Raw genomic sequence first — 138,183 nt, 5'->3', positions numbered from 1 at the left:
GAGCGATGATGATGACAGAAGACAAGGGGGGGGGGGAGTTCAGGGCGGAGAGAAAACATAAAATATTAACATATAAATATGAGATATCATGCAGTAAGACATGTTGTTCAAAAAAAATACAAAGCAAGTGTTAACAATTCAAAGCATGTTAAAGACAGATGGACATTTTGGCACCATGGGCACAACACGGGCAGCTGAGGGGGAGAGGAAGATGATGGGCCTGTTTAGTGAGCCTGTGGGACACAGGATGAAGAAGAGAGACAAACAGCAGAGGAGGACAAACGTTATGTTATACACACAAGGTTTAGCAGGGTTAGAGATAAAAAGGCCAGTCACAGATTATTAGTTTTAGTAATTAGTCTTATGTCAATAAATTCAAGACGAAATTGTATTGATAGTGATTTAGAGGAACTGTTGTTCTCAGCAGTGCATATTGACACTATTGATGATGAAATGTAAACAGAAAAATGCATACTTTTCCATTTCATATCACTTCAATTAAATCCAGCTCCCTGAATTCCCTGAATTTCTCAAAATATGCAAACAAAACAAGCAAGTACACAGTGAAGTGAAAACCTTGCAACTACAACTGTGGCAAAACTCGTTGTTTATGTTCCTAAACATTATTGTTGTGTTCTGTTCATCATTCATCATGTCCATTATGCAGGATGTTTCATTATTATTATTTAGGCTTTTCTCGAGTTCACATATGAAGATACAAGGTTTTCACCTACATATACAATGGAATCTGTACATAAGTGTTATTAGGAATATTCTGTAAACATAAAGAGTCTAGCACAAACTGCAGCTTGCACACACACACACACACACAGTCAACAAGTCAACTCACATCCATTAGAAATCAGGTGAGATCTTGTGAACAATGCAGATGCATGGGGATTGAAGTACTAACAAGTGTTACATTAAAATCAGAAGCCACTGTAACCCTGGAAAGAGCTTCACCTCATGTAGACGTCTGTGAGTGTCAGTCACTCCATCTCGTGCAACTGTCGTGACGTGAAAACACATTTTTAAGACGCAGACATCAATGCTTCACTGGACGAGTGTGCGGTGCTGCTCTGTGAGACGTTAGTGCGGCAGGCAGGCAAGTGAGGGAGAGGGGCAGGAGCTCTACCAGAGCTGCTGGGAGTTATGAGGGAGGCAGAAGGAGCGAGACTCGCCTCACTCAACACCATGAGGACTGTACTTACTATCCCCGGGAATTTGGGACTCTCTGTAGGGTTGTGGTTAAAGTTGCCGCTGAGACTAGTGGAGACTGTGTTTGCCTTCTTGAATGTGAGACCCATGGTGTCCAAAGACTGGCTTCTGCTGCGGATCACCCGCTACAGAGAAAGACGAGGAGGAGGAGATACATTCAGATGGTGCTGACCTGCGTGACCCCTCGCCGTCCACTGCACGGAGCTACAGGCCGAGAGGAGCCTCTGGGCTGAATACTGATGACGACAGCCAGAGATCACTTAACTTACTCTAATCCTGATAGACAAGGAAGCGGCAGAAAACACCAATTACCAAGAGGGAAACTGATATTAGTCGTTAGGTTCAGGTGAGCGGTAAAAGAAGAGAAGGGAGTAGAAAGGCCGAGGTGGCTTGCAGATGTCTGACCACACTTTAAACATAGCCAGGAGGAGTTTAAGAACCAGTGCACCTCTTTGCAGGTATGGGAGAGAGGGGAGAGGAAGCATCTGATGGTGAAAAGAAATCTATCAGCTCCCTTTGGTTTGACTGATCAGGTGAAGGAATGATACATGTGAGTGAACAGTGGGGCATGCAGAGATCACAACAGCACAACACAGCTGGGAGGAGAAGCTGGGGAGCCAAGAGTGGTTTAGTCCAACATGGAGACAAATGATCAAGCCCATACAGACAGGGACAATCCTGAAAGACTGTCAGAGAGAAGAAAGCCCTTTGAACATCCACAGAGGAAAACATCAGACAGCTGGAAGGAAATCCTCTCTACTTGCCACGTACTCTATATATTGTACAGCTTTAAACCTGCAGTACATCATCCAGTGCTGTCACTAAGAGTAAAACATTTGTGTGAGTAATGTTTAGCCTCTTTGTATGCGTTGTATTTGGTTGTTTGTTCCAGTGCAGCAGCAGGAGGCTGAGTGAGGCTGGAGCATGTGGCACTGCCCCAACTTCCTCTCCTGCCTCTCCAATTACCTTGAAGGACTCAAAGAAACCCCCGCCTCCTCCACTCCCGTTTTCCAGCTTGTCATCCTCTCCTCCGATGCCCATCATGGCCTGGCTGTTCACGTGGAGCTCCTCATATAGCGTCTCCAACAAGGCCGAGCGCGTTCTCTCCTTGCACGCAGACGCAGAAACACACGTTGAATCATTGAGACTGTGTATACGTTTGGATGCACACTTAAATAATAAAAGATTTTCAGCAACTCACCTCTAATTTGGCAAACTTCTCAGCTTTGTAGCAGGCATACTCTGCATTTATAAGCTTAGTGAAAAGGAATTCATGGAATTCAGGACTCTGTGCAGAGAAGAGCAGAGAGAAGACATGATGATGGAACCTGAAAAGATGAGAAGATCCAGAAAGGGGAATTCATGTGTGCACGTTGTTCTTCCTCTTACTTTTTTAAAGATGGCAGGGTTTGGGAGTGCTGGGCCAAAGAAAGGCACATCATCCCGTGCTGTCACTGACACCTGCGGGTTCATATTGACATTCGCGTCACTTTAGCAGAGGTTATAATAGCACGTAAAGCCATCTTATCAACAGGAGAGATAGAATGCATCACCTTGTAGAGGACATTTTCAGTGCAGGCGTTCAACACTTGAACCACGACATAGGCGTGAAGGAAGTTGGAGGCGATCATGTCTGGAACAAAAGGAGTGTTTTCCTCTTGGAACACAATGGCCACAATATCATTCCCTATGTGTCTCTTTCTCTGCAACTGCAAGACAACAGCGACTAATCACAATCAATACTGATTTATAGTTTCATGGGTGTGTTATTCTTAATAATGTGGTTAATGTTAAACAAACAAACAAACAAACACAGTATAAAGACGTATTTCTTATAACATCTTAACCCACGTTCACATCTGAGCCATGTGAATCACCACCAGGGAGCGCCGTATCCCCTGACGACAGCTTAAAACACCAGCCCGCACCAACGTGTTACACACCCACTTCTGCTGGAAAGTCTGACCTTATATTGCAGCGCTGTCTGTGCAAACCACAGAACTGCTGTGCAAGCTTTGGTTTATTAACCCGCGTGTGTGTGTGTGTGTGTGTGTGTGTGTGTGTGTGTGTGTGTGTGTGTGTGTGTTTGCCGTGAATAATAAGACCGAGCGGGTAGATGACCCAGTTGTGTGAGGAAAGATGGTGCATCTCAGCTTCATATTACAGTAGGAGAGAATGGAGTTCAAAGCACGCACCAATAATGATTGTTTACCGATTATCATAGCAAACATACAGAATATAGCCATTGCGTGTCAGTGGAATGAAATGGAGGTGTGTTCATGTGGCGTTGTGTCACCGTACCTGCTGCATGTCGCCCTCCGTGTAAGGCAGCTTGGTGGACACATGGAACATGACCTCTTTGTTGCAGTAGTTGCAGTAGACGGACTCGGTGCCAGTCTGCCCGTGATTCACATCCAAGCCACCGCGGAAACTGCGAGAACATAAAGCCGCCGCCGCCGCCATCATCATCATCATCATCATCACATCACAGCCAGCTCCATATCACACGACTTACTGTACAGTCAGTCTCTGGTTGTACGGTGGAGTGTGTCGAGCCGTCAAACCACAATCAGGCCCTCACCCTTTAAAGTTGTGCAGCTCAATTTTCTCCCCGAGAAACTCCAGAAATTCCTCAAAGGCAGGACTCTCCTCGCTGTTAACGAACAGCTCTTCCTCTGATGTCTGAAACCAGTACAAGAAGAAAATCAAAGCGGCGGAATACATATTGATTGCCGCTGCATGATTAATGTCTCTCACAAATGTATCAGCGCCATGAGGACAATGTCTGAGATCACATTGTGTGTTTCTGTGTTTGCTTTTAAGAAGACAGAAGTGGTTCAGATGTGTAGATTGTAATTGGAGAGCGACTCGTACGGTGACCTCTGATTATCTATTGTCACAGACTGAACACAAAAGCGGATGAAAGAAAGAGGGAGCTTCCACTGCCTATTGTGTCGTTCTGTTTTGCTTCTCTTCTGCTGTATTCCTATTTAACCAGCATGCCTTTCTCTAATTAGCACCCCCAATTGGGTAGAAATGTCATTCTGAGGGAGAATGAGTGTCCCCGAGTGCTGCCGTGTAGTGGCCCTTGTCGCATATACAATGTAATCTAGGCTGTAAGAGATCAACCGCGTAGATCACCACTCGCTGAGATGTCCATTCAAAGGCAGAAGGGCCCTCAGATAAGCATACGATAGCTCTTCTGCTTCCGCATAATAAACACAAGCATTGTAAATGAGAGGGAAAACTATAGCCAGCCGCACTGAATGGACCAGAGTGAAAGCCTTCATTAATGCTGAGGAGGAGCGAACGCAGCAAACTTACAACATCTACATGCTGATTGTTCCTGCAGTGAACCCAGTGTATGTAAGTATGAACACACTGCATGTAGCACACACAGATACAGGAGTTATGGCTCACCTGTCCAAACTTTTGATAAATGACCCCGAACTTGAAATTATTGTTGATCACATGTTCATCGAAGGTGACGATAAGCCTCGAAGCCTGAGGAGGAAACCGTTACATTAGCAACTCGTTCATGGGACACACACCAATATTGGTTGTACAAACAGTAAAAGACAGAGGTAATACAAATACTCCCTTACTCTGGGATAGAGGACGGGGCAAAAGCGATCTACGTTGACCTCCTCACACACCAGCTTGGATTAAAGAAGGAAGAGAACGTGGAGAAGTGTTCAGACGAGATCAAACGGACAAAGCTACGAAGATCTAAACATCCAACATGATTTGAGGAAAGGACATGTGTATTTTTTGTGAGTAAACACATTCGGCTGTCTCACCTTTGCCATTTGGACGGCGTTGGGAAATTCAGTCAGGCAGGAGATGGGGATGACATCATGGTATGTTTTCAGCTTGGTCCTGCAGCGGTAATAAAATGATTCACGTTGTCATACGGGAAAGAGATCATCCGGTACGGACCATCATCAAACTTCCCCATCCTCGCCTCCTCCTCCTCCTCCCCTTCATCCCCACCCACACACTGGCCTAAATAGTCCATCTGTTACTCTGCGGTGGAAGCGACGGCGCTGTTGACACTCTTGCCGGCTTTATGACTCTGCCGATAACACTGTGCCAGGGAGGATGTGTTTATCAAGTCGTTACAGAGGCTCGCGGAGGAAAAGTAGGATTTATCTATTCTATTTCCCATCAGTTCCCGTCAGCGCTGCATTCTGTTGCTGAGTTACCTGAGCATTAGGCGGAGATGCTCCTGGTCACCGATCACATCATATTTTAGCGAGAACACCAGATGTCCCAAAGCATTGTCCACTGAATAGTAATTGAAGTGTTCCTGGTGGCACAGTTCAAGGACACAACCATTAGTATGAGGCACACGCACACACACACAGGCACAAAACACAAACCCTCCATTTACTTCAATAATTTTCCCATATCTTTCCCATCTGAGTTCTCGTCTATTTTCTACTGCTCGGCAGATCGAATTTGTTCGTATCAAGCAGGCGTATAAGAACAGGTGGCAAAGCTTAATGCGTCTTCATTAGCAACAGTGTGTTGCGTGCCAAACACTGACGCCGGATCCCAGTTACTCTACTGGGAGACACTAATCGCTTATTCGTTTCATTACTATAATAAGCAAGAAGTGAAAATATCATCAAATATGCGTTGAGAGTAATGAGGCTCATTTGAGGAGGAAGGAAGCTTTTATGTGGAGACATTTATGAAACCGCTTCACCGAGCTTACTTTGTCAGCGCTCCTACAAAGCACTTTTAAAGAATTTGTAGATCAAAGCCTCATTAAGAAATAAACAGGATTATTTATAACCCCGTCATTATAATCAATTGCACAACTGCAGCTATACAAAAATGCAGCCAAAGACGAGGATGATCTGTGTGTGCGGTGCACCGGCTGACCTTGCCCAGGAAGTGTTTGCGGTAGAGCGTGGCTGTGGTGTTGCACTCCAGCTTGGTTCTGGTGTTCGGGGACAGAGGCTGCAGCTGCTCAGCATCCGCTGCGTCGCTCAGCTCGTGGTTGGTCCCCTCGATCCAGTAGCCTCCAAACTGCGGCAGGAGGATGAGAGGGAAAGGGCTTCTTCTGCCCAGCACCTGTTCAAATGTGTAAAAACCATAAATGGGACACAAATCAACCAGTATGAGGAATCTCAGAGAAGTGAGGGAAAGTCACCGGCCTACCTCGTGAACACTGGGATATGGAATGTAGTCTTCCTCAGTCTGAAAAACAGGGGAAAATCATTATTAACCATTATTTGGCACAGTGACATTTCAGATACTGAGGAACTATCCTACGAAGAAGAACTCATAATCTGACTATCATAATATTGCTTCCTTTTGTGCCAATATTTCACTCTGAGCGGAGCAGGTGGCACTATTTCAACAATAACTCTGTTGGTGCAGCAATCGCAGAATTTGAGAGCACTTCTCTGCATTATGGCTCATATTCCCTGTGTGCAGGAGCCATGGGTTTGTTTAGGAGAGAGCGAGGGGGGCGATTACTGTCATCCTGTGTACACACGCTGAATCTCACGTACTTTGAGAGTGGGAGGAAAGGTGCATCTCTGTTCATCCATCCTGTTGCCCTGAGAGAGGAGAGAGAGAGAGAGAGAGAGAGAGAGAGAGAGAGAGAGAGAGAGAGAGGTAAATGTTCAGCCGTGACATCAGCTGGCACAGCATGAAGCAATGCAGTCACCATGTTCCAATTTACCAAATAGAAAACAAACTGCGAGAAAATGATGAACCTTGCGTAACACACACACTCCCAGGAGACGCAGGGCAGGCGACAGAGAGAGACGCAGGTGAAAGTGTGCGTAGAGTAGGGGGCGGCTACAGAGGGTTAAAGGCTGCTAAAGAGTGTCAGTCGGTGCCTCAGCGAGCACAGAAGAGATGCGGTAATGAGACCGCAGGGATTAAAGATATGCAGAACGTGAGTGTCACTCGTAAGGACCCGAGACGCAAGCGTGTACGTGTGTGTGCGTGTAAAACAAACATGGAGATAACAAACACATTTAATTACCGTCTTTGACACTTTAATGAGGCTTAATCTGAATGTGCGTGTGATTTTACCTAGCTGACACACTTATTCCTCACACACATGCGTAAAACAGAGCATAACACTGTTGCTTATTCATTCAGATGAGCTCTTTCATAGTTACTCTTCGGTCTGTTATGTTTATAGGGCCAAGCTCCAGTTTATCAGGTGAGTTAATGAGGCTACAGTGCTGTCAGTCAAAAACTAAGAAAGACACAGCGACACATCCTAGCGTCCCTCCTCTGAGGACATCTGGGCCCAGTGTCCTCTCACGTGTGCAGAAAGTCAAGCGATCGGATACTGAGGAGGGGGAAATGAGCTCGACCGCAAACTGGATTAGTTCAGAGGTTTGCTTGGTGAGTAGAGTTTAGAAGAAGTCGAGACGGAAGGCGACAATTGAATCCTTCAGCTTACCTGCATTTTTTCAATCATTTCAAAAAAATCGCCCGTCTGGAGAGAGGAGAATAAAATGAAGACGTCATTAAACATTGAGTAGTTTTGATGGATGCTGTTTATTTTAATTGTTGTAGCATCATCAGAGCAATTTCTGAGAACGTTGTCATAATCTTGAGCAGAACCTTCATCCTGTGACTCAAAACTCTGATGTAACTGTTGCAAAACATGTTATGTCATCCGTTCTCATGTTCTACTCCAAGTATTTATCCTAAGCGAGTTTTACCTGATCCAAGTGTGTGACTTGTTGTTACACAGTCATGAGTGAGCAACCTGCTTTTCCAAAACAAACCTACCCAATTCATCTGAGCCCAAACGCGACTCAGCTGTAATATTCTCCTCCTAACAAACGTCCACGTATCTGTCCTAATCTTAACACGGCAGAAAACGGTGAATGACAACAATCCACACGGGCGCCGGCCTGAAAGTTTTGGCGTGGCGACTGTGAGGCGCGCTTGGTTAAAACTCTGATAGAGTCGAACAGTTTGTGTACAGAGCAATACTGTCTTGGCTTTCAGCGCGAGTATGAGTAAAGTCCTCCGCCATGTGCAAACAACGGCTCGCCACAAGCCCTGAAAGCAAATACACCTGACTTCATTGACATTATCCGCAGATTAGAGCAGAATGAGGAGCAGCAATGTTAAACCAAAGGTGACATCGCTTTTCATCTTAAATAAAAGACACAGAGATCCCTAACATGCATGTGTATATATATATATGACAAAGGTACAAAGGTATGTCTGACTGCATGGAATATTCGCATCATAACAAACTGAGTGGTTCCCCTTCAAACACCTGTTACGCCACTTACATTTCATCAGTCCAATCAAAACTGCAGCAAAACTTTCCAGGTTTGCCATCAACAAGTCTTATCTCCATCAGGCCTCAGTCTGTTTACTGTCAAAGCCATGTTGTGTTTGCAAATGGAATCTTACTTACATGGCACGGCTTCCTCCGGCGCGCCTTTGTCACCACCGGAACACTAAAATGCTCTTGATGATTTTTATCCATTTTGTGGCTTGCCTCCAGCTCCGAGAGGTTTTTGGATTAAAATCAAGCCGACTGCTGTGTCTTTGTCCGGCACCAGACTCCTACCTGTGTCCCACTGTGACACAAAGCTGTGGCTGCATCCCCGGTCGTGACTGTCTTGACTGACGAGGCAGCGAAAAGAGTCCTCAAGCTTTTACCCGTCTGTGTGCAGCAGACATGTCCGATCACCAGCAAGAGCATTTGTCTCAGGTTGCAAAAAAAAATCTGCCTTGAAGTTAGTGATCCTGCGATTGAAGCTGGAGGAGTCTTCGCTCTCTTGAGCAGTGTGAGAGGACAAACACTGCACCATATGTGTCATTAACAAGTTGTCCTTGTGTTTGGGGTGGGAGGTGGAGCACAGTCAAGTTCCTCCACTCACACAAACCAGTTCTTTCAACAAACGCTGTTTAAAGCAAACCAGACAAGGAGCGAAGGAGACAGAATGCAACCTTTTTATGTTTTGTGATCCAAGAAGAAAAGCAACAATGACCACAGCGATGGGGGGAAGGTTGGGGGTCCGTGTGAGACCTCTCATTAGGAGAACTAAAAGGAAATTCAATGTGCAAGAGCTCCTCTTCCCTGCAAACTTGGCAGCTACCGATCTGTGCTTCCACACACACACACTCAAGCACACAGCTCATTAAAACACAGCGCAGCACCTCAAGAATGAGGACGCATGAAATCAAACAGATTCAGAGGCTTATTTGGTCACATTGTTGGACGTCATGTCCTTAATGAACCTGATACTTTTGTAAACCCAAACTTGGTTCCGGCTGATTTGGCCAAGATGATTAATGTGTTTGTGTACTGTGTGTGTGTGTGTGTGTGTGTGTGTGTGTGTGTGTGTGTGTGTGTGTGTGTGTGTGTGTTTGTGTGTGTGTGAGAGAGAGTGTTTCCGCTGCCAGATCTGTTGTGGGCTGATGTGAATATGTGGTGTTATCATTCTGACAGTGATGCAGGGTGGTTTGAGTTAGTCAGGGATCATAGGACCTGCTGGGGTCAATTGCAGATTGACCTGGTTTTAGCAAAGCTCCGATTAAAGTGATGCCTCCTCTCTTGAGTCTTGCTCCAGTAAGCTCTTATTACGCAATAACACTATCATCCTCCTATATCCTGCATTATATTAGATGCTCCTGGGTTTCTAAATCAAAGGGCTGACTTATAAGATTAAATACTGATCAACTTATTGTTAACTGCTCAGTAAATCCTGGGGGAAGAAGGTTTCCTCTGTACGGTGACGAAACATGTAACTGGGATGTTTGCCGGTCCTCTACAATGTGATGGTGAAGCTGCAGAAAACATTCCCATGAATCCTTTTCTCTTTCCGGCTCCCTTATCCACACAGATGAAGTCAGCTTGCTGTGAGCTCCGTCCGAAGTGCAGCAGACCTTAGAAAACCAATCTGACAAGAGCGCAACTGTTTCTCTTTCCAACTTCCCAGAATATCCCTGGGAGATCATTCCCTACAATCGCATATTGAAATGGTCAAATGTGCCAAAAAGTGACCATCCTTACAGAACACTGCCAAAATGTCCTTTAACAGCTACTGCAGCCCTCTAATAAATGCTCTTTTTTTTGCAACTTCAACGATTAACAGTAAGTAAAATCCTTTTTTCCCGCATGATTTGTCCCTAATGATGGAAATAACATCTGGAAGTGAAAGCTGATACATAAATGCTGAAAATCCTGAAACTGAAGACAAATTTCAACTCTAGCTTAGTGCAGTAACATTTGACTTCTTCCTCTGTGTTTTTCTGTCTAAGCAGATGATCGTCTCTCCTCTCTTTGTGTCTCCAATAAATCCTTCATTCATTCAAACGCCTGCAAAAGAACAGTCCACTACTTTATAAAGACCATGAAACAAACATGACCTCCTGCTTAAGACTTGCCGGGTAACAAATGAGCCCCACAAAGCCTTCTTACGCGTTCCTCTCATTCATCTCCGGTGACGTACAGAAGATAATTGATGTAAAAAAATATTCAGACAGGCTGTGTATTGTTTGTTAGGCTCGGAGTTAGAAATTGTCAAAATCTGACAATTCCCACCTAAAAATAGATTCCCATTAATTCAGTCAGGCACACATAATGATCCCAGTCATGACGCTCCGCACAGTCTGATTATACAAGTTAAAGAAAAGATGACAGGGGAACGGAAATCAAAGCAACTCAGCAAACACACGACAGAGGTCTGATGTCATCAGAAGGGATTAGATACAAGACTACGAGTGCAAATCCGCCAGAATGCAGAGCAGAGACAGAAGCAGGTGCAATGACGAGATGAGACGAGGCTCCTGACAAAGATCACACGGTGAAAGGTCACGCCGGGGGCTATCCGATAAGGTCAGGGGTCAAAGTGCGAACAGCAGGTCCCTCAACACCCCCCCAACCCCCTTCCTTACCTTATGGAATGATGCGGTGCTGTATGAGACTGTGGGTTGGAACAGCTGGGGCTCTAGTGTTGCAGAGATGCGAGGTTCACTCCCATCTTGTTTCCTACGAGGAGAAACAAAGGCGAGAGAAGGTTCGGTCAGAAAAGGCAGGATGAATGAGACCAAAAAGCCCCCTGATGTTGGAGATGAACTAACACTTATACAGGAGATCTGAACAGTATCTGACTGTAAAGCGTGTTGCAACTTTATGTGTTTAATAAAACTGATGATTAACTTAGATTAGCTTTAATATTATTTACTGAATACAACATATTTTAACACAATAGGATTTGGGGTGGATTATATTGTAAACAGCAGAAAACCAGTTGCAAATTAAAACTTCAGCGATACTCTATGTTTACTGGGTACCATCTATTTCATCTATATGTTTCATTCTCCTTAAAAATAAGAGATTATACCCAGCAGAGCCACACACTTCTCAATACTTCCATTGCTCTCATATCCAAAATATTCCCATGCATGAAGTATCTGACCGTTAAAACAGGTTATGCGTGACGACATCAGTTCACATGATTCCCTGCAGACATCACCTCATTCCCATGGGGGAAAGTTCTTAATGTCTTTTATATTGGGATCCATTCAAACACAACGTCTCTGCGCTCTTCCCCCGGGGAGCCAAATTCAGTAATGCTCCTCTCATGCAACATTTGTCACGCTCCTTCCTCTCTGTATCAGAAATCGATAACTCTGCTGATTATGGTTGCACTCCTGACAATCACATTTGTGTTCAGCGGGCCAGAGTGGACCACAGGGTATCAATCGGTTTGATTCATTTAACCAATCTCACGCACGCAAAGTGATGGATTATGTTCAAGCGAGCCTGAGTTATAGAAGGGATAGAATACACGTGCAGTGACGATATTACTCAGATCCATCAACCAGAGTGATGTAACCAGCGTGTAGCAGTAATGACTCCAGTGGATCACAGCGGCTAAAAGACTCAAAGTTCCACATGAAGACATGATGCACATGAGAGTGAGAGTGAGAGTGAGAGTGAGAGTGAGAGTGAGAGTGAGAGTGAGAGTGAGAGTGCATTCAGTAGCTTAATGAGATCAAACACAAGCACAGAAAAACTAAATATTTTACAAGAAGTCAGTGTTGCTGCCTGTTATAATATTCCCTCACATGAGCGAACGCACCGAGCTGCTTAGCCTGATAAAACAGTTTGTCGAGCGGGAAAGAAACTCTTTACCCTGATTAAAGCCATTTGTTGGTGCAGAATTGAGACACGGAAAAAGATGAAAAAGAATCAATGAAAGACAATCGAGTGTAGTCACAATCAAACATAGGTGAGGGAAACACTCGTCCTTAACGGAGATCACACCGCCTGTTATCACACAATGACTCAGTCTCACATCAATGGGAACAATACAGAATATGAGGCGATACCTAAGAAGCTCCGTAAAAACATCAATGAGGCGAGGACGGGAGCTCCAGCAGCGCTCCCAAGGGGAGGAGGGCAGGCTGGGATGGGGATCAGCTGCCCTTAACTTTTAAATAGAACCGACACACAATGGATGGATGTAAGACACACACACATTCCAAGTAAGCAGTGTGAAATGAGTGGAGGGTAAAATCCACATCTATGTCTAGGTCATTCTAGCCATCGGGCAAAACACACACAGGAGCAAAAGCCTCCCTGCATACAGCTCTACACACACGCCTGCCTGCTCTCTGTACTATCTTTAATTCTGCAGATCAGTTTGCAGCATTGAGCCACAGCTTCGTTTCCAGCTCTAACGCCACAAACAAATTACATAACACACACCCAGCTGGTTTGCCACGCTGCTCTACAGTCATCAGCCATGTGAAGGAGTCTGAAGTACCTGATGTGCTGATGAAGCAAAGCAGCAAACTTGTGTGCACGGCGGCGGCGGCGGATGCTGGGGCTCCCTGGGAAGTCCGGACAGCGGCCAGCACTCGGGCTGATGACTCACAGTCTACGCTACTCCTACAGTTAAGCCCTTCTCTCTCCCCCCCTTCTCTCTCTCTCTCTCTCTCTCTCTCTCTCTCTCTCTCTCTCTCTCTCCCTTCACTCCTCTCTCTTGCTCCAGCCGCTCACTTGCTGCTTCGCGTCAGTTGTCCACCTGCTGGTGACTCTGGCAGCTCTTTAGACTGTGGCGCACTCCCACTCTGCCTCCTCTGTGCCACTGTTTCTCCTCCCTCTCTCTCTCTCTCTCCTCCCACTCAGTCTCTCACACATACATATGGCTCAGTTGTCACTGCCTCCATCTTCAAATCCTTTGTCTCCTCTCCAGCTCAAACACATACATGTACACACACACGAACACAATCTGGCACTTCTTCCAAACCCCTCAACCCCTTGCCAACACTTAACACCAAAGAACACCATCTTTCTCCCTTGCACAGTGGGAGCCTTACACACTGTTTCGGGGGTTGACCAAAGCGTGTTTCACAGAGGAGAAGAGAAGCGCATGGCTGTTCAGAGTAAAGGGGGTCGTCTTAATTCCCTACAGTGCCTCCGAGCTTGTCAGGGCTGTTGCTGAGGCAACCACAGCCACACGTGAAAAGATAACACTGACATGCACATGCATGTTCATTGTGTGGTATGACAAGGTGATTACATCCCCCATTAGGCAAAGGTGAAGAGAATGGCAGTTTCCTCTCAGCTCTTTGTGCGAGATTATGAATAAAGAGGAAGTTTTCAATTATTCTAATGAGCCCAAATCAATTCCCTATGAACTTGTGCTCTTCTCCTCCAAGCTCCCTGCTGAATCTCTACCCAACCATCATCTAATGCAGCGAGAACAAAGACCAAACATCTTGCTTTAACTAAGCCCACACGCCTGAACGCCAAAGTGTGTGTGTGTGTTTATATGTCACATATTAACAGACAACAAGGATTACAGCACCGTCCTCATACTCTATTCAATTAACAGCTGTGTGTTGTTATAAACAGAACAAATAATCCCCTCAATGTCACATCACCGAGGCAAATCATCACAGTGGGCAGATTAATTTGTGGAGATGTTCCTCTACCATCAGATTGCCATTACACGCCTTGCTCTCTCTTCCTCTCTCTCTCCAAACACACACACGTTGAGCTAAAGCCTGCACATGTTGAATGAATAAAGAACCTCGGGCGGCCGAAAATGAAGATGATGATTATCAAGCATGGAGAATAAATGCATGCTGGTATTTTATGTCATGCAGAGGAAGATGGTTGTGTTTTTAAATCGAGGCTCTCCTCCATTGCCCTCTGCAGAATCCCACAGTAAATCCCTCATAACCTGCCCCATTGCCAGGGATTCCCATCCCATTAGTCTGGTGAAATGGCCTGTGGTGGCTGTGGTCATTACTCTCCCCTCTCCTCCCCCCACCTCTCATCCTCAGAGCCGCCCTGGGCCTAAATCTCTCAATCTCCCACTCGCTGTCTATCTCACTCAATCTCATCTTTTTCTGCTTCTCTTCACGCCGGACAATGTGTGTCATCAGAGGGCAGGGGAACAAGTTCAAATAATGACGGCAGCTAGACGGATCCCAGACCTGCCGGTTTAGTATTCGTCAACACAGTCTGAGCGCAGCCGTCCTTTCTGAGTGAAAGTGTGTGACAGCAAAGCGAGTAGCTAAGAATAATGAGTGTGTGTGTGTGTGTGTGTGTGTGTGTGTGTGTGTGTGTGTGTGGCTGCGTGTGACCCACTAGTGAACTCTTGTGAACGAGTGAAGTTGTGGGTTTATGAATCTAATCACAGAGATATCCCAGAGATATCACAGCAGTAATGTCTGAGCTATTTATTTTACAATCATTCAGTTTCCCACAATTAATTGATGGCGAGCGGAGCTTAAAATCACATAACATTAACATATTAATATACATTCAGTGCCACAAATCAGCACTGAATTCACAAGCAAAGTCGCAATTTCCCACGGATGCAACAATCCTCTCAAATGCGTTGCCATGCAGACTATTGGAAATGAAAAATGTTGAATATTTTATCTAATTATGAGAAACGATGTCATTGTTTCAGGGACTCGGGTTTCCAAATGATTTCTTGAATCTCTGCGTACGGAAATTGCTTCTTCTGTTCCTTCGCCGCATAAAGTCACAGGAAAGATCTGTGGGAAAACAAACGGCCGACAGCATATAATCAGAGAATAGAGCGCCACATCAATCAGCGGCTCTTATCCCACCGTGCCTGAAGGAAAAAGGTATTTTTGGAGGTGTGATAGCCCTCGTGCTGATTTAGATTTGTAATAAGCCCCCACCAGTCTCCTCTCAAACAAATAGACTGTGCTTAATCAAGCCTGTAATTTGTTTGCAAGGCAGCAATAAAAGTAGCCACAGTTTCTTGCCCGCTGAGGGAAAGTGGAGTTTCTCTGCGCTGCACCTGAACCCCACTGTGACTGTGATTGGGGCAGATTTTTGATAATCATGTAGCATTTTTGTAGATTTTTTTTCGCTGAGCCCTTAAATCAAATAAAGAGGGGTAAACATGCTGAGCAAAAGCAATGACTATAGACCTTTCTCTCACCGTAGAAGTCTATCTATCTATGATATCAGTACATTTGGTTGTAGTTTGAGGCGAGAGAGAAATGTGTAATGACATCATCAAGCCAGTTAGATCAGCCTTGGGTCTTCTAATATCTAACATAACTAGACACCGAGTCTGACAAAAAATACAATCTCGTAAATGTATCAGGTGCTTTTTATACAAAACATACTGTGACAAGATTATAAATTTGCAAACTAAATCCTCTCCTTGACCTCCTTTTGAATGGTCGGAGGTTTATTTTATATTTTAAGTCTGAAGCCCCAGCAGGAAGTAACCTTTGTGATGTCACGTTTGCTCATCTCCCACTACAGCCTCTAAACGCTGAGTAGTGCTCTCCAAGACAAATGAATTCAATTTGACCTGCAAAATTTACTCTCACTTTAGAATAAAACAAGTAAGATTCATTTCATCAATCCCTGTCAGCAATCCCCATCCACCGATTTAGTTTAACAAGTAGCTCTGAGCTCCTCGTAATGACTGTGAAGATGCACTTCAGGCTTTAACACTACATTCAGCTGCTGCTCTCTTATCTTCTGTGTCATCACGGATTACGATGATGAATCTGGGAAGCTCAGATGTCACTGCAGCCTATATATTTCCAAATCCATAATGAAGCAGCTCCACCTGCTGCCTGTCCTCGGTCAGCCAGTCACAAGGAACACATGTGCCTTGAATTATCACATAAATAGACCTGAGAATTGCCCTCTTCTCCCTCCCCCTCTCCCTGACATGCTGCACTCAAGTAAATGGGAGGATGATTGTCTCTGTGGTGTGAAACCATTTCTTTCTCTCAGTGGTGATCAGTTACTTTGTGTGTGTGTGTGTGTGTGTGTGTGTGTGTGTGTGTGTGTGTGTGTGTGTGTGTGTGTGTGTGTGTGTGTGTGTGTGGTTGCATTTTGTTACTCAGTGGTTATTCTTCCATTTTTGAGAGGTCAGCCATGTTAATGGGCCGTAACCAGGGTTACGAAAATGCCCATCTGGTGGTTGTCAAAAGAATTTTCTACATAAAAGGTTTGGAAGATTTTCATTTCATTCTTAAGTGAGGGAATGGCTGCTCTACATAATGTTCTTATTAAAGTCTCTTGACATGACATGATACGTAATGTTAGGTTACCTTTGACTTTACCACAGTTGATCATCATCTGCCAGCTCGCTGCTTGAGATGTGTCAGTTTAAGTGAGTGGAGGATGGATGGAGGAGTACTGGGGTGCAAGGGGCCATGCCAGTGCACTCAATCACCACCAACATACACACACACACACACACACACACGGCTGCCAGGCTAAAGATATGTAGCCCATTTTTATTTTTCACTGGAGGTTATGGCCAAGGTGAAGAGGAAGTACTGCAACATAAAATGTCTACGCCATAACTTCCCCTCAAACTGTTTGGGAAAACTTCGAAACTTTTCAGAGCCTCTTGTCCTTCAGCTATAAAAGATACTGCTGCAGCAATCAGACAAAAACAAATATTGGACAAAATTCAAAAGGCAGATAAGTCTGAAAGGCTCTTTGTTCCCCAGGGAACTGTAACTCTGAGAGGCCTTTTATTATAAATAATAAGATACGGAAGTCTGATATCGCCTCTTATCAAGAGATGATAAGACACCAAGTGTTCATGGGACATTCATGTATTTGTGGAAAGAATAGAAAGATCCTTTAACAAAATGCAAGTGCTATCAGAAGCTACATGCCAGGAATGATAAATAATGAAATATACGTAGGATCTGGAATGCGTGTGAAGACTCCTAACCCACGAGCCCACGCCTGCCCTGACAGCTGGCCGCAGCATTAGTATGCGTTAAAAAGGGCAAGATACACCAGGTGTCTTTGAATAAAGCATGTCCCTGTCAATATCACCGCCCCATTTCCACCATACCTTATCTTTCACTATGTCACTAGACTGATATCCTTGGAAACACACCCACAGTGTAACCTGTTACAGTCAGCTTCTTAAAGTTTCATTTTGCAGGCATATATGCCAGCCATCAATCAGGAAACAGCAAGAACAATAAATATGTGATCTTGCCTGAACCATGCCATTAAATCATGTCTGAGAGAGGAAAAACAAAGGAATAAGAGGCAATAAACATGCCTCAGTCCTCAATCTCTTCTTCCCCCTGGCTTAATATGATATCCTCAGTGTCAATGAAGACAGACGACGCTACACACCCACAAACACGAGGTAAAGTCAAATATTGAATTCTTCCAAGGCTTTCAACCACAACATGTCACAGATGAACACACAGATGGAAGACAAATATCAGCTAGATCAACTATGCTACCAAAATGACCCAAGAATGAGACAAAGTAAAGACAGACAGAAGACGAGCTTGTCTGGCACCGTCTCAACCTTCAGGATCCTGCTGTCGCGACAGCTTTGTGTTTTCAAGACATTTTGTGCGGCTGCTGAATGGATGCCAGGGTTTGGATGAGTGACTTGAGCACAACCAGGGGCTAGCTTGTCGCTTAAGCTATATTTGGCCAGACAGCAGGAGACTAGCACAGACTGTCTGGCCTGATCGGTCTTGACAGTTTCACTTCCCCACTATGTCTCCTCTTCCAGACGACTCAGCTTGACATACACAGATGAGTGTGCATAAGCGAGCTGACATCAGGCACGGATTCAAAATGCACGAGCGCTGCGAGGAGCGCACGTGCAGAGAGGGCAGAGGATGACACAGCGCAAACCTCGCCAAATATCCCCTCACAGATCTGTGTTCCGAGTGACACGGCTTAAGTGTTTTTGGAGAGGAACACAGCAAACAGATGAAACGGGAGCCCAGAATTTAGACAGCGTTATAAAAACATAACGAGTGAGGTCAAGATAAAGCTTGTTTTTGCAGTTTGCAGTATTACAGCAGAAAATCTTCCACAGATTCAATCTAAACTCTTTTTTTAAAGTGTCCGGTGAGCACATGCATGCATATATATCATATAGCTTAGCTCACATGACAGTGACAGTTGATGCTTAACAAAGAATACTGCCCTTGCTCAAGTGTCAGACTCAGAACTTATCAATCGACCCTTGTATTTGATCATAATGAACCACAAGGAAGCATCGTCCTTGTCAAAACTGGCACGTGAGGAGGGGCAAAGTCTATAATATAATCTATACGTAACGACTGCACTACAACTAGGTTCCACCACTGGAGGGCTCATGTCAAAGTGTTCAGCTCTGATCGTACACTGCATTGTTATCTGAAAGAAAACTATTTTAATGAGCGGAGGAATTGTCCTTGAGACTGAGCAGGAAATGACACAATGACAATGTCTGCAATGTGAAGCCATTCTACTGCAGGGAGAGAGAGAGAGAAAAGAGAGAGAGAGAGAGAGAGAGAGAGAGAGAGAGAGAGAGAGAGAGAGAGAAAGAGAGATCTTCCTACACCTAACACCTACAGTATTGCCGTTTTCCACACCTCCTCTACCATTTCCTTCCATCACCAGAGGCTTAGCAAGGCAGGATTACAACTAATTATGGTCCTCACCCTTTCAGAATGGATCCTGGGATTGAGGATCATCTGTTTATTGTGTACGACCCACAGTCACGAGATGGAAAATGGTCATTTAGCATTCAATCAACTGTAACAATAATAATAATAATAATAATAATAAAGGATTAAAAAGGCAACAATTTGTGACATTAAATTCTCATAAAGTCATGCCTCCATGCTCTAAAGCTCCCTGAGGTTTACCAGCTGGTTGTGGTTCAATCACACACAGTTATTATTGCAATCTCGGGAATGTTGACAAAGCCAACTCACCAGAATTTCCTTGGCCTTCCTATTCGGAAAGGTGAGCATGGCATTTTGCAGGTTTGTGCTTTTAGTCCCTCAGGTTTTGCCGCTGGGAGGAATTCGCTAGCTGTTCTAATTTCCAGTGCCAACCCTCCTGTGGGTGCGTACCCGCAGGAAGAGTTTGACTTTGGCTCCCCTGGTTCTCCCCTTGACGTCAGAGGAAATTGGTTTTATATTTCTCTTTTGTCCTCCGGTTGAGACGTCTGATGGCTGTTCTCTGGCTTCATCACCACTGGTGTAGTTGTTCAGATTCAACAAGCAGCACTGGTTGAATATTCACCTATTGAAGACTACTGCTCAACATTAAACTGCAGTACATTATGTTAGGCTTTATTCTCCTCTTCTTTCTTCTCCTCTCATCCTCTCATCCACTAACTTCCTTTCTCCTCTTTGCGTCCACACACCTTTCATCTCCTGTGCTGCTTTTTATTCCTCCTTCGCTTCGGTGTCTCTCCCTCTCGTCCTCTTCCCGCAGCGTGCGGTGTCGTGGTTCTGTTTACTCGGATGCACCGGCAGCACAACAGCCAGACTGCAGTCACTGCTGAGTAATGCGGGCCTAAGTGTCCGGGCCTGGGATCACTTTATCTCTAATCCAGAGGGGAGAAATGACACTGCGGCAAGGTGCTGTTTACTCTGGTGCAGGCAGACAGAGGGGAGCCACAGCCTGGCATTTGTGCCAGCACACGTAAAAGACTTAAGAAACACTGCGGCCTATCTGCAGTATGCAGCAGCAGCAGCACTCTGTCACTGTCACTGTCAGCACTGCGGAGAAGTCCCTGGTGCTGGTATATTTGTAACAAGAGGACAGTTGAGGTATGAGGCAGAATGGGACAGAAAGAGGTGTCCATGTCCTCCCAGCCCATCTGCTCTACTTCTAACTGGATCATTCATCTTGCTTACACACCAGCCGGCGGACTGATTCCTCACATAAAGAAGTCCGGCCTGATCCAGACACTGAACACTCCACAGGCCTGCAAGCTTTATTATACCTGATTGCGTCAAAGTGTCGACACAATTCACCCGATTCAATCCAAAAAGTTAAACGTGAATAACTCACCATAGGCTTCGGTTCTTGGAGAACGTCTTGTCCACTCTGGAAAAAAAAGACAAAGGAAGGTAAAGCTGTTACAAGTGTGTGTAACACCAAATACTATAAGACACAATTCATGTATCTGCCAAAAATGCCTTATTCTCCTGTGCAAGGTTGCATTATATATGTGACAAAGACCTCCAGAATGAATCCCACACAGTCTGTGCTCTGGTGTGAGCACATGTCTAAGTTTATCCTGTCTAATTTAAGTGTAAAAATGCAGAGGGGCGGTGGTCGGTCCCAGCCCCTTACAAAAAGTTTAAACAACTGAGAATGGCTGGCTAGGACATCAGCTGGAGGGACTCTAAATAACTTGTGCCATCTGCTTGTAACAGCACGTCTAAAGCTGATTCCCAGTCTGGTTTGTCATGAGATTAAGTGGAACTTGTCCCGGGTCGATCTGTTTTGTAGTGAGGCCCATTCGTCTCTGTGAGCAAAGAGTAAACCACCATATGTCTTTATGTCTCTGGGTAAACACGCTTCAACAACCACATGGTGCAGTGCTGGACCTCCTCAGTTGACAGGAGAGGCTGCACCGTCCCATTTTTGCCAATAGATGGCACTGTGTATGCAGAAACACGAGTCCCAAGTTTGACAAGTGACATTCACAACAAACAAGGCCAGCAAGTCATCTTTCACGATTTATGATCTCAGCATTTTAACACCCTCGCCTCGAACGGACCCAACTTTTAATCTGCTTCTGGTATCACATCATAATCACATAACATAACTCCTCCTGGCATGAGCCTCTACATATACTGCATGTCAGTATACTGTCAGAGCAGATGATTGATGCTGATGCTGTTGCACCATGGCCCACTGATTGACTCACGGCTGTGGGCCTGTCTCCTGTGGTAGCTGTTGGCGGTGAAAAGGGCACGGGGGGCGGGGGGGCGGGGGTGGGGGGAATGTTTACGACGTCTCTCAAGCCTCCAGCGGCTGCCACCACTGACATAGCTGATCTTAAGGAAACGTCTACCATGCATTACATCTACAAATACAAATAAATAGTAGAACAACAAACTCAAACACAGACATAGAAACCCAAGTCAAACACAGGGTTGTTGCTTCTGATTTGTGTGCTTGTGCCTTTTGATGTGGACGCTTTATCTAAACGTTAATGCTGCCTCCTATAATTCATCCAACTCCAGCTTCATCCCACAGCCGGACGACTCTACCCACCCTGTGTCCATGTAGATCCAATGAAGTTGAAACGCTTTCCCTGCACAGAATTAATTGCATGTTCTATGGCGTCATGACACATCAACATCCAAAGGATCCAACAGGGATATTCTGAAAATAGAATTTGTATACACACCTCACAGCCTGGAAGAGAAACCAGGTCACACACACAAACAGATGGCAGGGTACAGGAGGAAATTCTGGTATTTTCCTTTTCTTGTCTGATGGTGAATGGTGTATGAGAACTTCCCAAAAGTTGGTACTTCTTCTTTTATGTTGGAAATTTTCCCACACGGTACATAATGACTACAAGCTTCCTCCTTCCGAGAAACCGTGCATCTGAGAGGAAACAGGGTAAGAGTGTTCACTGTGCTATAGAGTCACGGATCGCATCGTGTTACAGTCGGTTGAAGCCCGATTCGCCCCAGTGCAGAAGATCATTCTTCCTTTTCATCCCCCGGCCTTCATGTGACATGCAGTGACAATAAGATGAATTTCGTGGCGCTGTTCTGTCTCAAATCTGCCACCGCTGAGCCTGACAAACACAGATGTGCGGATAGATCACAGATCTATCTTATATGGAATGCATATTTTGTCCTTGGGAGAAAAATAACAAAGTTATGAACTGTCAGCCCTGGGTGCAGTTGGAGCAAAGCTATCCTCCTGTGTGCTACATCAGAAAGAATAACGTTTTCCAAACCCCATCCTGTGCCGCTCCTCCACTCTCAGGTTTCATGGAATTCCCATAAAATGAAATCAAGTAGGGTGTGTCGAGATTATCGCATTATGACTCCAAACTGAAATACTAAAGCCAATGCAGGATATTGGCAATAAACCCAAACCCTTTCAAACCAGAACTTGACATCCGTGTGCTGAGGCCGACTGTCGCCATGTTGTCATAGATGAGAGATGAACCGGTTTAAATGTGCCAACATGGACATGTTTACTCAACATGGTGATGCAGCAAAAAAATCCACTTATCTGACGTTTTGTGGTGGAAGAAAACAAACACTTGAGCTAAAGGGAAAGCTGGTTGATTTCATTCCTGTCTTTAGGAAGTGCAATTTATGAAAACAATTGTGTGATTCTGTTTTTAAATGAATCCCACAAATCACACAAGTCTTTTCTAGAAATTGCGTGACTGATCAAAAGAATCACAGCTCACATTTTTGTCCGATCATACATCCCAGCTGAGACATCCGGAGCAAACCTGGACTGAGTAGAACCACGACGACAACAGCTTTCAGGCGCATCATCAACACAAAGAATATTCTGTCCCTCTCTGCGAGAATCATGGTCGGAGTGAACAAATGTAGGCTATAACAAATTTGCCTGTGCTAATGCATTTGTGAGACATGAGTCACATTTGCACATTCAAATCTCACAGTGAAACAGTGTGAGTGTAGCCCAGTTTTTTCCTCCTCTTTTTAAAAAAAAGAAAGACGACAAGATGAACCAGCACATTTTGGAACGCAGCACGGCACACACACACACATTACAGCTCAGCAGGTGGAAGCCAAATACTGGCAAATAGTTTTTTATGCCTCCGCTACACCTTCAGCATGGTATCATTAATTAAACCAAGCTTGTTTCCATGGAAACATAAAGCCACAAGGGAAAAAAAATCCTGAGGCGTGTCTCAGAAACATTTAGTAAACACCGTGTCAGCAGCTAATTACTTTATTCAACTCAAAGTGCCTTTGAGTGCAACTTGTAATTGCTTTGTTGTTAAACTTTGAGATATTCAGCACTTGAAAAATGAGCATGTGGATCTCTCCTCACTTAACATACGTGACTGAATGAGCATGTGTCCGTCACACTTAATGCCTCTGGTAGCTTGTATATCATGAAGTGTTTATTATGAACATGAGCAGTTAGCTCCTATGTAACTCAGCTCACATGACAGCTATTTCTCTACCCTGAGGCAACAACAAATGTTTGCGGTGTGTCAGTGTTACACCCTGCGTTTTCTCATTGTGTGTTTGTATGGCTTTATATGCTGCAACCAAAACAGTGAATGAAAAGGCCACACATCCCAACACACCTCTGAAACAAAATCTGGGGTCAAGATGGAAGATCATCTTGTACAATTAGCCATCTCATTAGCAGCAATTGTGGTTCTCCCTTTCACAGGGATACAAAAGGTTCCTCCGCTTAGACAACACAACACAATGTGGACTTCACCCAGGCTTGGGAGTCGGTGGTGGAAACTTAAGTGCAACAAAGTGGGAGGACACTGTGCAGTTTTTTCGATGAGATATTCCTGCTGTGCGTTCAGCCAGAATAAGCAAGAATGAATTCCGTTTATTTTGAATAAGGTCCATCTCGCACCAACACCTAGACACACTCATTCTCATCTCTGAATCTGGAGCTGCTCATTGAGAAAGCTTCAGAATAGGAAATGAGTATCAAAAATAGACTTGCACAATGCTGGACCATTTCTTCATAGACAAAGTGTAGGCGTATAATAAGAAACAATACACACTGTCTGCTGTATCTGTAGGCCAAATGTGGGCTGAATGAGGCTATTGAGCATAAAGTTGATGAATGTTCCCTTTCAGTACAGTGACACACATATGACCAAACGCTTATTCCAATATGTCTCCAACTGAACTGCCACTGAAAGACACGCTCATGTGTTAGTCATCAGCGTCATCATGGGCAGGCTTTTGCTTTGTTCTGTCCCGTTACTAATGCAGTTTTGTACACTTCATATGTTATATGTGTCATCTCATTTTAATTTCCGAAAGTGCACCGTCACTGATGATATCATGACCCCCTGCTTGGTGGTTGGGCGGGGGGCATGTATGTCAGCTTGGCTCAACATACAGAAAGTGTTAACGCAGGCCACTGGAGAGAGGTCGTGTTTGTTCTGCATTCACTTACTAGAATTATCTCTGGTTTCACTGCTGACTTCCTGTTCTCACATACGGGGAAAGGACGCTGTTGTTTGATGTACTTCTCTTCTCTTCTACGGAGATGTGATAGAGTTGTTGGGACTCGCATTACATGCTTTTAACAACGGACCACCGGAGGGCTCTTATTGTGAAGCAGCTACAGGAAGTGATGGACGTAAGTTAGCGAGATTAGTAACATCTATAAACGTCTTGCTGGAGAAACATGGGTATGCATCTGAATTTGAGGGAAGGAAAAGATTGTGGAGTTTGTTTAAGGGCAGGAAATGTATTTATCTGGAGAGGATGAGATCATTGAATTCACAGTTCCTTAACCCTTACATAAATTGTAATCAGCGTAAATGTGTTTGGATGGTGGTCAGTGGCCATTGCAGCCTGTCTCGTCCGCTCCCTTAGTATGTTTTCCCTTGGATGGCTTCCTGCTGTGAGCATGAATATTAACATGAATGGTGAAGTGACTGAGGAGGCCATGAAGAGCCCTCTGGTTGCTCAACATCTCCTGTTTGTTTTGCCACTGCCCTTGGAAAGGTACTTGGATGGCCTCCCCCCGTCTCAAGTGTCCCTGCCCTTCAGTCAAATCATCTTTTATCATGCAAACATTTGTTGTTGTTTTTTTTGGTAGAAGCAACCTCTTTTGTCTCCCTGCTGTCTATGATAGAATATTCAACAGATTTAAAAACACAGACAGTGATTCTTCCAGATACATCATCAAAAAGAACCCAAAAGAGACACACAATGCTCAAATTGAAACATTATTTTAGTAAATTGAGAAATATGCCCATGCAGCTCAACTTTGACTTTCTCACTCCATTTAAGACTGGAAATCCTCTATTCTCCCATGAGTCTATAGTCTACTTGTTTCCTTGTAGAAATGACATTTCCCAATCAGCTGACCTACAATACAGGACTGCTCTGGCTGTAAACAATGCGGGCCTTTCGTTTAGTTGTTTTGGAACGGGAGTGACACATGCGCATACTTCCATTCCTTCCATCCGACATTACAACATACCAGCATTGTTCAGGTTGCCTTCAGGTCTTATACCTGAGACAACAGGCAAAGCATCCAGATACATTTACAGAGACACAAACCCAGGCATGAGTGTTTATCTCATGATCTGAACGAACACGGAGGAGGCGAGAAACAGCAAACTAGCTGCGTGTATTGGAAGCTACAGTAAGTCAGAGGGCCACCACACAGCAGCACATGTTAGAGCATGGAGCTAATTAGAGCCAAGGATGGACAAATTGGTGTATTGTTTTGAAGAAATTGACACGCTGTCTGGGGATGTAAAAAAAATCTACCACGATATTCCCACAGTGGTTCGGAAGCTTTTGGGCAATCCTGCTAAAAAGGATTGGAGCAAATACAAGCACATCAACAGAATGTCAACAAACTGCTATGAAAGCTGGAACATCACACATGACTAAGCATTTCTGTAGAAAAACTAAGCTACCGTCTACTGTTTTACAAAGTGCAGAGGGACTCCATTCCCTTTGGGTGAATGACGATGGGATGCGGTCTGTTGGCCCCTGATGTGAGTCATCAGACTGACCTACGGAGATGCCAAGTGTAACATTCAAGAGCAGAAAGCAGAAGAGGTGTTTACCACCAGCATGTTGGACTGCCTGCTCCAGTGGATATTAGCCACGGTGCATTTCAAGAATTTCTTCAGGCTACACCTAACACGCACAGACACACACACACACACACGTACACACACACGTACACACACACGTCCAGAAGTCAGGCATTCAGTGGCAGTGGAGCACCTGTTCACCAGTATTTGCTGAGTGTGCGTCTACAGTGAAGTACCCTGCACATAAATACACATGGGGCATGACCAGTTGTTAATCACACATGGATGTACAACATAAACACACACACACACACACGGCAGCATGTAGTGTTGCTGCAGTGACTGTAAATCCATGCTTCCTTCCGCTCTGACAGGGCCCTCACTGACACTTTGCTGTCATCTGCACTTTGTGTTGCCGTTTTATCGCCCTCGTTTCGCCGGAACAAACGCTCCGATTTACCGAACCAGGGTGTACGTCGAAATATTGATCCCGTCCCTACAACCAGCAACAGTAGGAGAATCATCACGTCCTAAACAACGCAAATACAAACAGTTTGACTAAAGACAATAACTGGCAGCTGTTGGTGAAGATGATATGCAACTGGCACACATCATAATGAGACAGAACACACACACCTACACTCACACCTACACTCTCTCACACACACACACACAGACACAGACACGCACACGCACACACACACACACACACACACACACACGTTAACTGTGTGTTGTCAAGATTTGTACAATTAATCAGAAAACATTCCTTCTTACCCTCCATATGCTCCAAAAGTGAAACTCCTCTTTCTCTGCGACATGCCTGCAAATGGATGGCAGCGAGTCAGTCAACTCAGTGCTGAATGGAGCCAGCACTTGTGTCCCTAATGCTGAGTGAGCATGTGTGTACGTGTGTGTGTGCGTGTGTGTGTGTGAGTGAGTGAGAGAGTGTGTGTTTGTATGTTTTCACTCTACCAGCCTCTGCTCCCATGCCCTGCCTCTCCCTCGCTTGCACGCCTCCTTTACAAACAGGGAGCAGAGACGACAAGAGGACGAGGCAGGAAGGGGAGAGGAGGAGAAGGAGGGGGAGGCAGGGGAGGAGGAGGAGGAGGAGGAGGAGGGGAGGGGGAGCTGAGGGGCTGCTGACCATACCAGTCTCCCAGGGAACCGGCGTCGAGCGGCAGCCTTTCTCACACATACACACACACACATGGACTACATCCTCTTCTCTCTCTCTCTCTCTCTCAGACACAAAGAGCGCAGAGGACACACTGCGAGCGTTCAGGGTGTTTTTAGCCCTGTAAGATTAACAGGTAAAGGCAATTAACCCAGTCAGGTGTTTTAAAAGCAAATTAAAGCATTGATGGGGAACAATTTTCAATGACTATGGTAGAGAGAGGAGAGAAGACGGGGGATGACTTGGCGTGACGCGCACACGTCTTGTAATACCAGTTCCCCCTTTCTCTCTCTCTCTCTGGGAAGACAGCTGGTCAAACAAGCTGCAGACATCAAGACAAACGCCCTAATCACAGAGCCACGCTGCAGGTTAATAAAGCCGCCGCGCCCGCTCAGGTAACGACCTCCTAACAAGTTCCTCATCTTTTCATCCCATCTCCCTCTCCAAAACGGATCCTTTTGTGAGAGCCTCACGACGGCCCCGGGGCTCCGCACACACAAAGGGACGAAGAATGTAATATAATCTGCATTCATATAGCTGCATTGACTTGATGAGATAAATATCTGGAGCCGTAGTCTCTCCTCTGGCAGGCTCCACTTGTTGTGTCTTACCGACTGGCAGCAGTGACAACAATGCATTACGCCTGATACAGATTATTCAATGAAGAAGGATCGCGGTCTGAAACAGTCAGACCTCCGAAACACTCGCAGAATGTGAGAGGCGACACACTGCTGCCTTCATGGTCACCGGACAGAGGCAGGTTGTATTGACGGGGGTGTTGACAACGGCTTATTTTACTATAAATCGCGAATGAGTAAAATGTCATCAATCCCGGCTTTTTATCGCCCCGAGGGCAAATGACGTCTTGTGAATTATCGATGAGCTTTCCGAAGAAGCACAGTCATTCTGCGAGACACTTGCATCATCCCTCAGCTATTAGATCACTTCATTCTCCATTATCTAAAACATTCCATCAGTTGCTTGGCTGGCTGTGTTCAGTCATCCGTTTGGCCCTCTGGTCAGGTCCCCCAACTAAAATCATCTTCCTCTTTCTCCATTAGACTAGTATTCGGATACATTATGGTCTTTATAACTCGTTCAAAAAGTCCTCAACCAAATCTGTGCATTCAACACCTTTTAATCAGCGGAAATAATCAACAACCACTTGCTTGATCTCAACAAACAGCCGACTCCTTGGCACAGCCCGCTGCCCAATTTCATTAAAGTGCCGCCCTATTGATTCAGTGTGTCAGTCTGGGTGCCAGTACCTTCAATCCTGTCTGTTTTCCTGACAATTCAATTAACGTAAGCGGTCGTGGCTTGTGTGAGGCATTTGAATGGTTGCAGCCCAGACACAGGCCTTTAATCATATCACTTTGGGAACAGAGCCCGACACCCACGGTGGCTGTGGCACCTCGCTCGCCTTTTAGAAACAAGGAAACAGAGAGCAGGAAGACTCTGGGGAGGACAAAGAGAGTGGAGATCCCTCTGTGATAGCCACGTCTTCAGATACACAAACCGCTGAGATTGCCGCACTGCTATGAAAACACAACCCAGACAAAAACAAAACACTCCACAAAGGCCTTGTGCAGAAAATCCCTGCTGACCCCTCATTGCCCACGCCCTGAACATAGTAACCATCATCGTATTTAAGATCGAAATGATACAAAAATAATCAGTAATCACTTTGAAACGCTTTCAACAAACACTGAAGAATGGCCTTATTGTTATCAGTGCTAAATACTGTAGGATGTAGAATGGATGTAGGATGTGTGAATCAGCAAATTGGGTTAATACGGGACGGTGAACTCAATTATGTGTTTCCAGCCTGGGCAGTTAAACGGGGGAAAGGTTCTGAAAAAGGGCTGACGTGCTGGAAGGATCAGTGTGTGCCACCCGAGGGGTCCGAAGCAAACAGACCAGATGCTGCAATCACTTGCTCAACCCTTAACTTTGCTTTGAAGAGGCGAAAAAAGTTTCCCCAGAGGGATAAATCAGCCGGTCTACAGAGGAGCAGACACTGATTAAACAGCTTGTGCAAAGGCTGTTGTTAAAGAGGAGCATCACCATTAATCATGTCCTTACTTCTTCTTCTTTTTTTTGTTGAAGAAATCTAATTCTCACCATGTAGAGGCTCAATGTGTCGGGGGGCCTGACAAACATCATAAATCAACTCTGCTGGGGAAACAAAGAGCGGTTCAGGCCGAAAGTAGGTGAGCGCCTGGTGGATCAACAAATCCTTCAATCAAATAGCGCCACACTTCAGCCTCATGTGCTGTAGTGACGCTGGACAATATGTGATCATCTGTAACAGGAGCTTCTGTCCTTCCTGGTGGAGCAGCTTGGGTAGAAGCTGCCGTGACTGAAAGATTTCTTCCACCATATGAGCTCACAACGTGGGAGCCTCAGCCCCTGAAATAACGACCTTAAATCATTCCACAATATTTATACGGTCTCCTGATGAACAAACTGCCTATGGCCGCTGTATACATTCATAATATTTTCCAGACACTTGACTGAACAAGGAGCACACATACACTTGAATATTTGGAGAGGCTGAGTTTGCGGAAGAAGGGGGCCACCATACAAATATTTGAAGGGAGTGAATATTCAAAGAGCAATTGTGCTTTGAAGCGCGAGGAAATAAGCTGAGCCTTATCGGTCTTTAACACACTCCGTATTGGCACACGGAGGGGCGGAGTGTGTGCAGCCGAGGCCAAACTGAACACAGTAGACATCATTACGCAAAAACCTTCTGACAATTATTGAATAATATTCAATTTGCCGCATTCTTCGGCCCTTATGTGTAATCGCCTTATGACAGATCAACAACGCAAATGAGAAGCAATAGCAGGAGGAGCTGTTGACCGTCTGATTGTGAGGTGAGGAGGAAGGCCGCTGACTCCTCCTCCTCCTCCCCCCACCCCCCGTGGGGTCACGTGCCCCGCAGGCCCCTGGGAGCCGCTACAAACAGCCTCGTGCACATACACTGTGTCCTTTCATAGCGTCTCATTAGAGGGCCAGGATATTACAGTGGACACAGCAGAAGAAAGGGGATGTTGTTGCTGCCTGCCATGTCACATAAGCATGATCCCATTCCCCAATATGGGCACAGGCTTTGAAAGCAATCATCACTTGTGACTCTTTTGTCTTTTTGTGGGACTTCCGTCTCAATTTTCATTCATTAGAGAGTGGACAGATGCAGGGAAAGTGATTAAACAGCAGCTATTTTGCTTGTTTAACCATCTATCTGAATCCTGAAATAGTGTTAGTGAATTGCTTAACAATTAATTATGAAGGAAGTCTTGACCTTGTGACCAGTCAACCACAGCAGTGTGGCTTCAGACAGGGATGTCCAATGCATGATGGCACTAACAGCTACAGGGACATGTTGCTCATTGATCTGTGTTGCAGAGAACAGATCTATCTCAGTTCTAATACATTGTCAGTGCCTCAGTACCTCTCAGCTTTGTCTCAGGCAGGCTCCATGATGGATGGTTCTCTGAGGCCGAGAAGGACTTTGCCTTCATGACAGACGATCGATAGACACCTCACCGCACCGAGACAGACCCGACCCAACAACACTCAACTTTAAATCCCTTGATGGCTTGAGAAATGCCAAATGCTAAAGGCCAAACTTGAGAACTCAGTGCTTTCAATTATAAGCAGCAATAACAACATATTATCATGAATTGCCTCCTCTTCCTCTTCCTGGTTCTGCAGTAATGGCCTGTTGAAAATGATTGAAAAGGTATGTGGATTCCAGAAACTCTTTTCATTGATAAATGTCAATAAGAATATTGTATAAGTGTTATGATGAGTGAGTCCATTACTGAATCAGGCCGTCATTGTGTGATTCTCATGGGAGGGCAGAGTAACAGCGCCCTCTGCTGGACAACTGTATGGGTGTTAAAACCTCCAACGACAAAGATTCATCATCCAACAGAGCACAGACAAAGATTGAATAAAAGCAGTGCATTGTGGGGAAATCTGTATAAGGTAACTGGATATTATCTGGAATTTAAAGAATATGTACTTCAGGCCTTTTTATAGTTGAATCATAAAATAGTTTCTCGCTCTTATGAAGAGGAGCTGAAACAAGAAGCATCCACATGAACCTCACACACCATGAACAAACAGCCTCACAACACCCACCTGACTCTATTTCTTGCTGCAGCTGTCGTCGCAGATGGGAATTATTCATTTCCGTAACATCTTTTCTTCTAAACGATGCTCTTGGTTGCAGCTTACACCATAAAATTCAGTCACAATAACATCGCACTCCAGTCGGAATCCTTCATCAACTAAGAGGGAAATAACAAATAAAAGCTTCAATCACAGAGATCCAAAACACCAAGAGTTGTGATAAGACATAAATCTGAACTTTAACAGTGTGTGACATCAAAGAGTGTGTGTAGCGGCATATAGGGCAGAGGAAAGTCATTTAGATAGAACCTGGTAATTATGTCTATATGCTGTGGTAGGCACTGAAACAATTGAATGGGCAAGAGTACAAAGGCAACTTGCGATGAAACCCCAGAATAAATATAACAGCGTCAGCAGCAGAGTGGGTGACTCATTCAAAGCCCATCAAAGAGACAGTACACTCTCGCTCTAATAAGCTGTTTGGAGCCGTCCAGCTGACATCCTCCTCTCCTCTGAGGAGAGAACGCACACACATGTAGTCAGGAGATGAATAATTCAAGAGGGAGGAAAATGATAAAAAACCTGTGTCTAAAAAAGAAGGACAATAAGGCCTTAAGTATCAACGTGGGTCTGTGAATGTTGTCGTTTGTTGGTGGCGACCAATGTACACAGGCATGTTTAATGAAGCACGGGAGGCTGGAACTTCTGCTTGGGTGCTCTTCACATCACTCACACAGGCTCTCCACTCTCACAACCACACAATATGCCTTCACCTCGGAGATCCTTTCCTGCATCGTCTCATTCCTGGGCCCTGGCCGTATTAATTAGATATTAAGCCTCTATGTCAAGACATCACAGAGAGGGTTATAATCTAAAATGGTCTCAACAACACATCACACCCACAAGATGTACCAAGAGTTGGTAATCACTGGTTTAATGTCACGCACACAAACTGCATTGCCTGTTCAGTGGTAACACAACATTACATAACCAACTGCTGTTCTGTAAAAATTGCCATTTCACAGCGACTCAGATGAACAGTAATGGAATCCACCAATAACGAATAAAGTCACCTGCTACACCGCTCTGCATACAAATGACAGAATATCTCACTGCAGGTTGAGAGAGAGATAGAGAGAAAGAGAGAGAACGAGAGAGAGAACGAGCGAGAGAGAGAGAGAGATTTAACACAAGAACAAAACACTACGACACAACTATTACAGTTTAAGGTCACACTGCTCGTCGGTTACGTGTGATCACCGTCTCTTGCTTGCCGCTGTTCTGCCGTATCTCAATTTCATAGCTATAAAATTCCTCTCCACACGCCTCAATTGCTTGCTGGATTAACTCGCTACCTGATCTGCTTGAGTATCTGTATGAGGAGTGAGACACACATACTTGCCCACTGAGCTGATATGAAGCCAGAGGTAAGGATGTAAGTATTAGTTTGACATTATCTAACAGCAGGAGCACAAGAGAGTGGGAGAAAAAAAAGTGCAACAGCAAAATGGGCACAGATCACAGCCAAAGTGGCATCCTCACATATAAGATGAAGATGAAAGAGCCGAGTGTCTAGGGAAGAAGAGCGATGGCCTGGTATAAACTCGTACAGAATAATCTATGGGAAATCTGGCAACGCTTATGCAGAGGCTGCCTGGTTGAGTCTTTCTTTGATCTATTACATCCTTACATTACAGGCTGAGTGGAGGAGGGGGTTGGTCTAGATCGTTTATCTTCATTTCAGGGGCTTACGTAACCGCACAATCGGGACAAGTCATTTCCTGCGACATTTTGCAAAAAAACATTGCAACACCCTGGAGTTAAACACGTCAATGCAAGGTGTAGAAGTTAACCCTTGATGTGAACCTTAAGACAGTATGTTGTTCAGGATGAGGGGTCATCATTCCATTCATTATCAGATTAAAGACAGGTGTTGACCATTTTTTTACGACACACACGAGCCTCTGCCACACCACTAAATCAGTTTGCTTGATTAGTATGACAGGTTTTTGATTCAACACCAAAAGAGCTACAAAAATCAATTTGTTCCGATGGTGATCTGATCATATTCATAGGCTAATGGCTCATCGTGTGAAATCTGATTAATGATTACTCAGACTGCCCTGCTGTCTGTGATTCAGTCGAGGCCAAACTGTGCAATGTCTCTCTCTTCTCTGATCGTGTGCTTACAGCCCAAATGAGTCCACAGTGATCCCACCAATCCCTGTCCATCAGCTAATGTCTTTCTCCATGGCCAGAAGATGCACCAAGCTCATGAATGAACTAAGATGTTTAGGTTTCATAACACTTTTGCAGGATAGGAATAATAATAAAAGAATAATTTCACGTCTGTGTTTTCACCGTGGGGTTTTTTTTTGTTGCTCAATTGCGATGGAGAATTGTCTGCAACAAGGAAATCTTCCTCTACTGTGCAGAGATCCAGATGTTATTCAGCTGTGAAACCAAAAGGTCCTATTATATTTAATAATAGAAGAGGCTGCAGTTTGGAGGGACCAGCTGCCAGAGAGCGCACAAACCTCTGAGTGCCTCCCACCACCAGCAAAGTGACAAACGCAGAGGCACTGAACCGGAAGCACAAAGAGATGAAGAGAGAATGTGTTGTAGGGTGGAAAGGAATGGAGAGATTTTTAGGTGAGAAAATGGAGGGGTTTTGCTGTATGGTGATGGAAAATGGGGACGTTGGAGGGATGACCTATAGATAAAAGATGGGGAAAGAAATGGGGCAGAAAATGGATGGAGTGCTGCATCCATCCATCCATCCCACGTGCTCCTAGTCACAAAACCCACGCAAAGAGGTCAACCGATATAAAGTTGTGTTTGCACTGTAAGCTTCTGTGGATCAGGTGCAGGCTTTTCCACAAAGGGCAGGAGGCCTTGGAATACACTGAAGCACCAGTCAGCCCCGCAGCTACACAGATGTAGCACACAGATGCAGCACACAGAGGTCACACCAGGCAAACAAACACCGCACTTTAAAACAAGCTTTAAACACATCCTGGTTCTGTGTGCTTCTATTAATAGATTTCCTTCAATCCAACGAATATTTTAAATGATGTGCCAGTACAGATCTGTAGTTAACGTTGGCCTCTCACTTTACTACTGACTATGCTGATAACAAATGCATCTATTGTGTCAAATCTGTAAAAGCATCAATCATAAGGTGTAAATGACAGAAGCAGCTAAATAACCTTGTGCTGTGTGAGTAAGAGCTGAGGTTTGTTTACGTATGGGCTGGATAAATGTCATGGCAGATCTACAGTGACATCTAATGGAGACAAATAGGCCTGTGAGCGCAACCGGGGAGAGTGAGAAAAAAAACAATCGATCCGGTAAGAATGCTGACGAAAAGCAGCGTGTGTGTGAGGAAGGTTTTTGGATTTTGCTGCTTGACATTTGACCGGAAATTACAAAATAACCCGCCAAGCACGAGAAACGACTCAACTCCCAATAACTCACAACGCAACAGCAGGAGACTTTAGAGGCGATATATGCCTGTTTATCTGTATAAATCACTCGCTGCAAAACAGAAAAAGACCCAGCAGATATCAGTATTAAGCACAAATTAAAGGCTAAGCTTTTATTGCGTAAATTTGCCGTAATTTATGCGCAAATCGTGTTTTATTAGGGCACGTGCACGTGGATACTTAGCGCACGACAGGCGCACGTGCGTCGTCTTTAACCGCCTCGTTCGGTCCAAAAATATCATTAAACTACATAAAGATGTCGCCACGTTACGAAAAAAATAAACTGCGCGGAGTAAACAAGTGAGTCTCCCTGCAGCAAAAGTTAATAAAGGTAACGACCGAACATGTTAACGAGGCAGAACCGTCACATTCTTTAACACAGACCGTATATATGCATATGTGTGTGTGCGTGTGTGTGTGTAGGGTGCTCAGTACTCTACCGTGTCCGCCGTCTTCACGTTGAGAGCTGGAAGTGAATTTGAATTTGTAGTGCCGAGAGGATGAATGAATGGAGGCTGCGCTGCCTAGCAACCGCACGACCAATGAAATAATGGGCAAGTGTAGACTTAAATAAAACATATTGCTTAGCTTTGCAGTTAAATGGGACAAATGTAAGGTGTGTGTGTGTGTGTGTGTATAGTAGGTTGAATGTGTGTGTTTGTGTTTGGGGGGGGGGGGGGGGTTCAATGAAAAATCAACCGATCATTTCAAGTATTTATTTTTTTTGTACCTGTACACAAGTATTTTTTTTTTTTGCATTTCCATAACACTGAATGAACGTCTGGAATCCCGAATACTGTGAAGTGTGCAGCTTAATCGTACGTCTATGGCATCTAAATGTAGCGCACCCGCCGAGTCAATTCAGTGGATAAGTGGGTCACAGCCAGTAGGACCAGATCACTTTTGCCCCGAGGAGGAGCTTGTGCGTTGTGCTTCTGTCCTAATGTGAACTCCTGCTATCTAATAACAAGTCCTTAGTCTCTCTCAAGCCATCAATCGGGCCTAAAATACCAAGCCCTCGTCAGTCCACGTCTTATCGTATGTGAGACATCTCCTCCAGGAAAGGTGTTTTCAAGCAGCCCGTGCAAAGCTGGTCCATCCACAGCGGCGCCTCGTGCTGCAGAGGCGTGCGCCGCGGGTAGAAAGTGTACGAGAGGTCATAGTTCAACAGGCAGCCCAGCGAGGCCATGTAGAGGTCGGAGAAGCGACACAGGCGTCTGGAGAAGTAGGTAGGGTTGTGACTCGTCCGGAAAATGCTGCCGAACTGAGGGTTGAACAGGTTCTTCGTCATGGCCCTGCAACGTGGAAAAACATAGCGGCGTCATTTAAGATGATGTCATGCAATCGCTCGGATGGATGGAAGGAGGCGCCAGAGACGGCGACATTTACCTGAGTTCCTCTCTCTCCTTCTGCCATTCCTGCAAAATCTGTTGACTCACAGGACCTTGATGTGTCTGCAATGGGAAAGAAGACGACACTGAGAGGAAAGTGAAGGAGGACTCGCACATTCCCAAGCAAAGACAAACCAGACACTCCAGTTTAGATGTTGGTCTTGTTGACGTTTTTGTGTTGGGTTCATTCGAGCTCAAGCTGCCCTCAATTACAAGGCAGACAGGCAGACAGCGTGAAGAGGACTCACAAGTGGTTTGGTAATTAGAGAGTGTTGTTCCAACATATTCTCACTCTAGTTTAGCACCCAGGGATAAACAAGTACAAGTTCCCTTAGATAAACTATTTTAATGTAGAAAAATAAAGAAATAGAAGTTCCTTCCTCCCATAATGCACAGAGTTGTTGTTCTTTCCATTTGAAGACTGAGACACACCTACCTCTCACCGTTGTTATGTGCTTTGCCCCCGCCCAGAGTATGAATAGCATCAATCCAAACAAACCCAGCCTTTGAACAAAAGGAGTTAAGACTACACACACACGCAGTCGTGACATGAATGCCTCACCTGCAGTCGCTCCAACAGGCCAGTCAGGGCCTGCAGCCAGGTGAGATTCATAGCGTACTGCTTCGTGCTCACCACTTTGGTTTCATGTTCCAGCTCAGGCACTATGGCTCCTGTTCGCCAGCCATGTCTCAGCATCAGGTCCTGCCACAACAAGTCACACGGCTCTTAGTGAGCTCTGACACCACACCACTTATACACACACACCCGATCTTTGGCAGCACATGTGGTTCCTGAGGCGGGACACACAAGCACTCGACCTTCTCAGGCTCTATATATGCATGTGTCCGAGTAGCAACAATATCAAGTATATTGAGGACAAACGTGCAATATCACCAGGCTTCTTCAGGCTCTAGTAACTCAAATTGGATTGCACAAAAATTGTAAAGCCTCTTCTGCCATCAAGTGTTGAAATCCAGTATTGAATAGATGCCGATTTAGCATTTTTAAAACTGCGCAGTAGGTGGAGAAACAGTGCAATTTCAGTTGAATGGTGAAACAGAAAGACATTGTTCCAAAAAGTGACGCATCTGAGGAATCCGTTCATATTGGTTCATGTCTGAGTTGTGTCAGTGTACATTGCTCTGGCATTTGAATAAGTGTGAAGTACATTAATATGTATCAAATTAACATCACAACAATGTAACACTGTGCTGTAATCCAGCAATCCTCCAGCATCATTGTATTGCGACACTCACGGCTAAATCGCTATAAAGGTGGTCTCCAAAGTATAGCACTCTAGATCCTCGCCAGCCTGTCAATCTGAGGAAGTCGAAGAGATTCCCCTGTAACACAACAGGAAGTCACAAAGCACACGCTGGTCTTTAGCTCGTTACCACAGAGGGAACACATTGTGCAAGGGGTGAAAACGGAAACAAATAAACCGTTTGATGAGTAAGGACTTGAGCAAGCAGAAATACCTGTTTATAGATCTCTCCTTTGTCTAAACTGCTTATCTTATCCCACCGGAGGTCCCCGTTTCCATCCAAGCGCCTGAAAGGTCTGCAACAAGAGTAACAGGGTTGGAGGGCGTTTCTTAATTTGACAGTGGACGTAAATTCATCAGTTGTTCTGTGATTTCAGGACGATACGATGCAAAGTTGCTCACTTCATACAGTCGGTGAAGAAGTGTGGTTTGTCTGCTTGCACAATGATGACGTCAAAGAAGTCCCTCCAGTCTTTCCCCACCATGTGTATCATTCCTTTGTTCCTGTAGACAGACACATGTTGACATAACAGAGTCTGTGACGGTATTGTTTGTTCTTGGCGCTCTGGCTTGAACTTTGGAGGGCTTACACAAAGCTGAAGGGACTGTTGGTGATGAGGAATAGTTTCTTTCCGCGACTAACCAGCCGCTCCAAGACATTACTGGTCTCCTCCCCTCGCTGAATGAACTTATCTGTAAAGAGAAGGAGAAGAGCTGTGATGTCTCCATTTGTGTGTGTGTGTGTTTGGGTCAACATTGCAGCTTGACGGGATAAGAAATGGATTTTCTTACCCAGATCCTGCATGATCCATTTGTACATGTAGCCTCTGAGGTGAACCATGCCGATCGCTTCCTGGGGATGAAAATAGTGTTACACAGGTCTCACACACACACACACACAGTCTCTCACAATAAACATGTACTTGGTTTCAATCAAAGCAGACGCTGAGAGGAACATGCACTTGAACTGTAACCATAAACCACGGAAACCTCAGCTGAGGAGAATCAATTTCAAACCGAGGAAAGCGGATAACCTCGGCCTCCAGCTGAGCAAATCAAGAGCACAGGAAAACCATAACATGAACTACACGTGCGAGAGTCTCAGTCAGAGGGGACGCTCACCGAGACGTCCTTGAAGAGGTGGACAGGATCGTATTCAATGTTGTTGGAGATGAAGAAATCGTTGGCCGAGGCCAGGAGCGCCATCTCTGGGAGAGAGAAGACATCCATGTACTGCTTCACCTTTGGTCCCTGTGAGGAGACAATGTTAGAATATTTACATTATTTATGCTTTGTACAGTAAATATTTATAAAACCATAAAAAAAAAAAGCACAGAATTTCTCATCACTTCAACCGTTTCCTCAGATAAATATTTAGAACTATTTTCACCCTGATCATTGCCCACTGAGGAGCGACCCGGCATGAGCGCCAGATAAAAAAGGCTGTTTCAGGAAAAACACTGGCAGACGCTGAGGCACATTTGCAAGGCAGGAAAGCACTTAAGATCCTCATCAACTGAAAACTATTTGCGCCTGAGCAGAGCCAGAACCACTCGTACTTAAAGAGCAGAGTCAGATTAATGTGAGATGTAACCTTTCTCATATAAGAAGGTTTATTCAGAGTGCAGATCGACTTTCACTGGATCTACAGTTGCTAAGGGCAGTTTTATCAGGGGCTAGAACATCCGTGCGTGCTGACCAATGAGAATACATAAGTAAACAATAGGAATTACGTAACAGTAAAGCCAGACAAAGGCACAAAACTGACATCACTGTGGATAGAAACAGATTTAATCCTCAAATATGAGATTAGGACAGAAATGATGACCCCCACACAATGCCATGAACTTATTATTACCAAACCTGGTATCAATATGATTTACTCCAGCACAAGAATTGTATTTTCCAATTAAAATATTTCACAGAAACCAAATGATGGCTTGTTAAACAACATTAAAAAAAAGACGGATCGTTTTAATTTGAATAGATGCCGATTCATCTGCTATAAATTATTCAACTGACAATTTGATTACAATACACTCCTCTCATAACTCTTTGGTTATTGTAGTTATTAAATGAGATCATTCTCCTCACCTTTCCATAGAAGCCGCTGTCCTGCTCCAGAGGGACGTGGTGAGTGCCTCCATAGAGCTGCAGGACTTCATCATCTGGCACCGGCTTCAGGCCGCTGAGGACATAAAACATGGGTTAAGATACTTCATCAGAGGACACACTCCTTATCAAATGATAAGCGCTGTTGCTTTCAGCAGCAAGGGAGCTAATAAAAGATTCTGGTCTTATTTGCTGCATCGCCATAATGTAATGCGTTGTAATGTTTAGTTAAGAGACATTATCAGCACTGACCGATACACAGTTCCTGGCTCAATGTAATGAAAGGCATCAATCTTCATCAAGAGGCCCTTAATAGTGGGAGAAATGTATATTAATGTGCCATTAAATGAAGAGGGAACCGTTTGCATTTCTTCTTATATAATGAGACACCCGTCTTCCAAAAAAATAGTTACCTTTTCAATGTCGTAGTGAAGGCCCCGTGCAGCAAAGCTTGGAATGTAACTATATTTACCGATGCCTTCAGGATACTGCATTACAGGGGGGGCAATCAAAAAAAGGATCAAATAATCAGACTCTGAAAACAGCTGTTCTGTCATCAGACTTGAAACTGCTAAAGCTTACCTTGAAGTGTTCGACGAGGAAGCCTTTCGCCGTATTGTAGATCATAGTGTCGAGTTCGTTAGAGTAGAGAGCCAGCGTGTAGTCATAGTCAAAGCCGTAGATATCCACCCCAGCAAGGTTGACTTCATTGTTGGCATAGATTGTGGAGGAGTTGAGGAGGTTACACGCACCTGGTGGGATCAGGTCTGATCCAGAGAGAGCACATGGGAAATCCTCATACAAAGTAAACAAGCAGAATGAGACGAAACCTGCTGACTTGGCTCTTTTGGAGAGGTGTAAGAGGCTGCTGGTCTAACTCCAGTGACGCTGCCAGGCAACTTGATCGCATACAGATTGTACAATGTGCAGTTCTTGGACGTCATTTTGACTCCTTAGCTGAAAACAAAGTGCCTCAGCCAATAATCATTGCATTTAAAAACAAGAGTATTTTGTTTAATGATTCACTGAACAACTTTCATTCCCTCCTGAACAAACAGGGGTTCTGTTTATTTTAATGTTTGTTTGTTGGCTACTATACAGTACATGTGCAAGAGTCTCACAGAGAGAGAACACAAGGGCACAGATTAAACAAACATTCTATCTTGCAGGTTGGTCTCTTAAGTCTCGGCTGGAATATAAACGCTGAACCATTCCACTGTGTGTCAACAGGAGAAACTAAGCCACAAAATGTTCCCACCATTAGCAACACCACATATCTGCCCCACACCCACAAAATGACTCAAGTCTCAGGCCTCATCTGAGAGTCAAATATCCTCCAAGTCATGATAGTGTTGAAGAAATAACAAAGTAATACTGATTCTAGGCCTCACCTGTCACAGACCTTTGAAATAGAACTGGATAATAATATAACTGGATAATCAGAAGAGATTGTATATTATCCTTCGTAAGTACAAAAAGTTAAATTCATGTAACTCTGACAAATGTATCATATGTTATGAAGACTGAGATACACTACATCACCACATACTGGAGTATCCAGTTAAAACAGGAGGAGTTAACATTAAAGTGTTGTGTTGTGTTCCATGTATTCGTCATCATAATCTTCCTCTTTGTGCCCTCAGCTTTGTATCCTGGGCATGTCTGAGCGTCGTGCTTCTTTTTGAGGAATTGCATGTTTTGACAGTCAAAACTAACATTGAGACCATGGCTGAGAGAGGGTGCACACGATCTTTACAGTCCAGAATTAAAACAAGTAGCAGTAGAGTCTGAGGATGGTTGCACCTCATGTAGATGTGACAGTATTGGTTGTTGTTGTTACAGGAGATGAATGATATGCAAAACAACATAGAAAAGTTATGACATCTGCTTGTGTATTGAGTGCCAACTGTGTTTTTAATCATTGGTTGACTGCACAACTTTATTTCATATTAAAGTTGATTTAGAATAGATTTAGATTGTGGTCTGTCCTACTTTGTTATTAGTTTTCTACCAAACAACCGCGTTTTAATATAGAAAGGCAGTCGGTTTGTCCTCTAGGGCGGGTCTGCTCTGGTTGTACAGATCACTGGAGAAGTTTCTGGCTTAAACATGAACCTCGACTGGGTTACCGATTTCAAATTAGACTAAACTTAAAGTCAGAAAGCAGAATGGGGAACTGGCTGACTGACTGGGTGTGTGTGTGTGGGTGTGTGTACCATCTGGCCTACAGCAGAGGATGAAAACAACCAGAGGACATAATGTCTCTTTAGAGCGTTATCGAGCAACACGGGCGGTCCGGCTGACGTGGACGGTCTCTTACGGAGTCGAACACTGCGTGATATGGACCGCGACTCTTTGCTAGCTTACCGTGAACCATCCGCCTGGTGTCGTTGTACCGAGCCCACAGGTACGACTTGGGGTCCACAGAAGCTGCAGTTGAGCAGAACGAGCGCCCGCTAACTACAGCAGCATTGGGGGCACCCGGGGACTCCTCGGGCCGCTTCTTGGCACCGGGCGGGCATCTGTGAGGAGCCTCGCCGGGCGAACACTCGACTCCGTTCGGACAATTTGATGCAGAGCAGCAACTTCGTCCTTGTGCTTTTCCACCGCCCTGTTTTCCACCCTCACCCAGTCCACATGTGCCAGCGAACCGGACAGCTATGCATGATTTGACCAGAGTAGGAACCCCGCCAGCTCGGCTCCGGAGCGCTCGGGTTAACGTTGAACCTACAGTATTTAAAGACATTTTAACAACGCATGGGACGACTTTGACACAAGCTCCAGGCGCCGCAAGCAAACACTATGAAAACAATAAGATTGAGACTCGTTTTGGCAGCCACTGGCCACGCCCCCTATAAATAGGGCGGGTCTGCTCTCGCTCCAACCAATCAGAACTTTCAAACTTTTTCTCTCTCTGTTTTTACCAACCTGAACCAAACACCCATAATACAGCCTAACGACAAAACACAATACTAATAATATTAATATACCAATGCTTGCGTAAACCACAACGCAATATAAACAGCAAGGAGTACTAAGTTAACAATCAAATAAAGTAATAATATGACTTACGATAATTGGTGGAAAACAAAACAGAAAATATGGTATGTTTTCATTTGGCAAATGTTTTTATCCAAAGTGGATAACAATAATAATAATTTTAAAAATATGTATGTCTTTGGAGTGCAGAGGACACACACCTAAACATGTCATTCCACACTTGAAGGCAATCAAACCTTGGATTTGAAACTAGGAAGTCTTCTGAAAGTGCACTGGGCTCATACAATGGTGAGCATTGTTTGTATTCATTCAGTGAATTCAATTTATCTACTTAATCAATTAAATCAGATATGTGATCTGCACAAGCTCACTGTCGTTTATCTGCATCTATTTGAGAAACTGTGATCCATCTCTTCCAGTCCAGGTCGTACCCCCCTCTGGTCTGGCCTGTCCAGACCTATTAGCTCAATTCTTCGCTGAGATCTTCAACATGTCACTGGAGCAGTATAAAGTCTCTGCCTGCTTCAAAAGCCTTCTCTATCCCCAGGAGACCCTGCATCACAGGACTAAATTACCTCTGTCCTGTTGCCTTGACCTTAGAAGTCATGAAGTCCTTAAGAGACTAGCATTTAAAACACCACCTGGCCCCTGTTGTTTGCCTACAAAGTCAACAGAATCTCCAGCATCTGGGCCTATGCTTGTTTACACCACAGATGTCATCCTCCAAAGGACCTCGGCCTTCTCAGTAGGTGGAGACAACGTTGGTTCTTCTTGTCCAGTGCCTGTGTGTTATCTGTCTCAATATTTACAGTTAAAGGTTAAAGATTGGTGTGGGAGACAGAGTGAGTGTGTGGAGGTTGTGGCCTGCTAGGTGGAAGCTAAGCCAAATCTATTGAAGAATAGCTTTAGCTTATCTGCCTACTAATGACAACTGGACATCCAGGGATGTTTTTATTGCCTTCTGGACATTCCTCACATTGCTCTGCTCCTCCTGTAGTCGTACTTTACCACCTTCTTAAACTCCCTCAAGCTTGTGAGCAGAACTGTGGGAGCTTTCACACAGATGAATAGAAAGAGGAGTGTTCTTTTGAATTCCTGTGAACAAGTTTCCCATTAAGATACCTTAAGATACATTAAGGTATACATTAAGATATCAGCACGATTCTGGTGAAATTGTGGCTGGTTAAACTCAGCCCAGAAATAGAAAACAATGTGGCGCATAACTTATTTGATCTGATCTGCCTTGAAACATAAATATAATTTATTTTCGCACAAGACACCGTCAATTATAGAGACACAGAACTCATCCTTACTTAATTTGTAACACACTGCCTGAAAGTTTGATTTCTATCAGAGAGGTGTTTTGCAGTACTACTTCACATACATGTAGCAGCTAATCACTGCTTGAACCTACGTAACATCTTATCTGTCTGTTTTTGCACCATATCATTTGAAACTGCTTCAGTCCAGAAGATAAGCCTTACTTGAATAAATAGTTACGCTGACATTTCAGAGAGGTTAGGCAATAAAACAGTAAAGGCAGCAGTTTGTCTGCATTTATCTGATATTTACACACAAATAAGGGATTCCAGTCTACAAAGGATGTACAGTGTTGCCTTTTTTTTTTATTCTTCGTGATGAAAGTGGTTCACAGGTCAGTAAAAGGAACTTACACATAAAAAGTTGAGGGTCACCGTGTGTGTGTTATGCCAGCGTGTGCATGTCGTTTTTTTTTCCGAGAACAATTTTTCACAAAATGCGGAAAACATAAATAGTTAATTAAAACATTGTACAGCAAAGGTGATTAAATTATTAACACATCTGCCAAACAGTTAATTAAATAGATTCAGAAAAAAACATTTACAACTTTCAAAGCGGTATGACATTTGGACATTTTTCACTTTTTAGCCCTCAATCGAACAGCAGCACCTCCTTCCACCTCTCAGTATTAACTCATGCCCATGAACTCAAGAGGGTAATAATGCCTGATGCTGACTGTTCATATCGACTGAAGCAAGGTACGCAGGCTAAAAAATGAAAATATCCTCCCAAAATCAAATACCACATTACTCAGTGCCGACAGTGGCCGATGAGTTTCCCCAAAGTCCAAGTAAAACCTTCAAAATAAAAAGACGGATCACATCTACAGTGTTGAACATTTGCCTCTATTGAAATTGTGACATAGTCTAAAAGAACAAAGAGGAAAAACCAAGGCACTAAAACGTTGAACACAAACAATGTATCAAATCAGCAGGGCGTGGCCTCTGTCCTGAAACCACGGGACAGTAAAAGCGCTTCAGAAATGACTGCCAACATTTGCTTGAATTCAGTTGATATTTCTTGGAAAAACAAACAAAAACAACCATTTCCAATCATGGGCTCAAGTATAATTCATCTCATCAGGTCTTCAGCTGAACATTGAATTTCAATTGCACTGAAAGAGAGAGAGAGAGAGAGAGATAAGAGAGGGAGAGATAGAGAGAGATGGAGAGAAAGAGAGAGATAGAGAGAGAGGTTGCTAAATTACCTCTGTCCTGTTGCCTTGACCTTAGAAGTCATGAAGTCCTTAAGAGACTAGCATTTAAAACACCACCTGGCCCCTGTTGTTTGCCTACAAAGTCAACAGAATCTCCAGCATCTGGGCCTATGCTTGTTTACACCACAGATGTCATCCTCCAAAAGACCTCGGCCTTCTCAGTAGGTGGAGACAACGTTGGTTCTTCTTGTCCAGTGCCTGTGTGTTATCTGTCTCAATATTTACGGTTAAAGGTTAAAGATTTCCAACCATTTCCAATCATGGGCTCAAGTATAATTCATCTCATCAGGTCTTCAACTGAACATTGAATTTAAATTGCACTGAAAGAGAGAGAGAGAGAGAGAGAGATAAGAGAGGGAGAGATAGAGAGAGATGGAGAGAAAGAGAGAGAGATAGAGAGAGAGGTTGCGTTGTAATAGCAAGGTAACATCAATCTGCTCTTTGACCTCAAAACACAGAACTAGCATCAAACTACTCTATAAGCAGTCCCAGGTCGGGGCTAACTACATACACTTACACGCTGAGTAATGTCGTTTCTTTTCTTTTGCGTAGTTTATTCGTAATCCAAGCTGCATGCTGCGACGCCATAAGCAAAGCAAAGGGACATCTGAGCTTCTTGCGTTGAAATATTCTGTCCCAAATGTAATTCCTCTGCATATTTCTTATATTTCACGTTAGGCTAGTGGATGTAAAAGCACCGTTTGGATGCTTTTTGAAAAAGGATTTGCACATTATTTGATTACTACTTCATTTGTCTATCAGCAGCGAGAGAACTATGTCTACATTTGTCCTTCATTAGCCGGAACAGCAGCTTTACCAGCACTGTTGGCACTGCTGACTGAGATCAGTAAATTCCCTCTGTCCACAGGCGAGGCCGAAAGCTCGGGGGTGACTACCTGTCGGACTTTTAACATGCTTACTTTTCACACAAGTGTGGCGCGATAAATGTTGATATACAAAACATCAAAGAATGCCCTTTAAATATACGGATCATTGCTGTTCTGGGGAGGGGGGGTGGGGGGGTTAAGAAGCTGTGTAGCAACTAGTTTCCTATCGAATCAGGAGAATTGTTCTTTGGCCCATCATTTCTCTTATTTTCCTTCTTTCTCTTGTGCTATCTGGTGTCCTGGGACACTCTTACCATCCGCAAGTTATTGTTAATGTGAGATTCTCAATGACCGCAGTAAAGCAGTTGCAGACGGCCACTGTTATTAACTGAAAGTCGGCGAGGGGGAAGCTTCAAAACCCTCCCAGATCCTAAGGAACAGCAGGACGGATACAGGCACGGCCCTCACTTGGTCTGCATAGTTTGAAAAGTAAGATGCATGTTAAAAAACCTCCCACATCATGCGTGTTATTAATGGATTGACCTGAGGTGGCGAGGCTATGGCTGTTCTATTTCCATCTGTGAAATGACCTCCAATTAAAAGGGTGTGAAAGAGACGGGGGGCCAAGACCAAAGGGCCAGACGCATCGCAGGACAGACAAGGGGAGGAGCCTAAGGTCGACAGCGTGCTCGCTACTTTAGTGTAACATTTCAGAAAGGCTGCGTCGTTTTACAGAAACACTAACGGGAAGTGGTCACATTTGATCTAAACTGCTTTACGGGCACTACATAAGCCGAACAGCCTGAAAGGGTTGCCAGACCAGAAGGCAAAGAGTCACAGCCTTAGAATTAAAGATTGAGGACATTAAACACTGTACATGAAACGTCCATCAGCCTGGAATAAATACTGACAATGGATCATTGCAACACACGGCCTTGTACAAAGACCGCGGGATGGACGTCGGAGCCACTCGGGGACAAGACACAGTCAATGACTTAACAGAGCAATGAGCAGCACATCGGTCTCTTCATCCTTCTTACAGGCTGCATGCAGAGTCTCCGCTCTGAGCAGAGAGGATCGACGGGACGCAGGGATGAGAGGTTAGTTTCTATTTATAAGTCGTTATTCTGGCGAGTGCGGTGGGTGGGGTGGGGGGGAATGTTGCATCAAATCTGGAATGGACAGGATGTCTCGGGTCAGGAAAGGAGGAGGGATCCGAAGGGGAGTCGACATGAAGACGGGTCCTTATGGAGGAGTGGAGGTTTGGAGTGATGGAGGGAGTGTTTCAGCGCTACAGAGACAGAATGAAACGGGGACAAAACAGATTTAGTTCAAGACACAAACAACAACAATTGAGGATAGTACGGCGACAACAGCAATAAATACGGCACATCAACATACTGTGAACACTGTGGAGGCTCGGGGAATTAGCTCACAAGACACTGGTTGGGGTTAGATGTACAAAAATCAACCACTCGTTAACCCAAATAGGAGTTAGTATAACACAATGCATTCAGAAGGATGCAGGGTTAAAGTCTAAACGTGAATGAAATCTCTCTGATCTGAGAGTTGGATTGTTTGAGTTAAAGATGGCGATGGTTCATTTATCTCATCGCCTGCGGGATGATTTGGACTGCGAGCTACGCGTCCGAGCAGCAGCGTTGTTGCCAGAGCTCATTCTGACATTAGTGTGCGATTCTTCGGCGGTTCTGCTCGCGGAGCTGGATCCACGTCTAGACGCTGGGCGGACCCCGGTTATTGCGGCCCTACTAGGTGGAGTGTGAATAGACAGAGGTGTGTTTGTCTGAGATGCTGAGGATTTAGCATTCTGCTGAGATGAAAGCCTGCCTAACGGAGACGCGTCGCAACAAGTAGCTGCCGCTTGTACGGAGTTAGACCGGTGAGACGACCGCTTCCTTCGCACGGAATAATCTCGGTTCGCCTTTGAATCAGGCTTTTGGTCTGGCTTGCTTCCTCCGTGTGCTGTAGATGTGCTAGGATACACACAAAGAGATTTGGAAGAGGTTAGATTATCTGTGGAGGAAGAAAACAGAGAAGATTTGAGCTTGGTGCTGGACGCAGGCACGACGCGGGTTTTGATGAAGGTTTCCTGTCGCGTGGGCACCGACGCTCTGCGGCCGGGAGCATCTTTTCTTGTATCGCGGGCATATTTTGCGGGCGTTACCTCACTGCTAACAGAGCTGACAGAGCCGTGACGGGACAGGGAAAAGTCGCTACCGGGACTCAAGTATGAGCTCAAAACATCGCTGACACTATGGCTTCTAATGAAGGTCGCGTCCCGTGGGAGACGCTTGCCTCTACGAGACCGTGTACCGGTCTGGACAGGCTTGTCAGGACAAAGACAGAGAGGTGTTCTTACGGGGCTGGTGTGGAGGCTTCGGTTCAGGGCGCGCAGGTGCTGCGTGGCCATGGCCGGGACGCTGCTGCAGAGCACCGGGCTGGCTCGTGGACTGTTCCTCAGCGTGGGGCGTGCAGGGCTGCTGCGGGGGCTGCGCGGGGCCCGGCCCGACTTGGTGCCCAGCTCCTTGGCCCGGGACCTGCGTGGGCTGCTGTTTAAGCTGTGGGGAGACATGGGGGCCTCCAGGTCCTCCAGACGCTGGGTAAGGGCCAGTTTCTGCTGGATGGCCATGCGCAGCAGAGAATTCAGGGTCTTCTTCTCATCATCAGCTGCTGCCAGCTGCCTCTGCATCTCATCCAGCTGGGTGACATATTGGTCACACCTGAGACATGCAGATAAGATAAGAGCAAGCGCACACACCACACAGTGACATATTAAAGCACACACACACACAACAGGGTTAAATTAAACACAAGTCACAGTTTAACAGCAAAAACTAACTATAACCCAACACAATCATTATGAGAAGAGAAGAGCAGGACAAGTTAACAGGCCCAAATCATAGATGCAGTCACTCTGGATATCCACAAGATGGCACTGCAAAGCTGGACTTACTGGAACAAACGTAAGCCCTTAGCAACCGACACCAGTCATTGGCCTCTTTGTGCATTCCGAGCTTGTAATCCATCTCAAGGATAATCAAATGCCTGAGACTACAACTGTCTGGACAAACGCCTAGACGATCTAATGCACATCCAAGTGGAAAGCTCTCTGTCGGTGATTAACAAACAACATGCTGCTGTTATCAGCCAAACAAATAAACATCAATAATAAGGAATAAAGCATTCATCTGGTGCGCTCACACACAGGCAAACACACTCGACCAACAGGGACTGCAACTGCAACCCACTGAAGAGGTTAATGATTATTGAGTTAAATGTAAATGAGTCAAGTCTTGTCAGTCACAAAGAACCTCCCCTCCCCTCCCCCGCCACATTCCGGCCACTCTCTTGGCGACATAAGGGGGCTTTCAGGTTGACGGAGGCCTGCCGGGGGAGCCGGTGCTTCAGGGTGCGAGTGGAGTGAGTGCGGCTCAATGTGGGTGGCGAGCTCCTGATGTGTGCTGTACAATGCTCCTTCCAAACCTCCTGCGTCAAACGCTGCCACAGACGAGTCACACTCTTGACACACACACGCTCACAAACTCACACATTGCCCGCGCAAAATAAACCAACCAAATGGACAAACGGGATCTTTGTACAGCAGCTACTCCGGCGATTGCATCAATGATTTCCCGGGAGCAGAGTGCGTCAGCTAGGTTTCACGTGTGGACGGCGTGCACAAGTCCACAGAGGAGAGGACAACACACCGGGGGCTGCATCAGTGTGAAAGTACAACTGCAATACAGAGCATGGATTTAGCAAACATTCTATTCAAATGTATAAAAAGCTTATTAATCTATCCTCCATAGATCTTACTGAGGCAAGCCGCCAAAACAAACAATATTACAGAGCACATACTGGACGGCTACCTGATAGCTGCACTTGCGTATTCGACTGGCCAGCACAGAGTGTGTGGCCAGATAATGTTGCACTGAACCGGAGAGTAGAGTCATGAGTAACACTTTCGCTGCGGCCCCGTATGAGAGGAACCCCACTACGTCAACCACGTCAGCCCATTTACGAGCCGGGCCGACACTTGAGGGCCTCTGGGGCTCCTCCTTCCCTCAGGCGACCTGCCTTCATAGGTCAATCTGTCCTTCCTTCCTCCGCCGTCAGCACAAGGCACAGCATGTGGCTCCTAATCTCCCCGTGAACCCGTGGATTGTCTCCAGGCATAACAACCTGGATAAGCTCATTAGGCGAGAGGCAGCAAACACTGGACCACAACAAGAGCAGCAATGCCAAGCATGACAAACGCTAGCAGACAGTCAAGCTGGAGGAACATGTCTCTCATATCAAATATCCATTGTCACAGGACAAAATGTATCTTTCTGACAATATGTGTGAGCTATTCCTTACACAGTTCAATAGAATGGGTTTGTTCCTCTCAGTTGGCAGTAGACTTGGTGTCAGAGTGCATGATGTGGACGTCTTACCGAGTGGCAAACATGACCCGCAGTGAGGAGAAGGTTGCAGCGTCCTCTTTCAGGGCTTTGAGCTCATTCCTCAGCTTCACCATGGTCTCAGACACCATGCTCTTCTCAGTCTCGTACTTGGTTTTCAGATTGGACAGGGCCAACTCTGCCGTCTGTGATGACAAAAGACAGATTCAACTAAATCAAAAGGAAAGCCTCCATTCCTACTTCGTGCCTCTGCACGAAGTAGGAATGTGTTGCATAGTGTTCATCACAACATCATCACAACATCATTATGAAACAGATCTGGTCTGTGTCGTTCTGATAATAAACACACAACCTCAACATTGAACTTTAGAAAGAAAGGTACGTGAGCTTGGCCGAGTCAAGCAGATTATCCTAAGTGTTTATAAGCGTGTAAAAGGGAAAGAGAATGCTAAGGGGATGATGGAAGAAAGTAACGTCAGACACGGAGCACGGGACAGAGGGGGGGGGGGGGTAATAACCACTCATCACATGCTGTTTAAAGTACAGACGCATGCAGAGGCAGGTCTGTACTAGACACAGAGAATACATCCATACTGTTTATGTTAATATTAATAAAGAATTTAAAAAAGAGTGACTCATTATGATAACACATTAGGATATTGAATTTCAATTTGAAAACATTTTCATTTTGTTAGGATGAGGCATAAAATATTGGCAGAATGAAAATCTGATCATGGAACCTAAATGTCACAATGTGATCACTGTGATTGCTGTGATCAAGCAGCTGTAGGTTGTACTTTGGCCTTGTGAAAGGATTGCAACAAAGGAATGTATTTCAAACAATGCCACAGAGTTAAAGAGGGAACAATGTGGTGTAGCCGGTGCCTGCGGCGCCTCACCTGTTTGTTGGCCTTGAGGACGGTCCTGAGGGTAGCGATCTGTTCCCTCTTGGTGCTGAGGAGGGACTTGAGCTTCAGGACTTCCTCCATGAGGCTCTCGGCATCTCTCTCAGACTCCCCGCTGGTGCTAAACGCTGAGTAAGGCAACGCGCCCCGCTGGCGACACAGGTCAACTGCCACCTGAGGGGAACACAAAGGCAGTCATTCACAAAAGTCAATCACATGTATACATGTTGGATATCATTAGAGGAAAGCTGAGACAGAATGCTGGAAAGCACTACTGATATTCCTGAGCTTGTGGACAGAATCTTACCACCACACATTCTTAATAATACACCATTTGTAAATAATTCACATTTGTGGCAAGCTCTGCCGTCTTACCCGGAGGTGTTTTATCTGGCAACGGATGACTGCCACCAAGTTACGAACATTGGAAGGGTCCCTGAAGTCCAGGGTGGGGGATCCCGGGCAGCCGGGAGAGTCAAAGCTGCCTCCTGCGCTGTCCACCTCCCCCATGAACTGCAGTGCTGCAGCTTTGGTGACAAACGTGTCGCCTGTGCGCGGCTTCTGGGGGTAGATGTGGTGTGGCCGTCTCCCACTGCCCACTCCACCGCTCGCCCTCGCCCCATCACGGTAATAGTCCAAAGTGACCCGCTTGGGCGTGAGGTTGTTGCAGACGCAGATGTGGTGATAGAGGTTGGACAGTTCCTCGGAGAACGCCAGCAGCTCTTCCTGGGCAACACTCAGGTGCCCTTCGGAGTCGGTCGCAACTTTTCGCGTGGCTCCGATCTCCTTCTCCAACTCACCAATCCGCTCCTGGTCCTGTTTGCTGGACTTGATGCACTGGCGGATCTTATCAGCCAACTCCTGGGCCTCTGACCTCCAGCGGTCCTTCTCGTGCTTGTGGCGCTGCTCCAGGGTGTTGTAGCGAGCTCCTGCCTGAGACAGTTCATCCCGCAGCTTCATCAGCTCATCGCTAGACGCACGCATGCGCGCCTCCAGAACTTCCTTGCTCTTGGTGTCAACCTCGTAGTCAAAGACCACTTTGTCAACATCTCCGTTCTCGGGCTCGCCACCCCCCCTGTCGTCCGCCTCCTGGTTGTGCTGCTGGCTGATCTGCACCGCTTCCAGCTGTTGGGTGAGGGATCCCACCTTGTCCTGTTGCTGACTCAGTGCCTGCTTGGACATTAGCAGCTGGGTCTGCAGGTCCTCCACCTTGTTGACCAGGCTAGATTTCTCTCGTTCTGTCTGTGTACACACACACAAACCAGCCCTGAATACTTTGCAAGATATGATAAGACACGTTACATTTTTTCTAAAATTATTCTTAACACTCTAATCCAGTCTCCACACCAGATGCTATTTATCCCTATTAATGGTTTATTCCAATATTAATTCTACAAAAGGCCACAGAACATAAATTGCCGATTCAACCACCTTCATTAATTTTTCATGTACCATTAAAAAAACAGTGGCTCAACCCACTGAACTCCACATCTACAACCCTAACATCTGCTGGGCAGGAGCTTGCTGACCCAACCCCCAATTTAAGTGCATCATGAATAAAACATCAGCAGAGCAGAGTGTTGAACAGTTGAAGACATTCTTAATTTTCTCAAGTAGCCCTTATTCCTGAAGCATACCCAGTAGGAGCACACTGAACTGCTGGATGAATTAGTTGCTACAATGTGGTGTTTGCCAGGTGGTGTTAGTGTTACTCGTGATGGAAATGCTCCGCACACAGAGGATGTGGTCTAAAACAGGAAGCACCAGACAAAGCGCCTGTCTGCATGTCTGACATCCTCTCAGCTTAATTCAAGGTTTACAAGATCAGAGTAGATACAAACTAACATATTATGCTGATCCGTTGCTGTGTGAACGTCCCAGTCTACTTAATAATTAACTGCTAAAACCAAAAGGCCAATCCACATCACCAAAATGGACTTTTTGGAGCATTCAGTATCCACAGGATTTTGGTGTCACTGTTTGAGAGCAGCCCGTTGCCTACCTGTAGGAGTTGCTGCTTGAGTTTCTGACTGTCTGAAAATTGTAGCTCACTCAGCAGGTCTGACACCAGCCCAGAGGCCGGAGCCCGGAGGAACACGTCGCTGTTGCGAGGGGTGGAATAGCGATGGATGAGGCCGTTGGTTTTGGAGCCACCCAAGTGAGGAGGGTGAGCAGAATTGGGAGCAGATCCAGGACCATTATTATAGCCACTGTCCTGTTCCTCTCCCTCGCCTTCACCTTCTCCCCCTCCACCCTGGCCCTCCTCCTGGCTGTCATCCAGCTGCTCCAAGTGGAGCTCCAGGTTCCCCACAGAATCAAAGGGGTTAAGGGTCAGGGCAGAGAGCTCTCGCCGCAGACTGTTCTTCTGCTCCCTCTCCTCCTTCAGGGCTTCCAGGGCCTCATCCAGCTGTCTCTCTGCTATCTCCCTCAGCCTCGCTGCCTCGTCCAGCTGTGCTCGCAAGTCATCCTGCTCCTCGTTCTTCTGGGTCAACTCCAGCTTCACTGCTTCATACTCAACCTGCAACATAGCCAGGAGCACAAACAGAAGACAGGGTTTTGAGTGAAGCCCTACTATGTTGCTTGTGTGTAAAATGCCTTTTCACACCTTTTCATACTCTCACAAAGAAAACAAGTGTTTTGTTTCCACATTATTCGCATCTAAGGTGTTTTATCTACATAGTTGCTATTCGCAAATAGCTACCTGGAGGCAGCATTGGTAGTTCTATAGGTTATGGATATAAATTTGCCAGCAGGATGAAATCCAGGTATATTCTTACAAAAACAAAACCTGTGTGTAGACAAAGCAGCAGGGCAGATGCCCAGTGGGCTTCAGATTCTGCATGTTTGCTGGTCTGATATTGATGTCTTTGCACACAGACTACATTGATTTTCTTTAAAGAAAAACACACCGACTCAAAGTAACGACGCTTGTCTAAAGCACAACATAACAGGTGCTGTCTTAGTGTGAAGCTTCTACTTTGCTGCATTTGTTGCCTTTGGGTATATGTTTTTCCAGCAACAGAGGAAAATCAGCATTCTAATTTTCTCTCGGCCATCTGGGTCATTTGTGTTGTCTTCCATGTGTGAGTTTTGCTCAGAAATCTAGTTTCTCAGCTCAAAGCTGTTTTCAGACAGGTTAGATAAACACAAACAGGTAAAACAATGACAGTCTGATGTTTAACCAGGTGAGGAGTTGGAGAACGAGTGATGACTGACCTGGTTTTCTTTGAGCACAGACACCTGCTTTTGCAGAGATATGTTCTCATCTTCTAGCTCGCCATTGTCCTGCAACTGCCGCAGCTCCCGCACTTTATATTCCTTCATCTCGTCCCTCAGATGACCTTTCTCTGCCTCAAGACACTCACACTCCTGTGGAACACAGCCCACTGTCAAATCGGTGCAAATCACAAGCTTTAAACAGCACACTTTCACATTTACTTGCATGATAAGGCTACTCAAAATATTAACTTGTGTTTCAAGGGCTCCGACTTCAATCACAGGACCACAGACAGAGACAAGCGCTTACAGCGTAACAATCACCATAAATACCAAAGCACGCCAGTCCTTCATACCTTCTTCAGTTGGGTAGAGACCACCCCAAGTCTATCAATGTCTGCGTGGGCATTGCCCAAAGTCAGGCGTGCCTGCTTTAACTCTGCCTGGACCTCCTCCATGCGGGTTGCCATGGCAGCCTCTTTCGTGGCAGTCTCCTGCAGCAGATTCTCCTCCCGGCACTCTCCATCAGCAGCTGCACGCTTCTGGCTGCTCACAGAATCTAAAAATGCCTTAAAAAAGAAGGAAAAAACAAGGAACAGATATCTGTAACTGGTAAGGTATGAAACTGTGGTGCTAATATGGAAAGGAGGTTTTGTATATTTAACAATGGAAAACAAAGCAGGACTGTGAAAATATGAGCCTATTAGACTATAGTGTACACGTCCTTTCATGAGTATAGTGCAATCAACAGAATCTTCACTAATTGAGTTTTAGAGTTTTCTGAAGCAGAGTATTGATGATGAATTTGCAGGAAGTAGTTAAAATCCATCATCTTGACCCAGCGCGCACTTACAGGGTGCATGAATGACTCCTGATGAGAGCATTATCAAATAAGGAGCTAAACGAAATGAGCGTGCTGCTAAACATGCTCGACTGAACATCACGATGCGGTTATATAATGCTGCTAATTTGTAACACATGAGTCTGCCCTGCTTCCAGAGACCACGTAGGCTGCCAAACAGCAAAAACGAAGGTTTATACAGATTAGCAGAAAGCTGAAAATGTCCCTTCAGGGCTGGAGTAATGCTTTACAGGTTTTCAAATGCACCCATTTATTTTGCTATGTCCAAATGCATATTTACAAATTTGTGAACTATTTGATCTGGAATGCTTTCTCTTTGAAAGCATAGATTAAACTGCAACACCAAAAAGCTACCCACTAAAATAAGAAATTACATTTATGAGATTATCTTCTTACATAAACCAATTTAAATTCCAATTCTAGGATGGACCGTTCAGTGCATTTGGCAGTGCTAAAGTCCACAGCAGGAACTTAATTAACTCTATGGACATCTACCATTCAAGAGCGTTTCAAAGTGAGCAAAATTGTAGGGAAATCTCTGCTACACCGAAAGGGGACAGGAAATAGGAAGACGTGTGCAAATATTAATATCTACACATATTTGATCATAATTAATCTGCTACATGTATATAACATTGATCTTGGAATAAAGTCACTGCTGATGATTTGATTGTTTTGAAGCAGCTGCTTGAATAATAAACACAATGAGCCTGCAGGGCCCCGGGTCTCTGAGGGCGGGATGACGCAATCATGGAAAATTGACTGCACAATTGTGCATTCTCATTCACAGTATTGTGTGAATAAAACCATAAGTATTTATGCACAATGTGCTTGCATATTACTCACTGCAGATTCACCACCACCACTTGATTCTCCATTCTTACCAAACAGCTGTGCCTTTGTCAGACCAATCCAGACTTAATCGGAGTTCTGCGCGTTACAGCAAGTGACTGGCACTTACGGAAGCTTTTCACTGAATGTTTGTGCTGTTGTCTGTCCCCCAAAATGGGCCGGATAACTATTGCTAACCGCTTTCAGACGAGGGGGGCCCACTCGCTGTACAATGGTAAAGCAGGGAAAAAACCATCCTATTACAGTTTCACTGTGATGCGTTTGTAATATCCAGTAATACCACAAACTCAGATAAAATAGAATGTGCATGCTTTCCGTACACACATAGCAATCATTGTTTTCCACATAGCAACTCTTTGACACAATGTCCAGAGGAAAGCCTCGTCTCTGGACGTAGCCTGCTTGCTAGAGAAGACTGCAATGGGCAGACCTGTCAACATGAGAAATGCACCTCCAAATATTATCTAAAGGCGTACACACATGCAAACATTCTGGATGGGGGCTTTTACATGACTCCTTTTTTGTGTTTGTCTTTGTTGTGACCTTTCCAATAAGCAAACTAAAACGTTGTCTCATTTTTCCTGAAACAGCACGAGCTGGTGGGTCAGTTCAGAAAATTCCTGTTTTATTAGAAACATCATTAACTTGTACTATTATGTGTGGTAACCATGCTTCTAATATACCTTGCAAAAAATGATTGTATTGTGAAGTTTTCATTCATGATTCATTTCTAAGTGGTGACCATGTGTAGAAGAAAGACCACTGTTTATGGAACACTGGAGAAATTCAAAGTCAGTAAGGTGTGGAGGCTGTGAGATCCTACCTCTTTGAGCTGCTGCAGCTCTGCTTTGAGGCCTTCATGTTCCTCTTCCAGCTGTCTGTGTTTAACCTTGAGAGTAGAACTCTCCTCCAAGACCACAAGGCCATAGCGGGCTGCCTGCAGCTTCTCCTCTGTGGCCTCCTGGAGCTCCAGAGTGAGCCGCACCACCTCGCCCCTAAGGTCTCCGCTCCCCATCTCTGCCTGCCCGTCTCCCTCCGCTGCCGCACCTGCTGGGTCTGCATCCGCCTCCAGCATCCTTGCTTGGCCTCCCACGTTCCTAATGTTCCACTGGGACACCTGCCTTCTTCACTCCTTCTCAACTCTCATTACTCCACACTGAAGAGGAGGAAAAACGGATTATGGCTTTGTTAACTACTAAGATCAACAATAGTCATGCTGGCAAATAGGTTTGTGTTTTAAGAACAATGTGATGACAATTTGACAAACATTATCATAGAAATCAAATGTCCAATACAGCATCACAAATGCTGCATTTAGCAAATAATTAAGCACAAATTTAGGGTTTGTGTTATTAACAGATGTGTCAGAGTAATGGTCCATACAAAAACAAAACCAAGTAACACAACACAGCAAATGAATGAGTCCAAATCCCACATTAAAGGTGGGATATGTGAGGGTTCTCTGAGCTGAGATGTAAAACGTGTGCAGATTGTTTAAAATCGCCCCCAAAGTTCCAATTAAAAGACTTAAAAAAACGCTTCCAACTTTGAAATAGAACTGTGGGGAGGGGCCCTCCTGGATCAGCAGGACAATAACACACACTCACTCACACAAAGCCAGGTGCACAAAGAAATTACTTGCTGATGGGTGTGTGGAGGAACTTCACTGTCTGGATTAGAGCCCGGATATCACCCAAATCAACACCTTTAGGGTGAATAGAAAGTTGTATCCCAGGGATTATCACTGACAATTCTGCGCGTAATCAAACGTCAGACGCCACTGTCACAACTGTTCCCGCCAGCAACAACATCAAGATAGCATTTAGCTCGAGTTTAAAGCTCCATACTGTACATGAATATGCATCACTTTAACCACCCGTGTTGACAGGGTGGGGCCGAACACACACATAAATACATATACATACACACGCACACACACCCTCCCTCCCCGTTTCCTCACGTCCTCCGGACCGACCGAAGATGGAAACACGGCAAGCCGGATTGTCCGGTGCCAAATGTCAAGCATCAGTTTTCCATTACAAACACGCGCACACACAAACCCTGACACAAAACAGATAAACTATGTAAGAATAGAAACGAGACAAAAACACATTTAGACATCTTGTACGCTATCCTCGTTGTCCTTATAAGGAAGCCGGTATTGTCGAGTGCGAATCATCTTGACAGGGAAACAAATTCGACCGGACAGCTAGCTTTAGCCTAACAAACACCAAAAACTGTCGTTATTTTAAAACAAATATCTGGTTAAAATGGCAGGCTTGTGGTTAGCTGGTTCAATATATGCGTAATAAGTTCGCCCCTCACGGAGCTTCGGGCTTGTCTTTACCGTTAGCGGATCTTGGTCAGAAAAGGCTAATTAGCTAGATAGCATACATCACCTAAAACTAGCTACTCACCCCCCGGTTGTGTTTCACAAATGGGACACGCCGGTCGGTAGCAAACGCTAAGTGAGGACTTCCCGTCGGCGGATAGCGGGTGTGACGGCAGCTACATGCTCCGGCGCGGGTACCAGGTTACACCAAAGCGCCGCGTCCCCTTCCTCCCACCTGCTCTCTCGTTTCCCCGGCGAGGTCGAGTGTCAAACGCGCGCCGAAAACGTGAAAGCACGATTACCCCCCCTAACGGCGCGGTGCAATTCCACAAAGAAACCGTCTGAAATTTCTTTGAAATTCTTTAAAATTTGTGATGTATTAAATATAAACAACTTAACAACTGCTGGTGTAATTATATAAAATAAAAGAGCACGAAATAGGAGAGAATTAACGAAAGATTAGTGAAGCGCGATACTTCCGTTTTTGTTTTTACCGACTTCCTTTGTACTTCCGGGCGTGTGCACATTCTCTCGCTCTGCGCTTTTTTGCACCATGAAGATTCTAACTTGGAACATAAATGGCATAAGGACATTTAGAGGCAGTATTAAAAATATTCTCGATTCCCTAGATGCGGATATCATCTGTGTGCAAGAAACGAAAGTGACGAGTAAGTTTGTACCGTAGAGTTGTTGTCATGTCTTAGCCTCTCATCAATCAGATCACTGTGTTCATTAACGCGTGAATTGTTCCTTACAGGAGACTTACTTGACGAAAGAACTGCTATTGTTGACGGCTACAACTCCTATTTCAGCTTCAGTCGAGGACGCAGTGGCTATTCAGGTTGAAAACGTTGCCACAATCACTTATGTTATGACAAAAGACTGCAAAGTGGAGCCAAATGTGTTTTAGGTGTTGTTGATGTTACTGTCACTGACGTATACAGACTAACGTGCTTGTGTTGCTTCCATGCATAGGGGTTGCTACATTCTGTAAAGACAGTGCCACCCCGTTTGCTGCTGAGGAGGGTCTCACAGGACTGCTCACCTGCCACAAGGGGGCTGCTGGCTGCTATGGCGACCAGAGCGAGTTTTCTGAAGAGGAGTTGCAGCTTTTGGACAATGAAGGCCGAGCTGTAATCACACAGCACCGAATCAAGTAAGTGGAACTCAATCCACTTTGTCATTTTGTGCGTTTCAGGCGTGTAACTACCTGAATGACTGAGATGTCTGATGACACATTGTTGCACATGTGTTTATTTTGCATCTTTGTGATTCTTGTCTTTTCACCCAACAGATGTCTGGAGCAAATGCAAACACTGACCGTAATCAATGTGTACTGTCCACGAGCGGACCCAGAGAAGCCGGAGCGAAAACAATTTAAACTACAGTTCTACAAGCTGCTTCAGTGTCGGGCTGAAGCTCTGCTGAAGGATGGCAGGTGAGGGCTCAGAAAAGATCACACTGAATATTGATAGTCACTGACAATACACAGTAAATATTGCAGCATTACCTTTCATTATAGCATTGTTATTGTGGGCAGCATAATGTGATTGTGTCATATGTTGTGTCACCAGCCCCTGTCTAATTATGCAGCAATCCAAGTTCATATTCACATTATTGTTTCCTGTTCTTTTCTTTCAGCCATGTGATCGTATTAGGAGACGTGAACACATCTCACCGGCCTATAGACCATTGTGATCCAAGTGACATTGTAAGTACAATATTAGAATTCTGGCAATTTTAACAATCTTTTGCTTATTCTTTAATAGTTGGTGTTATAATAGAATGTTAAAAAGTATAATCTCTCCGAATAATGGAATCATTTTCTCTTTCTTCTCTTTCTCTTCTCTCTTTATTTTTGCTTTATTTAGGGTCACTTTGAGGAGAACCCTGGGAGGAAATGGCTGAATGACTTTTTACACAGTGACTCACAAAGGGAGCCTGAAGAACATGATGGAGAATGTGAGGTAACATCAGCAGATCCCATCCACAGTGGCAGATTCGTGGATACCTTTCGCTATTTCCACCCAACTCGCACCAGCGCCTTCACGTGCTGGTCAACTCTCACTGGAGCTCGGCAGACCAACTATGGCACACGGATTGATTATATATTTGCTGATCACCAGCTGGCCAAGAAGCAGTTTGTTGCAGCTGACATCTTGCCAGAAGTGGAGGGGTCAGACCACTGCCCTGTGTGGGGTCAACTCAGCTGTTCGCTTCTGTCCTGCTTTAAACCTCCTCCTCTTTGCACTCGCTATCTGCCAGAATTTGCAGGCAAACAACAGAAACTGTCCCAGTTCCTTGTTAAGATGGAGCAAAAATCTAACCCGTCTGACACAGGGGATGCATTACCTGGATCTCAAGAACCTACAGAGAGACTGGAGAACTTAAACCCCTCTGGAGCAGGACTCATTTGTGGAAAGAAAAGGATAATGACAGCAGACTCTGTTACCCCTAAGGGGAAAAAGACTAAGATAGTGAAGGCTTCTTCAAAGCTCCAAGGCAACCTCCTTTCCTTTTTCAAACCCAAGCATACTAATGTTCCATCCACTGAAGCCCCTGTCAGTCAGTGTGAAAGCACACTTGGCGTGAATGAAGTGACCTCATCACCAAAGTCCCAAAAAGGCAACACAACTAGTCAAGATGCATCCACAGCCGTAGGCAAAGTCTCAGGCAACACTGTGTGTGTCTCTAATGGGGCCACCAAAGAGGAAAATGGCCAGCAAATGAAGACAAAAGCTGAAACATCCTCACAACCCAATCCTAAACCAGAGTCTTCATTAGGGTTTTGGAAGTCAGTTCTTCGCGGCCCCCCACCAGCCCCCTCCTGTAAGGTCCATGGGGAGCCCTGTGTGCTTCGTACTGTCAAGAAGGAGGGACCAAACATGGGGAAACAGTTCTTTGTGTGTGCCCGTCCTCAGGGACATGCCTCCAACCCAGAGGCTCGCTGTAATTTTTTTGCGTGGGTTGATAAAGGAAAGTGACATGTTTCTTTACAGGTCTGATTAACAATAACATCTTGGTTAACCGAATAAGACTACTAAGAAAAAGTGTTCCATTTTAGAAATGTGTTAATTGTGGATTATATGATTTTTTTTTAAATAAAGACTATTTTTCTATTTCTTTAAGTTAAGTATTATGCATTCTCTTGGTCTAATAACATTTATATAACCTACAATAAGAATGTAGCAGAATTAAAATGAAAGGTTCACTATTGCAGGTGCAGTTATTGATCACAGTCCTCCTCTTTACATGGTGGGACTGTTGGATGTAAGTGTTATAGTGTCCAGCAGGTGGCGATGGTACTGAAATGATGACAAATCTGAGCACAGTAAGGAATGAAAACTTGGCACAGAACAGAGCAACCCGCCAAATTGATACCACCAGCTGCTCACCCAAAGTGTGACCATTATACTGGACAATAAGACAGTAGTTTCACAATAGTAGCCATGTTGGACTCCTAGAAGAGTCTAATTCTCTTCTAAGAGTCTCAGAGGAGATCTGTAAATCTACATGACAGTCTGTCAGTTTGAACAGCCTCGTGCTTCAGCGGGTGGAAATTCTGGATCTGCGCTGGCAGTGGCCAAATATTTACAATTCGATTATTTCATAAAGTAACAGAGCACCACATGTGGCCTGACTTGACTCTGGAGGAACAGGGAGTGGCTTGACTTGTGACATGGCAGGCCTGCTATTACTGCCTCCTCCTCCGTTTTTTTCTCTCTCCCCCTTACAGCTGCAGAGGAACTGCATGACTCTTTTGAAAAGCAGGTTTTGGAAGGCAACCAGGCAAGAGGATTAGACTTATGGAAACGGATAAAGCTGTTGCTTCTCTGTAGACTGAGGCCATCTCTCTCTGTGTGTGAGTGAACCTTGGTAGAGAGGTGAGTACCATAGGAGGGCCTGCTGTCTAGAACACTGGCTGCTTCTGCATGTGAGCCACGACGCAATTTCCAACGCATACATGGAGAATGTTACAAAACATTCTCATCCATATTTCCACTTATATACTGTTTGTTGTATATCTTAATACCAAAACAAGGACAAAATGTTATGCCTTTCTAATCATTTGAGTTGCGAAGGCATTCATGTTCACGTATTCAGTCTGTCTCTACTGACATGCTGGCAGTACGCTGAGCACAGAGGAGAGATTTCATACGAGTCACTGAAATGGGAGAGCAACTTGACTTTTAAATGTTGGCCTGTTTGGTGCATCCAAAAATAAAAGGAAAATGTTGTCACCAGGTGGTCATAAAAACAGTCTTGTACAGGTTTGTAACTCAATATGTTGTTTATGCTTTGGCAGACATAAACCAAAGCTTCTGTTTGAGTGTAGTAGATTTAATTCAGTGTAAGAAGATTTAAATGAATTCGACTTTGAGCGCAATATTTCACACAGAAAGACATTTAAACTGCTCTTGGTATTCTGCCAATGACAAAAGTATTGAGATGTGACATCACTTTTTCTCTCATCAATCATTTCAGATCATTTCAGATGCTGACATTTCTGCTGCCTTTTGACGAAATGCTTTTGCAACAGAAAGGGTGATTTAGTTTTTTTTCCCACAGAGGCTTCTTGTGTCTTGTCTAGATAAGGAAAATGTGGGTGTTTCTTGGGTGGTCAGGCAAAGCTCATATCTCCGAAGAGTTAAGTTGAACTTTATCAACTAACTGAAATTCTGGCGAAAGATTTTGAGATTCTGCTTGAGCTATGTTTGGTCTTATGTAATGCTTGGAGAACGCTCAGTTCTAAGGCCCTGCAGCTGCACAAGATTTAATGGCTCTCCCTGACATAATACAATTACCTGTTTGCATGCAGGATCCAGCGCATGATAACTTGCATGCACAACGTCTCTAAACAGAATCACATGCAAGCCACCTTTAAAAAGCACTTATCTCCTAAGCTAATTATCATCACTGTAACTTCCTGTGGGACGCAAACTATCAGAAAGTATCCGCCCACACACTGACAAAGCCCATCTGAGTTGATACCCAAATTGCTCCGCCTTTTATGCATGACATTGTAGTGACATGGTAATTACCTTGGCCTCCCACATTAACATTAGAAGCAGTGCTGATGTGAGGTAGACGCAGGGCCCATGTATCCTCAACCTGCAGACTATCCAAAAACTGCAGGCAATTCCTTTCTCCTTGCCTATTTAACACCTTTCAGATGTAAACACCAGGTGTGCGGATCCCATTCGTCCCTCTTTATCTGTGGCTACCTGTATCGGGTTTAACAAAGGGTTAAGTATGGGTGTTGCCGTTTCCCGCTCCCTCCCTCACTGACTGTAAGCTCACTCTCACTCTCTCCTCCCTTCACTACCGAGGAGCTTTGGTAGTCTTCTAAGCAGAAAGCTGAATATAAACACTATAAGAGAGGGAATTGACTGAATTTACTAAAGAATTTGATCTGACACTATTCAAGACATCCCACCGTGAAAGGATACATACCCTGATCTTGGCTTAAGGGTGAGTAGCTGTGTATCTTGAGGCTTGGGATGTGCAAGAAGGGAAGGGCTAACTGTCAATAGTGAGCTGGTCTTGCATCAGACAGCAGCCATGTGGCGCGCACTGCTAGATACTATGGCTACAGTAACATCTGCTGTGTTTAACTTGACTCCTGTAGATAAGAGAATGGTAAATGTGGCTACATTTTACATTGTGTTACAGTTCTTTTAGAGCAGTTCAGGTACAGAACACTTTAGAGATTATCTGAGTTTTGCTGGGAAAAGTTATTTTTAAAAGAAAACAGAGGTTTGGTTTGTTTGAGTTTTTCTCTCCATCTTCTTTCTTATCACAGTGTTTTCTTATGTAATGTATATTCTTACAAAGTAACTAAGCGAGTACAGTGGAAAAACCTTGTAGTTTACCAGGTCTGTCAAGTTTCTATGTCACATTGCCATTAAAATGTGAAGAAATTTTCAAACTGTGAGTCACCGTTAGCATTGGATTCCATGGGTTTATGAAAGGTTAATGAGTTAATGTTTTCTAAACATTTATCAATGATCTAGTAGATGTGTGTTTTGGCCTTGAGACATGGGAATTGGTCGGGTGCTACATAGATACTCAAACCAGACTTGACCTTAGGCGAGGCTAAACAGGATCCAAGGCCATCTGCACTTTCACTAAATATTAGACCACATTTACACAGATAGCGTTTGTTTGTGTCCGTATTGAACTGCTACAACCACGTCTATTTTTGGCAACAGGCCTGTTGAAGCGTAGGAATATAAAAATTCCTGTGTAGTGTAAAACTCCTCAGGAATGGCACAGTGTGATGTGAGTGTGTCCTTTGGGGTCAGATGGGAAACCCTGACAGTGGTCTGACCCCAAGAGGGTGGGAAGTATCTCATGACCCCGAGGCAGAAACACAGACCTACGCTCATTCCCAGAGTCTCTGTGACAGTTTTGTGTGGCCAGGGACAGATCAACTTTAGGCCTTTGATAAAGTTTGTTATTTAGGGAATCTCGTGTCACACAAGGTTTAAATAATATAGAGCCATCACAAGCAACAGTTTCCCTTATTACCTAAGAACAATATAACAATAGTTATTAATTCATTATGATTGTATAGATATCTGCTTCTTGACGCCTATGTCCTGTTGACTTATGACCGGACAAAATAAGATGACATCAAACATCTGTGTACTCATAATAGAATCTTCCTTTGGTTATAAATGGTTTGTCCAATGTGAACTCTCACATTGTATCTGTGCCAGTCAGTCGCATAAACAAATGTGTCAAGAAAAACATGAAAAGACGAAAAACCACAGTCGATCCCAGTGGAGTACCACTAGGCACTGACCTTGCCCACTCGTCTGCTAACCAGCCTATAATCTCACTGGGCCCCTGCCAGTGGTTCTGGAGTTTGGGGGAGACCTCTTTCTTGCACATAGGACAGTATACCTATGCTCTGTCCCAGGTGTGTCCCCAGCGTCGGGTGTCATGTGCTTGCTTCTGGCGTGCCCCAGTATTGGCTTGTGCTTGGTGGATAAAGTCATGAGCCGTCTGGAGACAGTCGCCATAAGTAATCCATCACGCTACCCCCACAAATCCCTAGTTCAGGTGGAGCTACAAACATCAAATCCACCAGTGAGCAGCAGTCTTTGTCAGGGTGGAATTAATGTCCAGTGGCCAGACTCTCTTCCTTCTGAGAGGAAGGACTGGCCAGCCTCTCCTTATTTTGGACAAAGAAGCAGCGCTGCCTGAATCGCCTCTCCAGCGCCATAATCAAGGCCTGGAGGTTCCATTGCTCAAATGTGTGAGCGCAATTGCAGCGCTTGTCCTTCCAGCACCAGGGCCAGGTTGACCTTGGTCTCCTCACTGCTCCAGCAGCTGTGCCATTCTGCCAGCTTGACCTGGGATAGGTAGAACTTCAGCTGCTTCCAACCGTTGTATTTTGGCAGCTTGACTGCCGTTCTCGGCAGGGCTGGGTGGTACAGCAGGCTGTGAGCGGAGACCAATGGGTAGACAGCCGTGGGGGTCAGTAGCTCGATGCCGGCGGGGGTGTCCCCAGTAATCCATCTGGCCACAGGGAGGCCGAAAAGCACTTGGGGGTGCTCGGTCGACAGCAGGTCTGCCCCTGTAGCACTGGCTCTGGTTGTCAGGGGGCAGTAAGGAAGTGGCGTGCTGAAACCTTCAGGGGTGCTGGAACGGCCTCCATCTTCTGTTGGCAGATCTACTTGGTCTCACAGATTCATGTTTTCATTCTCACCAGAGTCGTCCCACCTCTTACACCAGAGATGATCAATTATGAGATTGGAAACTGAGGAGGGATCTGACAGCATTACCAATGTCCCATTCACTGTCCTGAACTATTAGAAGTACAAAGTTATACAAATTGTATGCTATAAATACCATTCATGTTACAACTTGCAAGATCATCCCAACGGGATGAGTCACTTTCAGCAGTAAAGGCACACGTGTAACCGAGACATTAACACTGTGATACATGGAATAACCATTTTAAGCACATAATCACATTGAATCCTCCAGCTGCTACACTATTTTCATGCACGACAGAAAATAGTTCTGGAAATACTTATTTAATACGTATTTAGGGCTACTGTATATGATGTGTTGACAAGGGAAAAGAAATGGAAAATGTGATTTATATGGTATTACAAATGAACCACTTGTGTTTGTTTTAACATTCTTCTAGGTAAGGTCAGCCATTTCATCAAAAACTTTTGAAAGTCAAATCACAGCATCGGCAACCAGAATGGAGCTGGAGGAGAAGAGAAATGGGCACTGCAGGGAAGAAGGGTAAGATAACAATAGAGACAAAATAATAAGAGGAATCTACCAGAATTACAGTCTTGTATGTTAACACTGACGTATTGTGTATCTATTGTAGGTTTGATGGGCTGGAAGCGATGGCTGAAGATGATAAGTTCCTCCCAAATAAAAGCGGCGGGAAGAAAGAAATTGCTTTTACTGACGTGAGTGCTTGTGTCATGATACAAACATGGGTGCTACTCTGTTTGTTTATCAGACTTTCTTGTTCTTAACTTGGGTTACTGCGTGTTCATGAATGGGTTGTTCTGTTCTCTTCCAGTTTGAGGGGAAGACTTCATTTGGAATGTCCATCTTTAACCTCAGTAACGCCATAATGGGGAGTGGAATTCTGGGATTGGCTTTCGCAATGTCCAACACCGGAATTATACTTTTTATGTGAGTACACAAGTCACACACACACAGCCCCACACTCGTCTGGCTTTTTCTGGTATTTTAGGTATGTGTGTGGACCCAGTTATTTCCCCTCTAGTACCCAGGGGGAATACATTGATTTGATGAATGTGTCTTAGGGTTTATTTTGCGCATGATGATGTACAATTTATCCAAATATGGCCTCTCTCTACCCTCTGTAATGTTTGCTTAAAAGAACAGAATACACCCATTTGTCTTAAGTTATTCAGCCATAGTCTGATGGATTGAAGACATTTTTAGTATGTGAGGTATTTCGCTAGTCCTTTTTTCTCTGAGTTATTTTAAGATTAAAACTTTTGTTTATGTGCAAGGTTAGAATTAGGATTACATTCAAATTAGGGTTAGGGGATACAAATAGAGTCAACTGAGAGTTCCTATGGGAAACAAGAAGGCTTACAAGGGTGTGTATGTTAGTGTCATTTGACTGCCTGTGTCTGTATTTGGTCAGGTGTGCGTGCATCCGTGTGTGTGTGTTGTGGGGGAGGGGCTGTGTCTGTGACGGCATTTCCTTTCCGTCTCCCTGTGTGAATGGTTTGTTGAGTGGTTAAGTTGCTTGCATACAAAGCCCCAAAGCACCTGAACGTGCATTAGAGCTCATATGCGCGCGGCCTCCCTAAATGAGATTTGAGTGGTTATAAATAGTCCGTAGTGATCAGATCCAAAGCACGCCTGCCCTGATCAGGCCTGTGCTATGTGGCGGTAGGGGGAGGAGGAAGAGGAGGAGGAGGAGAGAAGCTGGCAAGCCAGTTTCACAAAGCCAGACTGACTTGTGTGGGAAGTATTCCACAAGAGTACAAGCAGTGTAAACGTGTGTCGTAACAGAAATAATATTTTTGCAAAAAAAAATAGTTTCAATTAGTCATGTTTTTAATCTGAGCTGAAGAATGGAGTGACTCAATTCTGGGTTCTGTGTTTCAGAATCCTGTTGGTGTTCATCGCTATTCTGTCCGCCTATTCAATTCACCTCTTACTGAAAAGTGCTGGAGTTGTTGGTAAGTTTTCACCAGACAGAGCTTGGATGAATAAGCATACAAGACCACAATGTCACATCTCCTCATGACATAATGTTTTTTAGGCATCCGGGCTTATGAGCAGCTTGGTTATCGAGCTTTCGGTCAACCAGGAAAAATGTTGGCTGCCTGCATCATAACCATACACAACATCGGAGGTACAGTCACCTCATGTCCACTTTTCACGTAATCTCATATAACAAAGGCAAACAAACAGACATTAAGATCTATTTTGTGTACTTTCTTTCAGCAATGTCCAGCTACCTCTTCATTGTGAAGTCTGAGCTCCCATTGGTCATTCAAGTCTTCCTTGATAAACATGAAAACACAGGGTGAGCGAGCGTGACGGTCACATTTCAGCTATTGATTCATGTGTAGTAGAGTTGTGTCATTGTCTCATAGCATACTGATTTTGTTTTTTCATTTGTTCGCCTGGCCTCAGAGAGTGGTTCATGAATGGAAACTACTTGATCCTCATTGTTAGCGCTCTCATCATCCTCCCTCTAGCACTCATGAAACAACTTGGTACGTTTTTCCATTCTGTTGTCACTCTTAAGTTTTTACTCCTCCTCCCCCTCCATTAGCTCTTTTCCGTTCATTCTTGTTTTATTACCTCATCATTCCAGACTCTGTCCTCTGTCTGTGATCATCGTAAATCATTCGTTTTTTTCATCGCAGGTTACCTGGGCTACACTAGCGGCTTCTCCCTCTCCTGTATGGTGTTCTTCCTCATTTCGGTGAGTATTTGTGCTTCCATAGAGCACAACTGTTGTTCCACTGCTGATACTGTCGCTTTAACGTTACTGGGCGTGTCTCTCCAGGTTATCTACAAGAAATTCAACATTGCCTGCCCACTGCCTGATGTTCATCCTAATCTGACCCATATTGCTGACAACTTCGCTGCCATGAATGAGACGGGTGACTCATGTGAGGCAAAGCTGTTTACCATGAACTCCCAGGTGAGATCATACCACCCACAGTATCCTATTCCGCCTTGCAGTTGTGTTGTTCCTGCTTTGGTTCCGCTGTTTGTCTTTGTTTTAGTTTATGTCAACGCAATCATTTGATGAATTTTCCCTCTTGGACTCTTTCAGCAGTGTTTTGTTGTCATTTCATACCTATCATCTTTTAGACGGTGTACACCATCCCGATCCTGGCCTTTGCTTTTGTTTGTCACCCTGAGGTGCTCCCCATCTACACTGAGCTGCGAGAGTGAGTCAAACAGAAGCAACAAAATGTGAATTATTATCTATTATTTAAGGATTTTAAGTATTAATGTCCGTCTCTGCTTATTTTCACCCCAGTGCCAACAAGAAACGCATGCAGCGTGTTGCCAACGTCTCCATCCTGGCCATGTTTATTATGTATCTGCTCACTGCTCTTTTTGGTTATCTCACTTTTTATGGTAAGATGTATTTTCTTTACCCCTGAGAGTCAAACATCCCTTTGGTCAGATGTTGTGAATAACACTTCCTCTGCTCTCCTGTGTGTAGCTGGAGTGGAGTCTGAGCTGCTGCACACATACAGTCAAGTGGACACCATGGACAAGCTGATCCTTTGTGTGCGTTTGGCTGTGCTGGTGGCCGTCACACTGACTGTCCCCGTGGTTCTCTTCCCGGTGAGCTGTACATCTTTTGTGACAGTTTAACCAAACACACCTTTGTACCCAAGGAGGAGATGGCGCTGTGTTTTTGTTGTCATGGTTGTGAAAGAAGTTAATGAAGAAACCATAAAGATAAAGCCCATCATAAATATCATATATTAAAATGATATGCACATTGTGACATAACAGCAGAAGGCACTGATTAAATACAGAAAAATAACAAACAAGAGATCCAAACACGATAAAAGGGTTGAATTTCAAATAGAAAACAGAACATCCCAAGCTAAAATGTATTTATAATTGTAAAATTTAAATCAACTTATAATTGCACAACCAAAATAATCTATTTGTGAGCAGATCACAGGTTCTGAGCCATATTTTAAACAAAACAGCAGAGGACCTAGAATTGAGCCATGCGGCACTCCACACAGATTATTGGATACAAATGTTAGATTGGAATTTTGCAAACCAGTTAGTTAGTTAGTTAAAATACTCAATTACCTGCTGCATATGTTGAGTGGAACACTATTGGACATAGGCAACAAACACATGGAATAGTTAAGAATTGACTGTATTGTTTTCATTAGTCAGGCACTTAAATCTTTTCTACACTTAATTAAAACTTAATTACAGACACTCGCAAGCATGCTGCACTTCTTTTTTCACTCCAGACGCAAATGCCAAAGGTATTTAGCTTCAGGCAAGCAACACAAAATGGCTGCTGCAGAGTTTTGGGATGTGCAGCCAGTGGAATACTGTACTCTACAGATCCTCCTCCTAAATTTAAAACACTATAATCATAGCTTTTTGGTTATTTTTAGTAGTTCAGGATCAACCACAGCAGACTGATCCCTGCATACAACCCCACTGTGTGAGAAGCGTGAATCTGTCTTTGTTACAGTGATGGGTGTTGGCTCTGTGTAAACCTCCGTCTCCTGTCCTGTTGTCCTTTTGTTGTCTCTTTCTCCTTCCGTCAGATCCGCAGAGCCGTGCTCCAGATCTTGTTCCCTGAAAAGCCTTTCCACTGGGGCAGACACATTGGCATTGCATTTTGTCTCATCTCCCTGGTCAACGTGCTCGTTATCTTCGTACCATCAATCCGCGACATCTTTGGCCTTATTGGTATGTCCGGCGCCTTTTATACTTTATAGTCTGAACTATCGTGCATTTACAAAGTTTAGTCGCATATTTGTCTATAATGTCAATAATGTGTTCTGCAGGTGCCACATCTGCCCCCAGCCTTATCTTCATCCTCCCCGCAATCTTCTACATCCGAATTGTTCCTATAGACCAGGAGCCTTTGAAGTCCAGACCCAAGATTCAGGTAATGCTCAGTTCTTGTAACCAACAGAGATTATGAATGGAGGTATTTGAATTGTATGAAATAACAGTGGTGATAATGCTAGTTGCTTTGGTTTTGAAGTTTAATAGTAATGTAAATTTTTAGAAACAAGGTCCTGGTTACTCATAAAAATCTTTCAAACTCACTGTTCCTGGTCTTCATTGTGAGCCATTGTGTCTTCATTTTTAAAAATGTAATTTTTGGATACTGCCACTGTATCGGAATCGCAGCAGAGATTTCAATACCTGCGTACATAAAACCAGCCATTCATGGTTAGACGCCACCGTAGATAAGCAGGGTAATATTTACCGGTTTTGTTAACACAGATGTGGTTCTCTCTTTTCTTCCCTTCCCTCCGCTGCTCTAGGCTGCGTGCTTTGCTGCGGTGGGGTTCATCTTCATGGTGATGAGTTTGTCATTTATTATCAGTGACTGGGCGACTGGAGAGTCTCGGAGTGGAGGTGGGCACTAGCCATCGCTACTGAATGAGGTACGAAGGACAGCATGCCAATGAACGTGTTCCCCGTCATTAAATTTCCCCCGATCTGCCAAGTACTCAACGAAAGCCGAACATGAAGGTTTGGCCGCACAAGACGAGGGATATGTGATCAACCTTCGCCTCCAAAAAAGCATTTTGACCTTTGGTGGAGCAAAACAAACATGTTCTGTAATGGAGAAGACTGAATAAAACCAATACTGTGAGTGTGACATTCAAGATGTTGTTTGGCAACATTTGTAAAGATGTTGGACAGACAGCAAAAGAAGGAGGTGGTACAATTAAAGGATGAGAGGGAATAGCTTGAATATCCCTTCTTCGGGAAGCAGGTGCAGGGTACGTTTCCAGTTCCACGGAAAGCTCAGTCGCTGCCAAAAACCTACATCTCTACATCTCAGTTTTACATTCGTTAGAGCCATATTGCAACTTTTTCCACTTCCTGGGATTTAGCCATAGACAATAAGATGTTCCTTTGTCATTCAGCAACTTATTCATCCATGAACTGTTGTTACTTTTAAATCACAGATCCAGCTAAACATGAACACAGAGGGTTTGATAGCTGTACCACACTAACCACGGCAATCTGGTCAAAATTCCGTTTTGATGACTTTTACAGGGGGCAGAATTAAAGTGTTAAATGTGTCGTCTTATTTATGTATTGTAACACCATGAACATGCACGTTGTGACATTGATCTGACCGATACCAAAGCATTTTGCACGGTTTGCTGCTATTCATGAAGGTTCTAGCAAAATTTGCGATCGTCATGCAAAGTCATCAGGTAGAGATTTGTACAAATTTGAGGGGTTTTGTTTATCTCCTTATTTGTAAACAAACCAAAGAATATCATTTTTAAAAGAGTTTCCATTTTTGGTTTGGCCGTTTAAAAAGTGGCCTCTAAAAAGTGTTTTTAAAAGTATGCTGTGTCCTTTTTCACAGTTTCAGAAACAGTTAAATGTGGGGTTTCTGTTCAGTAAGAATGGAATCTGTGTTCTTCCTCCTCCTTTGTCTTTAACATTTGACATTCAAAGATATTTTGATGTTGTTATTCTTCCTGTAAATTTTAAATTAATTTGTCAACAAAATAAATGTCATTTGTACATGTTTTGAGTTTGTCATTTATACTAACACCATTGCATTCTTCTCGTTGAAAGAGCTGTGAAGTGAAGACGCTCAAGTAAAACTGCCTCCTTGTGAAAATGGAAGTAACATGTTCTTATTTGCTCAGCGTGTGTGTGTGTGTGTGTGTGTGTGGGGGGGGGGGGGGGGGGGTGCAGAGAGAAGTGCGGTCAAGTGTTTCCTGCTCTGAGTTGTGTGCACATTCAGAACAGAGAAGAGAAACTTCCTTGACTGTTACACTGTGCTGAGAGGAGAGGACTCTCTCGCTCGCTCTCTCTCTCATGCCAGACATCTGATCCCAGCTGGGCGACGGATCAGCACCATGAGCCGCGGATCTAGAACTAAAACGGAGGGAGGCCGCAGTTCTCTGTTGAGCCCGCAGGAAAATGAGAGGCTGGAGGAGCTGCTGGGCAGAAGGTGTGCTGTAAGTTCAGACCTGAGCAGGGAGGGGACGGCTCGCAGTTGGAAACTCGCCAACTGCGTGTGTGTGTCTGTGTGTGTGTTGACTGCTGTGTGATTAATGCCGAAATAGTTTACAGTAAAGTAAAAGGGGAAGGTGTGTTGGACTACCAGTTATTCTAGCTGTAGTATTATACTCTATATTGTGACTTGACCTGTCTTTGTTGCCATTGGTGCTTAGGTTATAACACCAATTTCAACAAGGTGAGGATAAGTGGTATCTCACTTCTACGGCACATATTCAAATTTACCATAGCAACATAGTAAAGCAGTTTTACCGGCACTGATAATTAATTTCATGGTTGTGATAAATAAGATTACATTCTTCATTTGACAGGTTTTATCTACTGCATGCAGCTGCAAAGTCTTAAAATGAGCTGCTGCCATTAGGTCATCAAAAAGAAGGCAGCTGTAACAGGAAGTGGTGGATGAACCATTTCTTCCTCCTAGTGCCAGAATTAGACACTATCGCTGAGTCTCAGTTTAGAGCAGAAGTTACTTGGTTCCCCGACTGTTGTTGCTGTTGATGTCACTCTGCATATGGCTGACAAAAGAACAATAGAACATTATGATGGGGCTTCTGTGGTGGCTGTGGAGAACACTGCCGCCTTTGAGCGGATGCATAAATAAACCAAAGTACACAAGGAAGGGAATTCTCACATCAAAAGCACAAATTCAATTTAACTTCAGTGAATAGGCCTCAAGCCTCAAGCCATCAATACTGAACTGTTGACATTGTGTGTGTGTGTATGTGTGTTTTTAGTCCATGGCCACAGCAGTAGCACAGCTGTACATGGCTGTGCCTCACAGTCCGTCCATGTGGAAGCTGCAGCACACAGGAGTGCTCTGCTTCGTCAAGGACAACCCCCAGCGCTCCTTCTTCATCCGGATGTTTGACATGAAGGTAACCTCATGCAACGCAGCCATTATGGCAACAGGCAACATGTGGCTCCACAACAGAACGTGACAAAGACTTCAGGTCCTCTGCAGACTGGTGATTCTTACCGGTTTATGTTGAAATTGGGTCTTGAAAACATAAACACACACTGAGACACGGTGACTCACGTTTTATATGCAGGTGTTATGAACTGTTTTTTCTCCCTGAAGGCAGGAAAGCTGGTATGGGAACAGGAGCTCTACAACCAAATAGTTTACAACTCTCCGCAGCCATTCTTTCATACGTTTCCTGCAGATGTAAGCACATCCTCATTTCACAGTTTCTTCCCACTTGTCAGCGTTAATTACTGGATTTGTGTTAGATAATAGAGCATTATTAGATGATCGATATGACAAAGTACCTGCCATTCTTCCACAATGCAGGAATGTCAAGTTGGCCTGAACTTTCCGGTAGAAGAGGAAGCTGACGCCTTCCAAGATGCTGTCCTGGAGAAAATCAACCAGAGAAACAACCGTCCAGGTCAGTGAGGTCACGCACACCACAAGGTATATTTAAAGGGATTACAGCGCATAAAGGATCAACTCCACCTCGTCCTGGTGTTTGTCCTTATGTAAGCATCCACAGTGTTCTTTGGCAGGAGAGCAGTTGAAGAAAATGCAAAAGTTAATTGAATCTTTGGCAAACCAGAAAACAAATACAAGCTAAATTTAACAACTATTAAAATGTTACAAGATGATTTCTTATTCTTTGTTCATATAAATTAGCCTGATTTTGGCCTGAAAATGGATTCCAGCACTGCAGAGTGAATAATGGAAGAAATTATCAGATAAATCTCTAAAAAATACAGCTTTCAGTGATACTTAATCAGTCATCAATAGTCATCTGAGTTAATCATTTGGAAAAGGTGAAGCAAATGTTCCATAAATATTGACCTATGGCGTGATAAAGTGATGCAAAATGGATCCTGTACCTTCTCCTCGTTTACAGATAAGAAACAGCGCCACCTGTTGCACAGTGGTAAGATTGCAGTAAAGTTGATGCCTAATCATATGGAATTGACTTGTTTGCTCTTAAAACTCAACTGACTTGTATTTTCCTGTTCTCCATCGCTGTAGATAGAGGATCCCTGCCTCCAGTACCAGGTGGAAAAGGTGCATACATCTGCTGCGCCCACCTATTCAAATAATCGACTAACATTTGTGCTTTCAGTATATGATTTAAAATATATATGATTCTTTATTTGCTCTCTGCACCCAGCACCTGCTAGCACCAGCTCTCTGCAAATGGCCACCATGGACATACAGAACCCAGATATCCAGGGTTCACGGTATCGCTCTATGCCTTTACCTGCTGCCCCTGCTGCTCTGAGCGGTAAACAAAAGAAGGACAAGAAGAGTAAGAAAAAGGGCCCCAAATTCTCCAAAGCTGACATAGGAGCACCTAGTGGATTTAAGTGAGTAAATTCTGGTGATATCTACTCTGCATGTTTAGTTATTTCACTGTAAAAGGTCACTACAGTAGAGATGAGGGAAAGCTCAAAAGGAGGCTTGTGTATGTTTATGTTGCTCCTGCCTGTCCGTCCTGCGTCAGGCATGTTACCCATGTGGGCTGGGACCCCAACAACATGGACCCAGACGTAATGAAGTTGCTCTCTCAAGCTGGGATTGCTGAAGGCGACATGAAAGATGAAGCGACGTCCCAGCTCATCTATGACGTCATCGAGCAGTCCGGAGGCATCGAGGCGCTGAGGAAGGAGGTGAACAGCAGAGGTGAGATTGTGTGTGAGTGCGACAGTGATGCTTTGCTGTGTAAGACACCATCTTGTCTTAACGTGTTGTGTTGCATCGTTGCAGCTGGGCCTCCACCTCCTCCGCCTGGTAGACATGGTCCCGTCCCTCCTGTGCCAAACCCCCTGCACGCTGCCCCAGCACCTCCACCTTCACGCCGCTCCGGCCCACTGCCTCCTGTCCCAGGACAGACAGTGAGAGGGAGCCCGTCCCAGACGCCCCAAGCACGTGGAGCCATGCCACCCCTGCCCCCTCCCAATCGAAGTGGACCTCCACCACCTCCGCCCCCCAGTGCCCCAGGACATTCAAGTCCTTCTCATTTCCCCCCACCACCGCCCTCAAATTTCTCCCATCCCCCTCATCTGCCACCTACTCCTAGCCAGCAGTATTCTATGGGTGTCCCACCTCCACCTGTACCATCCACACCAAGCAGGGGGGGCTCTGCACCTGCACCTCCTCCTCCACCACCTCCCCCACCTCCTCAAATCTCTTCAGGTTTCCCACCACCCCCTCCTCTCTGTGGCAACAAACCACCGCTGCAGAAGACTTCATCCGATGGAGGTGGTGAATCAAGAGGGGCTCTGCTGGATCAGATCCGAATAGGGAAGAAGCTCAAAAATGTAAGTCATTTCATTTTTTTCTTCCAAAACATTTCCCCTTTGTTAGTCTGTCCCATAAACATGCAACCCCCCCATCTCTGTGTGTGTTATAGGTCACAGAAAGCTCTGATCCACCTCCATCTGCATCGCCAGCAGCAGGCGAAGGCATTGTTGGTGCTCTCATGATGGTTATGCAGAAAAGGAGTAAAGCCATCCACTCCTCTGGTAACTATGATCACACAGTCCAAACGTTTACAAGAAGCTGCCAATGCACAAGCTGAAGACTGACAGCTTTACATTTGTCCTCTCTTTCAGATGAAAGTGAAGATGAGGGTGGGGATGATGAAGACGACGAAGACTGGGATGACTGATGCAAGACAACTTGTTTGTGAAGATTTTGTTTGCCAAAAAAACCCCAAACTCATTAAATTTAATCTCACTGTGATTGTTATAAAGATAAGATAAGATAAGACAGTTTATTTAAGTCATTTTGCATGCAACTGACAGCAATCACACACAATTGAAATTTGTCTTGCACCCCCTACATATCACACACACAAACACATGCACTACAGAGGGGGTGCAGGGCAGCCATTTTTCGGCGCCCGTGGAGCAGTTGGGGGTTCAGTGCCTTGCTCATGTGCACCTCGGCAGTGCTCTGGAGGCAAACTGGCAAAATGTTGGCTTCATTCATTTCAAACTGGAGTACAATTTCTACAAGACAGATGTCAATGGAATTAAACACGTAACTCAATAGAAAGGAATAAAAAGTGAGAAAACAAATTTAAGATAAAGCCAGGCCATTGTGAGAATTCAAAAAGTTGTTTATATATATTTGCTTGAACATTTCCAGTGTGGGATTCATTAGCACGACAGCACTGTTACTCACAATGAGGGTGAATGGTGACTCTGCCTGAAAGCCATTTTCCATTTCAGTCTCGCTCCTTGTCCTTCCATTGAAAAGAGCCGTTTACTACTGCACATAGTACAACAATCAACACTAACTAACCAACTTTGGGCCGGTTTCATTCCTATCTTGAAATCACACATCTGTGCAAAAAGCTCCAATTCCCTCTCATAGCACCACCACTGACAAAGTGCCTAACTGGAAGAACAAGACCTATTGGCTAATCAATAACAAGTCTGCGGCCCTTCCCAGGGCCCCAGTAGGGCGGGATGTTCGGGGCCGTCCCTGTTCCAATTTCTGTTCCATGTAGTAGATAGGAATCCCCATGTTGTCTATGGGGCTGGATTCTGAATTTTTGGACAAGTCCCCGTCTCCGCAATTCTACTTCTTTGCAAGCGAGGTCAGTCGGCCTTGAACTCTGTAGGTGAAAGGTGAAGCACACGCACGCATGGATGGACCCACACCCTCACTTGTCATTTGTTTTTTTTACTACAACAAAACATTTTAAAAGAATTTCCAACTACAAACTCGACCCAGGTAAGGAACTACTACCTGCTTATTTATTTTCCAGTCGTGCCGGCAGGCAAGCTATGCTGAGGACGGATGTTTTTATTACTTTTACATTACTACTTCGTCATTGAAGTTCAGTGTAAATTTTTACAATAGTTATGTTTTGCACTGAACTTACAGCACTAGGTTACCTGGCTTGTGTCATGACAGTGTGTGTAATATTCTGCTGCATTACAGGTTGGGGGAAAACAGTGAGAGAGTAGCTGAAAAATGTGAACTGGGCCTTTTTGCGAGAGGAGTTGCAGCTCCGGTTCATCCTTCTTGTGTCATCAGAGTGTTATAATGTTCTGTTATTGTGATTTGTCATTGAAGGTTGTTTTTCCTTTATTTCCTTCTTAGTGCTATGGACTACAGGCCAAAGTTTGTATTGGAGGCAGGCTCCGCCAACATCAGGCTCCTCTAACCTGCACTGTTTGATCTAATACACTTGGGTTGTCTTCTCTTCTACATGAAATCGGTCAGACACCAACGACAACGTGACAGTCAAACTTCTTTATGACACATTGTTAAAGTGACAGGACACGAACACACCAATATACCACCTCTGAATTACAAAACATTAAAATAAAAAAATAAACAAAGGCTCTAATAATCCATCCTCAGCACTGTCCTGTCTGGCTCACATGTCCCAGTTGACAACGCACACAAACGCTAATATATATTGTTATATATATATATATATATCACATTCTTTCCCCACGACGACCGCCGCCACAACAATGAAAACAATGGGTACACGTGGTGGTGGAGGGAGGGGAGGGGCGATAACTAAACGATAGTGACCGCCACCATCCACACAGCTGACAAACTCACAACGGTGACTTACAACTAACAGATAATGACGCCATCCAAACTTGCAAAATGTCATCTAAACTAACAGTTAGAACAAAGGGAAAATGGCGCCGGCCGGAGGAGAGACAAGGGGGGTGGAAAGGGTGCCCGAAAAAGGGAAATGGGGGGCCCCAGAAGAATGCGCTGGTTCCATTGCGCAGCATTAACTACAACAAAATGTACAACTTGCAAACAATTTAAGCATGCAACATACGCATTCATATTATCATACAAGAGTAATCCAATGGACTGAGCACATCATGACCACATATATTATATTCACAATTAATATATTACATTTGTATTTCAACTGTCCATACCAGTGGTGCACCTTTTAGCTAATAACACACTCAGAACCTTTATTTTTCTTTTTTAACAGTTTCTAAATCGATTTCAAACCTGTTTTCAGTTCATGCCGCATGCGTCAAACTAGCTTGAGAAAAGAGAGCCATCGCAGCCAACTGAACATTAAAACCATTTGATCTGAGGCAGGGAAAGTCTTGGAAGTGATGGAATATTCTCTCTGTAAGCTGATTGATTCTAGTTTGATATAATTGAACTTAATTGGCTACAACGTGAAAAGCCAGTATTGTACTTTGAACAGGAAAACATAACCTGCATTTTTGTCTGGAAACAGCACACAAACGCGTGTGTCAACCACAGAAGTCCACCATGACGTCCAAACAGGCCGGTGTTGGACAGCGTCAGTCCTGTGCTCTAGCTGAGGCCTTGCTCCTGGCTCTCTGTGTGTCTGCGGCTGGTGCGTTTGCGTTGTTGTTGCTGCTGCTGCTGCTGCTGCTGCTTGGGGCTCAGCTGATCCCAGTAGGACTGGCAGTACTGGTTCATCAGTCTAATCTCGGGCGGGAAGGGTGTGGGAACGTCGGGCGACTGCAGGCGAGCTTGATCGGGCTTGCGCTGATGCTTGCGCTGGTGTTGTCCCTCTGGCCGAGTTTTGGACTCGTCGTCATCGTCTCGGGCGGTGAGCGCCAAGACGATGTCTCGATCCAGAATGCGCAGCGCCACGCGAGCCACCGTGTGTTTGAAGTTGTTCTCGGTGGCGAGGCAGTGGTAGTGCCCGGCGTCTGATTGGTTGAGAGACTTCAGGAGGATGCCGTGGTTGGTCTTCATGACTCCTCCTGCACGGTTGAGCTGGAAAAAAGAAGAGGATTTAGGAGAATCAGGATCGTCACACTGACCAAACAAAGTATTTTAATTTGTACGCAGATTTCCACTTCCTCCTCCTCCTCCTCACCACTTTCCTCTTCCCGTCCCTCTGGAAAAGCCACTTGACTGTGGCCTGGGGCGAGCGCGGCTGACATTCCAAGAAGGTACTGCTGCCCTCCACCCCAAACTGCACCGTTTCCCTCAGACGTTTCTCCACTGCAAAGAGGAAGACGAGAATTCAAACAAAGCTCTCAGCAAACACGTACAATGCTGCGTTACATTTTAATAACAGCGGCGACCTTTGGCATTGAAGCCTCTGCACTGCCTCAGCGGGTCTCCGTGTTTCACATCCTGTCTTCTGCTCCTCCTGAAACAAACATCAGTCGTTGAGACATAATCCAGTTGAACCGACACATCCTCGCTCAGGTTCAGTACAGACTCGTTATTGAAGACGAAATGGCCCTGACCTCTTGGTGGATGGGGTGAAGGCAGAGCAGCTTTCTCCATCCCAGGCACAGTAGGGGTCCCGGGCCAGACAGCAGTCGGAGCAGGCCCTGCCGTATACGCCGCAGCGGTGCAGCGACACCTGAGTCAACCCTGCGTCTGATGACACGTACAGCTGTTGCTACAGTGGGGAGGAAAGCCAAAATAAACTCAAATCGGTCCAGCCTGTCAGGGAATACGTACAGTTTCATGTACTGAAACAGAAAAGGCTGCCAGACTTACTCTTTTAGAAGATATCTTCATTGTCTTGACTGGAGATCGGGTCTGTAAATTCATAACAAAATGATACTTGAGGCTTTATCCTTGACAGCAGCGTATTTGAGTCTGTATATATTGTGACGTACCCTGAACACCTCCACTTCCTCCAGCGTGAGCTCCTCCAAGTTGGTCGGGTCCTTGGGCAGAACAATCACTTTCTGGACGGTGCCTCGGTCTGCGTGCCGGAGAGGAGGGGACGTTACATTTCCTCGCCAAATTTAAACACCAGACATTCCCTTGCTGCGGCTTTGCTCACCCGTGCCGAGGAAGAGCACCTCGTATCGTCCGTCCACAGCGTCCACCTGGTCCACCACCATGGCGGTGTAGCGGTAGTCCACGCCGGTTCTCACCACCAGGGGGCGTCGGTGGATAGGATACACCGGGTGGAACATGAGGGGATGGGCTCTGATGAAGTTCACTGCCTCGTCTGAGAAGTTCTTGGAGGAGCGGAGACCCGGAGTAAAGGTTCCTCCAGGACACTGCATGGGGAGCAAGAACGGGTGAAGTCTGTTAGCGCAAATCAGTTCCATAAACATGAGGATTCTGTTTTTAGGCAGTGATGACGTACCGTTCCAGGCCGGGGATAGGGGATTTTGCCAGTGTACTCTGTCCATTGATAATTATGACCATGTTTGTGGGCAAAAGGCCCATTGAAGACGTTACGGATGTCAGCCATGGAGTACACGCAGACTGCTGAGCCCTTGAACACAGAGCTTAAGCAGAAACACACAATTTGGGTTGAAAAGATGGGGGAGTCTGTTGAAATTTAACCTCCTCAGATCCAGACATTTGTTTTGTATGCATTTTTTATTTCTTCTCGCTATTTGGGATAAGTGGGACCTAATAAGAGACGGTGACAAATGTCCAGACATGGGGACGACAGGTTGAAGTTGTGTGATGAGTACGGTGATCTAGGGGAAGGAAAAACCTAATGTCCACACACGAGGACGCAGGGTCTCAGGAGGTTAAGTCAGAATTATAGACAAAAATGTCTAAGTATGTTTAAAAATAGTGTGTTAGTGGTGTTCAAACCTCCACGCCTACTCACCCAGCTGTCGTGAAGAGAGCGTACACCATAGGGTTTTTCTCATCCTGTGTGGGCTGAATGAAAACATCCCCTGGAGGAGGAATGAACAGCAGATCAATAACAGAGCGGTCAGTCGGCTCAAACAGAGTTCTGGTATAATTCCGCCCTTACGGAGTTCATCGAACCGGGTCTCCATTCCGTCCTCGGCTATCACGGAGCAGATCAGACGAGCCTTGAGGAATGTCGTCCACCGGTTCACCAGGGACTTCTGCCCACCTTCGTCATTCTGAGAGGAATTAGGTTACAGGCTCAGCGTTGCTAATGTGAAACACAAGCAGCGCCGATTAGTCCAATCAGTGCAACGTGTTTGGCTCACCAGGCAAACTCGTCCCACCCTGGAGACCACACCGGGACTCGTCGCGCCGCTGGAGTCTAAAGTCTTCTCACGGAAGAAGAAGTACAGCTTGTCATCGTTCCTCTCTGCGCTGTCGGGGATCTGCCGGATCTGAACAAATACAGGCTCTGGGGGAGGGAGAGGGGGTAAAAACAGAGAGGAGGCAGAGGATTGAGGCAAGTGGCTGTCGTATATAAAATGAGAGGAGCCACAACATGTAATCAGCCACATCTACCTGCTCACACCCACACTTACTCACCGTTGAGCCACCTGGAGTCGTACTGCTCCGTCCTGATTGCAGTCCGTCCCCCCATGGTCCTAAACAGTGCGGCATCTGTACTCATGAAGTCGATATGGACCCCTGCGTATAGGTTACCATCTGTAACAATGAGAGGATAAGGCAGGGGGGAGAGTCTGTGATGCAGCTGTCTTAGAAATTAAAAGTTTGCGTGTTGATTTCTTTGGCGTACGAATGAACAAAGACAACATCTTACTTAGTAGAACAGCGATGTTCTCCTGTGTGGGGTCGTAGGAACATTTCCCCTTCCCGGAATCCACGTAACCAGGGACCAGCCTAAACAGGTAGTCCTGAGATAAGACAGAGAGAGTGTGCATATAAAAATAGGCTCAAACTAAAACGTCACGAGGGAGCGCAGCGGGGGGGAAACCATAAACAAATCACTGTCCTAGTTTGTAGTCATGAAATATTCAGCAGGACAAAGCTTTCCATGGGGCTGTTAATGTCTCCCCGCGTTCACCTACCTCGGCCCTCCAGCCTCGGTTGATGAACGTGCAGATGGGCTGGTACGCTCCCGTCCCGCAGGTGTAGAGGTGGGTGCGGTTCCACGGCTCTATCAACCGCACGAAGTTGGCACACTCGCCCTGGAGAGAGACACGTGGAATCCAAACATCATCATCATCATTGTCTCATCCTGAAAAGGAGGTCTCAGCTTTTGTGAGAGAGCGGAGAAACATGACCCCACCTGTCTTCCCTTTCCTGTCATCTGACATTCTCCCTTTCTCTTGGCAGATGCTGGCCAGTGGATCTGTGCACACAAGCAGCATTACTAGAGGTGGAGTTTAGAGAAGCATACATACATCCACACAGCAGAACACAACCTTCCTAACGTACTATGAGCGGCTCCTTGTTGACGTTCTGCATATCCAGGGCCACCAGGTACTCCCGGCTCCCCAGGTAGAGACGACCTTGATCCTGATCCATCATCAGGATGCGGTAGTCGCTGGTGTTGAAGGAGAAACTGAACGGCCGAGCGGCTCGAGTGTCCATCAGCTCTGTGGGACAAACGGAGACTTTTGTGAACTTTGCGTTGCACTTTTGTTTGACTCAGCACAGGCGGGCAAAAGCTTCCCACACTTAACCTGTCAGACTGCATTCACATTGTTCCCCTAATGACTTCACTTAAAACGTCTTACGGCTGACTTGGATGAACTTAAAGTCCCGTGACCAATGGCCTTGCAGTAAAACTCCCTGAAGTGTGTGTGTGAGGCATTAAATATAACTCAATTTACAGCCTTTTATCAAACATATTTCCTTTTAAGATCTTAATATTTGATGTGTTCCGACTGTGCGATTGTGTTTAAAGCACCAGGAGCCCCGTGGAGCCTGATGAAAACACAGGTCCCTTAGGAAACATGGTCAGCTAATTCTGCAGATCAGGCTTGTGTGCAGCAAAGCATGAGCCTGTTAAGACATGCAGCCATGGAAAATGTTTCTGCTTTTGCTTTTTTTTTTGTCCTCCCAAAAAGCTTTGATTGAACTATTTTAATCTAGACTCAGAGCTCTGTAGTCAACGTTGTCATTAGTTTCCCTTTTCCATCCAAACCAATAATTCATGGTTTATACTTATTGAGAGCAACACACGGATCTCTGCCCTGAGCAGGACTAAGCGTAATATGTGAACACAGCCGTGGCTTAGGGCAGAGGCATGTGAAAAACAGCAGGCTTAGATCATGACAAATGTTCACGGAGACCCTAAGAAGCCGGCTTACGGGGATTGGGGAAGGAAGCGCGATCTTTATTTACATCAAAGTGCCTGCCATCTTCCTTTTGAGGTCAATGTTAACAGGATGCAGTCAAGGTGCCACTAAAATAAGCTATGCAATCGGATCTCCGGCCTGACGCGGGGATGTGTTCTTTGAGTTGGGGGAAAGGTCCGGTTCTGTTCCTGAGAGGTAAACACAGGATAACAAGCCCCCCTGGCTGAGCTCCGCTGGGCCGTCGTGGATTCACAGCGCCGTCTAAATATGGCAACACCACACCCCTATACATGTCTCCATTCTCCCAAAATAGCAAACAATGTCCTGCCATCATCTGGTAAACATTCAGCAAACACTTATCCCCTGACAACATTCTAATACTGCTGGGGAAACACTGGAGAGGACGTACGCTCTAAAATGCGCCTCTCATGTTACGGCCGGACAACACGGTGTGGCTGAGGCACGGCCCTGTTCGCTCGGCGGTATCTCACGTATGAACAAACCGGTGACAGCGGCCTGTGGGCATGGGATTCTTGAAGATGGCTTCCATCACGCCGCACGTTTTTACTCTCGAGCAATGCTGACTAATTCTCAATGGAAGCCACGGTGGTGCGAGTCTCTGTCATTCTCTTTGAAGTGTGTATAACTGTCACAACTCCCCAACAACAGAGCCGCAGAGCGACGTAAGAGCTCCCCTCCTCTGCGGGCCCCCCCGTACCCCCCGGGTGTCGCTCGCTCGGCCGGACTCATTTGTTCGGAGAGGGTCACGTGCCCACGCCCCTCCGACTCCCCCGTAAAAAATCCACCACAGGCGCCTTTGTGAACAAAGAGGGTCGCTGTCACCGACAATGAGCAATAAATCCTCAGAGTGGCACAAACATTTGCAGAGTAAATCCAACTTTTCTCCCATTTCATTGCAGCTTTAGGGGGGGAAGGGCGACTGAGGACTGCGAGTGTGGCTGCGTCATCTCTGAGCACACAAACAAAGCCGACAAACTAAATAAAAGCAACATGTTCTATTGTCGCTTTTTTCAAATGGAGTTGTTGTTTAAGACTTGGTTCATTAGGGGAGATGTGTACAGACTTCTTTGTCCGCTGTACCGCTAAACATACGATTGTTCATAAGCTGTTTACAGAATGAGGATTAAAGGTGTTAAAGGTCGTATAAAAATGCCCCTGCAATTACCCTGGAGCTGCCAACAGAACCGCCGCCCTATACAATAGCCGTGTAGAATATGTACACATCCGATTTCAACCCTGCTGACGTCACAACTCGGCACAGCGCCGCCGTCGTTACCGCTCACAGGTTTCATTAGTTCACCTCTAATCTCTCTGTTAAACAGCTCGCGTGACGTTTGTACAGCGTTTTTGTTGTTTTGGGAAATCGCTGCTGTATGACAAGATAAGACGCTAAATGCTGCCTGGACTTGACCCGGCGGCTTGACTCGGGCGCCACATCAAAGCACGGAGGAATGTAATAAAAACTGATTCATCCCTCTAATTCGTATTTACAGGTGCTTCAGGTGTGACGTGTGGGTATCGTGACCGCACGTCCGCATCTCCACTTGAAGTGACAGCTCAGGAATAACTGTAATCATCCGCAATTGTTTTGATCAAAGGCGTCATCCATACACGTGTAACATGAATCTGTGCCGTTACACTTAACGAGGCCGAGGAGAGGAGCGCATGGGAAAATCCCAAATGCCTCAAAAAAAAAAAGAAAGAGACTCCACTGACACCATCGTCTCCTGCTTGAATTCACACCCTGCGGCTACATTATAAGTGAAATATATTATTTCGCTCCTGTGATCATGTTTCGTGTGCTTCCTTGTTGTGTCATCGTGTCAAAACCTCCCAAAAAAAGGCAGAAAAGAAGTGACAGCTCGGGTTGCGTGTGGATTTTAGGGCGTGGGGAGCGAAACGTTTTCTAAAGGAACAATATCCACGCAATATCCACCTTTTGTTTTCAGAGTCGCACTGTTTGACATGAGGCAGGAAATACCTTCTTTACATGCATGGGAGGAAACATAACCGGTGCTGTGTATGCGTGCGAGGATGTGCGAGTCCTTGTACCAGAGTGTGACTAAGAGGGGATGGAGCCAAACCACTGAACCAAACCATTACGACGATCCCGGCTGTCAGATGAGCTTGGTTCTGTGTGTGTGTGTGTGTGTTTGATGCTCACCTTTGAAGGAGAGACGAACCCGCGGCGCAGTCTGCAGCAGGGCCGAGCCTCTGTAAACACATAAGGCCAACAGGAGGAGTTGGGCTCCAGATGCTGTCATGGTAACAGTCATGCAGGTAGCCCACAGAGATCTAAATCTGGAGGAAAAAAAAGAAGAAGGAATGAACTATTATTATAGAAACCCCCAAGAGAAATTTGAGACAGAAAAAGAAGGACAGGCAAGAGACTCCCTCTCTCCATGTGTCTCTCTCTCTCTCTCCCTCTCTCTGTGATCTCTGTGATCAGAGGGTTTGGCCTGTAGCCTTCGATTGGCCTGTAGCCTTCTTATGTGAGATGTATAGCTTGGCAGGAGAGAACAAACCACCAAATCTGCACACCTGCTCTGGAAAACATGACAGCAGCCTCTATTATTTATTTAAAGTGTAACTGCTCGGAGGTATGCGCTCAGAGTTTGTAATATTCTTCCAAGCAAAGTCATTTGGGGGGGGGGGAGAAAAAGTCTGAAAAAGAGTCTCCAACTTGTGCACCTTTTATCATAACGCCTGAAACGAGATTCGGAGGCTCATCAGCGATTCTCTCTGTCTCTCCGCGCTCGCTCTCTCCACAAAGCACATCCATATTGATGAGTGAAATGCATGGCAGTTCAAAGAAACAGGTAGTCCCCTATGAAACAATTTCTGACAGTTTAGGGGTGTTGAAACTGTTAGGCCTTAACTCAAGCATTTATTATGCAGCTGCACTTTGCTGGAGAGGATACCGTATAAATTATGAATACTAAAAGCTGAGTCCATAACATCCATTAAATGCTCAGACTCCCTTAAGGTGTGCCTTGCTCGGGCTATAAGCCATCCCAAGGGCCTCTCTCTTTTCTCCTTGTGGCATTCATGTAGTCTCGGCCTTTGGTGGCGAGGTCATATTTAGAAATGATGGCTTTTTCAACACAAATGCTCCTATTTTCTTTACTTTTATGGAATCAAACTATAAGTCTAAAGTTTTTGATCAAACTGGTAAGTTAAATGAAAACCAGAAGCCACTTGGAAGGCTTTGTAGCCCACTTGGCATAACCCACAGTTGCCATAGACCAGCACCATGGAGCAGCTTGATGCCTCCTATAGATCTCTCACCGCATATATATGTGCTGTATATTACACATATCCAGTGAAAGGTGCAATCATAATGATGCACAACACATTTCCCCCATGTGTTTGTGACCTAAATACAGAATCACACACTAAAACAGGAGCAGAATCCCACGAGTTTCTCGAAAATGTCAGTAAAATAATTAGAGTCTATTAATAATCTTACACATTAATGCATATGACTGACAGCCACTGAACGCACCACAGCCTGTATTGTGGGGAGATTACAGTGAGAGACTAGGGGAAGTTTTTCTAGGAATAGCCTGGAAAATTAGATCAAATCCTGGGTAAAGATTAAGCAACAGGCCTTTTGGGACAATGGCTTGGTTAATGTCCAAGTCCAACCCTTCATCTACAACAAAAAAATCACAAATCACTAACAGCATCTTAATGAACTAAATGGTAAATAATCATCCGGGGGAAAAGATTAGTAAATCATAAAACGAGGCTGCGGTCATGCGCGTGCGTTAATTGTTGATTTGGTGGTGCGTTTGCGGTCGTGACGGATGATTTCTTCGGGGTTTAACAGACTAAAGAGTTGTACATTTGAGGGATGTCGGTGTGACAAATCAATAAATTTCATTTAAAAATATATCTACGAGATTTCTACAACCTCCCTACCCCGTCCGGACAACGCGCACTTACTTACCTGTCAACCGCCACAACCAGAAATACGAACCGAACCGACGCGTGTCGATACCCCAGACTCGGAATTCAGAGTTACCAAACACGGGTTGAAAAGTTATGGACGCTGCGTGAAAGCAAAATGTCTTTTTACCTTTTATGGATTTCGGACTTCCTCGATAGCAGCTTCGCCTCTTGAGCTCCCGGAAAACTTGCGGGATGTTACCGCTGCATTCCCCGCGTATGTCACCTCGGAGCCGGGGGTTGGGAAAATGTCTCTCAGCCGCGCGCGGGCATGAAACAATCCCGGTGTCGCTCTTTATTAAACTCCCCCGGGTGTCGGTCAAAGTCAGTCGCTACCAACCGACGACATTTTCCTCACGCAGCTACAACAACAAAAAACACACCGAATTCCTCAACGCTTATTCCACTTTCCTCCAAAAAAAGTTTACGCATGGGTAGAAGTCACCGCCACCGTCACCGCGATGTGGCAAAGATGCGGCTCCATTTCTCCTCTAAACTGACTTTAATGTTGTGTGTGTGAGTGAGTGAGTGAGTGAGTGAGTGAGAGAGTGTGTGTGTGTGTGTAAATCAAGTGACCAGGTGCAGGTGTTGGGAGAGTGTGTGTGTGTGTGTGCCCTGCTGTCCTCTCCCTTCTGTTCGGCCCCCACCCTGCTTCCCTCTCCTGTTGGCCCACAGCAGCATTGGACCAAACCTCTTGGTTCGCCATATGGGTATTATTAACCCTGTCATTGCCAGACTGTGTAACACTTTCTCCCCCCAGCAAAGGTGATCTGTTCCCAATCTAATTTCAGCATTCATGTACTGGGAGAGCTGGATGCTTCATATCCTCCCGTTAATTCATGTGCTTTCCTCCATTTAGAACTAATTTAGTTACACATGATGCAGTAATTCACTCATCTGCTATAGGGAATGTCACCCTTATTCCTCAGTTCTTACATGAGAGTCGATTCAGCGGCAAAGGATTCCTGGGATTCCTCTCCGGCTGGCTCCAGCGCTCACGACAACGGTGACAATGTAACCATGAGGGTGGGTAGGGGGGGTGCAGTGACTGGCCATAAAGGACATCCATCCTGCTCGCCGGGCTTTGAGCTTGACATTAAAACAGCTTTTAGAGAGCCTTCTCTTCATTACTGGCTTTGTGGTGAGCTCTGACGCAGGATGGTGCGCCAAAGACACAAAAGAGGAGCGCGAATATATTCTGAGCAATGGCCTCATAGACAGTCAAATTAAATAAACACGCCTAGCAATGCGGTGTGTCAGTGTGTGTAAGGTCACTGTTCCTGGCAAGTTTCTGAAAGCTTTAATTCTTGCTTGAATGTGAACACTTTGGTTGTTGATTCATCCTCCTATGTAAGCAGGAACCTTGTCCCAGGTTGTTTTACAGCCAGATGTCATCCAGCGGTGCGTCAAGATGTGCCCCGGTCTGGAGGGGTGGGAGTCTTTGTTTCCCACTCTGCAGGAGGCATGCCTATGTTTCCAGCTGAGGAAATGAGTCATGTGCGTGTGCTGAGTTCAGGTTTCCGCGTGCTCTCAACTTTGGCCGCGGACACCAGTACACACTGACCAGCTCCCACCCTCTTAACATCACCATCCACCACCCTTATCTAAGAACATTACACCCACTATTGCCTCGGCTTGCTGAGAGAAAGATACTAAGATACAGTCCTGCCTGTGCACAGATGGAATGCAGCAATTTTTACTCTCTGTGTTTGAGAACAAAGAGCAGGAAATGGAGGGGAATGGCCCTGTTACCTACAACATGATGGATGGATTTTGTATCATGGAGACAGACAGAGCTGGATTAGAATCCAAACACTCTAGGGTCTGCAAAAAGCTCTGTCAGGAGGATCTTATCTAATGGACAGGTAATCTGTGTGAGGCTCCAGCTGAATCCCAACCCTCAGACACATCAATCACGACACACCTGAGGGCAGAGTATCTTCCCCCAGAGGCAAAACAAACCAATATTTGACCCACTGATGGTCTTTTCCATATTGACAAATTGAATATTGAAAGTGTTTCAACATGTCCTGCTTCAAACTGTAAAGTAGTTCAGGGTGTCTCCTTGCTTCCCAGACAATACATGCTGGGACAGACTCACGGATCCTGAGACAAAATTATAGGGTAAAGAAAGTAATGTTACATGATCGGAATCATTGAAAGGATTTACAGCCATTTTTTTTACAACCTTTTGCCCCTAATGATTATCTTTCGGGTTAGAAAGATAATGTAAACATCAAAATGTGAGATAAGGGAACAGGTGCTGCTGGTGACATCTACAAACTTCACACGCCAATGATTATCAAAGGAGAGCAACTTTGGAAAACATCTTTTGACGCGAAGGGCGCGTACATACGTGGCGCAACATTCCAGTTGCAGCTTGCATGGCTTCTGCCGTATCAGACGTGAGGTGATTGCAGGTTTTTGCAGAAGACACACCGCACAGGCATAACAGGAGCAGCATACGTCTGCATACGCGCGTGGTGCCACGTGTCTGCGGGGGCCAGCCAGCCGCCATCTGCCTTGAAGACGGGACTGGCACTCTCGCTCACTATAAAATGCAGCTGGGAGAATCTACAGCTGGTGAAGAATAGCTTCTTCCAAATAACAAGGGGTGTGTGAGGAGGGGGGTTGTGGGGTGTCACTGTACATAAAAAGGATTGCAAGTATGTGAGAGTGGAGTGAGTGAAAGTACAGTGCTTGTGTCTTAAAAGATAAATCTGTCAGCGCTATGGCAACAGCCTTTGGTAAAAGCCTAATGGATGAGTGTCCCAGTGTTCTCTGCGGTGCCAATATGAGCCCCCTACAAGCCCAAAATGGTCGTGGGTCCAGCTTTGAGCCCCCCACTTTAACTCCTTTTTAACCACCTTCGTGAGAACATTTTGCATGCTAATATACGCACATGCAAGATGTCTATACCGGCACAGACACACACACATGCAGCTTTAATTAAACTAAAAATGATTCCATCTCTCTCTCTCTGTCTCTGTCTCTGTCTCTGTCTCTCTCTCTCTCTCTCTCTCTCTCTCTCTCTCTCTCTCTCTCTATCCACACCCATCTTCACTCGCTCTCATCCTTGAGACACTGAACTCCAGGTGAATTTCAATGTCAGAGACGAGTAGGTACCACAAGCACTGCAATCTGTCTGCTCTGTCAAGTGGCGGTGTGTGTGTGTAGGGAGTGTGTGTATCTGTGCGTGTGCTGTATGTGCAGTGTGAACGGAGGGGGGTCGGCCTATTCATCTGTCTGGTGAGATTGTGGCTCACTGTAACCGGGCCTAGGCGTCAGTATGCACTCTGTGATCTCCTAGATAAGAGTCATCCATCTGCTGTGTGTATCTGTCAGGGCCGAGGCGGCTCAGCTTATCGCCGCAGTCATCTATTTCCCCTCAATCATGCTCCAGTCTATTCTCTTTCCTCATTTGTCTCCTGCTCGGTTCCAACACCGTGGTTTATCTTGACTGGCTGTACACGCAGACTGTGCCGTGTAGAATCTGTGGGAAAAAGTCTGCAAACAGCCACGTCTGTAAATATGCAATGCGAGATTTACAAACACAGCCGACCAGCATGTACAAATGAGAGCAAACACACACAGGTAGTTGGTATTCGGGAGGCTCGCTTCTGACGATCGCATTACTCTTCCGTGGATGACCAACACAAACCGTTTCCTCTCTCACACTCATCATCGTTGAGCATTCATGTATCACAGAGAAAGAGGAAGAAGGGGCGGATATCAGTCTGAAGCAGCAGATACCAGGGAACCTCCTTGTGAAACCTGAGCGAACAGAAAGCAGTGTGACATGATTTGTGTACAGTAGCATCACCGGCTTAACCCTGGGGAGTGTAGTTTATACTAGGGAATCCATTTAGGCTTTGCCACCCCATACATAACAAAGCCTTCCCAGAAAGCCCTCAGACCACAAACTCACCCAGCGACGGCTTTGTTGCCCCAGCAATCTGTACTTAGTTTGTCACGATCAATACTGTAGCAAACCGCCCTATTATTAATTCATACTTATATAAACATGGTGTGCTCAGAGGTGTGTGGAATGAAAGAGGAGACCAACACTGTGGATCATATCATGGGGTATATAATGTCTTTCCATCACCACGATTAAAAGTATATTCCCATTCTAGTCTGCATACCCTGGTGCTGAGCCTGCAGCAGGACAGGTTTTTGCTAGTGGAATATTTATAGCTGTGCATTAAAAGTGGAATCAAGGGTTTAAGTGTCCCATTGCAACACCGCCGCTGCTCCTTTGTCTGGGCCTGTCCAAAAATGTCTTACCCGGGGCTATTTGCAGTCCACAGAATACATGTAAAATGTCAGCGATATCACATATAGCCGTCAAATCAAAGGTTAAGCGCAGATTGATGCTTATATTATACATCTGTATCTCTGCAGTTTATAATTCTTTCCATCAAGAAAGCTGTTGTGTCACCAGGCCCATCAGAGAAGTCAAGAATGTGCTTTGTTCTTTAAAGAGTAAATATGAGATCTAAGAAATGCATCTCATTTATTCTGACATGTACGTGAATTCAAACAGTAACTACTGGTGTCAAACTAGTCATTTAAAATGTAATCCAGCCACGAGTAAGACGGAAATGTGATGCACTACACTGCCACCTTGTGGAATTTCAAAACGCTGCGTGACTGAAGTGACGCCGCCATGTAAAAGCACAACAGACAGAAACAACTGCCTATTTATTAGGTCAAAAGGTAAACAGGATTTACATCTTTAAGCAAATTAAACAAAGCAAGAAATCGGTAGGTATTTTTAAACTACAGTGTTCTATAAAATGCAGCACACAAAATATAACTTTCTGCTCATGTGTTTGTAAAGATTATTGGATAAATCTATCCACACGCCTAAAGTCTCGTCCAAGAGTAAATACAAATACTATCTTTGTTACAATGTGCCCCATAATATTGCTGTGAATTGAATTACTGACACTGCACAGCAAAGATGTCCCCTACATAGATAGCACTGCATGTAACTAATGAAATCAATCTGTCCTATGGTTCATGCTCACAGACAAGCCTTAATGTGAAGAATGTGTACAAAACAATGTAATAAATACACTTATTAAAAAAAACAAAAAAAACAAATCACAAAATCCAAAGCATTAAGTTATAAACTAGAAAGGATAGAATATACTGTAGCTGGAACATGATACAAAAATGTTGAAACATAGCCAGAACACTAAAACTAATTGAAACAGAGCCGGCTTACAAAACTGTCAAAGGTTGGTGTGTGGACTGAAGAGATGACGGAGGAGGAGGAAACACACGATACACATCAAACAATATCTGTTTCAATTTACTACAGTAGAGTTACACTTTGACAAGAAGCAGAAGGAAAACGTCCCCAAATCACTGTTTTGCGTGACAAAACTACCACTACGATCATCCCTGAGAACATAATTTGGTTCAGTACGTTGTGCGTCTGAAACGTACTGTCGCTTAATTTTCGCGTTTGTTTTCTTGTGTGCGTTGGATCGTAAAACGAGCACTGATAATGCCAATGAGTGGAGTCATCTTCCTATCCTTTCCTCCCTTAGAGGAACACCATTCGTACTGTGTTGCTTCGTATGCTCAGGCGTGTGTGTGTGTGTGTGTGTGGTTAAAAAACAGTTTCCAAAATGTGGGTGGGAGGTCATGATGGGGTTACGCAGCACAGACGGTATAAAACGCAGGGAAACACGTTGCCTCGGCATAATTATCATCATACATAACTCTCACTTTCAAATGATGTCATGTATATTCGGTAGAAAGCAACAGGTGATTCCATGCACAAAACGTATTGACATACAGAGATCTAATCTTTGCTTTTGAACTCCTCGTCGACCTCGATGTCGTCTTCATCCTCCTCGTCTCTTGCCCTCTGGCGCCGTGATGACTCCCCTCGTTCCTCCACGTAGACCTCGTCATCCTTCTCCCCAAACGACTCCACGTCTTCCTGCTCCTCTTCTTCCTCCTCCTCCTCCTCCTCCTCTTCCTCTTGGGCGTCCTGGTCACTGTCATCGGAGCCTACAGGCAAGAATGAAGCGGGTTTTTTTTAAAAAAAGGATCTTTCTTCGTATGACTGCAACGAACGCACACAGTGATGTTATTGCAAAAAAATAAATAAAAAAGAAGGCCGGATTGTCAAATAAACACTTTAGAATCAAGAGACGGGAAGAAGCGAAACACAAGTTGAGCTGACACCCAAGAGTCCCCAAGCTCAGGAATAATGGTGAATTTGCAACACTGCGGTTAGGAATGATGTCTTACCGTCAATCACTATTTCTCCACCTTCCTCCTCCTCTGGGCTCTCATCTGAGGAGGACATATTTCCTGTCTATTCAGTTCAACCTGCATTACTCAGTCATTGATATTGCAGCGACAACACAAAGCACTGAGCTCGGCACTGACGGGCCGCCGGCCTCTCCGTTTGAGAAACATACACACACACCCATTCTAAAAGAAACAGAATCTAGTCTGAGGTCTAAAGTGTGATCTAATCTGTATGATCATGAGGGTTGAAAGCTAGCTATTGCTTCTTACTAACCAGCACTAGGCGCCTTGTCTTCCTCCTCCTCTTCCTCCTCCTCTTCATCCTCGTCCTCCTCCTCCTTTCTCTGCTCGTGTCCGGCCTCTTCGGTCTCCTGGTCGTCATCAGAGTCGGAGATGACCACACACTCGTCTCCGTTACTGTTGTCAGCAGTTCTAGGCCCGCTGGCACCACTAAAGAAAGACACACACACACACACAACACACACACAGTGATGACTGAACAATCATTGGCTCAGTATGCATCCCACCTGGTCTCAAGCAGCCGCAACAAAACTCAGGAAACAGTTAAATTGTCACACTATAATTTCAGAGTCCTGAGGGCATGAGCGCTTCTAGACGGTGTAACTTAATGAGCGCTTTGTCAGCTGATGATTACACATCACACACACTATCTGTCTGCAGTCTGACACACATGGAGGACATGAGGGTATGAGGGCGTGTCTGCTGTACCTTCCGTTCTCCCGTGGTTCCCAGAGTGGAGTGAGGTAGTATCTCAGAGGGTCCCTGTACAGGTCATCCTTCATTATCTACAAACACACACACACACACACACACACACACACACACACACATAAACACACACACACACACACTTTATTTTCAATGTGTGCTCAAAGTACTTTATTGTAATTCAACATGTGCCTGTGGCTATGAATACATTCTCATACACACGTGCTACTTTTATGACTTGTGCTTGTGTGTGTGTGTGTGTGTGTGTGTGTGTGTGTGTGTGTGTGTGTGTGTGTGTGTGTGTAGGTGGGTGCAGTGAGCCTCACCTGTGCAACATCATCTTGCCCTGGGTTGCTATGGTCACTGAACCAGTTGAAAAACGTTTGGTAAACGCCGCGCACCGTCTTCCTGGGTTCGCTGAGAGCCGTCAGGTTCTGTCCCCGGTGCCACAGGATGGGGTTGGAGAAGGACACGGGCGATCCTGAGACAGGGTCATCTATTAGAACGTATTGAATTTAAACAGCCGCGCCACTTTATGAGACACCTGCACAATCCAATACAACAGCCGGGATATGAGCTCTCTTTTATATGTGAATATGAGCCCAGGTGGTCCTCACCTCCCATCCCCAGGTGGAGCTCCTTCATGATGATGTTGTTCTGGAAGTACGGGTTCCGTCTGAAGTGGAAGCGGATCCTGTAGCCCAGCTTGTTATTCTTGAAAGACTCGATCTGAGCGACACAACAAGGAAGGGAACCACTTTATGTTAACAACACACACACACACATCGCAAGAATAACATTTCTTCCAAATCTTCTACCTCGAGATCAGTCATGTAGCTGAGAGCGTCTTCATCGGTCTCGTCGATGTGAGCCGAGAGATGAGGGTGGTTCAACAACTGGCACACAGAGGTCAAGGACAGATGCAGTGACTCGCATGGAAAGGTGTGTGTGTTTGTGTGTGTGAGATAGATGTTTCATCATGTAAGGATACTGCAGTCACCCAGAAGCCAGGGATGGTTTTGGTGATGGAGCTGCGCTGGTCCAGATGCGGACGTCTCTGTCGACTCATCTTCAGCTCCAGCCGTTGATGAAGCCGAGTGCTCTTCTTCTCCAGAGCTTCCAGCCTCATCTGCACCTGCGCCAGGAGAGCCACCGACTGTCTAATCTCCGGTGCCATCTTCACCGAGACTATGGCACATTCGCCGTCGTCGTTGTCCTCGTTGTCTGACGGAAAGGAGGAACTGGGCGTGGACGAAGATCCTGGTAAGGAATCATCACCCTCCTCTGCATCTGGCACATCATCTACGTCTTCTTTGTCAACACTGCGCACAGATGTGGAGCTGTCTGCTGCAGCTGCGTGGGTTTTGGAGCTCGCTTTAGAAGACTGCTGACTCCCTCGTTGTTTTAATTTGCTGAACTGTTTTACCTGTTTGGCTTTGTCAGATGAACAAGGAGTCTCTGCGCCGCCTTCCCCGTCGCGTCCCGTAAGACTGGCGAGTGCTTCAGCCGCTGCTATAGCTGCTGAGTCCGACTGATCCAGTGACGTGGAGGGACACTGCTCCCTCCGCCCCGCAGCTTTCCTCCCCTCCTGCGCACCTGAAGACTGGGGCTTATCCGCCTCTCTTGCTCCGTGACCGTCAGCACAGGTGGAGTTGTTGTTGTTGACAGGTGGCGCACCGGTGCTCTCGCTGCCGCCTGAACTCTTCACCGAGGACATAGCGGTCGGTTCTCCCACCTTAGCCCCGGTCTCGCTCTCCTTACTCTCCGCTTCGCTGTTTTTGTGACTCAGAGAAGCCGAGTGGACGCTGCTTACTTTCGTAGACTTGTTGGGGACCGTCCTGCTCTCTTCCCGCTCTGGTGATGAACAGCGTTTCCTCGTCGCAGAGTCCGCGGACTGTTTGCGGTCTGTCACCTCACTCATTCTAGCTAGTCGAATTGCTAACAGGCTAGGTAGCCCGCTAGCTTAAGTAGCTTAAGTATTACCTCAATAGAACCGAGTAGATGTCGCTGAGATAAACAGTTAGCCGTTGCGGTTTTCTGCCTCGTATTATTGTCCAACATTCATCACCACAGAAGCTGGAACGGGAAACAGATCGCCAATGTTCCGCGGCCTAGTGCAATAATTAGCGGGATATTGCTAAGATTAGTAGCCACAAACAGCTAACGTTAGTTAGCTAATGTTACCCATTTCGCGTGTCCTCTCAATTATGGCCGTTCAACATTTTCTCCCGTTAAACCCAAATATGTAAGAGTCTGTCGCGTTGTTAAAAGCTTCGTCCCACGCCGTGTTAGCTTCACTCCGTACGCTTTATATTAGTTTATATTTGCCCTCTCCTTTAGCTCGCTGTCCGCGCTGCGACGTGATAGAAAAACAATCGTCTAATTGGCTGTAGCACGGCGCGCTCAAAGATCTGCACCAATCAGGAACAAGGGTGTGTTTGCACGAGCGCTTTCCGCCCGAGTGTAACTGCGTAGCGTGCAAAGGCGCAACGAGCTTCTTCTGAGATAGCAAGAAAATAGAAGAGAACAACGACAAACTGAGCGAATGATGTATGGAAATGTAGCAGGAAAATTATGTTTTCACGCTAACACGAACCGAAGGATTGAGGAATCGAAGTCAAACAGACGGTACAAGGTAGCCAATTATTATTTATAAAGGCCCAGTACTTAACACGTCCTGTGAGTTTGAATCCATGGAGACAGAGTGCAAACACACGCGTTGGCTTGTTAAGCCTTTTATTGTATAAAGTGCTTGCATAATCTGAATTTATGTGGTGCATTAAGGGTAGAATAATTTTTTAAAAAGAGGCAAACCCATAAACACAAAGGGGATGCAAGAGAAATATTAGGTATCATTTTTTACGCATCAGTCGAGTGAAAAATAACACAAATAAGAAAATAATATTTGCTGCTGTATGTATTATTATATGTATTTATTTCCCCCACTCATCATTACAATGGTAACTACAAATAATGATAGATAAACAGCTCAAGTCAAACTAGTCAAAACTAACGGTGCCTGCGGTGGCAGCTGCGCTATATTTTACTACAAGTGTTATATTTAAAACCCACATTTAAAACAGTAGGCGTGTATCCAGTCCGAACCAAACGGAACAAGGGAGGGGGGGAGAAGCAGGATTATACCAATTTAAAACACAAATTTGGGGTATGGAGTGCCCGGCAGGTCAGCGCTAAAATTAGACGCTGCTCCCCTCTGCAACATCAGCCAAAGTATGATGCATAATGTCATGCAGAGCGGAGGGATACACTATCACAAGGGCTGACAGGAGGGACGAGGGTTCCATGGGTGACATTTAACGGCGCACGTTGACCAGGGGGGGAGGTTGTGTGCGTAACGCCGGGAACAACGCTGGATCCTCACACAGGCCACAGCTGTGCGAATCAAGCGTGTTGTGGAGTATCTTTGGAGACGCCATATGTTCTCTTTTCGGCGCTTCCACATTGAGCAGCTGTAGCCATGTCTTTCTTAGCCATACCGAGCCAAAGCGGGCTTTTTACCACGATTAAATCGAGCAAGTCAGCCGATGACGCGGAGGACAGGTCCGCCGTGGACGACGAGGATGAGGACGAGAACGATGATGACAGCCAGGCCGTGCGTCTCATCCCGAGATGCTCCCCGGTGCCCAGAAAGCGAGGTCAGTCAATCCACGACGAGACCGCCGAGTACATGCAGATCCACGCCACGCTGTCCGCCGGGAAGAAAGTGTCATTCGCCGACTTAACAGGTGGAGATCTGGCGGATGTGAAGGAATTCGTCGCGTTCGATTCGGACGAGGAAGAGGACAGAACGAGGTGGGAGGAAGAGGAGGCGAAGTACCGAAAGCCGGTGCGACAACCGACCTATTGCGTGCAACCAGAGTTCATTGCGTCCACCGGCGGTGCTCTGATGCAGGCCGTGCACGCCAATAAACTGGAGGTCGAGCAGCTGATGCCCGCAGAGAACGAGCCACTTGCTTTTACGGGGATCATCCGAGTCCTGAACATCTCCTTCCACAAAGCAGTCTACATCCGATCCACCATGGACAGCTGGGTCACTTACTTTGATCACCCAGCTCAATATGTTCAGGGATCCCATGACGGAGACACTGATAAGTTCTTCTTCAAGTTGTCTTTTGCACCACCGTACACCACACATGGCTCTCGCATTGAGTTTGTGGTTCGTTATGAAACCAATGATGGCGATTATTGGTGCAATAACTCCCATATGAATTATGTGGTAACTCTGCTCCTCTCCTATGAGGATGATGCAGCTCGAACAGACACCGACCTGCAACAAGTAAGAGGTATTCTGAAACCTCAAAAGGATTACAGGTAAATCTATTGTGTGTGTGTGTGTGTGTGTTTTTTCTCTGGTCAAACAGAGCAGGGATTTGACCTCTGACCACAGATTGTTGAGGTGGTTGAACCTCAATCTACAAAAGCAGCTTTGCTTTTCTAGTCTTCGATCCGTCTGATGGAAGAGAAAATAAGAGTTCATCAAAGTTCAATCATTTCTGAATCGCTTTTAGTGCAGAATCCACATGGGTCTTTCAAAACCAACTATGTCACAAGAAATCACAAACGCACTGGACTTGGCCCAGTAAACAGCCAATCACAACCAGGTTGCCAGGCTGGAATAAGCATTGAGCTTCACTCAGTGGCTCTGCCTTTAGACTGCCTTGGGCATAGTAAGAACCTGAGTATAAAGTACAGCAGTTATACTCATGTGGCATAATGTGTGAATACTGAAGCTACCTACTTACAGAAAGAGTTTGCAGTATCAGCATCATGCGGTGCCTAGATTTGCAGGACAAACTGTCTTTATGTAAATAGTTTTTGGGGGCATACTGTGCATGTGATTTGGAAAGTGTACACACACCCTCAGAATGCCAATCATCCAGTGGTGTTTGAGGACGATCAAAATAGGCAAAGGGCAGGTGTCATTTTCAGCCCTGGCGTTTCGCTGCAGTAAAGTGTACCTCTGACCTTTTCTATCAGAGGCATCGGGGAACCAAAGCTGACATCAGACCAATGTAATTTCCATGGACTACATTGGCCCTTTTCCCATGAGCGGTGTGGCACACCAAACCCTATCTTCCTCCTTTAATTAATGTCCAATTCATCCCTTAGAGGAAGATTTTAATTGCTGAGGTATTGCAGCGTCAACATAAAAGCACTTGAAAAATCTCACAATGCACAGTCACACAGGAGACACCGAAGAAAAGTCCCTCAAGCTGATAAGAGCCATAAAAGGAAACGGCTGCCCAAGGGTGCAGGATATAAACTGATCTAGTTGTCATGTAGGTCTTCACTCCTCCATAGCTCTTTGAAAATAGGAAGGGCCCAGATGGGCTGTTAGGGGATGGATGAGTCACTGATTGAAAAAGAGGAGTTTGGGGAGCAGAGACTGTACCCGCACCACCATAGCAACCATCTCACAGTCACTAGGGGCCTGGAAGTTAACTGATAATTGGATTTGAACACATTAACGGTGCACATCTGTGATAGGAAAGGTAACTATGGGGTAGAAAAGAATCAATTATGTGTGGATGATTGTTTTAACTAGGGATTCTTAAATAGTGCTTCAGTGCTGAGCGCTTTAGTTGATGTTGCCAGGATGTACTCACCTCATGCTGAGTAACAGGAGCCACACTGCAGTACAGGAACAAAGAGTTTCTATATTTCGCTGCCTTCTGCCTGGATGACGTGGTTGAGTTTTTATCTTAGTGTTTTGTTCCCCCCCATTCATTCACTGCTGAGTCATTCAGGACCAGATCCGACTCAAATATAAGTCAGAATTCGCACAAACCTGCACGCAAAGATACCACTCATCACAACAAAACCTTCAAATACACGCTTAACCAAATCGTAATCATAGATGTGATATGTATCTGCACAAAGTTGGACTCTGCATCAGGAGTATCAGCTCCACTCACTCTATTTGCGTAATGCTGGTCACATGTCCCCGACCCTCTCTTTGAATAGAAAGCCGTTCATATTGAAGCACTTTACTGCGTCACCATTCAGAAGATAATTTAAAATGCGTCATGGATACGTTTGATCAACTCTCTTATGTATCTGTCTTGGCTGTTAGCAGGATGTGGTCGTGTGCCATCGGGCCCAGATTATCGGGCTCATGTCTCGCTGTCGTCGTTACTGTCGTCAGGATATTCAAACCGTTACTTTTAATGCATCATCTACGCTGCCCATACCTGTCAATGAGTAATGTGCCACCTCGCCAGCTATGTCACCTGGCAGGGTTGGATCATCACTGAAGCCTCTGGGCAGAAGCAGACCAAAGGCAGAATGGGCAGCTGGCCATGCTACTAAGATGTCCTGCAGCAAGTAAACAGCATCAGCAAACTAACAGAGGGCTAAGGATGTTATGTTATTATCAACTTCTACCAGTATTGATTTGTATTGGTGGAGACATGAATTGTGTTCGCAAAGGGATTCACTTTTATTATAAACCTGAAAGACTGAACTGTGTGATTCAGATTTTGCCTTTGCATCATGACATCTTTCCGAAATACTAAATGTGGCTACAAATCAACAAAGGTAGAGTTGTGTGTGAATGTACCTTTGACAGGTTTTGTCCTTTATCTACTGTCTTCTAACTCAAACCTCTCCTCGCTTTCAGCATGAACAATGATTTTGATGATGATGATGATGATGACGCATTCGAAGATGAAGGTACACACAGTCCTGTAAAGTAAAGTCGCTGCCTTTTCTCTAGCCAGCACTCAACAAACTAACATCTTTACCTCTTTTCCATTAGCAGAGGAGGTGGGGAACTCCAAGCCGGAGCTCTTCCGACCCACAGTGATCTGCCCGGTCGTCTTTCACCCGGAGATGGACTTAGAGGTAAGAAGGAGGGATTCTCTTTTAAGTAATGGAGGTTTGATCAGCGGCTTTGTATAACCAGGAGATGTTGATGTAATCCACTGAGTCAGCTTTGCCTTATTGCCAGTGGAGAACACACATTTAGCAAATTACCTGTTGGATTATGTCTAAACTATCAACATTTGCATGCACTTGTTGACACAATCACATTTAACAGGTAAGCAGACTAAGTGCTTTATCCATTTAAGCGAGTCATGACTCTAATGAAACATAACCAACATATACTTTCATTCAACCTTTTGACAGCTTATCATCATTGGCTTGGTTGTTTATATTGTTCACAGCTCATTGAAGCTTCAGCAACAACTTAGGTAACGTCTTGCGTCTCACTGTAGCACGAGTATTCGGTTTGCTTGGTCCAGCTTCGTGTTCTTCTGGTGATGCATGTTTGTGACGTTTTTGTTTAATTTTGTGTTTTTTTAAAAGTCTTTTTCAATTTTTTCAACGAGTCCAGTGACTAACAATCATTCACAACCGCCGAGTTCTCTGTATGTTTACATCGTTGATCGTGATGTTTCATTTCTTGTCAAGGTGTTGTATTGAATTGGTATTTGCTTTTGAATTGTTCTTTGGTGTGATTCTGATGAATGGTTTTGGTGTAAAGGTGGTCTTTTCAGTTTGTCTGTTTTGTTTGGCCGCACTCTTTAGTTTTGCACAAATTCACTGTACTCTTACAGTACTTGGTTCTGCTGACAGTATGTTCACGCAGCAATATCAGAAGCCATGTGTTCCTTACTGGCATCCAGTATACTTCAAGAATTGTATTCTAGTAATCAAGTAGTCAAGAATTGAGTATTCAAACTTTACAATCAGCACAGGTATGATTCGGCTCTACCTTCTCACTCTTTTTCTTCCTTTGAATCATTTCTCAGTAGATATGGTTTGTGTGAGATGTACACAGAGAGTCAAAGTGTGCAGATCTCAGGTCATTCTAAAGGTGCAGTCTGGAGATAAACAAGTTTATGTTTAAGGCTACACAACCTAACGCCTCTGCACATTTCCTATCCAAGTCCTGTTCACTTTTGTGTCTCATGTGTCTTGCTGGTTATCGCCGAGTCTATGTTTGTTGTCTGTCTTTTCATTTAATATTGTGATGTGTATATATATATGTATGTTTATTTATATATATATATATATATATATATATGTTTTATTTTCTGTATTATTTGCTTGTTTTATACTCCTGAGACCCTGGGTCCTCATATGTGGACATTTAATTTTTTTCTTCCCTCCCTTAAACCTGTTGTCCTCATGTCCGGACATTTAGCAAATAGCAGACAGAAATAAACTCTTTACTCTTCACTGTGTTGATATGAAGTACATTTGACAGATTGTTGTGTTAAAAAAAATGATTGGGTCCCAAATAGCCAGGAAGATTTAAAAGTTTATACAAAATAAACCTCTGGGTCTCAGGAGGTTGTGATGTAGAGTTTTATACTGTATGTGGTCATGTGTATATGTGTGTGAAAGATACTGGAGCAGCACCTTTCAACGTTCCTATTGAATCCTCATGTAAATAAGTTCAGAATAATCTAACTATCTTAATTTTCTTCTCCCTTGGATGCCGTCCTACTACACACCCTGCGGTTGGAGATTAAAGACGTTCTTGTTTTCCCTCAGACTATCTCATTACATCATTTTTTAGGAGAAGTCAAAACATTACATCTTGCATTTTGGCCAAAGTTTTCTGAAAAAGTGACAGCTAATCCCATTACACTGCTCCTAATTGGTTTGCATTTCCCAACAATTACAATGTCAGCATGGAATCTATTTCACAGAAAAGCATTAGTATGCAGTCAATGCTTTTCTTCTCTCTGTGTGCCATGTTAATATGGACAACCAAACCTTTCCTTTTGTCTCTACTCTCTCCTAGCTGTCAATATTGTCTCACTGTTTTACTTTAACAGATTGCAGTTCACCCGTCTGGTCCCGTCGTCCCACCCGGCCAAGAGCTTCCATCTGCTGATAGCACACTGTCCGTTCAAACCTCATCCCCAGGTGAACAATCCCCGTGTATGTCTTCCGAAACGACATTGCAAACTAATGATGATTCATCCTTTGTACACTGTGCCAGCGAATCAGTCCAGACAAATAAGTCACAGCTTTTGCCCAGACTCCACCAAATATCAGAGCAGTCCAAAGATAGTAGCCCCTCTGCCCTTCTGTCTGATTCCTCCCTCCTGCAAGAGACCAGGAGATCAGACAGCCACCAGGGAGAGGGGGAGGAAATCCCTCATTGCGTCCAGTTTCCAACCACAGAGTCGAACCTGTGGCCGACAGAAGAGGACGGATTGACCCACAGCCCAGCCGGTCCCTCTTCTCTCGAGCTCCCTGTCTCAGATCCTGATCTCTCCTCCTTTGAGGGCTCGGGCGAACTCGCTGGGAGGTTATCACAAGATTCCACAGATGAGGAACGTGCGTTGTCTGCTGCCGGAGAGCAGCAGGCACCTCCGGGAGCAGAAGGCCAAGCTCAACCATCAGCCGCACCCACGGAAAACACCTCAGCGAGGGCGAGGGGCACTGGGGCGAACTCGGCTCTCCCCTCAATCCCAGACAGGAAAGAGGAGGAAGACTACCGCCGCGTTTCCCCAGACACATTGTTAGAGAATCTACCCGCCAAGCCATCAAGCCCGCAGTCTGAACGTGACGCAGAGTTGCTTTTGATCCCATCCATCGTCTTCCTAAGTGGAGTCGTCACCGTCTCCATAGCGCTGCAGGAACCCAGAGCCCTCTTCCTCATCGGACTATTTTTGGTCCTGCTCCGTTTCTAACCCGCTCACTGATCAGCTTTATCATAGTTTAAGTGCCTTTCTCTCATTTCAAAAAGGAGCCAACATTTGAGAAACACGCAGCTCCTGTTGTATTTGTGGTTTACGTGTACAAACACTGTGTGACTGTTTAGACTGGTGCACATCTTCACCCACACAAACGTAGCTTTGTATTTTTAACAGAGAAAAAAGCAATTGGTATATAAATGAATAAAATAGTGTGCAGTCAAATGTTCTAAAGTCTCCTGGTGTCGTGCAGTTCTTACTGGTTTCTTGTCAAATTGTGTAATTTGTGAGCTTCTGTGTTATATTCTGATATATTCACTTAATGCCACATTACAGTCAGTGTTTTGTGTGAAAATGTGTCGATGTCATAACAATGTCATGAAGTCTAACCACACTGCCATGAATGTTACTTCTGTGAATGTGATATTTTATCTGTAGTTAAGGATAAAAATGTTACTGTAGCGGTGCAAATGGAGCAGCGTCGACTAAATGTAAAAGCAAATCACGCTCATCATTTCACCTGGATGTTTTCAAAGTGATTACCATGACGACCTTGATGGTTGCCTGAACATTATTACCTGGTATTAATCACCTGCAAATACTGCACCTCCTGCTTAATTTAGTCTTCCGGTTCCGTTGCCACATATCCGGCCGCAATTCTCCTCCCCGTTCATTCATAGCTTTGTTGCACAAAGTCAGATTCTGTAGCAGTACTTAACCAAACACTCACACACAGACTGAACCCATGATGTGACATGTTTGAAGTGATCACTTTGCGGTGTATTAAAACACAGCCTGCTAACCTTTACCACTCTGTGTCTGCATATTTGTGTGTCCTTATTTTGTGCACCCTGCAGAAATAACATCAGAGTCAAGAGCCTGTTTGTCTCTGCAACATGTTCGTCTTTGGAAGTACACAGAGTGCAACATGAGCTGCATATATAAGGCAAAGGTCACGCATTGCGCTGAAGTCACGGTGTCATAGCACAGCACACACGTCCATTGTAACTGAAGATCAGTGTTTGAAGCCACTGAATCTTACGTCTACTGTAAGTCGAAATGAGAAATGCAACGTTCAAACTCTCAATCCCATCTGTCAGTCCTCAGGTGTCAGGTACCCTTTGGATTATATTTGAGTTTTGGATTCGGTCTTAAAACAAATATAATCACAGGAAATGTGTTTCAAAGGCCACGACTGGGGGGTGGGGGGGGGGGGGATGGGGGGATGGCAGGAGAGATTAATTTGTGTGTGGAGCACATAGCTTGAGAGCGGAATGTATTAAAAATGTAGGCAGATGTGGAAAAAAAACATTGTGAATTCTTAGATGGACATTCGCTGAAAGTCAAACTCTGCCGTGATACGACTATCGAGCAACACGCGTGGTCGTGCTTGTTCAAACCTGCTGTTGGATGTGAATCTGGTTCAATATGAGCTGTAGCAACATCCGCAAGTCTGGTGTAACACGCTTGACAGCAAAATCCACACTAATCCACTGGATACATCTTGTCATCCTTCAAACACCTCTTTTAAAATGGCATTTATATGGAAGAGGAGGCACCGGCCAAACTCTGCGGATGTTTATTGACTTAATCTGGGTCAGTTATTATCAAAATAAGCTGTGAAAATTGGTTAGTGTTGGTCTCAAACCTGCTCCTGGAGTGTTTCAGCTGCTTTTTACTGGAGCGACTCTTATACAACCAAATACAAACATCCAGGGAACATCCATCAGAGCTTTAGTAGGGAATTCACCACCTTACAATATGGAAGAGTCCAGGGAATGTTCCCCCGGAGATGCTGTCAAGGTCTCATAATGTAAATGGGAACCTTCAGGGAGCAACAAGCCTGGAGGACAATCCCACTCTGGAAGGAAACCAGGAAACCAGCAAACGAAGCTCTGATGTTCATTTGAGCTCCTTCAAAAATCATGCAAAATGGGGAAAACCTTAAGCATTCATTAGTTGATCCTGTCGGGATGATTTTAGTGTGGAGAATGAATGTTTAAATAACCTCTTTAACCGCCTTCGAGCCTGCTGGCACTGGGCTTAAAAGGGTGAGTCGTGAAATCCAGCAAATATTTTTCATTATTCTCTGGGTAATAGATGGACAATGAATTGAAAAGCGTGATGGTGATACCAGGGAACAGCTGGAGGAGGCCCACAGCTGGAGGGGGCCCACAGCTGGAGGGGACCCACAGCTGGAGGAGGCCCACAGCTGGATGGGGCCCACAGCTGGAGGGGGCCCACAGCTGGAGGAGGACCACAGAAGCCCTCAAAGCAGCACTTTATTTTGAAAAAGGACCCCAAGTCTCCTGTTCTCCAGGTCTGCTGTGGGGCCTTTATGTGGAGTGCAAAGGACCATAATGTGTTACTGTGGGTGCAGATCAGCCCACATGATGCCTTCAGGGCCATCGGAATAAAAAGTCATGGCCCACTGTATTCTCTATCCATCTCTCTTTCTCCCCCTCCCTCCCCTCTCTCTCTTTCTGTGTCTCTCTCCTCTTCCTCTCTCTCTCTCTCCGAACAAAACCGACATGTTCCGCTGATGCGCGAGCTCCCCTCCTCGCTAGCAGCCATAATTGGGAATATTTTAGGAATAATTCGCCCGATCCATGCGCGCTATCTTCACTCCTCCTCGTCGACGTCTTTTCGTTTATTTATTTGTTTGTTTTTCCCACCCCTCACATCGTTTTGACGATGTGAATCTGTCGTGACATCGGCCGGGATTTCTACCAACCAAAAAAAAAAGAAGAAGAAAAAAAAGAAAAGAGAGAAATGTATTCATCCCGTCACGGTGGCTCGTACTGTGGACTGTTGTTAGGATGTAGCCCACCTTCGCCCGGGCAGCATAACAAAGACTGCAAATCACGGATCGGGGTAAATAAATCACGATTTTGACTTTAAATATCATAAGAAATGGGGGAAAGGAACGTGTCGAGTGTGTCGCCTGTGTGGACTGATGATGATCGTTCTGGTGCCACTAGCCAACATAGCCGACATGCCAGCACGATTCATTACGGGGATGCGCGATCTGTTTCCTCCTCTCTGCCGTCTGTGGGTGGGTTATTACATGCATTGAAAATCTGACATCATTTGGATATAGGAGCACATACATCGAGACGTTTGACTTCTTATTCTTTGCCCCTTTAATGCGTTTCTTTCTATAGATGATGGCGATCCGTCTCCGGCAGCGCTGCAACATAAAATCTGTTTTTGTCGGATGATATTCAGACAAAAAACGAACGAAGACACACGCGCGCGCGCGCGCGCGCACACACACACACACAGCACACACACACACACACACACAGCACACACACACACAGTCGTTCGTCTCCTCTGGAAGGGAAGGGTGGATTTTTATTTATTTTTCATGTACATCCCCGACATTCTTTGATCAGCTGTTGATTATTAGGCGGCCCCCCTTTCATGTGATGTGTTGATCATATGTCGCCCCCCGATTCGATTCGATTCGCTCGCCGGCGATGGATTTATGCATAACAGGTGTTGTTTGAGCCCTGACAGCACAGAGAGAAGGAACATGATGGGGCTGCGCGGTGTGTTTGCTCCCTCCATGTAACCAACAAGGGGGAGACAACGAGACTTGGGATCATTTGTTTGGCTCTTTGTTTTATTTGAAAGAAGAACGGATGGAAAAAAATGGATGAAAGGTAGGATCTCTCTCTCTCTCTGTAACACACACACATACATACACACACACACACACACACACACACACACATAGACACACACACACACGCAGGGAGGTGATGGTGACACCTGTTCATCTATTTTGCCTCTTTTAGTCAATGTGGTCCAGACCTGGCAGCTGTCTGATCGGGTGAAACGCCTTTTGTTAAGGGGGCACCCGGCAGATATGTATGAGGGAAATATATATATTTAAGGAACATCATCAGCTCACATCAGTGTGTGTGTTTCATGGCCTACATAGAGAGAGAGAGAGAGAGGGAGAGAGAGAGAGAGAGAGAGAGAGAGAGAGAGAGAGAGAGAGAGAGAGAGAGAGAGAGAGAGAGAGGGGGCCCACCCAGACAAGCACAGTTATGTCTCTCTGCTTTACCTTATGTGAGTTGGCTTTTGTGTCAGGCTGCAGCTGAGGTTGGTTCATATTCTATTGTCTCCATCACAAGTCACATACAGCATTAAAAAGAAAAAAAAAAAAAAAAGGAGCGGTGATCATCTTCATCACCATGAATCCAATGACAGTTTCTTCTTCATTTAAACGTACAGGGCCTGCCTGCGGTGAAGCCAAATGGCCGCCTGTCTGGGATTGTATTTTCATATTTGTTATGTGCTATGAATCGGATTACACCACTCCTCTTTTATGCACACAGACACACACACACACAGACAGACACACACACACACACACACACACACACACACACACACACACACACACACACACACACACACAAACACACACACACACACACACACACACCGTCACAGAGATCTGCGGAGACAAAGCATAAATGTTGTTTGCCCATTAACAACCTCTCTGTTTTGTCAGACATGCCCAGTGTCGGTTGTACTGTGTGTGTCTGCTCCATCCCCCTGTACACCCCCATGCATTCACTCAAACACCCACACTTGCACAAAGTATGTGAGCTGTTGTATCTTAGCAACGGGCAAGGTAATTACTGAGAGAGCCAAGAAGCTGGCATGCTGTAGAGCTGCTGATCTGATCCCAGCCTTAGAGAAACTGGAAGGCAGAGATTTTCACTGTGTTGCCCAACAGGCCACTTCCACAGCCAGGGTTGATTCTCCATCGTGGACAGTTTGAAACCTGATAAGCACGTCAGGCATTTTGTTCTTCACGTTTTTTTTGTATGTGTTCACAGGTTGTGGACAAAGAGGAGAGATGAGCCTGTCATGTAGAAATTGATCCTCACAGCCTCTTCCTGTAAAGAAGAGAGAGAGAGAGAGAGAGAGAGTGAGAGAGAGAGAGAGAGAGCCGCGGGACACAGCGGCAGTAGGAGGACCAGCAGTGTTTGTAAAGGGCCGTAAACCGTCTCTCCCCAGAAGGTGAAAGAATGTCTAACCAGACCTTTGCGATCGACGGCCCTGGCAGTCTGCTGGCTGTGCTCGCCTCACAGAGTGGACTGGCAAGAGGCGGCAGCAGCAGCAGCAGCGACAGCAACAGCGGAGGACTCTCGGCCACAGATGTGTCTGCCTACTTTAAGCTGGTCTTCTTGGGCTTGATCATCTGCATCAGCCTTGTCGGCAACCTGGTGGTGTCCCTGCTGGTCCTGCGAGACAGGACACTACACAAGGCCCCCTACTTCTTCCTCCTGGACCTGTGCCTGGCCGATGCAGTCCGCTCGGCTGCCTGCTTCCCCTTTGTCCTGGTGTCTGTCCACAACAGCTCAGCCTGGACGTACAGCGCGCTCAGTTGTAAAGTTGTGGCGTTCATGGCTGTGCTCTTCTGTTTTCACGCTGCCTTCATGTTGTTTTGTGTGGCTGTAACGCGTTACCTGGCCATCGCCCACCATCGATTCTACGCCAAGCGCATGACCATCTGGACCTGCGCCGCTATTATTTGCATGGTGTGGACTCTGGCCGTTGCCATGGCCTTCCCACCCGTCTTTGATGTGGGGACCTACAAGTTCATCCGTGATGAGGATCAGTGCATTTTTGAACATCGCTACCTGAAGACCAACGACACCCTGGGCTTCATGCTCATGCTGGCTGTGGTTGTCCTGGCCACCCACGGTTTCTACGCCAAGCTGCTGTTGTTTGAGTACAGGCACCGCAAGATGAAACCTGTCCAGTTAGTGCCGGCCATCAGCCAGAACTGGACCTTCCACGGTCCGGGGGCCACAGGTCAAGCTGCGGCCAACTGGATCGCAGGGTTCGGTCGCGGCCCAATGCCACCCACTCTGTTGGGCATCCGGCAGAATTTACACAACCAACACCGACGGCTCCTGGGGATGGAAGAGGTGAGGTCAGAGAGGAGGCTGGGCAGGATGTTCTACACCATCACTCTGCTGTTCCTGGTCCTCTGGGCTCCATACATAGTGGCCTGCTTCTGGAGGGTGTTTGTCAAGTCCTGCGTCATCCCTCACAGGTACCTTTCCATCACCGTGTGGATGAGCTTCGCCCAGGCCGGAGTCAACCCTATCTTCTGTCTTTTGCTCAACGAAGACCTGAGGAAAGTGCTGCGAGCTCACCTGCCCACCTACTGGAGGACTAAACAACATCTGCCCCAGGATGAGGCCTACTGCATCATGTGATCAGACCAGTGACCAGCTTAATAAACGGAATGTTTCAGGTTTTTAAAGGGACGTTTGAAGACTGCAGCTGATGTAATGCACCTTGGTTACGTGTCAGTGGTTGATTTGTTGTTTTGCACAACAAAATGATAGTTTGCGAGTAAATTCAGGCACAATGCCATTTTATGAGGAATGTTGATATTTAAATAAAATGTCTGCCAGAGTGCCCTCAGGTGAAAAGGTTTGAACGGAGCGATGAAAAAGTCCTGGTAACAATAATGGATTGTGTTTCTGATAATGTACTGTATGGTTCAATATGTAGGAAAGTTCACAACAATCATCAATCAACCAATCCAAGTGAGACAGATGCCATTTTAAAATAATGTTGCCTTATTTTAGAGGGACACGCCCCGGAGCTTTCAACTGAGAATTTGATTCTGTGTCAGCTGAGGCACAGAAAACACACACACACACGTATACACACACACACGCACACACACACGCACACACACACACACACACACACACACACACACACACACTTATACACACACACACACACACACACACACATGGACGGTGAGAATCCTTGCAGAAATGTCGTATGGACTCTTGATAATGTTGTTAATGACTTTGAAACGTATGGAGGAACTCAAAGGGTCTGAATGGATCGTTAGACCACCATGGACGCCTTTTCATGTAATTCACAGGAGACTGCAAAATATCAAGTGGACACAATATCCTTGGATACATTTAAATAGCTGTCGTGAACCCAAGACCCTAACATGCTTGATTTTTTTGGACTTGATTTAGGGCGTGTCAGGTTTATTTGTATCATAGAAATTGCCTGTTTTCCTTTATTTCTAAACAATACATGTTAAGCAGATGACACTATTTTGAAATATGACTTGATTTCATATTGTATAGACTGTACAGGAATGTATATTCCTGCTTGTGCGATTTTATATAGCATTTGTGTGTATGTGTATGCGGGCGGGAGGGAGGGAGGGAGGGAAGGAGGGAAGGAGGGAGGGAGGGAGGGAGAAAGAGAGACATGATGATGATAGAAGAGGTTCCAGTAATCGTGAGCCGATATGAAAACAACCTCATTTTGTAGTCTCAAATCATGCAAAATAGAGCAGTCATCATATGGAAACATGTTCTTTAGAGGGATTACCACATCCGATCATGTGGTTTGATTATAAGGGCAATGTACAGGCTAACTTTAAATTCCAGATGGATAACGAATAAGGGAACAGATTAATAATATAAAAAAAAAAACATTTGTGTATTGCAGACATAGGCCATGGGATTTAATGACTTGATGATGTTATTTGCAAATGATCTTGAGAATGCTTTTAGGGTCTCATAATAATACGTAATGTTTGAAAAATGAAGTGGCTCTTACTCTGAAGGAAACTTGAATGTTACCAGCCCCCCTTACATTCTCCTTAACGTACAGTAAACGTCACCATTTTAGTGTCACCGAGCCATTTAAGTGGTGTTGTGGGGTGGAAATCACCCAGTTTTAGGCTGCGGGAGAAGAGCTCAGGCTACATTAAGTCAGCTCTCCAAATTATGATGGATGGAATGAACATGTCTGACCCACGTCCTGCATAGATAATCGCATATTTGTGCAGTTGATTTTCTAAATGTGTGTGACACTTGCACAGCATACTGGATTAGCATGCATTCCACTGCATTTCATAGATTCACGACTGGGGATTCCAACTTGTACAGATGTTGATATGGAAAGATGAAGTGAAAAGTGAAATGAGGTCCATAATTTTTACGTCTGGCATTCTTTTGCAAGATGATATTCTGTAACTGTACAGTTTAACTGAGGTGGTTCTTTTGCCCACTCATCAATAAAGATTCTACTTTTGATGCAGTTTGAGTTTTGACCTGTCTAGATATGATAGAGAACATTTTACTCATGAAACTGATAAAATATGATCCATCCATTACGTTTCTGAGGGTGCATTGGATATATATATACTTAACACATTATAAATATATATATTACAAGCAGAAGTACAACTTTAATTGCAATATCTTAGCAACAAATACTCAGTATGTGATAATTGTTCCATAGTCTTTTTCATCTCTGGAGAAACTTGCTTATCCTAGAATATGACATTTAACTCCATAGTTGGTTAAAGAACATAAATGAAACAAATCTGATACTTTGACTTTGGCTTTTCCAAGCAGTTGGTGTGGAATCTTTAGTGGGCTTAAGGGAGGATCCACTGAAACAACCACAAAATACTTTAAACTCACATATCCAAATCTAAATTATAAGAATAATCCAAATGTGGGAGGTAAAAATATGAAAAAGATATTCATATTTCTCATATTTCTCTCTGCATGTTCGTTATCAGGAACAAATAATACAGATTCCTTTTGCGCACAAACCATTATAATCCCATACTTCATTATTATGCCATACTGGCATTTACCACAAAATGGGAGGGCTGGGTAAGATGCTGGAGAAAGAAATAGTTTTCAGTCTTAATTGGGGCCTGATTGAAATCCAGCCATCGTATGATTGCACATTCTCAGATACATAATTGGTCTGTATTTTGAATTTCAATGAGAGATCATTTCCATTGTCTGCATTTGTGCTTTTGAGACTGTTGCTGATGACGCACGAGTGCAGTAGGTGTCTCCATGGTGAGCAGCGTCCACTGTGTAAACGCTCTCCTAATTCTGCTCATTCTTACAAGTTGTTAGTCTTCATTCATTGGTGTTTCTCTAAGGTGCACCAGACAGGTAGAGAATCACCTCGGTAGAGACAGTTGGACTCTTGGCGGCCCCCCTGGCTCTTATCTGGGCCCACCTTAAGCCCTGATCTGCCCTTTCAGGACAGAAACCATTTATAGTGCATTCAAACCCAAAGTCTCATATGGTGAAATGCAAATCTGAAGGTCTTTGTTTGCTTAGATACTATATTTGATGTAGGTTCCATCTTCTCTGTGTTGCTCCACCAAGCACATGCAATATCAGTTTTTAAATCACATATCGTCCTTATTTTGTTACATATTTTATGAGAAAGAATAAAAAGAAGATCTCGGGCAGTCACAGCAGTTTATTCAGTATGCGCATTAAATAAATTATACAAATCTGCAACCAGCATGAGCTCAATAACACACAGATGAGTACAAACACTTAAAAATACACATTTGTCATTTTCCGGTGAGCCATTTGATCGGCCTGATAAATGTTTGGATTCAACGCCATGCACGTCATAACGCCACAAACTAAAAAACGGAGACGGTTTCGCTAAAATGCAGAACGGGGGCGGAAATAAGGCGGTTTGGTTTACTTGATTACGCTGCCTGATTAACAGTTACAGAATTAAAACAAGTGTGCTGGATCTACACCGGGAGGGACCGTCGGCGCGTTGGGCTACAGTGAGTTGGAAATGTACACCGGTGTTTAGATTCCGTTTGCATGAATTCAGTCGTATGGGTCAGAGGTAAAGCCATGACGCATGCATGGGCGGGTGTAGCGCTCTTTGTAGTAGTGGATAAGCCATTTGTCAGCCGCGGTTTTCAGTGCACTGTCCCCTCCCCAAGCTACGACAACAACTTCACAACATGATGCGTAATCTCATTGCAATTGATATTCATTACACGTTCGTTTACATTCAAGTAAAAATCTACAGACTTAAGAAATGGACGGTTAAACAAGCAGCAGGTTTTCGTTTTTTGACAGGAAGTGTGTTGGGGTTGGGGTCACTTCTGCTCCCGCCTCCAGATGATGACCATGCCGGTGGAGTCGGCCGACGCCAGTAGACTCTCGTCGCAGTTGAAGCTGACGTCCAGCACCGGCCCTCCGTGACCCTGTAATTTGTTCACTATCGCCTTGGTGTTGCGCTCCACGTCGAAGAAGTAGACACAGGCGTCCTCGCTGCCGGTCACTGAGGAGGAGGAGGGGGGAGGAGAGAAATCAAATGCGGAGAGGTTACGAGGAGGTCCAGATAAATACAGGGTGGAATTAGAAGCGATCCTCTGTTGAAAGGGATCTCGAGCAACGACCATCTGTCTCTCTTTAGTGGAAACTTGGCATGGGGATGAGGATCGCGGCCCTCTAAACCATCTGCATGACTATTATTGTGACAACAAACCAATTATTCCTGTGTAAATTGAACCTTGCAAATAGACGACGGGTAAAAAGTCAAGAAGCTGATATGAGGCAAGTGTTACATCAACTGCTAAAGGAAATAGTCTGATCATTTCTATACAAATGTGTTCACAACATTACAGCATTCCCTTAGTGGCATATTTTCAAACATACTGCATATACTGAAGGAGTGACTGCTTTCAGTAAGAGTGAGTTAAACAATCATCAAGTCATTGCGAATATCAGTGCCTTTAAAAGGTCACAGCAGAAACAGTGAGAGGCTCTTTCTTACCGACGCAGGCCCCCTGTCTGAAAGACATGAGCGGGCAGAAGATGCTATGGACGAGCTGGGAGCCGTGCTGGATGGGGAAGCTTCTCTTCAGCTGCAGGGTGCCTTCATTGTCCACCACCCTGTCGATGCAAACGTGACACAGGCGATCAAATTCAATTTACGCTGAACCCGCAAAGGTCAAGCTATGAGGGCGTAACACGTGATGGAGGTATGGATTTAGACGACAGAGGCAAAGCCGCTTTTTAATCAGCGCCGACAGACTGACCTGTACAGCAGTAGCTTATTGACACAGGCATTGACCAGCAGGGAGGGGTCCCTGGCCTCCCGGCTAATCCAGGACCGAGCAGATATGCTGCAGATTGAGCTGCCTTCGCTCACCACCAGGCGCTTGGCTTTGGTCAGCTTCCCTGCGTGAGGGCAGCGAGACACAGCAGAGAGCAGCAGAGAACAGATCAGCCTACTTCCCCCTACCCCAGTGACAACATTGAACACACGACACCAAAAAACAAGCAAACGGATCGCTGTGGGATTCCGCCGCTCCCGTACCTGTGGCCATGTCGAACAGGAAGGAGAAGATGCTCCCCCTGTCGTCGCCGGCCCAGAGGATCCTACCCGGAGCGTCGAAGGAGAGAGACAGCACGCGGCCTGTCAGCTTACTGGAGCCCCCCTTCACCTTCTTCCCGGTGGAGATGTTTACCACCTGCAGGTGATGCTTGCTGTTTCCCACCTGGAATACAGAAAGCGGGACTGAACACCGGCATTATCTGGTGTCACACTCTGCTGCTCTGGTCTCTGCATGTAAAGCAACACACACTAAAGGAAACACACCACTCCCTCTCTGAACATGACGACATAGGAGAAGTGGGTGCTGCAGGGTGGAAGGCTACGTACAATACTTACTCTAAAGATAGTGTAATCAAATGTTGCTCTACCTTTCAAATTCTATCACTCACATCTAAGCTGATTGAATGATGACAATACCACTACACCATATTCATTAGGGTTACTTTATTTAGTTCTAAAGATGTATAAATCTGCACTCCAGGATGAAAGCATGTTGGTTGTACTTCTGTATAGATATATTTATGAATACTCTTTAATTACATCCCTCAACATTTTGAGTGATATTGATAATAAAACATAATAGTGTGTAACCTACTGGTGAACCTACACTTACATGATGTCGCTCTAAGCTGGACTACAGAGCTCAGAACAGGCAAACAGATCTGTTACATACACCTATTATAGTATTACAAATAATTCAAATGTTATTATATTAATAGTAGATGAACTTCCAGAATAAGGTACGAAAATAAACACTATGATTAATGAATGAAAATACAAATACAAACTGTTCAATTAAACGGGAATCTGTGAGCAAACTACTCTAAAGTCTGATTGTTGACTTGGGAGACATTCAGTGTGGCTCACTGTAATTGACTACAACTGTATTCCTCCTCTGCTCAAAGGCTTTGGGACATTAAGTATTAGAGAACATGAGGATGACGCGGTGCCTGGTGTGTGTGACTCACCACAGTCAGGTTATTATTCATGGGCTGGAAGGTGCAGCAGAGCAGCTCGCTGGACTCTGGGTCTCGGACCTCTCGGATGCACCGCCCGTCCTCCGTGTTCCAGATGCGCAGCGTTCCATCGAGGGACGTTGATACGATGATGTCATTGCTGAGGGACCAAGCAAAGTCCGTGACAGGGCCTCCGTGGCCTTTGAGGGTGACTTTCACGCAGGGCGGAGGCGGGGACAGCGTCATGATGGACAGGGAGCCGTCCAATGAGCAGCAAGCAAGGAGATGCTTGTCGTCGTTGGCAAACTGTAACCGGGGAACTAAAGCCACAAAGGGAGAGGAAGGATTGGTTCATTGGGACAATTGCTTAAGTCCAACATTATCTTCATTGATGACAAATTAAGAACTATTTTACATACCAGCGGAGTCCACATGTTGGTCGAATATGTGGTGCATGCCAGCAAAAGCATAGTTTTCACTCAGAGTGGTGTCCCCTGCCATAGCCCGACTGGCCTCTGCCACCGAGGTGGGCACCAAACTGCCCGGAGGCCTGACGCCAGGAACAACAAATCACTATTTAAGCACATATTCAAAATTATAAACCTCACAACCCCAGCATATGTCTGCCAACTCAATATAAAGGTTCAGAGGATGACTAAATCTAAAAAACTGTACCTGCTCATAGATGAAATAAATCAAACAGAATACAACTGAAATCAAATCTGCTGGAGCAAAGTGGGAGTCTATGAGAAGTGTTCCAGTGGATACCTCTCATCATAAACAGCTCTGTTCATCTGAGCCTGTAGCTGGTAGGAGCCTCTGCTGACAGACCGGCGGTGACCACGAGCCCCCTGGGCACGAGGATCCTCCTCAAAGTCCTACAAGGTAGACAGGAAGCAGAGCCAGGGAGGGAAACAGGACCTCGTGGGAGTGAGTAAGTGGGTAAAGGTGAACATCGGACCATAATCACGTTTAGCAAATTGAAACTATGACATTTTTTAAGGCAATGATACACAGAGGTAGTGTCAGCCATTACAACCAAGCTGCTCAGCTTAGTGTACATCTGCAACCAGAGTGGCATTTGTGTCAAAATCCATTATATCTCTGTACATAGATATTTGTGTACAATATCCAAACTCAGTACAGAATCCCTCTCTCTCTAATCTGTCCCTCTCTTTCCCATTTCTTTGGGTCTGACCTCCATGCGGTCCAGTGTGGTGCGGGAGCTCCGCACACTGCTGGCCCTGAAGCTGCTCTGCTCAGACAGGGGCCCGTAGCGCAGGGCCAGCAGCTGACTGCGCAGCCTCAGGTACTGCCTGCGCAGACCAGGCTCAAAGCCACACTTGGCGTTCTCTCTGAGCAGCTGGCTGCGCCGGCGGATGTACTGAGTTCGGAACTGTGGGAAGGTGGGCGTGCGGTATGCATTGTACCTGGAGGAAAGAGAGAGAAAGAGAGAGAAAGAGAGAGAGAGAGAGAGAGAGAGAGAGAGAGAGAGAGGTGTCAGTGATCTCTACACACTCATCCACTCTGTTAATAGACATGAACGTGACAGCAGACGTGACTTGGTCTCACCTTGCGTCCACTGCCAACACTTGCTGCCAAACTGCTGCCATTCCATAAACACTCTGGGTAGAGAGGAAGCCACTACAACGCAGATTCCTGTAAACAGTACATAATAAATAATGCACCTTGTTTAACTCAGCTGGCAGCAGCAGCATCATCACTGACACCCTCTCCACTCCACTCCCCTCTGCCGAGCTGAGCTGTATGACATCAAACTGAATGTATAGAATAAGTGCTGGTTGACATGAGCAGCTGAAGCTCTGACATTAGCGCGGACACTGTTAAAGCTGGAGCGAAAGCAGCCGAAGCCACCTAGCTCGCTGCTAACTAGCTAGCTAGCAAGTCAGCCCCTTCATCACTCGTCATGTCTTCGCATAAACAGCTTCTTCCAACACATTTTTTCGATATTAACGACTGTTGAATCTGCTAGTAATTTTTCGCAAATCTCCGAGATCTTTAATGCGTTCATACAGCCGTAAACACAGAGGAATAGGTGTGTAAACAGCTCACCTTCCTTAGCTTTTCTCCATCGCTGGGCTTGTGTCGCGTCACGTGACCCCGCGCGGGTGGTGATGGTGTCGCTATGATGAATCCAGATCTTTCTCCTCTAGATCACTGGACACACTTTGTAAAATATAAAACATAAAATGCGATAAACCATAAGCCACAACTACATGTTCAGCCCTTCTCTATCAATTTAAGGAGTTTGTCATGATCGAAGGCCACATATATTTCAATGTCATTTTAACATGTTTTCCCATGAATTCACATTTTCCAAAGGCAATTTCCAGATCACAAATACACAATATAATCTAAATCAGTGTTGTGGTGCTTGGAAGAAACATCCAGGTCTTAAATCTAAATCAACTTTACAGATTTAGTTTCAGTTTATTCTCCTTCCCATCTCATCTATCACAAATTCTGCGTGAAATCATATCCAAGAACAAAATCCAAAATAAGGTTTCAATAGGGATAAAAAAAATCAAATCAGGTCCAGTTTTTATGACTTATGAAAAAGTTTAAGCCACAACCTGATTGATTATTACTTACTTGATCATCACCCCCAGTGTAGTTAATTAAGAAGGCTAATTCTGTATAAAGTCATATTTAATAATGAGCGATTTTGTGAACGAAATCTATTAAAAGGAGATCTGGTCTTTGTATGACTTATCAACATGAAGAGGCCATCAACCCTGATCTACTTGAGTCATTTTCTTTAGATAAAATTCAGTACTACCTTATGTTGAGCCTGTGGTATGATGGAAAGGCTTTCTTGTCATGGACAATAGGTGCACACACAGTTCCAGTCGCTTCACAATGGTGTTATTACAAGGTCAGCTCGGAGGTTTCGCCTGGCTCAGCAAAGACCTGCACAGCTGGGGGCCATGCTGCTCAGCTGACGGGGCTCTTTGCTTGTTAGTGGTGCTCTTTCTCGAAGGGGCCCCGGTGACACAACCATTCACAAGCACCCTGCATAAATGAGCGAGTTGAACGCCACATTAAGCACCGCATTCTTCTAATAAACAGGATACTTTGGAGCACAGCCAAAATGCCCGGAACAAAAGGTAGGTGGAACAAAAAATAATTAATAAAAATATTTTGGTTAATTTACTATGTGATACTACTATTAACTAAAGCTACTCTTTACCGTAAACAATTAACATTGATGTGATGGTTTCCACCATTTTTAGGTAATAAGTCGGACAAGAAGTCAACTACCAAGGTATGTAAATTACAGCTATACTAGAGATCCTAATCTGTCAATCTGCAATCAATTGTATTTTGTTTCCGTATTTTGACATGTTCTTCCATTTCACAGCCACCTCAGAGTCCTAAGGAGCAGCCGAAGAAAGCTGATCAGAAAGGAGATGATAACAAGAAGCAAGGAGGTAAACATTTGAATGAATACCATTACTTGATGAAACAAATATGTATGCAGAATATGCAGTGAGAACCATACGCAGTTGGTGTAGAACTCAATATCAATGGATTCCCAGCTTGTGATTCCAGTGTAGAACTGAGGTGCTGTGTCCCCAGTGAAGCTATCTGTCTGTGTTCAATCCCCTAGCAGGACAGCCGAAGGGAGAGAAGCAGTAACTTCCAGGCGTTTGTGAAGATGGCTTTGGAGACGCTGCTGGGGTCCTGCCGTCGTAAGCATGGCAGTCAGAGGGGCAGGCAGGGCTGAGTGCACCTCCCCTCCCCTCCCCTCCATTCCGTATACTTACCCTCTGAGTCTGCAGACAGGGCTGTTGTGTGGCCTTCAGCCACAGCATCTGCTCACCTCTCAAAGAGGCAGAAAATGAATCAGATCTTCATCCATCACCATCTGTGGTTTAACCTCTGTTCCTGTTCCGTTCCCTTCACTGTGCACTCTGGCTTATTGGATGCTCAGAAATGGAAACCGGGTCAGACCAGACTAATGCTTTGAGCAAAAAAAATTGATGTCTGTCACCTTTTTACAATCCAGACCCATTTTTACTTCAACTCCAATCACAATGGACTGTCTAACAGTCCGTACATTGTTTTTGTAAATAATCATTCCAATAAACACTTTCTTACAGCAGTGCATGTATTCGACTTGATTATTGCTCTACTTAAAATTAAACAAAGACTGCAATCCAGGTTTTATGCAAAAAGTTTATCAAAAATATCACAGGGGTTTCGGTGTCTTCACATTTACAGGTCAAACATTTGCTTCAAGTAAATATCCTTTAAATGTTTGTAGATCCTGTGGTTTTAGGTGAGACTAGAAGCAATTCCTTTGTATATCCGGCGGAGTTACAGGTTTATCATACACACAAACAGATACTGCTCATTGATCACGTAATCATCGGTTTCATATAAGCATGCATGTCATTAAAATCAGTCGTGTAATACCAGAACAATAAGAAAATTACAATGTTGGATCCATAATTAAGAATAAATATTTAATATCATTGTTTATTTGCGTCTTCAATGTGCAATCTGAAATGGGAAGCTCAGTTTAGACATTTTGCTCTACGGCAACACGTGAAATACCCTGATCATAAACTCTTTTTTTCAATTATGAAGCGTGAAAGGTTCAACGGTTCACAAACACTGGATACGAGATAAAAACAGTGTCTTCTCTAAACAAAGGCAAAGGTTAAAGGAGAACAACACATAATACAAACACCCTAGGAAATTCCATCAAAAAATGATTTCATCGTGTTATCGGTTATCTTTATTTATCTAAAATACATAAAGGGGAAAATGTTGAGTCTTATACCAATAATCTGTGCTCTTTTGTCCCTAAAATGAAGTTGTGGTCATACACATGCTCAAGAAAGAGGTTGTGTGAAACTCAAAAAATGTGAAAACACTTGAGGTGAAGGAAGCCCACAAGCCGAGGACACAGTCCACAGTCTGTCTGTAACCCAGATAACAGGATCTACCGTGTGTCCACAGGAGGACGCAGCCCGTCACCGCCATGCTGATAAGTATTGACTGTGACTCACAGTGAGACATCGGCGACTGCTGTCACAACACGAGCGCCTGCCAACTGCGGCTTTAGATAAAAAGGATAAAAGGGAGAAGGAGGGAGGATCTGGTCATCAATTCACCATAATCAAAACTAGTCCCTGGCAGATTTTGATGACAAACTACCCAGACAACACACAGCGACCTAAGCGCTGCAAAGTTTTTGCTGTACACAGTTGTTGATTCTATCCCTCTCTCAGTCCGTTGCATGATCGTCACAGTGCAGAAGTAGAGAACCAGCTTTACATCTCTTGTTATTGCTTCCTTCTCTCTTCCTCTTTTTCCCCTGATCTCTTATTATTAGAGAATGAGGCGATACAATATCCAGCATCCGAACGTGACCCAGTGGCTCGTCCAGCTCAGCTCTGACCACTTCTGAATGGTGAGATGGGTCCCATCATCCTGTAGGGGGCAGTGCGTACAATACAAACTCAATGAGGACTCATTCTTAACATTATTGCCATTCATAAGTATGTCTTTAATTATTGTCTTATAAACAAGTTTCTGGCATCAAATAGTAAAATATTATAATATAATATCACATTAATAAAGTACATCTATCTATCTATCTATCTATCTATCTATCTATCTATCTATCTATCTATCTATCTATCTATCTATCTATCTATCTATACGCACACTTGTTTAGAACTTCAGCTACACGCCCAAGTGCAAAACTGGACTTTTAGAATACTATTGTAATAACTGAAAACTGCAGGCACACACCAGCCATTTTAGACACAATCTCTGGATAATCTGGCATGTTGGTGTTTGTCTTATATAAAACAGTAATCTTTAGTGTTTTCTCTGTGCACACGCCATCTGCACATATTAGAGAACGAGATAAGAGACTCCAAGCTCTAAAAATACTCTGGCTAAGGTACAGTCTTACCCTACACTGTAAATTGTATAGACTCTAGAGTACATATATAAGTATAGTTAAGTATACTTGTCCACATATATTGATCTCACCTCTTCCTCCTCCATGTAGTCCACACTGGAGTTGAACACAGAGCCCAGGTACGTCACGTGGATGACTGTTAAAGCGCTGAAAGCTATATTAATCATATACACCCATAAGTCCTGCAGACAGAGAAAAAGACAATGTCACATGATCACTCATCACTGATTGTTGCGTCAGACACTTTCCATATGAATGTGCTGCATTACCCTTTTGTTCTTGTGAGTGCAGTTTGGCAGACATTTCTTCGATAGAATACACGCGTTAAAAATGGCTGCGAGCCTCTTTCGCAACACTGAAACACAAAAGACCATAGCATTTAAACAAAGCCGGAGGAAGAGTTCCTTTATAACCATAAGAGGTAAATTATGGCACTGCAGTGAACAGAAACAGAGTGCAATACTGGGTGCAATTAAGCATTACTGCAAACCTAAGCACTTCCTTTAAGTGGAAAGGTTCTAATGTGGGGAAAAGAGGCAACATTAGGCAAGACTCTTACCGTGCTCGATGTATGTGATGAATCCAAGAGATATCAGCACTGCGCCCAGATGGAAACTTAAACCCTGCCAGGCACAAGAGTTGAAAACAAATCGAGCCACTTGTTGACACAGAGACACAATGCAGAGGATGTAGTGTGGCTGCTTATGAAACAATACTCACATGCAGAAGAGCGCTGGCTGTATATGTCACCATGATGGCAGAGAATGTTCCAAATTTGAGAGCACTCTTAAAAACATCTGCAGAAAAAAAGCGCCGGCTTAAGAGTGTTGTGTTTAAATGAGCCATTATCATCCCACTTACAGGAGTGTAACAGAAAAAAAACAGCTGCTGCCACAAAGCCTTCAAGTTCTAACACAACAACTCACAGGTGTGCAGAAAGCGAGACATGGGCAGATTCCAGGACGTAACCACTTCCACCACTGATCTGGGGAACTCTACGTCCAGGGGCTTGGATACAGCCATGTCCCTGTAGAGTAAAAGCCAGGGAGCAAAGGTGTGTGTGTGTAATATTCTGAATTACAAAGGCAGACTCTATGTTGATGTGGCAGAATATCAATCATACCATTTGAGGTTGTCTTTCTCCTCGGTGAACCCGGCGCCGGCCAGAGTAGCGGTCGTCTCGCTCAGATAACCAACAAAATAATTGCTGAAGTGGAAAGACATGGTGCTTTCATAGGCCAGAAGCCACCTAGAATTAAAAAGAAAACACACAAGAGAAATAAACAACCTAGCAATGTCAGGTTTTAAAAAACAATGTAGTGAATCTGAGCTGCAGTTATACTAAACATACCTCGCCACTGTACCTCTGAGCAGCAGACGGATAAAGTGAGAGATTTAGACAGTTAATGTTAGTGATTATACCACACTGGTTTGCACAGATGCTTTATTAACTCATTGCATGAAAGTCTACGTCTCACCATTGATGTCAAGATGGTGAAACAGCTGTAAATGAGAGGGTGAGAGGGATGTCCTGGTACACATGTGGCAGCACAGAGGGGGGGGGGGAGATGGTGTGGGCACATGCAGGGCAAAATGTGGGATATGTTCAGTGTGACTGAGGTGTGACTGCATGTTACCTTATCTTCCTCCTCTTTTTGCTGTAAACGAAGCATTGAAGAGATAACAGCACGAGCATAACCAGGATATTTGATTAGTTTGTGCGCTTAGTGCGTCTCTCTCGTCTTTTCTGGCGTACCTTCGTAGGAGCTTGTCTCCAAAGACCGGTATGAAGTAAGGGAAGAGGTACGGCGCCACACAGTTGGAAATAACCAGGCAGATCTGACTCTTCACCCAACTGGCAGACACTTTGAGAAGCCACGAAAAGCTCTGAGGAGAAGAAACCCAAACATATTAGCAGACTGATGCAGGATAATTCCTTTCGACAATTCCCACCTCCATTTTGCCCCCCTGTGCTGCCATATATCAAACTTACCAGCTTACGTCCTTCTAGAGACTCTTTGTAGCTGTTGAAACTTATCCACGGGCCAAAGATGACTGTTCCCACAAAGTAAATATAGCCCATAAACTCAATAGGAGAGGGTACCTCTGTCACAACACCTCTGTCCAAATCAAAGGCCAGAGAGATGGCTTTCATGGCAACCACCATTTGAGAACCTGGACAACGACAGCAAAAATAGCAGTAATGTATAATAATAATAATAATAACCAAACTCAATGTGTAGCTGGATGCAGAAAAAAATGTTTGGACTACCTCTCATCTTGTGCCAGTTAGTGGTGTCCATCATGTGCAACTCCCTGATTAAATCACAGAGAAGACCGTCTCAAATTTGCACTTGTTTCCACCACAAATCAAACTTAAGTCCTGGCAAAAATGTTATCAAAAGGTTAAATCTCTTACCCCAGAAGCAAGTAGATGAGCACAGTGATGGAGAGGAAGGTGCCTCGCATGCTCGAGTGACGGCACAGGAAGAGGAAGAGGTAGCAAAGGAGGCTCAGGAGGACAACCCAGATCATGTGAAGCTCAAAGAACAGGTAGAGGGTGTAGAAACCTCCGACCACCGTGCCAAGGTGTTTGACAAACGACGGGAGGCCTGACGTCAACAGAGAAAGAAATGGCACCAGTGATTGCGATGACGAAGGACAGAAAAACACTGACGGAGCACAAAAAGGAACCAGACGCTCACCCAGCTTCCAGAGGAGCCGACACAGCAGACAGATCACCAGCAGCTGCCATACCTGCTCCAGGCCCTGCTGAGCGGTGGGCAGCAGGCAGCCGTGAGCAAGCTCCTGGAAAAACTTCTGGCGGCTGAACGCTCCCATCACTAGACTTTAGAAAGAAAGCAGAGTATGTACACTATGAGGGGCCACACAGATAAGTTCTATCAGTGATGGCAACCATTTCTCTCGTACTTCACAGATCTACAGGCTACGGCAGAACAGTTCCTTTTTATTTTACATCCCAGGCGGGCCAGCATGGGGTTGTATGGATGCGGGGTTGGGTTGGGTCTCTGGGTAGGATGTCCTCTCTTTGTTTTTGTTTTTTTGTTTCTCTCTTCTCTCCTTCTGTTCACCACTGCTTATGATGCGATTTGTACTAGCCTACAATGCTGTTTGACATCATCCTGTTGAAACCGTATTTACCCTATGAGATCATCACATCAACATCACTGATGCCATCCTGGACTCCTCACACTACTGTGCCATGTTCTCACAACCTCCAGCGGCAGTGGCCTCCGACTGTCTCAATTTCAATCTGCTTGTATTCTACCTCAGGGTCTACCTATAAAGTTTAATAACAATAGTAATAAGATTACAACCTTCATGTAAAATGTTTGCTTCAGTAAAAACAAATAGCAGAAAGAAAGCAGAAGAAGCGTACCACTGCATGTGTACAAACAAGAAGGGATGGATGCATCAGCAGAGTCAGCACAACTCTGGATCACTACTGTGCCAGATTACAACATATGGGACATGTATCGGACTGCTGCACACAGACTTACTAAGCTACTGCACGGATTTGCAGATTTGCTGCAAAGTCAGTTTGTCTCTCTTGTGGTGTGAAGATCACTGTGATTAGGTGAGACACAGTTGTGGTCAAATGAAAGGACAAGACAGAGAAAGATGTCCAGTTCACATGTGGCTGCAAGGAGAGGAGGGTACTGATCACCCAGTAGGACAGAATACTTGCAGCATCTCTCTCTCAAACTTCAAATCCCAGGATACAAAGTAGCTCACAACAAATCTGTGCAAATGCATGAAATATACAAATATACATGTTTGTTTTTTGAAAAATGGACGCTTGGATGATCAGTGAGGTACAGAAACATGCTGCTGACTCTGGCCTGCACACTGATAAACACTAATTATGGATCATATTTGACACATGTGCCGTTGAGCCGGGCATGCTCTCTCCGCATTGCAGTCGAGCGGGGGGGGCTGGAGGTGGTGATGGGGTTGAACTGAGTCACAGCTGCTCGGCGCTTTGCTCCATGAACACACCCCGCAAAGACACAGTTCACATGGACTCGGGTTGAGAGCTTGTAATGGCTGCCCCCCCGTTTGCTTCACCTACCCGGAGGGATTTAACCGAACGTCTCGCTACCAACGCGAGCTACTTGTCGCTAACCCCACCGAAGCCCCCACGGTACAAACACACAACCCCGGTTTGAATGTCTCCGGAGAAGGGAAAAGCTTCCTACCGGTTCCGAGCAGCAAGCAGTCCGTCCCCCCGGGCTGGTTCTCTGTCCCCCTCACGCTGACTTCACGCCGTGTTTGGTTGCTTCAAAACTCGGTCCAGATGATGCTTTTCTGGACGGTTCCCATTGTCCCAGCATCAGCACCACTGGCCTGTCACCTCAGCGGCCAGCGAAAGCATCCAATCTGCTGCTTAGGTTCGGAAACGACAGCCAATCACGACCCGTGTTATGGGAGAGTGGCAGCCAAATTGACCAATCAGAGTTGGCGACAGGTATTACCCGGTTCCCCCGGACCAATAGGATGTGTACAGCGTGCAGATGGAGTCGGACGGGAGATTGGCAACTTTCCCCTGCTTCATCAGGACGGTGGCTGTGCAACTCTAACTAAACATACTAAACATATTCAATCAAGCACAACACAAAACCATTAATTTAATCATTTCTCTGCCGGAAATGATTTTTTTTTTTACAGAAAAGTATAAACTATGCCTGCTTAAAGCAAATATGTGTGTAATGTATTCAAGGTACATTTATTTATCTATTCAAAAGTTAGTCCGTCATCTGTGGTTCTGAGCAATTAAACTAATGATTTATGCTTCTACGTGTAATACAACAATAAGAGGATTACCAAAAGTCTCGGGATTACTTTATCATTTAAATTTGTTATAAGAATATTTTCTTATGCATGTTGAAGTAGAAAGTTTAGTCAGAAAGAAACACGAGTATCAACACTACAGATGTATTAGTGTCAACATTTAATCAACATTGTTGTGCCACAGTGTCATAAAATACTGTGTAATTCTTCTCTTGACACTACATGTATTCTGCTGTCTCTCTTTCCCTCTCACACACACACACACACACCCTCCCCAATTCCTCAAACAGTTGCAAGTTCTCTTCTATAAAACAATGCTTGCATGACCCACTCCATACATTTCATGATTTATTTAACAATAATAACTGGAGCAGAAAGCTTAAGTGTCCCCACGATTCTGCAGCTGAGTGATTACAGAGCAGCGTCACCTTAGTGTGATTCCACTATGTCACGCCGCAACACAACTGTATAGCAGCACAGAGAACAGGATGGCCACTTTATATAAAATATGGCCCACTTACGAAGAGGCTGGTACAGGAAATGCAGCCAGACATTTTTGGGTCAGCATAACAATCTCTTTAGTGCCACCACGAGGCCACATTTAGAACTGTTTATACTTCATCCAGCCTCCACAGAGATCGCCTTAATGCATTACATCAAGATAAGTCAAACAAATATAGTTTATAGTAGTCTAGATTAAGACGCTGTAATACATCATTGTACGTTTGCATAGCAACAACATTATCATATAAATTGAACTGGTAAAATCTTTCATGCATATCTTAACCATTCCTCTCTCACTCCACCAATCGGCTGCATCCTAGTTCCTGATCCACATTTACTACACTCAAGAATGCACTTGTACGTGCCAATACTATCATCAATAGATTCATTTCCTTTAAAACAATACTCCATATCGAATGAGTTGGAAAAATGCTGAATCAGATTACATCCATATCATACCAGAGTATTATAGTTACAATCGCTCCTGACCACAATTTAAGCTTGTGTTTACCAGTGTGAATGACAGAATGGATTATTAACCTTTACAATGCAATAAAATCTTTCATTCTATGTTAATCAGATCACAATCTCTATGTCATAAGCAATTCTTCTATATTGAATATCGTTACTGCTTGTCTCATCTTGAGCAGGCTGTGGCAGTGGTTCAACCTTTGGCGGTGGACCTCTTTCCTTGACATAACTTGGCGCTTCAATATCGTATTCGTAATTCCTTTTAACCTTGAGGAACGCAGATGTGAGGAATTTGGGTGAAAAAAGGTTCAGAGACGACTTTGGTTTTGTCTCGGTTGACGTTTGGCCGGGTGGGGTCTGGGGTGGCCGTGGGCGAATGGGGCGCAGTGGAGGAAGACGTGGCGTAACGGAGGGCTGTGGAGGCAAATCAATAGGAAGTAGTAGCATGATGTTAGGGTGTGAGGCTGTAAGCGCGTCCTTATTGGCCATATGGTGTGGGGGGGCAGGTGAAACAGTCTGGGCTGTAGGTGCGAGTGTGGCGCTCTCATTGCTGTCAGCCACCTCAGCACTCTGCCTTGCATCAATCTGCTTATTGCTTACAGCGTTATAAGCACTAGGCTCGGGTTCAGTGTCCGGCTGAGACTCGGGCTCACTCTCCGGTTCAGACTCTCCAGGTTCAGACTCTTCAGGTTCAGACTCTTGTACGGATGCTGCCTGGGTCTGGAAAAAGACGTGATTGTGACGTCGACAGAACAACGTGCCGCATATCCTGCACTTCCTCCTGTCTGGGACATGCAGCAGTTTGTGACGCTTGAGTTCATACTGTGTAGAGAAAGACTTGTCACATATGTTGCACGGAAAGGGACGTTCAACCTTGTGGCTACAGCGGTGCTGAGCTAAACTGCTGCTGGACTGGAAGCGCATCTTGCACATTTCACAGCAAAAACGCTTGGTTTTACCATGCCGCTCTTGGTGTTTTATAAATTTTGCCACACTGGGGTAGTTGCAACTGCACACCTCACACTGATACCAACCAAATGAGGAAATGACAGATCTCAAGGACACAAACGGGTGCCCTTTATCTAGTTTTCGACTATCTTCTGATTCAACTGATGGTGATTCTTTGCTTGGACTGGATGTTTGTGGATTTTCTGTTTTGGTTGGAGACTCATTCTGCTCTTGGGTCACTGTTTCTCCTTCCTTGAAAATGCACACAAAGGGGCAGGAAAGAGAGAAGGACAGTATAATAAGGACACTGTTATACTATTTGTACAGGGAAATATAAAAAAAACAAGTCTTGAAATAATCTAAGCTGTTATAGCAGAAACATTATCTCTAAAGACATGACATGTTCTTCAAAATAAAACATAACACAGGCTCATGCTTTTTCATGCTTTCAAGAAACAAGACACCAAAAGGCAGAAAACACAGTACGTTGCTGTTACCATTGCATCTGTTGGTGATGATGACGTCGCCTCTAGTGGTTCACTGGGAGCCGTTTCCACTGGTGAAGAGGACTGGAGGACCTGAGGTTGAATGGCACTTGGAGGTGGAGTTGTTCTTTCTCCGTCTGAGGCAACGTTGACTTTACGGGGTCGTCCACGCTTTTTTTTAGGATGAGAACGCCTTCCAAGAGACAGCAGAAGATAATAAACTGCTATCAGAGCCATACTACCACTTTTAAGTATCATAAATAAACATTCATTTTTGTCCATGCACAGTTGGCGTCAAACACTAAACCTGAAACAACAGTCACGTCTCTAACCTTTCCAGGTCTGGGCTCTTGTTAGTGCAGTTAGACAGAGAAGGCACAAAATCTGGAATGTCATGGTTCATGGATGCCTGACCTGTAACCAAAACAAGAGTCTCTGTCCATACATATTCAACATGCTCAAAAACAAACATTAAACTCTGACAAAAACCTCCAACTATGTGTTATTATAGTACAACGCTCTGTAATGCACAATGTATTTCTTTAGCCATCTCGTGGTTTGGTTGTTAGTGGCTATGTGGGGGTGTTTGGCTGTTCTTTATTCATATTTCTGGCATTTAACGGCGTTATGCGTTCTATCCTATAACGCGGCTATAATCTATGCATGTTGCGTTGGCACAAAATAAAAGGTTGAATACAAAATGAGTTAAAGATAGAAGAAAATGTAGCTAAAATGCACATAAATATATATACACAGCAAGGTTTGTAGCTATGGAAGAAGAAAGAATGAAGGCATAATGCAAGAGTATGAAGACAGACTAATGCAAATGTTAGGATCATATTGAGACAAATCAAGACATTTATCATAGATAATGCACTTCAAAACAACTGATTAGCTGTGTTACCTGATATAAAATGAGCATTTCCTTCGGGTTCCTCGCAGTTATGGTGGTTATTTTTCATTTCTTGCGAAGTGCTGGATGATGTTTGTGGATTTTCTGTTTTGTTTGGCGTCTCATTCTGCTCTTGAGTCGGTGTCTCAACTCCCTACAAATGCACACAAAGGGGCAGGAGAGACAGGGAAGGACAGAGTGTAAAGACAGCATAATAAGGACACTACTGCACTATTTGTACAATTTACAACAAGTCTTAAAAACAATCTAAGCTGTTATGGCAGAAACATACTGCAAACTGACCTTCGTCTCATGTATTTTTGTTGTTGAAAGCAGATACCTTTTACTTGAATTGAAATAAGCAATATGTTGGATTGTAAAACGGAGATGGTGGCTAGTTGTGGAATAATGCATTGCAAATCTTTGTTACATTTGTTTGTTCTCAAGAGAAGATGATTGAAGAAAATATTGAAATATTAATGAGATAAGTTTGATATTAATTTTGGGGGAAATAATTGTTATGTTGCGTACTAAATATAATCTATAGATTAATCAACTAATCGAAAAAGTAATTAAATTAATCGTTAAAAAAATAATGGTTAGGTGCAGCCCTAATCACGAGCACAGAATAAGATTTTCAAGACACAAAAAGGCAGAAAACACAGTACGTTGCTGTTACCATTGCATCTGTTGGTGATGATGACGTCGCCTCCAGTGGTTCACTGGGAGCCGTTTCCACTGGTGAAGAGGACTGGAGGACCTGAGGATGAATGTCACATGGAGGAGGAGTTGTTCTTCCTCCATTTGAAGCAACGTTGACTTTACGGGGTCGCCCACGCTTTTTTTTAGGATGGGAATGCCTTCCAAGAGACAGCAGAAGATAATAACATTACATTACATTACGGTCATATAGCAGACGCTTTCCAAAGCGACTTACAATAAGTGTGTTCAACAAAGGGAGATAAAAGAACTTTAGGTCACAAGAAATCGTAAGCGCATTTCCTTCCTAAACCAACAGCTAAGAGCATAACTAGAGCTAGAGTAGAAGTGCAATAAGTTAGGTACTATGATGAATGAGAAAAAAGGACAAATTAGAAATGAAAGATTAGAAAACAAGAGCATCAGAAGAGCTAGGACAGAGTAGGTGATGTCCTAAGAGGGAGGATCCGGTTAGTGTTTCTTGAAGAGATGGGTCTTCAGCCTGCGGCGAAAGATGGGCAGCGACTCCGCTGTCATGACATCAGTTGGGAGATCATTCCACCACTGAGGTGCCAGAACAGAGAAAAGCCGTGACCAGATCGATCGGGCGCAGGGGCCGCTGAGCGCCGGGGCAGCCAGCCGCCTGGAGGCAGCAGTGTGAAGTGGTAGGGCTTGACCATGGCCTGGAGGTATGAAGGAGCTGTTCCTTTCACTGCCCTGTAGGCTAGCACCAGAGTCTTAAACTGGATGCGAGCAGCTACGGGGAGCCAGTGTAGAGAACGGAGAAGGCAAGTTGTGTGGGAGAACTTGGGAAGGTTGAACACCAGACGAGCAGCAGCTTTCTGGACGAGCTCCAGAGGTCTGATGGCGGAAGCCGAGGCGCCAGCAAGGAGGGAGTTGGAGTAGTCCAGGCGGGAGATGACAAGATAATATATAATATATATATATATATAATATATATATATATATATATATATATATATATATATATATATATATATATATATATATAAAATAATAATAATAATAATAATAAACTGCTTAAAACAACAAAGGGATTCATCATAATATCAAACTAAAATGGCAGAGGGAATGTAGGTTGTGCCACCATGTTTTGTTTGTTGCTGCTCTAGTTGAGCAACTTAATGACATCATGACTACATATTCACAGTTGACATCGAATGTAAACATGAAACAGCATTTGCTTAACATTTACATTTCTTACCTTCCCACTTCTCTCTTGGGCTCTGGGCTCTTCTTTGTGCAGGTAAACAGTGATGGCACAAAGTCAGGACTGTCATGGTTCATGGATGCCTGACCTGTAACCAAAACAAGAGTCTGGTGGTTCATATTCAAGATGCTCATTGTCAATATTCTTCTATGTTTCAGGCATTTAACGTTGTTGTTGTTGTATGTATGCGTTCTATCCTAAACCATGGCCCCAAAAAAAAGGTTGAATACTAAATAAGTTAAAAAGAGAATACATTTAGCTAAAATTTGACATTTAAAAACAAAACTGCACTTAAAAGCAACAGAAAACACAATTCATTGGACTGTGATGTGGCTTCATAAGAGAGTAGCTCAAAATGCTAACAAATGCTAACAGAGAGGTGCAATGGAACAAGTTTAAAACTAGCTTCAGACCGCTGCTAATGCTACCGAACACAGCGCCGGAGCCCGTTAGCTCGTATCGCTGTTAGCTGCTAGACGGTTAGCCCTGTTACCTGATAAGAAATGAGCGCCACAAACACGAGCGTTGCCTTTGGGTTCCTCGCTGTCACTGCAGCCATTCTTGATAGCTTGCAGCCACAAACGCCTCCGGTGTTTCTGAAACGCCCCGTGTCCAGATGGGATCCGATAAAACTTTAAATCGTTGGTGGTGGAATGTCGGTTTTTACAGACGCAGCAGGAGGAAGGCATTGTTGTGGAAACTCCACTCGCGGCAAAGTAAAGTTATCACAGTAGCAAAACACAGCTTCCGTAGCCAAGTTGCGCGCGCATCCTCGTATCGGCGTCAGTGAAAAGATTGTATATCAATCAAGATAGATACAAAAAAAAGTTAAGTTGTATGTTTCAGTTTCAAAGAAGAATAACACGAAGCCGCAAGAAGCAATGAACCAATTTGAAGCAGTGGTGTTGAAATTGTAGCTTTTGGCGGCTAGGGCTAAGCACGACTCGACCTTAAAAGACAGCGTCATCATCTTTGATACGCGAAGGTGACAAGAGCAAAGCTGCCTTTGGCCTCAGAAATACCTCCTGTAAAATGACGTGCTGTGACGTCATTCCTGATTCTGAGGAAGTGTGTATGTCATAGAGGCTCGACCCCTGACACAGCAATGTTCAACTGTGAACCCAATTATTTAAATTTAAAATGAACACTATTGACGTAAAAACAACAACAACAACAACAACAACAACATCCCAATGTGCTGAGTATTCATGTTGTTATTCTTAGGAGTGGGATGTATTAATCTGGAAGATAAACCAATACCTAGATAGAAGGTTCCATCATACTGTTACAAACCCTCTCATGTTGATTGCACCTGCTGGCCCTGATGTTGCTGTATTCTCTTAATTAAATCAGATTCAAGCCTAAGCAATGACTAGAAAAGTGTAGTGTCACAATCTCACCAATAGATGTCAGTGTTGTGTAATGCTTCAGCTTGGTACCCACTTGTTATTGAGACTATATCTCATATGAAAGCACAGTTGTAATGATGCCCAGGTAAGATGACACCTGTAAAGATTAAAAGATCAATTTTATGCACTTAATAATCTTGTGTATGAGGATGAATAAATGCACCACTCCATATGCGTTATTGCCTATAAATAAGTAAATAAACTGGAATCGCCGGTCTGTTGCTCTCGTTCTTTCGACAACCCCCTCTATCCCTCAAGGTGACTCCTCCATCTGCACACTGCCTGATTCTGCCAGTCCCTCTCCCTGCAGTAACCATGGCACTCTAACAAGGATCTGACACCTTTTCCTTTAGTGAAGTGTCTCACCTGTTTCATTGCATGTCCCGGAGCTATGCACATCAATCAATGATCTGCACTGCTGCTTGAATGTGTGAGTGTGTGTGTGTGTGTACAAGGATAAGAGAGACTGACAGATTGGATGGTGGGTTATCAAAGTTGGGTATTTCAAGGGTTAGACATCATGTTCAATCTGCTTTATTCCATTCACATTTCTTTTTACCGTTCATTTTCGAGCCTTTGCAGGCCTCATTTCACTGCACAACGTCCCCTATTTCATTTTAATTATGCTCATCTTCACCCTTACAAGCGTCCTTCTAAGTGGTGGGATGGAGAATAAAGCAATGACGGAGGGAGGGGGGGTGGGGGGGGGGGGGGGAGGAAGGGATGGGTGCGCTGGGAGTGAATGGTCGGCCTGTTTTGAATGAAAGCAGAGATGGGGATAAAGGAGAGAGAGAGAGAGAGAGAGAGAGAGAGAGAGAGAGAGTAGCAAGCGAGTGTATTGATGTTTTTGTTCACTGGATGAGCTTGTGTTTATTGATAAGACACACAGAGCCGTATCTCTATCCTACAACCAATCAAAATGACCAGTATTGCTCTTCCTCAGGGTGCTGGAGGTGTGTGTGCTGATCATCGCCCCCCCTCCCTCCCCTCCCTGTTTGACACTTTGCAGTAGAGGGTGTGTTTTTACCTTATAGTATCGTTGCACACACACAATGATGCTGACAGCCCTCTTCTGTTTACACACACATGCACACACGCATAGTACAGCAGCCCACAGGCTCCGCCACATCCACCAGGGAGGCTTGCGGCTGGCGGCGCTGCCATCACTCAGCTGTCTGGTGAAGGGTTGAGCCACTACAACGCAATTACACATTCATTTCACACACACAGTCAGCCAGCAGCAAACCAGGCTCCCCTCCCCCTATACGCTCCATCTCCTCCCTTGCCCTACTCTTTCTTCCTCCACTCCCCATATTTCTGTAGTGCCTGCCCCCCACCCAGCATCTCCATCTCCTCCCCCGATATTCCTCCAAATCTCACCCGCTTCCACCCTCTTCTTCTTCTTCTACTCTCCCACTCTTTCACACCTTTTTTTCCACATATCAACAACAGGTTCAGAGAAATGCACAAAGGCCAGAGCTGCTGCAGGGGCGAGGTAAATGGAAACCAGCATGAAACCGTGTGACACGTGAAGGGTGGACAGATTCAGGGCCGTATGATTTTGAGCTCTCTGCAAGGGGGCTCCTCCTGGATGGAGAACAGGGTGAAGGAGAGGACTCGCTAATGATGTATTGATTTGAGAGAGCCCGGGGCAAATATGTGGGAGGAGGAGAGTCGCAGCTCACAAACAGTCTTAAAACACCTGAGCAGGGGATTTGTCTTGTTTTTATTTTATGTTTATCCTGAGTGGATGAGAACTGGCCAGAAAAAAAACATCCTCAAGCGTCTAAAGCTTATGCTTGTTTGCACGAAAATACCCCTTGTATGTCAGCGTTGTAGTGCAGCGTCTACGGCGAGTGGAGGGGAATTGTAATTAGTTTTTATGTTGGAGAGAAAGAGAGAGAGAGAGAGAGAGAGAGCTCAGCTGTCAGCGCCGCGAGCTGCAGCAGAATAATATCAAAGCTTGTGGCTGTAAGAGTAGGCAGTTTAGAGAGAAGGCGGCCATTGGGGATCACATTAGGTGAGATCAGCAAGCGGGGAGAGAGAGAGAGAGGGAGAGAGGGAGAGGGAGAAAGAGAGAGGAGGGGATTTAATGTGATTCTCTTGGTTTGCCTCTTTCTAATGCATTAAGGTTTGCATGTGTGTGTGTGTGTGTGTGTGTGTGTGTGTGTGTGTGTGTGTGTGTGTGTGTGTGTGTGTGCAGGCGTGTGTGTGCATGTTTGCCTGACACCCGACATTGATTATCAGACAAGCAGCTCTGTGAATGATTCAGTCTGTATTGATCTAAAGAAGGTGAGGATAATTGTTAGGAAAAACTGCCTGGGAATGATCTGGAACACACACACACACACACACACACACACACACACACACACACACACAAACACACACACACACAAAGAGACACAAACACACACTCTCATACACACACAGACACACAGCGAGTTTAGAACCACATTTGATATTCATTCTTTGTGTATTAGCCCTTTTCTTCCCCCAGTCTTACTAATGTTCACACCTGCTGTGTGATGCATCTACAGGTTGATAAACTCCACATCTTGGTCTCTGTAGTAGGAATCAAATTAATTAGGCCACTCTTCCTCAGCCTTCATCCCTCCCTGCAGTCCTGTGCTAATCACCTTCCCCCCTTCTGGACACTTTGAAGCAACGCCCACGTCCATGGCTGTGTTTTACCATCTCACATCCTTTTGTTTCTCCTCCTCCTCCTCCTCCTCATCCTCCATCACCCAACTTTCTCTCATGATCTCATCGCCCTTAGTCTGCTTCTTGTTTGCAGACAGTTGCAAGCGCCCTTTCTTCCCTCCCATTTGTTTTCTGTCTGTTGTTGCTCTCGCTATAAGACGCCACCAGCATCTCTCAGCAGGAGCCTCATTAACGGGAGGGTGGACCAGCAGGAAGTCACATTAGACAAGGCGATACTTTGTTTTTATACTCTCTATACCTGCCGCCTCGCACAGATTCCTTCTTCAAAAGGTTAGATGGCGTTGTACAAAGTCAACCCGCCCCTCTCTCCCTGCCCCCCACCCCCTCCACTCCTGTTTCTCCTCTTTAGTCTGCTGTGGCACCATAGTGGAGTAAAGTGGGGATTGGGAATAGAGGGCAAAGAGCTGTGATGAATGAAGATTTGAGAGCAGCGCCGGGTTGACGTTAGGGAATAACAGACCCCGCCCCCCTCGCCCTCTCTCATGGCCCCCCCGCCCCCCACCCCCATGAAAATCCATTAATTTGTGCGAGCATAGAGCGCTGCTGCGACCCATAGGAGCAGTCGGCCTCTTGTGATAGATAATCCCATTTCTATCCCGCTCAGCAACTCCCCCGGCGAGTCTCTATCACTTCATTCCACTTAAATAAAACAATAACCGCTTTTTCACATAAACCATCAATCCGGAGTTCTCTTTAAGATTCAAGGATAAAAGTCAGACAGGAGAGTTTGCCGAGTCCAAGATGTTGCAGTCGGATCCAATTTTCCATTTCC

The 138,183-nt window shown here is 45.0% G+C and overlaps 13 protein-coding genes across 36 annotated transcripts in view; 5 read left to right on the top strand and 8 right to left on the bottom strand.

Annotated features, from left to right (window-relative positions):
• Positions 1-27,343, bottom strand: part of rap1gapa (RAP1 GTPase activating protein a) — a 31,502-nt gene extending 4,159 nt beyond the window's left edge. For 2 of the 13 annotated variants that reach the window (XM_076166659.1, XM_076166662.1), the window contains exons 1-17: positions 27,024-27,343; positions 20,540-20,575; positions 11,122-11,215; positions 7,655-7,690; positions 6,744-6,791; positions 6,388-6,426; positions 6,109-6,300; positions 5,424-5,527; positions 5,019-5,097; positions 4,824-4,877; positions 4,639-4,722; positions 3,800-3,900; positions 3,520-3,649; positions 2,772-2,927; positions 2,608-2,679; positions 2,420-2,506; positions 2,185-2,325 (exon numbers count right to left, since the gene is read on the bottom strand). In XM_076166659.1, the coding sequence (XP_076022774.1) occupies positions 2,185-2,325; positions 2,420-2,506; positions 2,608-2,679; positions 2,772-2,927; positions 3,520-3,649; positions 3,800-3,900; positions 4,639-4,722; positions 4,824-4,877; positions 5,019-5,097; positions 5,424-5,527; positions 6,109-6,300; positions 6,388-6,426; positions 6,744-6,791; positions 7,655-7,690; positions 11,122-11,215; positions 20,540-20,575; positions 27,024-27,067 (1,497 nt within the window). In that variant the 5' untranslated portion in view covers positions 27,068-27,343. Of the gene's footprint in view, positions 1-1,211; positions 1,344-2,184; positions 2,326-2,419; positions 2,507-2,607; positions 2,680-2,771; positions 2,928-3,519; positions 3,650-3,799; positions 3,901-4,638; positions 4,723-4,823; positions 4,878-5,018; positions 5,098-5,423; positions 5,528-6,108; positions 6,301-6,387; positions 6,427-6,743; positions 6,792-7,654; positions 7,691-8,632; positions 9,119-11,121; positions 11,216-12,998; positions 13,155-19,449; positions 19,890-20,539; positions 20,576-21,890; positions 21,956-27,023 lie in introns of those variants that run through there. The other 11 variants (XM_076166656.1, XM_076166652.1, XM_076166655.1 and 8 more) reach the window with 11 other exon arrangements.
• An 8,413-nt stretch (positions 27,344-35,756) lies between these two features.
• Positions 35,757-42,654, bottom strand: nt5dc2 (5'-nucleotidase domain containing 2). Its single transcript, XM_076166900.1, has 14 exons — positions 42,190-42,654; positions 40,405-40,589; positions 40,236-40,310; positions 40,075-40,130; positions 39,805-39,898; positions 38,833-38,961; positions 38,503-38,563; positions 38,301-38,403; positions 38,113-38,214; positions 37,925-38,006; positions 37,703-37,789; positions 37,008-37,148; positions 36,444-36,508; positions 35,757-36,349 (listed from the first exon to the last, which is right to left on the bottom strand). Exons 1-14 carry the CDS (start codon positions 42,566-42,568, stop codon positions 36,088-36,090), a joined length of 1,821 nt encoding a protein of 606 aa, XP_076023015.1. The 5' UTR covers positions 42,569-42,654; the 3' UTR covers positions 35,757-36,087.
• A 1,773-nt stretch (positions 42,655-44,427) lies between these two features.
• On the bottom strand, positions 44,428-59,055 carry LOC143012991 (protein bicaudal D homolog 2). Its single transcript, XM_076166380.1, has 10 exons — positions 58,862-59,055; positions 57,268-57,600; positions 55,087-55,299; positions 54,731-54,883; positions 53,517-54,032; positions 51,890-52,756; positions 51,509-51,688; positions 50,643-50,794; positions 48,566-48,926; positions 44,428-47,476 (listed from the first exon to the last, which is right to left on the bottom strand). The coding sequence occupies exons 2-10, from the start codon at positions 57,517-57,519 to the stop codon at positions 47,471-47,473; spliced, it is 2,700 nt and encodes an 899-aa protein (XP_076022495.1). The 5' UTR covers positions 57,520-57,600; positions 58,862-59,055; the 3' UTR covers positions 44,428-47,470.
• Positions 59,056-59,284: 229 nt separating this feature from the next.
• Positions 59,285-61,879, top strand: apex2 (APEX nuclease (apurinic/apyrimidinic endonuclease) 2). Its single transcript, XM_076166381.1, has 6 exons — positions 59,285-59,444; positions 59,534-59,617; positions 59,752-59,932; positions 60,071-60,214; positions 60,418-60,487; positions 60,648-61,879. The coding sequence occupies exons 1-6, from the start codon at positions 59,330-59,332 to the stop codon at positions 61,758-61,760; spliced, it is 1,707 nt and encodes a 568-aa protein (XP_076022496.1). The 5' UTR covers positions 59,285-59,329; the 3' UTR covers positions 61,761-61,879.
• A 627-nt stretch (positions 61,880-62,506) lies between these two features.
• Positions 62,507-73,043, top strand: LOC143012811 (sodium-coupled neutral amino acid transporter 3-like). Of its 2 annotated transcripts, none has more exons than XM_076166130.1 (16): positions 62,507-62,660; positions 66,941-67,044; positions 67,136-67,220; positions 67,337-67,452; positions 68,407-68,480; positions 68,564-68,656; positions 68,749-68,830; positions 68,941-69,023; positions 69,177-69,235; positions 69,320-69,457; positions 69,631-69,710; positions 69,803-69,903; positions 69,992-70,116; positions 71,079-71,223; positions 71,322-71,425; positions 71,811-73,043. In XM_076166130.1, exons 2-16 carry the CDS (start codon positions 67,001-67,003, stop codon positions 71,913-71,915), a joined length of 1,434 nt encoding a protein of 477 aa, XP_076022245.1. In that variant the 5' UTR covers positions 62,507-62,660; positions 66,941-67,000; the 3' UTR covers positions 71,916-73,043. The 2 variants fall into 2 exon arrangements, with proteins under 2 accessions (XP_076022245.1, XP_076022244.1); XM_076166129.1 differs by lacking the exon at positions 62,507-62,660 and adding an exon at positions 64,107-64,248.
• Positions 73,044-73,246: 203 nt separating this feature from the next.
• wasb (WASP actin nucleation promoting factor b) lies at positions 73,247-77,196 on the top strand. 2 transcript variants are annotated; one of them, XM_076166128.1, is made up of 11 exons: positions 73,247-73,474; positions 74,280-74,420; positions 74,624-74,710; positions 74,837-74,933; positions 75,402-75,431; positions 75,530-75,565; positions 75,672-75,867; positions 76,005-76,183; positions 76,268-76,821; positions 76,914-77,025; positions 77,116-77,196. In XM_076166128.1, the coding sequence occupies exons 2-11, from the start codon at positions 74,283-74,285 to the stop codon at positions 77,169-77,171; spliced, it is 1,485 nt and encodes a 494-aa protein (XP_076022243.1). In that variant the 5' UTR covers positions 73,247-73,474; positions 74,280-74,282; the 3' UTR covers positions 77,172-77,196. The 2 variants fall into 2 exon arrangements, with proteins under 2 accessions (XP_076022243.1, XP_076022242.1); XM_076166127.1 differs by having other exon boundaries at positions 73,247-73,481.
• Positions 77,197-78,754: 1,558 nt separating this feature from the next.
• Positions 78,755-89,050, bottom strand: LOC143012809 (semaphorin-3F-like). Its single transcript, XM_076166126.1, has 18 exons — positions 88,556-89,050; positions 86,639-86,775; positions 83,588-83,748; positions 83,439-83,501; positions 83,218-83,337; positions 82,950-83,043; positions 82,715-82,834; positions 82,438-82,583; positions 82,233-82,347; positions 82,083-82,152; positions 81,603-81,747; positions 81,291-81,513; positions 81,121-81,209; positions 80,999-81,040; positions 80,740-80,897; positions 80,572-80,639; positions 80,361-80,488; positions 78,755-80,257 (listed from the first exon to the last, which is right to left on the bottom strand). The coding sequence occupies exons 2-18, from the start codon at positions 86,748-86,750 to the stop codon at positions 79,826-79,828; spliced, it is 2,286 nt and encodes a 761-aa protein (XP_076022241.1). The 5' UTR covers positions 86,751-86,775; positions 88,556-89,050; the 3' UTR covers positions 78,755-79,825.
• A 4,047-nt stretch (positions 89,051-93,097) lies between these two features.
• On the bottom strand, positions 93,098-97,794 carry tspy (testis specific protein Y-linked). 4 transcript variants are annotated; one of them, XM_076166445.1, is made up of 8 exons: positions 96,422-97,794; positions 96,249-96,326; positions 96,048-96,159; positions 95,757-95,926; positions 95,431-95,507; positions 94,976-95,151; positions 94,699-94,743; positions 93,098-94,455 (listed from the first exon to the last, which is right to left on the bottom strand). In XM_076166445.1, the coding sequence occupies exons 1-8, from the start codon at positions 97,349-97,351 to the stop codon at positions 94,244-94,246; spliced, it is 1,800 nt and encodes a 599-aa protein (XP_076022560.1). In that variant the 5' UTR covers positions 97,352-97,794; the 3' UTR covers positions 93,098-94,243. The 4 variants fall into 4 exon arrangements, with proteins under 4 accessions (XP_076022560.1, XP_076022561.1, XP_076022562.1 ...); XM_076166446.1 differs by having other exon boundaries at positions 95,757-95,911; XM_076166447.1 differs by lacking the exon at positions 94,699-94,743.
• A 134-nt stretch (positions 97,795-97,928) lies between these two features.
• LOC143013025 (protein phosphatase 1 regulatory subunit 3A) lies at positions 97,929-105,915 on the top strand. Of its 4 annotated transcripts, XM_076166443.1 has the most exons (5): positions 97,929-99,762; positions 102,071-102,123; positions 102,209-102,294; positions 104,241-104,331; positions 104,408-104,763. In XM_076166443.1, exons 1-5 carry the CDS (start codon positions 98,909-98,911, stop codon positions 104,626-104,628), a joined length of 1,305 nt encoding a protein of 434 aa, XP_076022558.1. In that variant the 5' UTR covers positions 97,929-98,908; the 3' UTR covers positions 104,629-104,763. The 4 variants fall into 4 exon arrangements, with proteins under 4 accessions (XP_076022558.1, XP_076022556.1, XP_076022555.1 ...); XM_076166441.1 differs by having other exon boundaries at positions 102,212-102,294; positions 104,241-105,915; XM_076166440.1 differs by having other exon boundaries at positions 104,241-105,915.
• Positions 105,916-110,158: 4,243 nt separating this feature from the next.
• LOC143013380 (putative G-protein coupled receptor 173) lies at positions 110,159-111,492 on the top strand. Its single transcript, XM_076166981.1, has one exon. It carries the CDS (start codon positions 110,159-110,161, stop codon positions 111,356-111,358), a length of 1,200 nt encoding a protein of 399 aa, XP_076023096.1. The 3' UTR covers positions 111,359-111,492.
• Positions 111,493-115,057: 3,565 nt separating this feature from the next.
• On the bottom strand, positions 115,058-119,409 carry wdr13 (WD repeat domain 13). Its single transcript, XM_076167066.1, has 10 exons — positions 119,348-119,409; positions 118,847-118,933; positions 118,473-118,704; positions 118,043-118,152; positions 117,694-117,824; positions 117,287-117,594; positions 116,301-116,481; positions 116,020-116,161; positions 115,755-115,873; positions 115,058-115,259 (listed from the first exon to the last, which is right to left on the bottom strand). The coding sequence occupies exons 2-10, from the start codon at positions 118,885-118,887 to the stop codon at positions 115,075-115,077; spliced, it is 1,449 nt and encodes a 482-aa protein (XP_076023181.1). The 5' UTR covers positions 118,888-118,933; positions 119,348-119,409; the 3' UTR covers positions 115,058-115,074.
• Positions 119,410-121,713: 2,304 nt separating this feature from the next.
• LOC143013310 (protein-serine O-palmitoleoyltransferase porcupine-like) lies at positions 121,714-126,077 on the bottom strand. 4 transcript variants are annotated; one of them, XM_076166885.1, is made up of 14 exons: positions 125,942-126,077; positions 125,656-125,848; positions 125,509-125,552; positions 125,230-125,411; positions 124,993-125,123; positions 124,874-124,894; positions 124,588-124,602; positions 124,360-124,485; positions 124,163-124,263; positions 123,957-124,033; positions 123,796-123,859; positions 123,506-123,591; positions 123,308-123,418; positions 121,714-122,737 (listed from the first exon to the last, which is right to left on the bottom strand). In XM_076166885.1, the coding sequence occupies exons 1-14, from the start codon at positions 126,075-126,077 to the stop codon at positions 122,636-122,638; spliced, it is 1,389 nt and encodes a 462-aa protein (XP_076023000.1). In that variant the 3' UTR covers positions 121,714-122,635. The 4 variants fall into 4 exon arrangements, with proteins under 4 accessions (XP_076023000.1, XP_076022999.1, XP_076023002.1 ...); XM_076166884.1 differs by lacking the exon at positions 124,588-124,602; XM_076166887.1 differs by lacking the exon at positions 124,874-124,894.
• Positions 126,078-128,208: 2,131 nt separating this feature from the next.
• Positions 128,209-134,022, bottom strand: LOC143012802 (uncharacterized). Its single transcript, XM_076166118.1, has 7 exons — positions 133,772-134,022; positions 133,273-133,366; positions 132,028-132,208; positions 131,361-131,502; positions 130,789-130,870; positions 130,469-130,649; positions 128,209-130,223 (listed from the first exon to the last, which is right to left on the bottom strand). The coding sequence occupies exons 1-7, from the start codon at positions 133,965-133,967 to the stop codon at positions 129,129-129,131; spliced, it is 1,971 nt and encodes a 656-aa protein (XP_076022233.1). The 5' UTR covers positions 133,968-134,022; the 3' UTR covers positions 128,209-129,128.
• Positions 134,023-138,183: the final 4,161 nt, after the last annotated feature.

This window comes from Genypterus blacodes, unplaced genomic scaffold (assembly GCF_046128005.1).
Source record: "Genypterus blacodes isolate CSIRO-AG114 ecotype Tasmania unplaced genomic scaffold, CSIRO-AGI_Gbla_v1 ptg000156l_1, whole genome shotgun sequence".
Lineage (NCBI taxonomy): Eukaryota > Metazoa > Chordata > Actinopteri > Ophidiiformes > Ophidiidae > Genypterus > Genypterus blacodes.
The sequence above is the reverse complement of the archived record's forward strand: the minus strand, read 5'-3'. Positions and strand labels throughout refer to the sequence as shown.

Bases quoted from the DNA above. Each gene is read 5' to 3' on its own strand.
- nt5dc2 (XM_076166900.1), bottom strand. From the start codon at position 42,568: ATGTCTTTAAATACTGTAGGTTCAACGTTAACCCGAGCGCTCCGGAGC. The intron at 40,590-42,189 runs GTAAGCTAGCAA...TCTCTGGATCAG, and splicing joins CACCAGGCGGATGGTTCACG to ACCTGATCCCACCAGGTGCG. The intron at 38,215-38,300 runs GTAAGCCCTCCA...GTCTGTCTACAG, and splicing joins AACAGTCCCTTCAGCTTTGT to GAACAAAGGAATGATACACA.
- LOC143012991 (XM_076166380.1), bottom strand. From the start codon at position 57,519: ATGCTGGAGGCGGATGCAGACCCAGCAGGTGCGGCAGCGGAGGGAGAC. The intron at 52,757-53,516 runs GTAGGCAACGGG...GTGTGTACACAG, and splicing joins TCAAGCAGCAACTCCTACAG to ACAGAACGAGAGAAATCTAG. The intron at 51,689-51,889 runs GTAAGACGGCAG...TGTTCCCCTCAG, and splicing joins GCCAGATAAAACACCTCCGG to GTGGCAGTTGACCTGTGTCG.
- apex2 (XM_076166381.1), top strand. From the start codon at position 59,330: ATGAAGATTCTAACTTGGAACATAAATGGCATAAGGACATTTAGAGGC. The intron at 59,618-59,751 runs GTTGAAAACGTT...TTCCATGCATAG, and splicing joins AGGACGCAGTGGCTATTCAG to GGGTTGCTACATTCTGTAAA. The intron at 59,933-60,070 runs GTAAGTGGAACT...TTCACCCAACAG, and splicing joins ATCACACAGCACCGAATCAA to ATGTCTGGAGCAAATGCAAA.
- LOC143012811 (XM_076166130.1), top strand. From the start codon at position 67,001: ATGGAGCTGGAGGAGAAGAGAAATGGGCACTGCAGGGAAGAAGG. The intron at 68,831-68,940 runs GTGAGCGAGCGT...GCCTGGCCTCAG, and splicing joins GATAAACATGAAAACACAGG to AGAGTGGTTCATGAATGGAA. The intron at 69,711-69,802 runs GTGAGTCAAACA...TTTTCACCCCAG, and splicing joins ATCTACACTGAGCTGCGAGA to TGCCAACAAGAAACGCATGC.
- wasb (XM_076166127.1), top strand. From the start codon at position 73,380: ATGAGCCGCGGATCTAGAACTAAAACGGAGGGAGGCCGCAGTTCTCTG. The intron at 75,432-75,529 runs GTAAGATTGCAG...CCATCGCTGTAG, and splicing joins GCGCCACCTGTTGCACAGTG to ATAGAGGATCCCTGCCTCCA. The intron at 77,026-77,115 runs GTAACTATGATC...CCTCTCTTTCAG, and splicing joins TAAAGCCATCCACTCCTCTG to ATGAAAGTGAAGATGAGGGT.
- LOC143012809 (XM_076166126.1), bottom strand. From the start codon at position 86,750: ATGACTGTTACCATGACAGCATCTGGAGCCCAACTCCTCCTGTTGGCC. The intron at 81,514-81,602 runs GTACGTCATCAC...CTCCCCATGCAG, and splicing joins CCTATCCCCGGCCTGGAACG to TGTCCTGGAGGAACCTTTAC. The intron at 80,489-80,571 runs GTCGCCGCTGTT...TCCTCTTTGCAG, and splicing joins CAGAGGCTTCAATGCCAAAG to TGGAGAAACGTCTGAGGGAA.
- tspy (XM_076166445.1), bottom strand. From the start codon at position 97,351: ATGAGTGAGGTGACAGACCGCAAACAGTCCGCGGACTCTGCGACGAGG. The intron at 95,927-96,047 runs GTGAGGACCACC...ACGTTCTAATAG, and splicing joins GCTCCACCTGGGGATGGGAG to ATGACCCTGTCTCAGGATCG. The intron at 95,152-95,430 runs GTACAGCAGACA...GTCTTTCTTTAG, and splicing joins GAACCACGGGAGAACGGAAG to TGGTGCCAGCGGGCCTAGAA.
- LOC143013025 (XM_076166440.1), top strand. From the start codon at position 98,909: ATGTCTTTCTTAGCCATACCGAGCCAAAGCGGGCTTTTTACCACGATT. The intron at 99,763-102,070 runs GTAAATCTATTG...CCTCGCTTTCAG, and splicing joins AAACCTCAAAAGGATTACAG to CATGAACAATGATTTTGATG. The intron at 102,124-102,208 runs GTACACACAGTC...CTTTTCCATTAG, and splicing joins TGACGCATTCGAAGATGAAG to CAGAGGAGGTGGGGAACTCC.
- LOC143013380 (XM_076166981.1), top strand. From the start codon at position 110,159: ATGTCTAACCAGACCTTTGCGATCGACGGCCCTGGCAGTCTGCTGGCT.
- wdr13 (XM_076167066.1), bottom strand. From the start codon at position 118,887: ATGGCAGCAGTTTGGCAGCAAGTGTTGGCAGTGGACGCAAG. The intron at 118,705-118,846 runs GTGAGACCAAGT...TCTTTCCTCCAG, and splicing joins GTGTTGGCAGTGGACGCAAG to GTACAATGCATACCGCACGC. The intron at 116,162-116,300 runs GTACGGGAGCGG...GCCCTCACGCAG, and splicing joins CCTGTTCGACATGGCCACAG to GGAAGCTGACCAAAGCCAAG.
- LOC143013310 (XM_076166885.1), bottom strand. From the start codon at position 126,077: ATGGGAGCGTTCAGCCGCCAGAAGTTTTTCCAGGAGCTTGCTCACGGC. The intron at 125,553-125,655 runs GTAAGAGATTTA...TGATTTAATCAG, and splicing joins CTCATCTACTTGCTTCTGGG to GGAGTTGCACATGATGGACA. The intron at 124,034-124,162 runs GTGAGTTGTTGT...TTTTTTCTGCAG, and splicing joins GTCTCGCTTTCTGCACACCT to ATGTTTTTAAGAGTGCTCTC.
- LOC143012802 (XM_076166118.1), bottom strand. From the start codon at position 133,967: ATGCCTTCCTCCTGCTGCGTCTGTAAAAACCGACATTCCACCACCAAC. The intron at 131,503-132,027 runs GTAACAGCAACG...GTGCATTTGTAG, and splicing joins CATCACCAACAGATGCAATG to GGAGTTGAGACACCGACTCA. The intron at 130,224-130,468 runs GTAACAGCAACG...TGCATTTTCAAG, and splicing joins CATCACCAACAGATGCAATG to GAAGGAGAAACAGTGACCCA.